Source organism: Schistocerca americana, chromosome 2, assembly GCF_021461395.2.
Source record: "Schistocerca americana isolate TAMUIC-IGC-003095 chromosome 2, iqSchAmer2.1, whole genome shotgun sequence".
NCBI classification, from domain to species: Eukaryota; Metazoa; Arthropoda; class Insecta; order Orthoptera; family Acrididae; genus Schistocerca; species Schistocerca americana.
Genome location: NC_060120.1, coordinates 839,261,994 through 839,406,172, shown reverse-complemented (window position 1 = coordinate 839,406,172; position 144,179 = coordinate 839,261,994). Strand labels below are relative to the sequence as shown.

The window sequence follows — 144,179 nt, the reverse complement described above, 5'->3', positions numbered from 1 at the left end:
ACGGCGCTGACGGCGGACGGAGCGTCCGGCCGTCTGCTTGGGCGGCGTCTTGCCGCAGTCGAGTGCTACGGCGGCTATTATGACTTCACGGCCTAGGTAGCTCACAACGTGCGGACCGCCGCAGTCTCCGCACTTGGCTGTGCGCTTCTTTGGATACCGGCAGTGCCCGCTGGCCTGGTTCTCGGCGCATTTCTCGCATACCTCAGGAAAGTAGCAGTGGCGAGCTAAATGCCCCACCTTTTGGCAGTGGAAACATTGCACCATCCCCTCCCTCTCCTTCACGCTTTCACGGTAGCTTTCGTGTTGGCCTCGCGCTCGGGATACCAATTCGATTCTACACAGAGTACGCGAAAGAACTTGCCCCCCTTCTAACAGCCGTGTACCGCAAGTCTCTGGAGGAACGGAAGGTTCCAAATGATTCGAAAAGAGCACAGGTAGTTCCAGTTTTCAAGAAGAATCGTTGAGCAGATGCGCAAAACTATAGGCCTATATCTCTGACATCGATCAATTGTAGAATTTTAGAACATCTTTTTTGCTTGAGCATCATGTAATTTCTGGAAACCCAGAATCTACTCTGTAGGAATCAGCAAGGATTCCGGAAACAACGATCGTGTGAGACCCAACTCGCTTTATTTGTTCATGAGACCCAGAAAATATTAGATACAGGCTCCCAGTTAGATGCCAGTTTCCTTGACTTCCGGAAGGCGTTCAATACAGTTCCGCACTGTCGCCTGATAAACAAAGTAAGAGCCTACGGAATATCAGACCATCTCTGTGACTGGATTGAAGAGTTTTTAGCAAACAGAACACAGCATGTTGTTCTCAATGGAGAGACGTCTACAGGCCTTAAAGTAACCTCTGGCGTGCCGCAGGGGAGGGTTATGGGACCATTGCCTTTCACAATATATATAAATGACCTAGTAGATAGTGTCAGAAGTTCTATGCGGCTTTTAGCGGATGATGATGTAGTATACAGAGAAGTTGCAGCATTAGAAAATTGTAGCGAAATGCAGGAAGATCTGCAGCGGATAGGCAATGGCAACTGACCCTTAACATAGACAAATGCAATGTATTGCGAATACATAGAAAGAAGGATCCTCTGTTGTATGATTATATGATAGCGGAACAAACACTGGTAGCAGTTACTTCTGTTAAATATCTGGGAGTATGCGTAGGGATCAATTTGAAGTGGAATGATCATATAAACTTAATTGTTGGTAAGGCGGGTGCCAGGTTGAGATTCATTGGGAGAGTCCTTAGAAAATATAGTCGATCAACAAAGGAGGTGGCTTACAAAACACTCGCTCGACCTATACCTGAGCATTGCTCATCAGTGTGGGATCCGTACAGGGTCGGGTTGACAGAAGAGATAGAGAAGATCCAAAGAAGAGCGGCGCGTTTCGTTACAGGGTTATTTGGTAAGCGTGATAGCGTTACGGAGATGTTTAGCAAACTCAAGTGGCCGACTCTGCAAGAGAGGCGCTCTGCATAGCGGTGTAGCTTGCTTTCCAGGTTTCGAGAGGGTGCGTTTCTGGATGAGGTATCGAATATATTGCTTCCCCCTACTTATACCTCCCGAGGTGATCACGAATGTAAAATTAGAGAGATTAGAGCGCGCACGGAGGCTTTCCGGCATTCGTTCTTCCCGCGAACCATACGCGACTGGAACAGGAAAGGGAGGTAATGACAGTGGCACGTAAAGTGCCCTCCGCCACACACCGTTGGGTGGCTTGCGGAGTATAAATGTAGATGTAGAGCCTGAAGAGTTGTCTGTTCTCAGGCGTGTGAGCGGTGATGGCCAACAGCGACGGCGGCTCGTTCTGTGTGACACGAGATCTGACGCGCATCACGTTGGGCACGCCAAATTTAATGTCAGTCAGCACCTTTTTCAGAAGTTCAGGACCATCCGCTTTGGGGAAGCCCTTGAATACGATCTTCAGAAATTTCTCCGGCTGTGAGGCGTTTGAGTACCAGGGGCTCCGCCGCAATGATGCTTCGGCCGTCACAGTCAGGTGAGGTCGCATCAGGTTTTCTCCTGCTTTCCACACTGTGTAGTCAGCGGTAGTCCATTTAGAGAGGAGCTGCAGGTATCCTCGGTAGTCCTCCTCCACTTGTAAGAAAATGCGTTCTCTCTGACCGGCCGGCTGATGTTGCTGGACGGGAGTTGGCCGCATCTTCTTGTGCAGGGCGGCCTCCATAGGCAGCGGTAGTGTTCCCCTCCTTCTCTGGCTGCGGCTGCTCTGGCATCTGTTCTTCCGTCATCGCGTTAAAACCATTGGCAGTCGATGTAGGCCGTGGGGAGGGGGTCGCGGGTGGCCTCGTGGCTCGAGACGGCGGTCCAGGTGAACCTAGCCATGCTGTTGTCTGCTATGGTGCTCTTCTTTCACCCTGTACTTGAGACAGTGGGCTGTCTCTTCTTCTTTGGTGTCTTCTTCTGGACGCCTATTTGCGCCGCAGCTGATATCTTGCGCCGCTCACCATCGAGACGGAACAGCACGCTGGCAGTTTTGCGGCTCTCCCACTTCGCAGCTGGAAGCGCACCCAGTGTTGCGTCGGACGCCAGTACGTCTTCGTCATCGGACGAATCCTCCATCCCGAAGTTCCAGAGAGGTGCGATCGGTGAAGCTTCGCCTGGCGCTGGTCTGCCGCGCCCAAAACTTCTCCCGTCGTCGTACTTGAGTAGCCGGATGACGCTGTTCGAAGCAGGTTCAACCGAGCGGAAATCCGCCACCCCGTTCTTCGGTAGAAGCGCTCCAGGTCGTATCGATATCACGATTAAGCGGCGGCATCCACTGCGTCGAGCGCGTGACTGATGAACTACCTGTTGCTCGCCTGGAAAAGGCGGTTATACCCGCGTGGCCTATGACCACTAGACAGTTATTGGTCTAGCAGTGTGGGCTTCTACTGGCTGAATAAAACGGCGTGGTGGATGCACCAAAACGTCCGTACGTGTGGCGGCCCCTGCTGCTCCCTTGCGCGCCCGCGGAACTAGCCTCCTTCGTGCAGGCCAGGCGGAGTTTGGTTGCATTTGGCTGGTGCCCCTGCGGTGCTGGAGTGACGAGCCGCACAACGGTAGTACGTTGCGGGTTGCTGGCATTGCAGGAGTTCATGGAAATACGCCAGTCGTCTTTTGTATGTGTGCAATAAATGTGAGCATTATTCTTCGATCGACCCCACCAGTTTGTTTTGTAAGTGGTGTCCGTAGTACAATGATTACGTTTTTACCGTATCTTACCAATGAAGTGAAGTTTTGCTACCTGGTTTACCTACGACTGAGCTTGTTGAAGCTCAAAAAACAAGTTTCGACCCTTCGCGATCTGTTGTTATCACGGTTTTGTTGCATTCATCTATGCTACTCACTACCATTTTGCCATCAGAAGGAAAAATGCGCATGTAATTTGAATATCACTGAAAGAGCGCAGACTCTACAAATAAAGTATTCTGGTCACTCAAGGCCTTTTCTTTGTACTATGCCATTTCTGCGTAGTGTATCCGATGTGTGAGGTTTTGCTTTATTTTGTTGACTTCAGGTTCTCTTATGGTCTATTTGAGCAGAGTCTCACACATGTTTGACATTACGTAAAAACGGCATAGTACAAAGAGAAAAACACTTTGAAATGGGAAACATTTGTAGAAACGCGTCGTGTAAAATATGACTAAAAGAAAATCTTGGCTGGTAGCAGAAAAGCTAAATATAAACAAACCCATCGAAGGTATAAAAGTCCTTTAACCCTCGCTGATAACGAGGTCATTTCAGATCGGGACAAGAAAGGTGAGGAAGTAAACCGGCCGTATTCTTTCGAAGGAACTATCCCAGAATTTGTCTTATAGAGAAATCCTGGTAAATCTAAATCAGGATGACCAGACGGTGAGTCAACCACCAGACCCCACGAGCCACGCTGTAGACGTATTGCGTCCTCTCATTCAACACAATGAGCGGCCGTGTATACATTTCGCCCGCCTCCTCGAGCACAACCGTCCACATCTTTACTGGTGACGAGACATGATGCCTTCATCTTAACAGCAGTAAAATAAATGTTTGATGCGCACTGAAAAAAAGGGAAAAAATGAAAAAAAAACATACTGCATCATATAAGATAACCAATTAGAATGAATAGCGTCTCCAAATGAATGGGTAGGACATTTTATTTGCAATTTTTCGTGACATATTTTTTTGTGAGAAATCTCTCATGGCCAAGTGAAACCTGAATAAGTCTAACACGAGTAAAAGACCTGATTACGGGGCATTATAACTGTGTGTACGAAGTATTATCCTTGGAAAGGGTATTACGTAATATTATGTTTCTTTTTGCTATAAATAAGCGGAATGAGTAGCCGCCGTCTTTCTCTTACGTTTTATTACATGCCGAATGCAGTCGCTGTATCTGATGAAGTGAGATTAAGGAGTGAAACTGTATGCTTAAAGGTTAATATAGGTATCAGATAATAATTCATTTCTCATTTATAGAAATCTTGCATCCCCCATCTCATGATTTTAATTATTTCAGCATTTCTAGCACTTTCTAAATGCATCGCCGCCAGTTAACAGAGCACTGCTGATAGAAGACAATACGCCGCCCTTACTCTGCAAATTCAAATTTAATGAACATTGCTTTACTCTGCAAATTCAAATTTAATGAACATTGCTTTACGCCTTTTTCATTAACAGCAGGAAACTATCTAAAATTATTTCACTTAACTGTATCGATCAGAGCATCAAGATATTTTTCAAGTTCTCTCAATCTTTACAGTTTCTCATATCCAAGTTAGGAGCAGCAGTTCTAAATTATGTTTGGTCCCGTATTCAAAGATAATATTCAGAATAATATTCATTTTTACAATTATTATTCCGCTCTTGCCGTACGGAAACCAGACCACAATAGAAAGTTGCTTTTCGCAAATATTACGTAGTCATGTAGTCAGATTAATACTAAACAGGCCCATACAGGGAGTCACTAACTATTGCCACCAAGAATAACTCCGAAAGTATGATAGGAGCTGAAAAGTTTGTCGGACGAAAGTTGAGTGGGACAACGGGGACCATAATATGACGTTGGTTTTTTGTTGCTAGGTGGGATCGCTTCAGAGATATGAGGGTCAACTTTGTTTTTTTTTTTTTTTTTTTTTTTTTTTTTTAAATGGGATGCTATAGTTTGGTACTTATTTTCTGATAGCGGCTATCGAGACGAATACAGTGATGTGTAACTGCATTCACCAACCACGGTTTTTGGTTTGCAACTACCAGTAAGCAACATGGATTTTCAGTTGCCCAGTAATGCATGTTATGCAAATTAACATTTTCGTGGTTCGTGAACGTAGCCTCGACAGTAGCTAAAATCAAATTAATAAATGTGTCATCCCTCTGAATCTGAAGTTGAGTCCGTCTGCAGAATTCAATGTGACGCATGAAACTCGTACCAGTTAATTCTTGGTGGAGACTGTTATGGTAAGGATGATATCCATGGCGACGCAGAACGCGAACAACACTACTCTGGCTCATGCCACATTCCCTTGGGATTTAACGCGAACTAACACAAGGATCTCCAACCACAGTGACAAAAGTACTAATTTCCGATTCCTCGTTAGTAGCTTTCCATTGCCGGATATGTTTCCGATGCATTAAAGATCAAGTTGTTCAAATGGTTCAAATGGCTCTAAGCACTATGGGACTTACATCTGAGGTCATCAGTCCCCTAGACTTAGAACTACTTAAACCTAAATAACCTAAGGACATCTCACACATCCATGCCCAAGGCAGGATTCGAGCCTGCGACCGCAGCAGCAGCGCTGTTCGGGACTGAAGCGAATAGAACCGCTCGGCCACAGGGCCGGCGTTCAAGTTGTTCTCAAGTTATCATACACGTATTTAAATGTACGACGTGTACATTGAGTACGTTGAGGATATCTTTCAGCGTATATGTCTCTAGCTCTCACTGAATTTCGTTGGCATTCTCCGTAAATGAGAAGCATATCGACTTATTCTTCGAAAGAATACATCATTCGACGATAATAGTCTTACCGTTCCTATTGGTATCGTATACCGAAACCGCCGAATGGTGTTCACATGTCAAAGGCACGTTAGATGGATAGGCCGTATTCGGAGAATATTTACTATTTGCACGATATAACAGAGAGAACTGTTAGAGCATGTACTTCGATAAGTACCGAAGTCATAAGAAATACCACTCAATCCCTGATAAGAATATTGCAGTACTGCACTGATAACAATGGTCATCACTTCGAACACCTTCTGTAAGTGGATGTTTATGCCATCTTTGTGACCTTCGTTGAACTTCAAAGACCTTACTTACTGTTACACATCATTGGTTTCGTCTCGATAGCCGCTATCAGAAAATAAGCACCAAACTATAGCATCCCATTTAAAAAACAAAGTTGACCTTCATATCTCTAAAGCGAGCCCACCTAGCAACAAAAAACCAACGTCATATTATGGCCCCCGGTGTTCAATGGAACATTTGTCCCACAAACTTTTAATCTGCTATCATACTTTCAGTGTTATTCTAATTGGCAATAGTTAGTGACTCACCCAGTACATACTAATTCTGTTGAAAGTTTTCTTTCATGCAAAACCTCAGAAATCATCAGAAAACAAACTGGAATCAAAACCTTATCTACTCTGAGATGCGACACATGATGTAATGGAATTAAAAATGTAAACCCGAACACGAATATGCAGAAATTTAAGGTAAAGACCAAAGTGCATGAGCTCTTGTTTTCGCACGATTTTGCAATCGACAGTGAGTAGATAATAGATGGTGCACAGTTAATACTTGGAAAATTCTGCGTTTAAGATAATTATTAATGAAACGAAGAGCAATAAGCGAAAGCAAAGGGCCATTCTAGTTCACATGCTGTGGCGTATGCGAAACTATTAACTGTGCATGTCTTTTTGTGCTATTCTTTGTGTTTATGTATGTAACTTTAGCTGGTGTGAAGATATATATTGTGATTAGGACTTAGATTTTATAAAGTTTTAACGTAGAAAGGATTCAGGACTCAGTTGAGATTTAGTGTTACGTGAAAATGTATCTGAGTTCAGTAAGGCTGAAAGTGATAGTGTAGTCACTGCTACAGTAGATACTTTGCTGGCGGAAGATGGCGAAAGCCAAACAGAACCCATTTCACCGGCTGCTAGTCAGAGTATAGAAGAGAAGTTCAAGCAGCACATACTCCGATGACTAAGGAGGGTTGTTTTGACATGAATCATTCACCGTATTCGAAACAAAAGGTTCAATGGTCATCAAAAATGGAAGGTGGGAAGTTTAGGGTTCAACACCCCACAGACAACGAGGTGAATGCGTATGTGGCAGGAAGGATGGGGAAGTAAACTGGGTACTTCCTTTCAAAGGAACCATCCCAGCAGTTACAGTAAGCAGCTTAGCGAAATCAGGGTAAATCTAAACCAGAATGACCAGACGGTGATTTGAACCACCAGAGTACTGTGTGACCTCATTAAAATCAGTGGATGGCCATATATACATTTCTGGTTGAACGGTAAGACGTGCCTCATCGACCATATCTATCAAACTTCACTGGTGAAAGGAATGCTGCCTTAATGTTACCGACTGTAAAAGAAATTTTTGTTTGAGTCCCACCAAAACAATTTAACAGCCTGTGTGACTCCACAATGATAACGTTATGCATCTCGTGCCACAAAGAAAGTGTTGCGTGCTACGAACTGTATGTCTATTTCAGTTGCCATTTTTTGCCGACAACCTAGACGCCTCACGGTAGCGATAGAAGAGCGATGATCAGAATACTAAATCAGGTATTGGTACGGCATGATACTCCCGCCAGCATTCTGCTATTCTTCTGATCTGTCACCCTCAAACATATATTTATTACGGTCCTTACAACCACCAAGGAGATGCCCCTCAGACTTCGCTTGACGTCATCTGGAACTTCATATTAATGGGTTTCTACTGGCGTCAAGTCCAAAAGTATCCTAGCACATGAAAGGAGGCTAGATGAATCTTATACTTGTTGACTGCTTCATGGCATGGGTTAGAATTACTTGGGGTTAAACGAATTTCGTTCACACAAGTTGCAAACCACCACTGGACAATGACTAAAAGGAGGCTGTACGTATGATCTGAACCGAGTGAAACCTTTCGATATGCAGGTCGCCCCCTCCTACCCAGATGTATTATGCCAAACGTGCGCAACGGAAACAACTGGCAAATTAATCGCCCTAAAAAATGAACAATGATCTAAGGAATTACGATGATCATCTAACCGCCTAAATTAAAGATGGGTGCAGTTTGACCAATATTTATTCATATACAGTTCAAGAGGAAAACCAAAATATTGTTTGGCTCCAGATCAGAAATTAAGAGACGATTTGGATAAATGTACCCATACAATATTCAAATAAAACGACCCAGTACTAAGTGGTAAAGTCCAAGGGAAGGCTAAGCTAAGCATCCAGTACTAACTTACGTTCCATCAGAAAGAATTAAGCACGTGACTGGGAGCTGGGCATGATGTCTGCATCAGTCATAGCGGGCCAAAGAGGTGTGTACCCTTTCCCAACGTAACCGATTGCCCTATCCCTCCGCACCTCGCGCTGTCATCGCTGTGAAGATCCGTCATGCATCTTTGGGAGAAAGAGCAGTTGGGCGTGGCGGAAAATGTTTCGATCAATAAAAGAGACTGTGAGGCCATGGCGCACCTCCTTTTGGTCAGTTAGAATAGATGAAGTCTATTTAATGCGACCTCGGACACAGCCCCCTGACCCATGGCGTCCTCAGATGTGAAGAACAGCCTGTTCGCAATGCATGTTGTGTGCTGATTTCAGTTCGCCACATTTTAACCGACTGTACTTTGTGTGATGATGAGAGACTACAAGCTGGTTGATCGACTGACCTGCCATCAGTTTTAGGTGATAATGAGATGAATGTGGCAAGTGTTTTACGATTCTGTGTTTTGTCTTCCCTTCTACCTCAGCCCTTAGGTCGAAGCTTTTAGTGTGTTAGAGGACGATTGGCTCATCCAGTTGTTATTCTCGTGGTCTGCCAATCTTCTTTTCTGGACTTGGCTCTTAGTGGCTGTCCAGATCTGATACCGTTGTTTTTAATGGTCTGCCTTCACTCGATTGCTACATTGTACCGTTCAGAGGAGTCGTGTATGTTCGTGTAAGAAAGAGTACATGGTAGCGTGGTCTTACTTTGTGTTTTATGCTGTCCTCATTTTGTGTGCTCTAGCCCCATCCGTCTCATACAGTCAATGCTCGGGTGCTGATGACCGTTATATTGAGCGCCCTAAAGATAGAACAACAACAGCAGCAGCACAACTGCATTGTATCTATACATAGTCAGTCAGATGGGTCGGTAACGCACTCAGCTGGAGGGGGGGGGGGGGGGGGGGTTTGGCCAACTCATCGGTCTGTAAACCAGTGGCTTTAGCTTGCTAAGTCAGCTGGGACTCAGTAAGCTTTTGCATGGTCACTATGTCTTGTAGACTAGATAGGACATCTCCCCTGAGAGCCGTCTGTCACACATTGTAAAGGTATTGCCATCGTGGAAGGTAGCTCCACCTTCCCCTCAGCCAAGGAAGAGCGGTCAGACAGCCTGGTGCATACACTTTGTGAGATGGACACCGCTGATGTGATGTAGGGAGATGCTTTTCAGGGATCCAGGCAGACATCTGGAGGATTGGCCACACAAATGACCATGGAAGAATGGAATAAAAGAATCATTCAGAGCTACAGAGGACCTATACATTTCTTCATGGTCCATCCTATTCGCCCACACTGTCCCCTGTAACATCTGCTAGCAATGGGCCATATGCCAGTCGTAAATGACTAGACAGCAGATGGCCAACTCAACAGACAGCAGTGCCAGGTCCGTGGAAGAGTAAAAGTTCCGGGTGTTCAGCCCGTTTTTTGAGGAAGTGCCGTCGCACCTTTCTGGTGCCAGAACATGTAGGTTGTAGAACCGTTTCCTGCCGTCCAGACCGCAAAAAACTGCGATTGGTCGGAGCCTAGAATAACAGACAGAGTGCAAGTCAGGCCAGCCTTTCTCCAAGCTACTGAAGCTTGAGTTTACACGCATTGAACATAGTCCAGAATAATGGGTGGGAGTCTTTTCCAAATTGTTAAAATTTCGTTTAAACTTGTCAAAATTATATTATGGCTGACGGATTAACAACCTTACTGGGAAAGAGAGGGCAGGGTTGCTATGCAGCAACCCCATTTGGAGCTTGTATAACAATCTTGATGATTGGCTGATAAATAGTTTTTGGCAGCTCCTCAACATGGAGGTCTGAGGAATGTCTGGATTCTGCTGTGAGACGGTCTCTTTTCCACAGTGGTCTCAGCTGAACGTCACTCTTCGTCATTTCATAGCAGGCATTTTTCTCCGTGATACGACTTCTGAGGCCGGTTGCAACCGTGACGTAATCTTCAGCCTCTGCAGCTGCTTAGGGTGAAGTCCATTCTATCGTAGAATAGCACAATGATGAGCTCACACTGAACGTACGGTCTCGGGTTATTAGAGTCAGAGATAGGCGTGTTTGTTCTAAACTTGAGGGGATCTGATCACAAATTACGTTATGCGCTAAGGCTCGCTCGGGACTGAAGTATTTGGGGCTCCTGCGTGGATTCTCCTTTTCCCCACTATGACTGATGCAGTGCTCATGTCCATCTCCCAATCGTGTGTTTAGTTCCTTCTGGTGGAATGTGAGCTGGTATTGGTAGCTTCCCTTACCCTTCCCATGGACTTTGCCACTTAGTGCTGGTTTATTTTATTTCAATCTTTTATGGGTTCTTTTATCCAATTTGTCCCTTAATTTCTGGTTTGTAGAAGTTGACATTTTGTGCAAACGGTATTTTCGTTTTCCTCTTGAACTGTATATCAGTAAATGTTGGTCAAATTGTACCCACCTTTAATTTTGGCCGGTAGATGATCAACATAATTCCTTAGATTATTGTTAATTTTGGCAAGGGCCTCGACCATGACTCGTTTGTTAGAGACATTAATTTCTCAGTTGTATCCGTTGCGCACGTTTGTCATAGTACATCTAGGTAGAAGGGGGCGACCTGCATATCGAAAGCGTTCACTCTCTTCAGATCATAGAAACAGCTTCCTTTTAGTCATAGCCCAGTGGCGACTTGCAATTTGTGTGAACGAAATTCGGTTAACCATAAGTGAGTCTATTCATGCCATGAAAGAGTCAACAAGTACAAGATTCATGTAGTCTCCATTCAAGTACTACGATACTTTTTTGACTTCACGCCAGTAGGAACCCATTTATATGAAGTTACAGATGTCGTCAAGCGAAGTCACTTTCCTGGTGACTGTAAGGACCGTAATAAATATGTTAGAGTGTGATAGATCAGAAGAATAGCAGAATGCTAGCGGGTGTATCGTGACGTAGCAACACTTGATGTAGTGTTCTGATCGTAGTTATATCGCTACCGCGAGGCGTCCCAGCTAGCAAAAACTGACAATTGTAATAGTCATATATCAGGAAATAGTTCGTAGCATGCAACACTTTCTGTGTGTGGCACGAAATGCACATCGTTATCGTTGTGGACGTTGTGGAGTCACACAGGCTGTTAAATTGTTTTTGGTAGGGCTCAAACAAAAAATTTCTTCACAGCCTGTAACATTAAGGCAGCATGCTTTTCACCAGTGAAGATGTTTGATCGATATGGTCCATGAGGCAGATCTTACCGTTCAAGCAGAAATTCAGATTTTAATGACACCACACAGTACCCCACAGTTTTGTTCGTGGACTCTGGTGGTTCAAATCACCGTCTAGACATCCCGATTTAGATTTATCCAGAGCTCCCTAAACTGCTTAATTTAAATGCCGGGATGGTTCCTTTAAAAGGAAGTGCCCGGTTTACTTCCCCGTCCTTCCTGCCGCATCTGCAATGACCGCGTTGTCTCTGGGGCGTTAAACTCTAAACTTCCCACCTACCACGTTGTTGTGAATTTTGAAGCATTTCTTTGGAATATGATGAATGATTCATGTCGGAACGGTTCTACTTGAAACTGCAAAAAATGTTACTAACTGAATCCACTGTCTACTGCCCTCCATCCTCTCCTTTTTTTTTAATGTGTCATTGTCAGGAAGTGTTCGAAAGAACGCTTGTAGGCACGTGTGGGACGTGTTAGTACATGTCATTCCACACAATAGTCACAAGATGGAGATGAAGATTTTACTCACCTGTGGAGAGTGGTTGCACTTCTTCCATGGCTCATTCGGATGCGTTTCAGGGTAGTCCAAATTGCCCTAGGTAGTTTCAGGTATTGTGACGGAATGTTTTGTTGGCAACGGCGTTTCCATTCATCGATGGCACTGAATTTATTTTCAGTATGAATCTTGACTTCAGTAAGAGAGAACTGTCTTGATCTTAAGTTTTTTCGCTCCACAGGCAAACAATTGTTCAGTATTGGAAGGTCGGGGTTATTAACAATCTTCTGGTATTCACGTAGCAGCACAGTCTTCTGTCTAATATCAGGAGGTGGAATGTGACTCAAGATACATAACCAGTGTAGGGGAACAGATCGTAGTGACGCACTAACAATGATCATGGCTTCGTTGAGTTATAAATTTATCTTTTTCACATACGGAACATTTAGCCAGAAAGATGCTGAGTGCTATGATGTTGAGTATACCACTCCGAGTGCTGATTTGCGAAGAGTGTCTTGTGACGATTCCCAGCTAGTGCCACGTAGTTTATGGAGAATGTTATTTCTTCATTTGAGCTTGTTAAATGTTCGTGTCGAGTGTTCCTTAGAGGAATGTTTCCGCCTAACCTGATCCCAAGGTACTTTGGATACATGTTATGTCGCAGTTTGTCTCCATGAAGCTAGACATCAAGGAGCTCCTTGTGTCAATACATTGGACAGCTGAAAACGCGCAACTTCTGTTTTATTTGAGTTAGGTTGCACCCTCCATTTATTTAAATATTGACGTAAGATGTCTAGTTCAGAAGATAATTTTTTTGCAGTTGGTCGAATGTTTTGAGATGGGTTGCTATTGCCCAGTCATCCGTATAGCCAAATTTTCTGGACTGTGTTCGAGGAATATCAAAGATGATAGGTACACAAATTTGCTTCCGCTGTGTTTTCTCGAAGTTTGAGGCTTTATTTTGCCAAACTTACAAAATATTCGCGATTTAGACCACGGGCGATAGTTGGCCAGTACGTTCTCCCATCTTTTGGGCAACAAACGAATCTCCCATGGTGGAAGACATGCGTCGTCTTCTGAGGAGATCCACGAATTGATCCAATTTTGCACTTATTCATTTGACCGGAAGGTGCCATTTGTCGGAAAAGGTGGTAGCCAAACGGAGAAATCTCTGAAGAATATGGCAAGTGGGGTAGTACTTCTGATTTCAGTGTTTCCATGTATGTTTCGCCAGGTTTTATGAGATGGGGTCGAGCATTATCGTGCTGCAGAATCGCCTTTTCATGTCTGTCGCAGTACTGCGGCCGTTCGTCTTTCAGTAGTCTGCTCAAACTCATCAATTACTTACGATAACGATCTCCTGTAATTGTTTCCACCAGTTGCAGCAGCTTAGAAAACATACTGTCTTTCACGCCGGTGTTCGACATCAAGATATCGTTCTTGAAGCATTGAAAAGCTTCTCTGCATTCTCTTTCATTAGTAGTTACCTCACCACAGGTCTCGCCCAGCATTTTATGAACAGATTTTTTCGTGTTAAAGAAGAAAATTAAAACTTCCCGCAAAATAACGAGTACTGGGCTCGTAGGCTATCACAGTCAATAGAGAATAACTTTGTGATGCGATGATGAATTGGCTGATGGCGTTATGTTTACAAATACATGAGACTATTATATGACGCAATGTACCACCTGCAACAGCACTTGCTGCTACTGCTATCTATTATAAAACGGCGTAAGCAAAGCTGTAGACGTGAAAAATAAACTACACAAGTAAGGAGCGAGGATGGTAAACCATTATTTATTAATTTTTGTTAGATAGTGTCATTTCCTGTACTTACAGTAAATTTCCTCCCAGATAAGGTGTTTTCAGTTAGTTTTGTCGTCTATCTGCCTGGAATAAGTTGCAATAATTTATAAAGAAGCTCTATGGTTCGACACACCGTAATCGATCTGGGGGGACAGCCTCATCCATTGCGGACAACTGGGAGATACTCGAGCACCCGCCACTAGTCTATAATCCTGATCTCTTTCGATGCGATTATCACGACCATAAAAAAAGACCTTGAAGGTCTGACGATTGTTTTAGGGCGAGGATTTGCAGCAGACATTTACTGACTTCTTCACGCACCACGCCACTCAAATGGGCATCTTCAGCGTGGGACGATGTCTCAATATTGACGCGATTTTGCCTGATTGGCGTACTGATTCTGGGCTCTACAGCCTTCGAATGGAAGTGTTTTGATCACCCATTATACTGTGAGGTGACAAAGGTCATGGGACACCTCCTAATATAGTGTCGGACCTCCTTTTTCCTGTCGTAGTGCAGCAACTCGACGTGACGTGAACAAGTCGGGTAAGTCCCCTGCAGAAATATTGAGCCATGCTGGGTCTACAGCCGTCTATAATTGCGGAATTGCAATTACAGGATTTTATGCACGAACTGACCTATCGATTAGGTCCCTAAAAGCCCGATGCAATTGCAGTCAGGTGATCTGGGTGGCCAAAACATTCGCTAGAACTGCCCAGAATGTTCTTCAAACCAATGGCCCGGTAACAAGGCGCATTGTCATCCACAACAATTCCATCTTTCTTCGGTAACATGAAGTCCACGAATGGCTGGAAATGGTCTCGAAGTAGCCGAACATAACCAGTTACAGTCAATGACCGATTCAGTTGGACCAGAGGATCTAATCCGTTCCGTGCAAACACAGTTCACACCATTGTGAAGCCATCACCAGCTTGCACGCAGCCTTGTTAACTACTTGCGTCCGTGGCTTCGTCGGATCTGCGCCACACTCGAACCCTACCAACACATCTTAACAACTGAAACTGGGACCGTCTGACCAGGCCATGGTTTCCCAGACGTCTAGGGTCCAACGGATACGGTCGCGAGCTGAGGAGAGGCGCTGCTGTTAGCAAAAGCACTCGCGTCGATCGTCTGCTCGCATAGCGCATGAACGCCAAATTTCGCCATACTGTCCTAACGGATATGTTCATCGTGCGTCCTACATTTACTTCCGCGGTCGTTTCACAGAGTGTTGCTTGTCTGTTAGCACTGACAGCTCTACGCAAACGCCACTGCTCTCGATCGTTAGGTGAAGGCCCTCAGTCACTGCGTTCTCCGTGGTGAGAGGTATTGCCCGAAATTTGGTATTCTCTGCACCCTCTTTACACTGTGGATTTCAGGATATTGAATTCCCTAACGATTTCTGAAATGGGATGTCCGACGCTGAGGCGTAGCGCCGTATACTGAGCCTGCCTTGTGGGCGGTTAAGTGGGAGATGTGTCTCAGAGCTGGATAGTGACAGATGGTGATGCGAGAATGGACGCGCACGTAGTTTATAGAGGACAGTATTGGATAGGGGACTGTGATTTAGTTTCGATCGTGCCCACTAGAGTGCACTAAAGTAATAGTATGTTTTTCAGAAACTGTTCTAGTACTTTCATAAAGTGTTATTATGTCTTTTTGTGTATGTAAAATGTTAATAAATGTGTTTTAGCAGTATGAATAATTCGTGAGTGTGGTGTAAGGTTAATATGAAGATAATTGTTTAACGAGTTATGTAGTGGGATTTAGTGTGGGAACATTTCTAAGAAGTATGGATGTGGTCAAAGGGTATTTTTGTAGAATAGATTTGTAAAGTAAGTTTATGGTAAAGAAGACTGGTTATTGATGAAAAGCGCGGACTGGCGCGGGAGAACGTTGTTTTGCTATTGGCTGTTGAGTTAACTGACCAATAGTAAAGCAATATTCCTCTCGCGCCTTTTTCTGCTGATAGAGAAGGCTTAGAGTATTCTAGAGAGGAGTCGGAGCCTAGCCATGAAACAGTTCGGAGGTGTGTAGTAGTAGTTCCGATGAAAATGATAAGTTGCCGGATCTAGCAGTGTTTCATACACTTTTTAACATGGCTGTCAATCAGCGACTATTGCATAATACAAAATTTTGAAAAACACACCCCTCAATTGCGAACAAATTAATTTGTAACCTAGGTTTCGGTGTCACAAGGAACACATTCTTCGGACAAAATTAAAACTAAATGTTATTCTGACTATCTGACGCTGTCAGGTATGAGCACAACATTCATATTTTTTGGTACGTTATACTGTAACATTTAGTTTTAATTTTGTCCGAATAAGGTGTCCCCTTGTGATACCGAAACCTAGGTTACAAATTAATTGCGTTCGTGACTGAGGGCTGTTTTTTCTTTTTTTTTAATTTTGGTAAAGTGACGACATAATTATTCCGATGGGTGTGTAGAAATGTCGGAATTTTCAAGTGAATTTTCTGACGAGAAAATACATAAATTCCGCGTGGCGTATTGAGCAGGTCGGTGGCTAAAAACTATGACTGTATTAGGCACCGACAGACATAATATTTGGCGAGTATCCTCAACCAAAAACAAGCCGAATTTTTTGTAGCTATTACGTTTTCGGGAAATGCAACACCATAAAGTTGCTAACGTGAGTGAAAGGGATTGTGAGTGACTGTTTTAAGACTAGTACGGGCTTGGCAGTGATACTTGTTCACCTAAGTTTCAGAATATATTAATGAAGGACAAAATTTCCAACCTTTCATTTCGTGTGAAAACTTTCTCCCGAAACGTAGATCAGTGACTTTAATTGCAGCCTGGCTCACGTCGAAGTACAGTAGGTTTCGCTCGGCTCCCCTACTGATGATCTGCTGAGACAATGTTCACAGGTAGGTGCAGGTTCGTCGCAAAGGGACGGAAGGAACCGAGCCGCCGCAACGCGTCTAGCTCCAACTAACATTCCGCATTCAAAGTTTGTGAATTCCTGTCTCGCGGCCATAATCACATCGGACGCCGTTTCACGTGATTAACCTGAGTGCAAATCACAGCTCTGCCCTTTTATAACTTTTGTACGCGATATCGCGGTCATCTGCATACGAGCATTTCTCCATCCCACGACTTTTGTCACCTCAGTGTTTTATCCAGTGCATGGTCAATTATCTTCCTAAACTCGGCTTACATTTCCTCTACAGGCTGCTACGCAGAGAAAATTTTTTTAAGTTCCTCTTTGAGATATAATATGACTCCCTCTTTCTATAGCTTACTGCGGGAAATAATTAATGAGTGAGCATTCCATCTCTGATGATGTAATTTTTATAGTCATATCAACTGTATTTTTAATTTAAGCTGTAACATTTTGAGATAAGGTCATGGACAATAATGTCTTAATTAAAAGATAGACAGTTGTACATGAATGAAAAAGTACTACTCTACGCCCGAGGAATTCTAGATTTTTTTTTCTATTATGGCCTGCTTTTACCTGTTTCCTGGTGAGAGCGCACAATGTAGACACAGCTGAAGTGCGGGCGCTCCTGAAGCGAAAGCACAATCTGGGCCACCGCGTCGGTGTGAAGCGAGAGGCAGGCAGTGCTGCCCAAAAGCGCTAACGTCGCCAGGAGGCTCACGACGGCGACAGATGCAGGCATTCCCGCCATTGGTGTATAACTTTAAGGTCCTCGCTATTCAAGTTCATGTGTCGGTAGAAAACCTCATTGCAAAGAAATATTTACAACAGTGCTTCACACCGTGAAATGTATTTCATTAGTCAGAGTACTCCATTTTGTAGTAATCAAGTTAATGGGCAGAGTAGGAACACGAGGAGTTCTTTGAAAACTCTGCTGTCCACTGTTACTTTAAATGTAACGGTTGATGCATAAACGCGCAAATGTTAAACATCCTGTGTTTGCTTGCTTACAGAAAACCTGAACACAATTTCTTTTACAGACAGTGCTGCACTTAACAGAGAAGAGTAATAATGAAAAGAGGTTTATACGGGTGGAATCCAGCGTATTTAAAACTGCAGATAAACATCAAATAGTCATTAGCTAATACTGTCGCCCGCTGCGCTGCGAGCAATGTGGCGTATCGCCCTGCGACATTGGTCGGTGGGCTGTGCAGTTCGTAGCTTCCAACCCGCCCACCAACAGTTCTTTGGTACTTAATATATATCATTTCCGAAAAGTTCTCAAAATTACTTACGTTAATGATGTTTACAAATTCTGGAACCTATCTATATCTGTATGCAGGGTGGTCCATTGATACTGACCGGGCCAAAAAATCGCACGAAATAAGCATCAAAAGAAAAAACTACAAAGAACTAAACTCGTCTAGCTTTAAGGGGGAAACCAGATGCCGCTATGGTTGTCCTGCTAGATGGCGCTGCCATAGGTCAAACGGATATCAACTGCGTTTTTTAAAATAGGAACCCCCATTTTATTACATATTCGTGTAGTACGTAAAGATATATGAATGTTTTAGTTGGACCACTTTTTTCGCTTTGTGATAGATGGCGCTGTAATAGTCACAAACGTATAAGTACGTGGTATCACGTAACTTTTCGCCAGTGCGGACGGTATTTGCTTCGTGACACATTACCCGTGTTAAAATGGACCCTTTACCAATTGCGGAAAGGTCGATATCGTGTTGATGTATGGCTATTGTGATCAAAATGCCCAACGGGCGTGTGCTATGTATGCTGCTCGGTATCCTGGACGACATCATCCAAGTGCCCGGACCGTTTGCCGGATAGTTACGTTATTTAAGGAAACAGGAAGTGTTCAGACACATGTGAAACGTAACCACGACCTGCAACAAATGATAATGCCCAAGTAGGTGTTTTAGCTGCTGTCGCAGCTAATCCGCACATCAGTAGCAGACAAATTGCGTGAGAATCGGGAATCTCAACAACTTCGGTGTTGATAATGCTACATCAACATCAATTGTACCCGTACGATATTTCTATGCACCAGGAATTGCATGGCGACGACTTTAAACGTCGTGTACAGTTATACCACTGCGTACAAGAGAAATTACTGGACGATTACTGATTTTTTGCACGCGTTCTATATAGCGACGAAGTGTCATTCACCAACAGCAGTAACGTAAACCGGCATAATATGCACTGTTGGGTAACGGAAAATCCACGATGGCTGCGACAAGTGGAACATCAGCGACCTTGGCGGCATTATGGGAGGAAGGATAATTGGCCCCCATTTTATCGATGTTAATCTAAATGGTGCAATCTATGCTGATTTCCTACGTAATGTTCTACTGATGTTACTACAAGATGTTTCACTGCATGACAGTAAAACGATGTACTTCCAACATGATGGATGTCCGGCCCATAGCTCACGTGCGGTTGAAGCGGTATTGAATAGCATATTTCATGACATGTGGATTGGTCGTCGAAGTGGCTGAACACTACCATGGCCCGCACGTTCACCGGATCTGACGTCCGCTGATTTCTTTCTATGGGGAAAGTTGAAGGATATTTGCTATCGTGATCCACCGACAACGCCTGACAACATGCGTCAGCGCATTGTCAACGCATGTGTAAACATTACGGAAGGCGAACTACTCGCTGTTGAGAGGAATGTCGTTACACGTATTGCCAAATGCACTGAGGTTGACGGACATCATTTTGAGTATTTATAGCATTAAAGTGGTATTTACAGGTAATCACGCTGTAACAGCATGCGTTCTCAGAAATGATAAGTTCACGAAAGTACATATATCTCAATGGAACAACCGAAATAAAATGTTCAAACGTACCTACGTTCTGTATTTTAATTTAAAAAACCTACCTGTTACCAACTCTTCGTCTAAAAGTGTGAGCCATATGTTTGTGACTATTACAGCACCATCTATCACAAAGCGAAAAAGTGGTCCTACTAAAACATTCATATTTCTTTACGTACTACACGAATATGTAAAATATGGGGGTTCCTATTTAAAAAAAACGCAGTTGATATCCGTTTGAACTATGGCAGCGCCATCTAGCGGGCCAACCAAAGCATCATCTGGTCTCCCCCTTCAAGCTAGACAACTTTCGTTATTCGTAGTTTTTTCATTGGACGCTTATTTCGTGAGATACTTTGCCCGGTCACGATCAATGGACCAGCCTGTATAAAAGCCTTGTGTGTGTACGTACTGACAGACTTTTCTCCATCGCCGCCCTCTGCCATCTATTCGTGGCTGTGGTGGGAACTAGCCCGTGTCTCATGCTGTTAGTAAGGGAGTTTGGTCGATGTACGTGTCAGTGGGTAGGTGCGGAGGGCAAAAATCCGAGAAATAGAGAGCAATGAATGCTCTTAGGAGAAGTTATGTACTCTGTGACTCACGAATTCTACCGTACATGTGAAAATGCATTTATTGTTTCATTCGTCCAACATAATACGATGGTTGCGTGGTTTCGTCATTACACTTTACCAACGACATGTGATATCAAGTAGATCAGTTTTTAGCCTCTCAGCGCGTTTTCGTCAATCAGTTTAGAGCTGAGAATAACAGAGACACAAACAAAAAAGAAACTGAGACAGACTCAAAGATAAAAATACTAGTAACTGACCAATGAATAATCGAACGGCACACCACAGACATTTTGCATAAGAATTTCGCTTATTCTTTATTAGTATAATGCTCTTCATAATTTAGCACGTTTCCGTCAGGTACTGCAAATATAGTCTATAACCCAGTATTGTGAAAACAAAAGTTTATACTTATGTATATCCATTGAAAACTAAATGCCTCATGAAGTACAGAAACTTCCATTCCTTTCCAGCTTCATTTATGTATTATTGTGTTAAGACAATTTTACTAAACTAGTGGTGTTAGCCGTGGTTAAACATATCTGCGAAACGTATTATTAATGCCAGTATAGATGGAACAGGGTGAGGACTGTATAAGCGAGTACATTCACTAATACAGAAACGTTCACAAGTCATAAAGAATATGACATTCTGTAAGAGAACTAAGCGTTTCACACCGCTCATTATATTGAGATGTCTGCCAACATGTCATTACCAACGTGTGTGCGAGTCTGTTGTGGGAGAGATTCGGTGAACAATGTTTTTCGCTAAACAAACACCGTGTGTCGAGATAGCTGCACTATCCCCTTCGACTATTGCAATGTCCAGCCTCAGAGCCAAAGTTGTTGTGTCATATCTTTGTAATCGGATAGGAACGTGATTTTATATAAACAAAAACTGGTTCAAATGGCTCTGAGCACTATGGAACTTAACATAAGCGGTCATCAGTCCCCTAGAACTTAAAACTACTTAAACCTAACTAACCTAAGGACATCACACACATCCAAGCCCGAGGCAGGAGTCGAACCTGCGACCGTAGCTGTAGCGCGGTTCCAGACTGAAGCGTCTAGAACCGCTCGGCCACAACGGTCGGTTTATAAACATATATCAAAAACAGTTTTGCATCACCCCAGTTCCCAGAAACCCTGAAGATAGACTTTAACTATGGATATTGTATCACAGACACAGTCCCTTTGACTGTTCAGAGATGTCACTAAACCCACCCAAAGATGTAAACAACCATTCATGAGCAGCGCCTATTAGACGGAGGGGATCTGACAGCCGATCAGTTCCAGTCATTCCAACAGGAAGGAGGTACACGGATCGTGTTACTATGCTACTTAACTTCTGAGGTCATCAGTCGCCTAGAACTTAGAACTAATTAAATCTAACTAACCTAAGGACATCACACACATCCATGCCCGAGGCAGGATTTGAACCTGCGACCGTAGTGGTCGCTCGGTTCCAGACTGTAGCGCCTAGAACTGCACGGCCACTCCGGCAGGCGGATCGTGTTGTCTGTAGTTCAACCACGCCTAGATGGTCAATACCGCGGTTCGATCGCGACTGCACTGTTACTTTGTGCCAGGAAGGGCTCTCAACAAGGGAAGTATCCAAGCGTTTCGGAGTGAACCAAAGCGATGTTGTTCGGACATGGAGGAGGTACAGAGAGACACAAACTGTCCATGATATGCCTCGCTCAGGCCTCCCAAGGGCTACTACTGCAGTGGTTGACCGCTATCTACGGATTATGGCTCGGAGGAACCCTGACTACAACTACAACATGTTGAATAATGCTTTTCGTGCAGCTACAGGACGTCGTGTTATGACTCAAACTGTGCCCCAATAGGCTGCATGATGCGCAACTTCACTCCCGACGTCCAATGCATAGGTCCATCTTTGCAACCACGTCATTATGCAGAGCGTTACAAATGAGCCCAACAACATGCCGAATTCACCGCTCATGATTGGCGTCACGTTCTCTTCACCGATGATGTCGCATATGCCTTCAACCAGACAATCGTTGTAGACGTGTTTGGAGGCAACCCGTTCAGGCTGAACGCCTTAGACACACTGTCCAACGAGTGCAGCAAGGTCGAGGTTCCTTACTGTTTTGGACTGGCATTATGTGGGGCCGACGTACGCCGCTGGTAGTCATGGAAGGCGCCTTAATGACTGTACGATACATGAATGCCATCCTCCGACCGATAGTGGAACCACATCAGGATCACGACATCGACTAGAGTGGTCAGTATGTTCTCCAGACATGAATCCTATCGAACATGCCTCGGATAGATTGAAAAGGGCTGTTTATGGACGACGTGACCCACTAACAACTCTGAGGGATCTACGCCTAATCGCCGTTGAGGAGTTGGACAATCTGAACCAACATTGCCTTGGTGGACTTGTGGATAGTATGCCACGAAGAATTTAGGCATGCTTCAATGCAAGAGGACGTGCTACTGGGTATAATACCGGTGTGTGCAGCAATCGTGACCACCTCCTCCGAAGGTCTCGCTGTATGGTGATACAACATGCAATGTGTGGTTTTCATGAGCAGTAAAAAGGACGGAAATGATGTTTATGTTGATCTCTGTTCCAATTTTCTGTACATGTTCCGGAACTCTCGGAATCGAGGTGATTGAAAACTTTTTTTTTTAACGTGTATATTTAAACAACTGGAGGGGGCATCAGCAGACCGCCACATCCATCGATGTGCAAAAACGAGACCGCTGTGATCGTGTGCCGAATGCTTCCTGCTATAACAGAGCTGACTTGGAGGATGAACGCCGCAGGTACGTCTCCTCCGCTAGTACACTGGACCCTGAGCGGCAATTCTAAGTCCTAAATGGTGTCACTAAGGTTAATCTAAACCTTACTTTTCCAAGTGTTTGACAATAGGGAGGCAGTAATTACCGAAGGTAAATGAAGAAGCTTTCACTATTAAATTACATCTGCATGTCCTTTAGCAGCTAGTCTTTTCCACTTAACGTTTTAACAAGTATTTTGTGTTGATGCTGTATTTACAGTGTTCTCCGTAATCTTTGAATCTGACAGATGTAAGTAAACGGAAGAATTCGCACAGATAGCGGCCCGCGTTAGCACACCGTCTCGGGGATTCGGGGATGCGCCGGCGGATTAACCACGAGGGCCGATGTGTCGACCAGCCTGGATGTGTTTTTTAGGTGGTTTCTCACATTCGACTAGATGAACACCGGGCTGGTACCCAAATACCGCCTCAGTTGCACAATTCATAAACATTTACAAAACGTCCACACACTTTCATGTTAGATAACACTAGACGCGTACAGTTTCGGTACACATATTCCATCTGGAAGGGGGTGGGCAGGAGGGGGGAGGGGATTGTGGCGATAGGAAGGGCATATGGTCACACTCTATCATAACGAAATACGATAAATATCACACCGACCCCAGTGAAGGCAGAGCACAAAGCCAAAGAAAAACACTGAGATATTTAACAGAAGAGTTGTTATTCTAATGCGCTGCAGTTCGTCGATCCTATGACAGTGTTCGAGACAGTCAGAGGGGTTTGATACTTCGGCTTTAGAAAATTACCCTTTTCTCACGAAGTGAACCTTTTATGATGAAGCTGGCAACCCAATGAATTTCAGTCAGAAGTACTGGTGGGTGGCGTTGTAGGGAGATGAACATAAATAACTTCAAAAATGGTTCAAATGGCTCTGAGCACTATGCGACTTAACTTCTGGGGTCATCAGTCGCCTAGAACTTAGAACTAATTAAACCTAACTAACCTAAGGACATCACACACATCCATGCCCGAGGCAGGATTCGAACCTGCGACCGTAGCTGTCACGCGGTTCCAAACTGAAGCGCTTAGAACCGCACGGCCACACCGGCCGGCTAAATAACTTCATTACAGTGTATAAGTAAAATTATAGTACGTCACAACATTCAAAACTGCTTCAGCACCCTAAAGCGCAGAGTCTGTTGTACAGTCTACAGACAATACACTCTTCCCTTAGCAGCAAATGTTGGTTGTAGACTACACGGCTGAAACCCATCCCAAGTACTAGGAAGACATAGCATGACTCTCTTTCTCCCTCTCTGCCCCCACCCCTCCCCCACCCCCTCTAGCACAACTTTGTACTTTACATTCGTGCACGAATTATGGTGTCTTACTGAGACTACATTACGTCTGACATGGAATGTGTTTCCAGTAGACAATGAAGAACAAGAAAATATGATACGCTACAGTTTTTCTTCCATGATTCATATTTGGGTCCAAATGCATCAGATCGCAAGAATACACCCAATTTTCTCCCCTAGAAGGGAAAAAGTGCATTCTGATATCTTCCTCGAGTTCAGACACAACGCGCAGAAATAGTATGAGAATCTCTGGAATCCACTGATACGGCTGCTTACTGGTTAAATGGGGGACACCATGATTGCCGAGTTTCAATTGAGGGATTTGGTGCAGAAACGGTGTAACCCACAAATACTATTTTTTATATTTTTGTGTTTGTTGTTACTTCATTACATTTTTATACCCATTAATTTTTGTACTTCTTTCAGGTGCCATTCATGAGTAAAACATTAGTGATGTAACTTGAAGACAACTATTCTGTAATTAACTGAGTGTAAAATTGGGGTAACCCACTATGGATTCATTTAGTGCAGAAAATCTGAGTGATTCTGGTTCTGATCAAGAATATGTTCCTAACGCTTCTTCATGCGAAGGTGACTCTGATTATGAAACTCCCAAAAGGAAGCTTAAAAAGATAAGTGTGAAAAGACGAACCAGTGCTGCAACAGCAATATTACAAGCATCTGCTGAGTCAGCACCTATAAATGATCCACAAAGTAAAAGATGTAACCCTACTCTCACATATCCTGGAAATGACAGACAAATGTCAAGTACCTCAACTAAAACAACAGTTACTGTCGCTGAATGGGATGAAATTGCTGATCTGGATGCGAGGGGAAACTTTATTGATGTTAAAAATGACCCTCCTTCCATTCAAAAAAACGTAGCAAGAGAACAATGAATTCTGATTTGTGGAAACGAAATGTAAAGAAGGTGGACGTGTTACTGGCAAGTACAAGAAGTTTAGTTTCTATTATTGCAATTGTCCTAAAAACTGTGAGGTTAATGTTCCCGCAGAAGAGAGACAGTGCAATTTTGAAAGGTTCTATTCCTTTGGCAATGGAGATGAATTAGTTGAAAAAAGTTTTATCAGTTGAATGGTGCAACACACAATGAAGAAGTGGTCATATAGTACAACCGAATCACATCGTACATTCACTCGTAGATACACCTTAAAGAAACAGGATGATACTAATGTTAATATGTGCAAAATTTCTTTCCAAAACACCTTTCAAATTTCGTCTGGTTCGCTAGATCGTGCAGTTACTTCTTACAAACAAAAAGGACAAGTTGCTTCAGATAATAGTGGTAAATGTGAACCTATAATCAAAACTCCTGCAGAAGTCAAACTTCAAGTTAAAGAACACGTAGGATCATTCTCAAGGTACCACTCACACTATTCCAGAAAGGACAGTACAAATCGTGGATACCTTAATCCCAAACTGAACATTGCCAAAATGCATCGTTTGTATTTGGATCGGTGTAAAGAACGAGATTACACCCCAGTGAAGGATTATCTTTGCCGTCAGGTATTTGCTTCAGACTTCAATCTTTCATTCTGTCCACCACATTCTGATACGTGTAAAAGTTGTGAAAATAAGAAAACAGAAATAGCAGCTTCATGAAAAGAAAATGTTGGAACTGTCACAACAACTACGCCTTCGAAGAGCTGAACTGGTGAGGTCCCAGACGAAGGAAGATGTAGAACTGGTCAGATCTGATCTGAGATGTGTGTTATAGCATTTGATTTGCAGGGTGTTCTTTCATTATCTAAGCTCCCAGTTTCTGAGATATACTATCTACGGCAGTTAAATTGCTTCAAATTCTGTATCCACAATCGAGTGAAAGACAAAGCTTCCATGTATTTCTGGGCAGTGGCACAAGCAGGTAGAAGATCGCAAGAAGTTGTTTCATGTATTTTGCATTACGTGAAAAACTTTCCTTTTGCATATAAAGAAATTGGTCTGTTGTGGAGATACTTGTGGTGGACAAAATCGAAATTTCAATCTGTCTCTTATGTTGCTGTATATGGTCACGAATCCAGAAATTAGTGTCGAGACAATTGAGCTGAAATTTTTTGTATCCGGACACTCTTTCATAGCCTGTGACCAGGATTTCTTATGTGTAGATAATGGGATGAAGAAATAGCAATATATTTTTGATGCTGAAAGTCTTATTAGAATTATTGGGGCGGCAAAGGGGAAAGGAAACAAATTTCAAGTGATTCATCTATAGGAAGACGATTTTAAAAGCATCAAGCCTTTGAAATATATAACTGTTAAGAAGAAAATGCGTATGGATGGTGACAAAATCAACCGACTGAAGATGCAGTGGCTGAAATTTCACAAGGAAAAACCTTTTGAAATCGATTTCTCTGAAACAGTAAATCGAGATATGTCCTACAGGTCCATGAATTGCAAGAAAACCAGGAAACGACGTCAAATACATCAACCATGTTATGTCACACGTTCGACGTTATCTGAGGGCAAGAAACCTACAATGACACATGATAAAGCTAAAAATTTAAGGAAGCTGATGAAATATGGTGCTCCCATCCATCACAGCTTCTATGAAGATATTATTAATTCACAGGCTACACTTACAGAGTCTGATACAGACATATCTTTGAGTGAAGAAGGCAAAAATGAGTAATTGCTTATTTACTGGGAGATATGTCTAGACATTTTAGCGATATTACCTTAAAAAGTTACGTTATTTTGAGTACTGATGTCAGTAAAGAAAGAAGTTGTACTTTGCACCCTATGTTTGTTGCAAAATGTGAAACAAATGTTGTTTATTTTCTTCAATACGTACTGTTTCTTTAATTTAAATAGTGTTAAATCCATAATTTTTCTTAAAACTGTGAATGTAGGTTTGTAAATACATACAAGCTTAAAATTAAATTAAGAAACTATTGGCTCCCCACGAAATGCCAGATATAGAATCATGATCTTGCAATAATAATAGTGAATAATAGTGGGAGCACGTCACATTTACTGATTAAATATGACTAAATATGCCATGATTATTTTATTATTTACGTATCTTTTTACAAGATGATTTTACACCTGGCATATATATATATATATATATATATATATATATATATGCCAGGTGTATATAGTATTAAGCCTGGTGCCCTGCAATATATGTTAATGGCTTAAACTCAATCACTTGAAAATGGCATAAAATGCCAAAATCTAGGTCATAATTAAATTAACAACAATACAGTTAAATGTCAGTGCATTCACTTAAAAATTTGTTTATGACTGTTGCTCAGCTACATCAAAAACTGTTTAATGCAGAATGTGTATGGGGTCGCATATCACTCGAAAACCACCAATGTAGAAATGTGCACCAAGTTAGATGCTGCTGCTTCATGATAGCGCAAAACTCTAAATCGCAAATGTGAAGTCACGCCAACTCAATTGGCAGACAATTGAGCACCCACTCTGATCCTTCCCCACGTGATCATCACACCTTGAGTCCCTTGAAACAGGTCTTGAAGAGCTGACGATACCTTCAGGATCAGGATGTGCAGCAGGCAGTTATGGACTTCTTCATGCTGCAGGAAATGGGTGTCTTCAGCCTGGTGCATCGGTGGGACGTTTGCTTCAAAGCTTATCGCGATTTTGCCTGATTGGCATACCGATTCTGGATTGTACAGCCGTCAAGCAGAAACTGCTTGATCACCCCCTATATAATTATGTATTGCTTTCTTAGCCTTGTCAGATTAGGGCCTTAAAGCCCTCTCTTACATCTGACTGTGAGCAACACATACAAAGAAAATATTACATGGCAATCACACTCATAGTAATTTGCATTATTAATAAAAATAATAATTAGCAATAATAATAATAATAATGGTAACACTGATAACGATAAAATAAGGAGGCACTAAGAATGATATTCATTGGTTATTACGTAACAAACTCAATAATAATAATTTGCATTATTAATAAAATTAACAATTAGCAATAATAATAATATTAATAAAACAATTGAGGCATTAAGAATGATATTGATTAGTTTGGTAGTAGAAGAATTGGAATGAATTATGTAAGAGGAGAAGATTCAAGTGAAAGTGACCATAGTTGTTAGGAAAGAAGCGAATTTCAATAGAGATCCATGTAGCCAAGGGGAGGGAAAGGTGGTGGGAAAGAGGAGATTGACACGAGTGATTTGTAGTCAGTTTTTGTGGAAGAGATAGCTATTGTGATAGATGGTGAGCCATTATATGTCTTTTAAAGTTTTAAAGTACTTTAATTTCTCTAATATTTTGAGTAAGATTGCTCCAAAATCGGGTTCCTGATATAAAAATGATTTAGACAGCAGGACAGTGTTATGTGATGGTACAGAGAGAATTTTACTTGGTTCAAAACGAATATTTCTGCTGTGTTGTTCAGATAGTAGTGTAACTGTTAAAGATAAATAAAAGAAAATACAATGATTGAGAAGACGATAGAGTGAACAGAGGGTATGATAATCTCTGTACTTAACGGCACATTTCCATGATAATTACCATGATAATTATCCACAAGCAGGAGCGATATGGCCAAATAGCGTCAGTCATAAAAGTATTGCACACAAGCATTCAAGGCGAGAAAACTGGGGTCAGCTACCATACGAAAGTTCTTTGAGCATACGATCACCATAACCAAGGATGGAGAGTATTAATGATTCTGCGAGCTTCTTTTGAAGCTCTAGACGAAATACATTTTATATATTCCTTTAGCGAAGAAAATGATGCTGACACCGTCTTACAGATTGCAGTTGTGTGTTTGGTCGGTCTGAGAGATGGTCCAGAATTACCCCCAAGTTCTTTGCAGTAGAATAAAACGTTATTCCTGTGCTGTTCATGGTTAAATGTGAAAAATATTCTCTGAACTGAGAAGTAATGAGTCTTTTGTGAGCGACGGAGCAATATAATCATAAATCAAAAATGTTCGTTTATTGTTATTAGTGGAAGAACAGTTTTCAAAGTTCTGAAACAAGACACAAACAGCAGATGTCCAAGATATTGTCCTGTTGCCTCTGCACGTGTGTGTCCCCATTATACTACTGACTGTCGCAAATTTTCAAACACTTCTGGATGGTGTTCAATGGTTTTGCAGGCTTACATGATACTTATCATTAGGAATGTATTTTGCATAAATTAATTATCTTAGGCGGTCCCATAAATAATACTCCACAGGACTGCAGTTGGAGAAATGAGCAAGACATGGATCTGGTCTTTCCCCACGTATCCACCTGTCATCGTAACTGCCTCCATTGTAGGGTAACTGCTTAGCAGTGGAAAATGGAAATCTAATATTGCAACATTTGGCGGGGGAGGATGAGCACATAGGTGTATACGACTGGATTACACATCAAAGCATGCTAGAAAACTTCACAGAATTGCGTAGAATGAAGTTCGACTAACACACTGTAAAGTCGCACTGTTTCTGGACTCAAAATTAATGAAAAGTACGTAAAATAACATGGCATGGATGGTACTAAGTGATTTAATTGTAACCATATACCAAACAGCCAGCTGTCAGGTATTGCAAGTATTCTGAATGTAGGATCATGTCATTGAGCGGCCAAATCATTTAATGTGACTGTATTTTAACAAATAATTTTGTATCTACCATAGCACTGCAAACTGAAACGTCAGCTGTGAAATATTGTGCGGTATGGAGAATAAACGATATTCTTTGACTTATTTCTGCACTCAGCTGGCGTTTTTGCTGTTTAGTCATTTGCTATCGATTCTAAAGAGACTACAGCTTTTTCGTCAGATATTTTACGCTGCAAAGGGTTTGTTACACCAACGCTAGTATATCGGGTTACTGTTCTCCATCTTCCTCGGCTATGGTAATTATACTGGCCAAACGGTTTTTGGTGAGTTTTGTTAACAATGTAAATCAAATTAACATGCTACAACACTGTGACGCCAGTTTGTAGTAATTCGTAGCAGCAAAGCAAAGTGTGTAAATAGAACTCTTTCTTTGATTTGCTATATATAACATATGTTGTTGTTGTTGTGGTCTTCAGTCCTGAGACTGGTTTGATGCACCTCTCCATGCTACTCTATCCTGTGCAAGGTTCTTCATCTCCCAGTACCTACTGCAGCCTACATCCTTCTGGATCTGCTTAGTGTATTCATCTCTTGGTCTTCCTCTACAATTATATAACATATGGTTTGATTTGAATTATTCCGGAAGTTTTCCTCAATTGTTCCAAAATACACTTAATTTGGTGTCAATGATATATTATATCCAGTGCTTTAAAAGTACTCCACAGTCATGAGTACATACTTCTATCCAATCTTATTATATTCAATCCTGAACTACTAAGAATTATTTATTCTCCCATAGAAAGCTTGACACTTCTTTACATATGACACCTTTAGCATGTTGCTACATAGATTAACCGCATTCGACAAGGAAAAGAAGCCGCTAAATCCTCCATTTTACTGCATTAGGGCGCTCGCGAGGGTATAATAAATTTAACGTGAATAATTAATAATGAGATGTTGACCAAAACAAATAGAAATGTGTATCTTCCCGTAATGTTTGGTCTGGTTTAGAAGGAATTCAACTGTTTTGATCACCAGCCTCTTACTATGGATGAGCAGTATTTTCTGGGATGTAAGAAAGATTCTTCTTATTGTATAAAGTCCGTGAAATTAAAAAAATCCGGTTACTTTTTGATCACGCCTCGTATGTGACAGAAAAATAATCCAAGTTAACGTAACTGTGTTACCTTTTATTTCACAGCCACACCATTCACGAACTCAATTAAATGAGGTACCATTCTTTTTTTTCAGTTAATACAAACAGATGTAAGGCCTTCCACAAATGCTTTGTGCAGAAGTAAGTAAACTAAATATTTTCTGACCGATTCAGTTCATACTTCGTCCAAATCACTTTTTATCGTATCGAATATTCATAAACTAGCCACTCTTTGTATTATTAGGCTGTTTGCAGGTCACGCAAGGTAAGTTCGATTAAGAACTTCGAGACGGCATTACATCGTATTCTGAGTGCGTATTATGTGTTATAAGGACATTACAAGTTCTAGACAGTGGAAAATAATCATGTTATAGATGAATGCACAAACTTGGAACCATATTTTACTAATCAGTGAAGAGCTAATGTTGTTACAAAGATTTATTCTGGTTTTAGTAAAAGGAAAGTTAACCAGAGGCCATAATTAAATTAGTATTTCAGATATCAAATGTAATATCCATTCTGGTATTTAACAATAGGATCCATATACAGGGCCTCCGAGGCCCTTGTAAGTCTTCATTTTTAAAAAAATTCTGCAATTTTTTGTTTGATTTCAAACTGCTTTCCAGTACTCTTTCACTAACACTGTGACATTCCTCCTATCAAGTCTGAATGAGATACCTTTTTAAGTTTTGTGTGTAATTCAATACGTTTACCCATGCACTGTGAATGCATAAGCAGGGCTTCAGAAGCCCTCACACATTTATAAATGTTCTTCAGCCTATATTGTCTTCAACATTTCTTTTGGAGCAGTTATTAATTCAACAATAACTGTGGTGGTATTTCCAGCAACAGGAGTGCCAACAGCAGCAGTAGCTGTAGCAGTAACAGTATAACTAAGAAATAATACACACTACTTTCACATATTGGCGATGTCGGTGTATTATTGATCTTTTTGTTGTCAACTGTTTTATTATTGCATAGTATTGTTATTCTGTGCTGCTCTTGTCAGCCTCATTGTTACTGTAGTTTGTTTGTTGCTGCAAGGCCCATATTGTAACGAGTATGACTCGTTTAGTGCTGCACAAGGTGCTGTTCGAGAGACACGCCTTTTGCTATGGCTTCGACACGCAAAGCAAGAGAGTCAGTACGTGCAGATGCAGCTAATTTTGAAAGTGTTGTGGCTCAGTGGTTTGAAGGAAATGATTCTTGCGAGGAATGAAATATTTTTGAAGATGCAAATAGTGAAGAATCAGCCAATGAACCTGCAGATGTGAATATTGAGGCAGATGACAGTCCTTCCGATAAAATTACTTCATCAGAGTCTGAAAATGAAGGACCACCACAAAAAGGTATAGAAGACCACACATACATTAGTCGGAATGGAACGATTTGGAAATTATACCCTCCTGCAACTTTTCGTACGCCTGTCCATAATATCGTAAAGAAGGCACCTGGTCCAGCCCGTGGTTTGAAACCTGTAAACCTAAGGATGCCTGGGACTATTTCATCTCCAAGGAAATACTAGAGGAAATCATCAACTGCACAAATATTGAAGACAGAAGCGTGGCTGCTGTACGTGGTAAAACGTGGAAAAACGTTTCGCTTGCTGAAATGGAGGTTTTCGTGGTCTTTTACTGCTTTCTGGTGTTGAGAAGAGTTGTGATATCCCTATTAGAGGATTATTCTTGGATGAAAAGGCAAATCCTACAAATAACGCCACCATGTCAGTAAATAGATTCGAGGATATAAGGAGAATGATTAGATTTGATGACAGGCGTACCCGTGAAGCTCGATCTGCAGATGACAAACTTGCAGCTGTTCACTATGTATAGGAACTACTTCCTGACAAGTGTAGAAATAGAATGATTCCCAATGATACCCTCACAGTTGACGAACAGCTAGTCCCATTCCGTAGAAGATGCAGATTCACCCAGTATATGCCCACTAAACCAGCCAAGTATGTCATAAAAATATTTTGGTTGTGATGCTACATCTGCATATGCTTTAGACGGAATTGTTTACACGGGAAGGAAGCCCCATGAACCTATTCAGAAAAATCTTGGATTGAATGTGGTGAAAGATCTTGCTAAAAGCATTGAAAGATCATCAAATAACATTACTGTTGACAACTTCTTTACTAGTGTGCAGCTGGCAGAAGAGATGCTTCAGAAGCAAATTACAGTGATGGGAACAATCAAACAAAATCAACCAGAAATTCCTAATGGGATGAAACCATCTGCCTCAATAGCGATTCATTCCTCTTTGTTTACATTTAGAGGTGACATTACAATGGCGAGATATGTTCCCACAAAGAAAAAGTTTATAGTTCTCATTAGCACAATGCATCACTACAGAAACATTGATGAAACTCATGCAAAAAAGAAAGCAGATATAACAAAGTTCTATAACTCTATGAAGGGTGGAGTAGATCAAATGGGCCAGAAAATTCGGTATTACACTTGCAAGAGACAAGCAAGAAGATGGTCATTTGCATCATGGATGAATATGATGGACGTCACAGCAATGAACAGTGAAATTTAATTTTCCGCCCAACATCTAACATACCATAGTGGAAGAATTGATAAAAGGCGTTTGTTCCTAAGAAATTTAGCAGAGGAAATGGTAAGACCACTAATGAAACTTCGTATTCAGATCCCTAATCTTCCAAAGAAAATCGTTGATGCCATGCAAAGATGTGGTGTTCAAAAAGATGTCATATTGCCGAACCAACTACCTGTTTCAGGAAAAAGAAGAAGATGCAGTTATTGTCCATATAATAAACACAGTAAAAGTGCTATGACATGCATTGAGTGTAAAACCAACATTTGTAAGGAAAATAGTGGCATTCTTTGTGCTTCTTGTTTGTCACATGTTGAAAACTAAGAAAAATGCAATTTTATGTGAACAATGAATAATAACATTTTGTCCAAATATTGCCTATAAACATAATATTGTGAAGAATGAGAATGTTTTAGTTGAAGAAATTGGTTTTAATAAATGTTATAAAATGTAAACTGTAACTTATAAGTGAATTAATAAAATTACTTGTATATGTTGTATGTAAATGGATGTAACTAATAAAAATTCACTCTTAGAGTTTTTTAAAAAATTAATAAAATGTTAATCAGCCACACCAGATCCTGTTACTGCATCTTAGGAATCTTTCAATACGACAATAAGTTTGCCAGAAATAAATTTAACTGCAAAGAATGATTACATGAAATGAGGAAAATTTTAAATTAGGACCTTGGAGGCCCTGCATATGCATTCATGTGTGTTTTCGGCAACATGCATCTTAGGGATCAAATGTAATATCGGTTCTGGTATTTAAGTATCAGTGTATAAGAACCGCAAGTGTGACCAGTCAGATTTCATTATATTAATTTGGGTGTATTCATTTTGCAGGCAGAGAAACTTCTAAGTGAAACTTTGTCAACAAGTGTAGCTCAGCAAAGTGTGAATAGACTTTCGTTACTGGGGCTAGCATGTGAGTGTCATAAAATCGAATTTTTAAATTTATCTCAAAAAATTAACTTTGTAGTTTTCTGAACAATAAAAAATTTACTGTGAGGAATTTGTACCTAATAAAGCCCCACAATTAGAAGAATTTAAAAGTGTCTGCACACATAGCGAATCCTCCTTGTCATGCAGACAGCAGAATTTTCTTCTCACTTGTTTGTTTACATGATTTTTTTAGTCTGTAATGTCACAAGATTATTAGAGAAGTAATTACTTACTAGGATTCAAAATCCAAATGAGAGTTTTAACAACTTTATATGGCAATGGATACATTAAACTCTTCTGGCAGGATTAAATAGTTTGGAAACAGATGTGCTTGATGTTCTATTATGTTTCAGTGATGGTGTGATGTAATAGTTAAGGTTATGGAATTGATGGGCATGCCTGCTGGATTAAATACACAAAGAACTTTAATTGCCATTGACTGCAGGAGACTCTCAAAGCAGAAAAATCAGTGTTGGGAGCCACTAAAGAAATAATAACAAGTCAAAGAAAACAGGAAAAGAAAATTCAGGAAGAATGACACAAGATACGTGCTGGATATGGATCTTGGATTCATATTGTTGTGCAGGGTAGGTAGATCCCTAGCTTTAGCTCGGATTTTCCAGAAGTTCATTTTTTTTATGTTCTGGTGCACACTGATAAAAACTACTAAAGATAGAAAGCTGAAATTGTGTATATTTTGTTAAAACATACTTAATTAAAAAGGTAGCCTGTTCTTATGACTTAAATTCAAAAACTTAAGTCTTTTTTTAAAGAAAAACTACGAGTTAATTGCTGGATCTGCTTAAAAGTCCACTTTAAACATAATAGAATGAAAAGTAGAGGAAAAACTAAGTTCTACTTTACTTATATTTCAAGATATGTGTATCTATGCTGCACATAAATAATTTAAATGCTTTTTTTTACCCTCAACACACAATACAATTTAGAAGAAAGAGTAAGACCAACAGTTGTATTTCATACATAAAATTGTGCCTAAAAGATCTGTTAAAAGATGGTAAGCATGACATGGGCTTATGACGCTTGTTCTTTGAGCTACATATTTTTGAAAAGTCCCAAATTTTTTTCTCAAACATGTTTCACAGAATCAATCACCTAATTGCTCTGCTGCCTATTCCGCCATACGATTAACACTATTTTTGTAGAATAAATCATACAAAGTCATAAAAATGCTGAACACACATCAGCAATGCAAATATCACCAGTCCCCTTAAACTGCCACTTGTAGTCAATGCAGCTTTAGCAAAGTAAAATCATAAAGTGTGGAACACTAAGAGGGCTTTTGGAGATTATGAAAGTCAGCAAATTCTTGTTTTAACATAAAATTACAATAACAATTCTATGTTCTATATGAAGTAAGTGATAAGAGGGAGAGAAGGGGAAGATTAGTTTTTGTGGAAATTTCTTCTCATGGAATAATGTGCATTTTGACGAAAATTTAGTATGTGAAACTCATCTTAACTTCAGAGAAGTATCTGATATTATTTTTTTGTATCTTTTGCAAATTGATTTTTAGTAGTGCTGATGTGTATTCTCCATTTTTGTGACTGTGTATGATTTATTTTTCAAAACTATTGCTCGTTGTGTGATAGAACAATTAGGTGATAGAATGTGCAGTAGAGCAGTTAGGTTGATTGATTCTGTGAGCCATATTTGAGAACAACTCCTTCCCCACTCTAAAAGGTTTGCATCAACATTTTACTAGAAACTGGATTGTGGAAATTTTCAAGCTGACTATATATTTGTGAATATTGTGGTTACACTATATTTTCTGGTTACAGATTTTCTACATGGCTTAAGTTTTGGTTTGTCTGTTTAGTGTGCTATACATGTGACGTGTGCTATACATGTGTACTGAGGGATTTGTGAAACAACTGAGATTACTGAGATAGTCTGGACAGTAGCCACAAATGAAATTTTGCAGGAGTTTCTTAATTATTTCAATTATATGAGTATGCTTTAATCATATTTAATATTTTTTAATGTGACAACATTTTCCGCTATAGTCCCCATTCTACTGGTTCTTTATGATTACAGGAGGGAATTTTGTGACTTTTCCTTGTTTTTATAACTGAGTTGCCTGTGAATAATTATAAAGGGACTGTCAGGTCAATTTTTATTGTTAGATGATCCTTGACTTGCGCCATTTTGAACTTGTCGGTTCGTACCTGTGAGTAGTATTAGGTAGTATATAATGCAAAAAATTAAACTCAGCCAGCGAGATACTTATGGTCTATGCTGTAAAATAGTAGCGAAAATGAGGCCTCCAGACTCGTGGAACTTGCTGACTCAGATGTTTTCTCAATGGCTGACACCAAGGGACTTAATAATGCAGTGCCTACTGCAACCTACATCCTTCTGAATCTGTTTAGTGTATTCATCTCTTGGTCTCCCTCTACGATTCTTACCTTCCACGCAGTCCTCCAATACTAAATTGGTGATCCCTTGATGCCTCAGAATATGCCCTACCAACCGATCCCTTCTTCTAGTTAAGTTGTGCCACAAACTTTTCTACTCCCCAATTCTATTCAATACCTCCTCATTAGTTATGTGATCTACTAATCTAATCTTCAGCATTCTTCTGTAGCACCACTTTTCAAAAGCTTCTATTCTCTTCTTGTCCAAACTATTTATCGTCCATGTTTCACTTCCATACATGGCTATGATCCATACAAATACTTTCAGAAACGACTTCCTGACACTTAAATCTATACTCGATGTTAAAAAATTTCTCTTCTTCAGAAACGCTTTCCTTTCCATTACCAGTCTACATCTGATATCCTCTCTACTTCGACCATCATCACTTATTTTGCTCCCCAAATAGCAAAACTCTTTTACTACTGTAAGTGTCTCATTTCCTAATCTAATTCCCTCAGCATCACCCGACTTAATTCGCCTACATTCCATTATCCTCGTTTTGCTTTTGTTGATGTTCATCTTATACCCTCCTTTCAAGACACTGTCCATTCCGTTCTACTGCTCTTCCAAGTCCTTTGCTGTCTCTGACAGAATTTCAATGTCATCGGCGAATCTGAAGTTTTTATTTATTCTCCATGGATTTTAATACCTACTCCGGATTTTTCTTTTCTTTCCTTTACTGCTTGCTCAATATACAGATTGAATAACATTGGCGAGAGGCTACAACCCTGTCTCACTCCCTTCCCAACCGCTGCTTCCCTTTCATGCCCCTCGACTCTTATAACTGCCATCTGCTTTCTGTACAAATTGTAAATAGCCTTTCGCTCCCTGTATTTTACCCCTGCCACCATCAGAATTTGAAAGAGAGTATTCCAGTCAGCATTGTCAAAAGTTTTCTCTAAGTCTACAAATGCTAGAAACGTAGGTTTGCCTTTCCTTAATCTAGCTTCTAAGATAAGTCGTAGGGTCAGTATTGCCTCACATCTTCCAACATTTCTACGGCATCCAAATTGATCTTCCCCGAGGTCAGCTTCTACCAGTTTTTCCTTTTGTCTGTAGAGAATACTCGTTAGTATTTTGCATCCGTGACTTATTAAACTGATTGTTCGGTAATTTTCACATCTGTCAGCAGCTGCTATCTTTGGGATTGGAATTATTATATTCTTCTTGAAGTCTGAGGGTATTTCGCCTTTCTCATACATCTTGCTCATCAGATGGTAGAGTTTTGTCAGGACTGGCTCTCCCAAGGCCGTCAGTAGTTCTAATGGAATGTTGTCTACTCCCTGGGCCTTGTTTCGACTCAGGTCTTTCAGTGCTCTGTCAAACTCTTCAAGCAGTATCCAATCTCCCATTTCATCTTTAACTCCATCCTCTTCCATTTCCATAATATTGTCCTCAAGTACATTGCCCTTGTACAGGCCCTCTATATACTCCCTCCAACTTTCTGCTTTCCCTTCTTTGCTTAGAACTGGGTTTCCATCTGAGCTCTTGATATTCATACAAGTGGTTCTCTGTTCTCCAAAGGTCTCTTTAATTTTCCTGTAGGCAGTATCTATCTTACCCCCTAGTGAGATAACCTTCTACATCCTTACATTTGTCCTCTAGCCATCCCTGCTTAGCCATTTTGCACTTCCTGTCGATCTTGTCTTTGAGACGTTTGTATTCCCTTTTGCCTGCTTCATTTACTGCATTTTTATATTTTCTCCTTTCATGAACTAAATTCAGTACTTCTTCTGTTACCCAAGGATTTCTACTAGTCCTCGTCTTTTTACCCACTAGGTCCTCTGCTGCCTTCACTACTTCATCTCTCAAAGCTACCCATTCTTCTTCTACTGTATTTCTTTCCCCCATTCCTGTCAATTGTTCCCTTATACTCTCCCTGAAACTCTGTACAACCTCTGGTTCTTTCAGTTTATCCAGGTCCCATCTCCTTAAATTCCCACCTTTTTGCAGATTCTTCAGTTTTAATCTACAGTTCATAACCAATAGATTGTGATGAGAGTCCCCATCTGCACCTGGAAATGTCTTACAATTTAAAACCTGGTTCCTAAATCTCTGTCTTACCATTATGTAATCTATCTGGAACCTGTCAGTATCTGGCTTACTTATTGAACTCTTTTTTATAGCTGTAAGATCCAAGTGTTCTGTCTGCCTGGCCAGATAAAGGGGGCAAACAACTGTTTATCTCACTGCTGGGTAGTTGCCACAGTCCTATGACAAATGCCAGGCATGGCCACTGTAGACTAGTCACACATTCCAACTCACATAGAACCATTCTTCAGTAGTACTCTTCATAAAATCAGTATCATACTGTGCAGACACAGAGGTTGCAGTTTCTGATAGCCATGAAAGATAACTTCAGAACTAATGGAGTCTTTCAGTTAAAAGTTTATCCTGGGCTGAGAAAATGACAAGAACTATTTTATTTGTGATTGGCAAATTCTGTTACCTGAGATTTACACTGCCAATATATCTGCCTGTAACCCATTAAAACCTCACTAACATTCGGCTAATATGTATCAGTGTACATAGTTATAAAGTCAACAGTTCTTATTGAAGACGCCCAATACTCTGACCATTTTGTGTTCTGCATAGCAGTGAATGTTGCTGAGAAACTGTACATGTTTTCTCTCACTACTCACCTTTAGCAGCATCTGACACTTGAATATGTTTATAAAAGAGAAATCTCGATCTCTGCCACATTTGGTCAATGAAAGAATTCATTGGCGACAAATGAAAATTTGTACCAAGCCTTGGAGTCAAACCTGAGTCTCCTGCTTACTAGGCAGTTGCATTAAGCATTTGCATCACTTTGCACAGTGGTTAGACACAACTGCACTGACTAACCAAGCATATTTCTCTCCTCAATCCAAATTCCCACTTGCCACACTACCAAAGTAGTGTCCCCTAGCTCTTTACTGTCTTTTCCTTGTCGCATCATGTGAAGTCTCACACGAGGTCGGGCAGAGAATGCTGTTCACTGGATGATCATTTCAACGTTCATGGCCCATATATATGGTAGAGTCTGTTTTTTTGAACATGTCTGCAGATATCACTCATACAGATTGATAAGTGAGTTTTGTTCGATAGTTCATTCCCCTTCACATTATATGTAATTGTATGATGTTTACTTTTGAGATCAGGAAATCAAATTAAATTTACTTAACCATGTGTGCCGTTTTCTGTTCTATACCGCAGTTGTTGGTGAGAAAATGCTCTTGTTTTGCTGCATTGCTCGCATTTTGCAAAATCTGGTACATGATTTCTATGTTGTAATTCATGTCCATCCACATTATATATGTTTGTATCATGTTTACTTTGTAGATTAGGAAACGAAAGTACTTTTACTTGGCCATGTGTGCCATTTTCTGTTCTGCGCAGCTGGAACTGTTGCTGAGAAATTATATGTATCTGCTGTACTATAACTTGAGCTACTCAGTTCATCAGGATGATACCTGCCTTTCATGTCATATATGGTTATGTCATTTGTCTTGTGTAGCTTAGGGAATAAAATTATATCTATTAAATCAACGATTAAAGAGAAAGGAAACAGGAGCAGGTGAAAGCTTCAGCGCTTTCCAACACTACAAAGAAGAGCAGATAGTGACAGCACTGGCATGAACATAGTCAACAACGAGACGCCAGTATATTGTGCACATTCGCCTGCTCCTATGCCCAGGCATACATGAAGGCCTGACGAAGCTTTTCTTTCTGCAGGGCATAAATGAGTGCCAGTAGCCCTATAGAACATCAACCTGCCAAACATACAAGTATGCTCATAGCAGTCTGGATGCTCTAACTGTTAGGAATACATGTATGCCTGTATCTGTGAAAGGGTTGATCATTTCACATTTTGGTGCCATGAAGTGTTTTCATGAGCTTTGCGAAACTTTTTACTTTTTGAACATGGAAAAATGGATATCTAAGATATCAGTTACATGCACGTCCTGTCAAAAGTGGTTACCTGTGGTGTCTCACCATACAGTTCAGTTTCTGATTATCCCATTGAGACTAAAGGTGTTCATAGTCATTGATTTCTTTGTTCCCCTCCCAAGAACTGATAAGGTGTTTATTACTATTGAGTTGAATTCAAATTTGTGTCTCTCATGTACTTAAGGAGAGTTACAGGTCAGTCTGTTGTATAGTCATTTTGCATCCATTGCTTGTGCAAAGTTGTATGTGTGGAGAAGGTGATACCAGAAAATGATCCACACTTCAGATCTGTAGTATAACAATGGACACAGCGTCATAACGATGTGAAACCAATTTATATCTGTTTGTATCGTCCAGCTAGCAGTCCTTCAGAATATGTAATGAAGGACCTAGGAAAACAGTGCAAATTTTGCTGTCATAGGGGATACAAGTTGTGGGATTCCTATATTCATCAATTTTAAGAAGTCATCACTAAGTTATCAGCTGATACGACGTCAGTGACGGCAATTTAGGTTGTAAAAAATCAGATCCATAAGGATAAGACTCCAGAAATTATACCATTTGCACAAGCACCAAATAGAGACATTATGAGGTTGTGAAACTAAGTTTAAGAAACATCAGTCGATGTAAAAGAAATTATAAATATGGGAGAATAGCAAAGCCTGTATTGGTGAGACAAAAGGTGCTGATAAGATAAAAAATTATCCAGTAGATGACATTTACTAATACATAATTTTTCCTATATCGTCTAGTGCCATACAGAGTTAGCATATTGTGCATCAAAATTTGATCGAAGGAATAAGAAAAGCAAGGGGATAAATCATTTTTGCAATGTAGAGATGTTCAAAGTACAGACAATTGAGAGCAGTAGCATGAGATGAAGTTGAGTAAAGTTTAGTTCTGATGAGAAGCTTATGATTATACATCAATTGTACATAATCATTTTCAGATAACTGACATGTTGTGAATGATTCTATAACGAAGGTCCTATTCCTTCCAATCTGACAAGGAATAAGAGTAATAATGAAGGACAAGGAAAGGAGGAATGTAAAAGAGGTGCTAATTGTAACTGAAATCCAATGAGAACTGAAAGAATCTGATAGAGTCTACAGTGCAGCATGGGTGTTTTGTAAAGAGTTCACAAATGGAATTAATTTCACGTTTACTTTCTCATCTATGCTGAATGTGACAACTTGTGTATTTATATTTTTATCACCCGTATTTATGCATAGGAAGAGCGAGTTATGAGGATAGACATTGGTTCACATGATTTCTGCTTTAGTGTTGCATTTCTTGAATAATGACAGAGTTCTGTGTATGTGTATTTATGAAGGGGGTATTATGTTTACATTTATTTGCCATTGGAAGGTGTTGTAGAAAGTGTAGTCTGCGGTAGTTAGCGCATTTGTGTGTAGTTTGGTGACATGTACAATAACACAGCTGGCAAGATTAGGGAGAAAACAATTACAAAAACAGATAAGCTCTGTATAATATGTATCATTAATAACAATCTATTTACAATCATTTTGTTAGTATAAAGAGCTGAGTAGAACACTTAGCATGAAGTTATTGATTAGCATTGCTGCCTCTGGATCACAGGGTCCCAGGTTAGATTCCTTGCCAGGTTGGGGATCTTCTCTGCCTGGGGCTGGGTGTTTGTGTTGTACCCACCATCATCATTCGTGAACGTGGCTAAAATTGGGCTGTGTAAAGATTGGGACATTGTACAGGCGCTGATGACCGCGCAGCTGAGCGGCCCACAAATCAAACATCTACATCATCATCATGGAGTAATTCATTATTGTAACGTAAGGTGTAATAATAACCACAATACTTACAGTTGTTTATTTACATTGCACATAAGAAAATATGTTTCAGTGAACAAGGAGGTGATGAAGCTTATATATGGAACACAAAAGGGCAAGGAAAACGAAACTTTTGTATGGACCAACCCATATACAGGAACAGTGGGAAGTGTCATGAAGCTTACACGGACAAATGGCTTCCAGATGAGTTCCCATGACATTTGTCTGACAGTTGCCAAGTCTATCCCTATGAACCATGATGATGTAAGTGATATTAATGTATGTACCCCTCCGAATTTGTAAACAGATGCTCACTTCTTAGTCCTCTATATGTTACAGAACTCTTTCGAAGTATTATGTAGAAATAAATAGTTATAACTTCACCTCCTCTGGTCTAGCGGTTCTAGGCGCGCAGTTCGGAACCGCGCGACTGCTACGGTCGCAGGTTCGAATCCTGCCTCGGGCATGGATGTGTGTGATGTCCTTAGGTTAGTTAGGTTTAAGTAGTTCTAAGTTCTAGGGGACTGATGACCACAGATGTTAAGTCCCATAGTGCTCAGAGCTATTTTTGAACCATTTTATCACCTCCTCTCATTGAATAAGACAATGGACCAAATTTTTGCGATTGTGAATAATCTTGATTAATTAATGCTCTCATTTAGAGAGACGTGGTAATTTATCCAATAATTTTGTAAATATTATCCTGACAACAATGTTTACTTATCTCTTTAGGTAGGTATCTGAACGTATCAACTGAGGTAACCTAGCATATCATTAGACAACATTAGAAACCATTCTGTAATCTTTTTAAAGTAACATAATTGACATCATAGCCCTATTATTCAATGACATACTGCTTTTTTTCAGTCTCCATGTGGCTGAAATTGCTGGATTTAGCTACTTTTATATGATCATTTTATGACTGTTAAACTTGGGTCAGAGCACAGTGACGCCACATCTTTAGTTAACTTACTACACTACCCACTTGCATATGTTTGTATTATTTTCACATGTTGTGAATGGGTGTTTCAATCGCATCACAGCCATAGCGAGGCTATATCTATGATTTCTGTCATATACTTTCCCGTTTTTGTTGCGATTTATACATGTCTTTTATGTAAGATCTGATTTAATCCAAGTATTTGCACAATTTCTACATTATTTGTAAATAATCTAGATTATACTCCAGTCCTGTTTCCAGGGTGGATAACTTCCTTCTGCACGGAAGCGCCAGAAAAACTGGAATAGGCATGAGTAATCAAATTCAGAGATATATAAACAAGCAGAATACGGTCGGTAACGCCTATATAAGACAACAAGTGTCTGGCGCAGCTGTTAGATCGGTTACTGTAGCTACAATGGCAGACTGTCAGAATTTAAGTGGGTTTGAACATAGTGTTATAGTCGGCGCACAAGCGTTGGGATACAGCATCTCCGATGTAACGATGAGGTGGGGATTTTCCCTTATGACCATTTCAAGAGTGAATATCAAGAATCCGGTAAAACATCAAATCTCCGACATTACTGCGGTCGGAAAAACATACTGCAAGAATGGGAACAGCGACGTCTGAAGAGAATAGTTCAACGTGACAGAAGTGCAAGCTTTCAGCAAACTGCAGCAGATTGCAGTGTTGGGCCATCAACAAGTGTCAGCTTGCGAACCATTCAACGAAACACCATCGATATGGGCTTTTGAAACCGAAGGCCCACGCATGTACCCTTGATGTCTGCACGGCACGAAGCTTTATGCTTTGCCTGGGTCCGTCAACACTTGCTTTGGACTGTTGATGACTGGAAACGTGTTGCCTTGTCTGTCGAGTCTCATTTCAAATTATATCAAGCGCATGGACATGTATGTGTATGGAGACAACCTCATGAATCGATGGACCCTGCATGTCATCAGGGGACTGTTCAACTTGGTGGAGGCTTTGTAAAGCTGTGGGGTGTGTGCAGTTGGAGTGATACTAGACCCCTGATACGTCCAGATACGACTCTGACAGGCGACACATACGTGAGCATCCTGTCTGATCACCCTCATCCATTCATGCCCATTATGCATTCCGACGGACTTGGGCAATTTCAGAAGGACAAAGCGAAACCCCACATGTCCAGAATTGCTACAGAGTGGCTCCATTAACACTCTTCTGAGTTTAAAAACTTCCAAAGAGCTCCAAGCATGAACATAACTGAGCATATCTGGGATGACTTCCACATGCTATTTAGAAGAGATCTCCGCCCCCTCGTACTCTTACGGATTTACTGACAGCCTTGGAGGAACCATGGTGTCAATACCTCTACTTTATCCATTAGTCTGAGTCCATGCCACTTCATGTTGTGGCACTTCTGCGTGCTCCCAGGGGCCCTACAATATATTAAGCAGGTGTACGAGTTTCTTTGGCTCTTCGGTGTAGTAACTTTTTAAGATCGTTATTAAATTTCATTAAGTTAGTATTTCAAGCATAAAATGGATACGATTTTTACATTCAGACTGTAGAATATCATTAATTTTAGAAAAGTTGACGACAATTTCAAAAGGTATATGTTTTGGTTTAACAAGACGACTATTGAGTAGATCACGAAAGATTTAAGTTCTGTTTGCACTTGGTGATTGGGTTCATCTTCTGCCAGTTAGAGTTGCTTAAGCAGTCAGCTTGGAATGTGGAATGCTGATTCCTTCACAGAAAATATTGCGAGTTTACTCTTTGGCTCCAGGAGAGTCTGATGAAAGATGTTTGTTATATTTAAATATATGCTGATTTCCATTGATTCAGATTTTTTCCATGCAAATTAAGCAAGAACAGCTTTTGATGTCATCTTTGTGTACCTAGTGATAGACTTTTGAAATGTCAGCTGAGGTTATTTGGCATGTAAGCAGACGCCAATGAGAGCTTAGGCACGCAGTCGCTGGTCATACTCTTGTGAATTTCCAAGGAGAAGAAGGAGATTCTTCCATCTTCCATTTGTGACTGTGATAGTAATATGATGACCTTTTTGTGGTATGAAATAATGAGTTATTCATAGTGGCTGCTTTTGTATATGTTGCAAAAGATGCAGAGCTATATACGCAAATATATGAAAGTAACAGTGGTTTGTGTGCTCCTCTCATGCAACGACACAGGACAATTTTGCATTTGCTAAACGCAAGCGAGCCGCGATGGCTCTGTCTAGATTAAATATTAACTGTTGTAGCAGAGTAACTCTCCTGAAGTAACAGAGTATCATTTAACTGGTACCATACAAGAGTATCAACGCACATTTATTTGAGTGTCAGTTAAAATCATGAAATATGGCACAGAAATTTTCAACCTGGCTTCAGCATACCACATAGCAATCTTTTCTACATTCTACGAAGTTTCATGGATTATATACATCCCACTAAATACAAATTATGTGCAGACAACCAGATTGTAGTAATCTATAAAAACAATTTTTATAATACATAAGAAAACATATTAGTTAGCCCAAACATTCTTGGAACAAAGAAGGCGGTGATTTGATTGGTGAAACACCATACTGTTTCATCACATGCAGCCTTCTATGCATCCATTCCATGGACTGTAGTATTATCCTCTAAGTTGAAAAAGAATCGCGCCACATGGTATCACTTCTCAAATATGGGATATAGCTATGCCAACATTCAGAATTGCGTACATATGTGTCCTGTCAAGCATGAAAGATTAAGGACATCTGGCTTTATCGATGCTTGGAGCAGTAGTCTCTGAAATTGTCAGACAGTGGAAACTTTCACAGCTATAAGTGCCACAACAGAATGTTAGACTGCAACAACTTCCCTAGACAGCACATTTCATGTGGTGTGCTAGTCAGTGTTTGTGCCAACATTCCTCACACTGGGCCTCTTGCAGGATTTCCTCTCAAGCAGAAGTAAGCATATCGACAGCTGCGCTGCGGCCGCCAAGACAGCGAGTGCGGGAACTACATTCTGGATGGCCACTGGCTTCAGAGACTCCCTCTTCTTCTGGGCGTCCTCCCCTGGCCAGTGCTTCCAGTAGAGGCGGTGAGTCAGTCCTTCACTCCGCATCTGCAGCAGGCAGCGAACCATCACACAGCATTGCTTCACATTAGAAACAGAACGGACGACATCTCTGAAAAACGTAATTCTATACTCTTTCACGTTTGAAACGTAAAGCCACAATCTGTAGGCAAAATCTGTCAATAGTTATGGGACCTGACACTTAATTTGTTTTCGTGGGATCCGAAATGCAGTTTTCCAGTAACAGATATCGCAGTATGCTTCCACCCTAGGTCATATAAGCATCCAAATATCGGTATTAGAAATACAGCAACAGATTACGAAATTTAACTCCCACAATTGATGTTCGTCTCACATGAGTGTCGGGACACCTTGAAATAGTGGCTGGGTTGTCAGGTAAGCTACTTCCTTTTTGTGATAGTATTGCGTGGAATGAAATAAAAGAAGGAATACTGGAATGAGCTGTAAGCTATTCACATTCTTTATTTTATTAATGAGATACTGTTTTATAATTATTAGATGAATAATGGTGGATAAATGATATTTACTTAATTTCCAAAACAAATTCACTGCAAACAACCTCAAATTTTTCACAACTGTCCAATTTGTAAATCATAGCAACAAACATTGAAGACGAAATAGCTCATGCACAATATATAGCTTGTGATAAATGCTCATTAAGTCGTTTGCAGGAACAGTAATTTATCTTCCTCATCTGAAAGTTTCCTGTGCATTCTGACTCTCCCACAACGTTGAAGTACAGAATTGTTCCATAACTGATCACATCTTTTCCACATGCTATCTATATAGATGTCGCTTGTCTTAAATACCATGACCACAATTTTTAACAGATACAATCGTGAACTACTTCCTTCTCCTTTCGAATTTACTGATAAGAATGATACTTTACTTTCTATTTATGAAAAATATAACAAACATACCGGTAATAAAAGTTCACATAAAACAATTTTCTGCATGAGTCACTCCTTTTATTTCATCTCACGGCCAGATTCGAGAGTTTACAGGCTCGTCGTCAGGTAGAACAAAAATATTGGGTTACATTTTTGCTAGTTGCATGCAGCTAGTTGTTTGTTGTGGTTCCATTTTGCTACAAATTATTACAGCAGACGCTTGTTAGCGTAATATGGGACTAAAATTTTAAACGGTGATAGCATTAATTAGAATTTGTTCCACAGCTTAAAATTTATAATCTTAATGTCTTATTACTCTATTTCTGTAGCAAAACGAAGCCACAACAAACAACTGGTTGCATGCAACTAGCAGAAATATTACATAATATCATTGTTCTACCTGAAGATGAGAATATAAACTGTCGAAACGAGTCGTGGGGTGAGATAAAAAGAGCGACTGACGCAGATAATCGTAATATGTGAACATTTATTGTCATAAAGAGTCGCAGTTCCTTACAACAGTCCAATATTGACGACATAAGGTTAACGACACATATCGGTAACTATAACGCATTTCATTATGCCAATGGAATCAGAACAGCTGGATTACAAACACCAATCATGTAATACAACTGGCATTCAGAAAATGAAATTTTATCTGACCTGTAAAATCATACAAACTTTATGAAATAATTTCTACTGCCTCCCTCACTTTTTACTAACATTTATTAGCTCAATACATTTCAATGACATGTTACCATCATTAGTTGCATTATAGTCAGAAGTGCATTACATTAATTTGAAATTCATTTGTTCAGTGCGACAGTGATGTTATGCAACAAAATATAACCTTGTATAAAAATATACATTTATTTTAGCTTCTACCTAAAGTGCTTGTATGTTTAAATCATTCCAGGGTGTTATGTACTTACATTTTTGTTGGAAATTTATTTGCCTGGTTCAGAAAGCATCATAAAAATGCATCATCGCTTTACATTTTCGCTTTCAGTTATTTACCTCATGCTAAAGACTCTTAACTGCTATGGTAATCTAAGTGCCATTGCTAAGACAATACAAACAAAGAACATGAAACTTTTACTATATACGCGTATTTATGTTTTGACACACAGTAAATATCATGATTATTTGGTATTTATTGGTTATACAGTAATTTTAATTCTTTTTTAATAAAATAAGCACAGTGAATGATGTTCATATATTACATCAAATGGACAAGACACACAAAATGGGCTTGCATAAACTATTAGAGATGGAAGAGTACATGGCAACAAGTTGCTAAAAGATAAGCTAGAAAGTAACAGTAACAGCAGTAGGGTGGCAAGACGAGCTATATATGGTGGTGCCTGTTGCTGTTTACTGTGAACTTTGGATGAATATAAAATGTTTTATTTGCTGATATTCATGTCCAGGAGGCCAGGAAGTGGGTGTCAAATTGTTTTTGTATTCAGCAGTGAATCTTGGTAGACAGAAACAAACATTTTAACAATATACTCCATACACTCAATGAACAGAACAGAATGTAAAATGCTTGTTTTATTAAAAAACGCCTTAAATTATTAAGAAATACCAAATAATCAAACTGTTTCATATGTGTGAACATAAATATTCTTATGCAGAAATGATTTCATACTCATTGTTTGTATTATCATAGCAACTGAAATTAATTTATCTTAGCAGTTAAGAGTCTCTGGAATGATGTAAACATGTGAATGTGGAAGTGTCAGGTGATTATGCGTTTGTCACGGTGCTCTGGGTGCCAGACCAATTTCCAGCAAAAGTGTAAGTAAATACACTAATGAAATGACTTTATAGATGCAGTTCACTTAAGCCACAGACATATTTCGTAATGTGCCCTCACTGATGCACCCAGTAAATGTACCACATCAAAAGTCAGATTAAAATAATGTACGATAATTGCAACACCTAAAGTTCCATATAACATGGATAAATTTAAGTCAAAGCTAAAATTTAAACACAACAGCGGAAATCGGTTCTGAATTTGATGTTTTTCCTTCTGAAAATTGTGTCACATTTCAGTGTGGTGCCTACACAGTGCACACTATCTAAAATAACCTGCCACCTATTGCGAAACTGAGGAACTGTGTTAAAGGGATTTGGCCTTATACTTTGATTTTTTGTGTTCCTTTACTAGTGATGCATATCAACATGGTGGAAAGTAACCTGCCATCTATAAGAAAAGCGAATAACAGGGTCTAACTCGTTAAACTAATTAAATTTGTTTTTTTCTCTCCCACTTTTTGTGTCACATGTCAAAGTGCTTTCTGTCTACTCCACATACATGGCGAAAAATAGCAGCCACCTATTGTGAAAGTCAGTAACTGTTGAACTTTGTATTTGTTTTCATCAGAGTACTTCAATGTTTGAACGCACTGTGAGAATGAAAAACTATGTTTCATTCTCAATTAACTTTTATGTGAGAAGTGTTACATAAGAACAAAGTTTCGGTTATGAACAGTAATTCAATTCACTCCCCCTCTTTAAAAAATTGATCTTCCGTGTGCAGAATGTCATATCTCCCAAACTTTCCCTTGTACAATTATATACTTCTACATGTACATTCAGTGGTATATGTGTATACTGTCTGGAAAACGTGTTGAGAATAGAGTTAATACAAAAGAATTAACAAATTGAAATATCACGTTCACTGCTGAAATTTTACTGAATAAAATTCGAAAATGTCGTTAGCAAAGAACATTTTTTTCCTCTCATTACTTTGTATGAAGTGTCAGCGAGAAAATTTTCGAAATGTACTGAAAATGTATCTACAGTATATTAAAATTCGCAAAGTGCTCTCATTCTCGAAGACTGTATGATGTAAATCTGGGTAATTTTGGCCCCATTATTTACACAGTCTCAAGATATTTCTAACTTTAGTACTTGTCTTATTGCACTGAACTTTTAACATAAGATTACACCTGTTAATAAGTAGATTATGATACCTTTCGAAATTATTAAATTCTATCAGTACTTATAGGATATAATTATATCAAACTTTTGTTGCTCTCTGAAGTCATCAGATAGGCAACCTGTTTTCCTAAATTTGTATTGTGTACTGTTTTGGCCATTTAGTAAAATAGGTTACGAAGTTCACAATGTTAACACGAAGAATCCGTATGAGATAAAGGTAAGAGGGAATCATTAACCACTTAATGAATGGATAGGATATAGTGATCATGAGTTCTGCATTTATATCGAACTGTTAGGGGAGGGAAATGGAATTATTCTAGTAATACTGGGTGAGAGATAAACTCTACTATTACATCGATACCAGTTAAAATTATAGAAGGCTGGCCCCCTACAGTTATGGAGTTATTTTCAGAGATGTAATTATTTTCGCAGATCACAGCGCTGATACAAGATTCTTTTAACAAAGATAGTTGTAAAATGAATGGAATTACATTTACAAATGGTAAGTTCATGGCATTATAATGTCCAGGATTAATTTAATCCATCTGAATTTATTTTACTGTCTGTTTATTGCACAACATCAACATCGTTATTCTTTTAGGCTACCCAGCCCTATTCATTTGCAATAATAAGGATGTAATTTACGACTAGTTTTTTTTTTACAATTTTCTGGGTGAATTTGAGTGTGGAACAGAACTCCTGATATGTACATTGGTGTGTATGCGACTCACTGTTCATATTTCATTTCTGCATATCATGGTCAAAGACAGCAGTGTAGTTAACATTGTATGGTAGCTGTAATTTTCTCTCTCTACTCTTTTGCAGTTATAAGTATTTTACCTGAATTGATCAAACCTATATGCACATTGGACCATTTTAATTTATAGAAGGGAATAACTTGCGATAGAATTGAAATACAGCAAAATGTTCTAGATAAAAGTTTTAGGTGGTAAAGAAGGTCATGAATTGCTGCTAATAGCCGTATCCTTGAACGTTATTCTCAAGGTGAATTGGAGATTAAGTCAAGGTCTTAGAAGGGAATACTAATAATTGATTTAAGATTTGAAAAGAGAGGACAATTTTGCATATAAAATTATGCATTATTGAAGGTCATAGAAAGGTTCAATGAAGTTCAAATAAGCAAAATTGTTTTCAGTTCTAGTAGGATTAACTCGGAATATAGGAGGGACACAGCTAAACACAACGTAAAATGCAAATTAGAAGGAGCATAAGGGGTCACATACCATTGCCAGTAACTTTAACTTAAAGGTAGTTATCATTCGAAAATTGGGTTCTGCTTCATGGAAACCCCTATTTGTGACGTCGGATTTAGAAAGTTTTAATTAACATGTTTCTTGGTAAAAATAAATACATCACAATGTATAAATGTTACTTTGACAATTTCAAGACAGAACAAATACAAATAAAAAGTATATCATTTATTTATAAGTCTGTTAAATGAGTCCCCTCACCTCTCATTCCTCACGATGCCCATTCCAATTTGTATCTAATATTGTACTTTGCTGTATCCCTCCTCTACTATGATTTAATCCCTACTAGAACTAAAACTGTATTTTCTTATCTTGCTATGAGATTGAATAAAGAATCATTTTATAGATAGAACATTTGGCTCTCCTCAAATCTTAAATCAAGCATTAGGGTTCCCATTTTAAAAAATCACTTCAACCTCCAAATCAACTTGAAAATAGCGTTCGAGGTCATGGCCATAAGTAGCAATTCATAACACTCTTTGCCACCTACGACTTTTATCTAAAAAAATTTACTGTTTTTCCATCTCCATCCAAACTTATTTCCCACTATGGTTTAAAATGGTTCACCCTGCATTTAAAAGGGTGTTCATTTCATAATATAGGTGATGTTCAGAGAAGGGATTTTTCAAATTTAAGTCCTAAGGGGATGAAATAGGGGATGAAAAGTTATTTGAATATTTTAAAGATAGTCCTACAAAAACTGGTATACGGTTTCTCATTCAGAAATTAAGAAATACATTTCATCATTTTTGGAAATTTGACCCCTATTGTGGATGAAGTACTGGGTGAAAATTTCGTCACTTAAATAATTTCTAAGCACTAACAAAATGTTTTTAAAACATCATTTAAAATTGGTATTTGACTTCTGAGTAGCAAATAAGAAAACATCTGTCTCACTGCTTTTGTAAATTCAACCCCTATAGAATGAAACAAGCAATGAAATGTTTCGTGGAAATATTTCATTATGCAAGCATTTTTGAAGCTGAATCTACGAGAATTTGTATTTGGTTTCTCTGTTGGAAATTCAAAAAAATAAAAAAATATATGCATTTCGCTGTTTTTCAAACTTCAACCCCCAAGGAGGTAAGATGTTTTATGAAAATATTCATTGTGAAAGCATTTTTGAAGCTAAAACTATGAAATTTGATATTTGGCTTCTGAGTTAGAAATTAAAAAACATGTGTTTCATCGTTTTTTTAAATTCAACCCTCTAAAGGATTAAAATAAAGGATGAAAACTTTCATGAAATTATTCCATTATGAAAGCACTTTCAAAGCTAAATCTATGAATATTTATGTTTGGCATCTTTCTTAGAAATTAAATAATATGCGTTTCACTATTTTTGGAAATCCAATCCCTAAGGGGTGAAATAGAGGATGAAAGGTTTTAAGAAAATACTTTGTTACGCTAAAAAAAATGTTAAAGTTAGATCTATGAAAACTGGTACTTCACTTCTGGGTTAGAGATAAAGAAATATGACTTAAGGGATAATAGTTTCTATGGAAATATTCCACAAGACGCAAAAGGCATGACTAGCGAAAACTTTGCACTCCAGCTACCATAATCGCTTTTTGGTCGGATGTACATTTGGAAATACCATCCCTCTATTGCCTTAATTAGCATTAACATTTAGAGGATGTCACAGTTGGTGAACATAAAAATTCGATTAAAGAATACCCAAAAAAATCTGTGCAGACCATAAAATCTATGCAACGAAGCAGCGGGCACTAAGCTAGAATTTTATATTTTATTTGACACGTCAAAATTATATTGCCGTGAGCAGTGTCTCATGCAAAATGGAACAGCAGTCAGCGTCACTGGCTAGCATGGTGCACATCGCCAGCTGAAATCCAATTACCAGCAAATATTTGTTTTTAGTATTTATCATTTCGAGAACCTTCTCGAAATTTCTAATGTTTGTATTGTTTGCAAATTGTATAAAATTCCACGTTTGTACAAATAGCTGCACTCTGCATCCTGGAGGCAGTTCTTTTATGGCTGCAGTTTGGTGTCCATAATGAACTTGCTTTCAGTGATAAGTGATGTCTTGAGGATGTAGACTCGATTGTGATCACGACGTGACATTTTTTGGTAAAGACGCAGGGAACTTCAAAATATCTACACCAGAATTACTGCAATCATTCAACGTAAAAACCATTTCCTACATATGCAGGTACCTTATATAAGATGTATACCGGCCCCAAGCTCCGTATATTCACGATATCAATGTAGTTCAGAAGAGCATTAACAGATCCCATTCTTCGAGCGTTCTCGATAATCACAGTAGCGCTACTTCTAGCGTCAGTGTGTAAAGAGCCATTGGGTGCTACATCTGTTTACAGGTGGTAGTGAATGAGGGGAGCCTAACAGCACAACGGTGCTCCATGGAAATCCTATATCCTCAAGTCTTATCTCTCATGTGCTAGTATCGTGATGCCATTTTTCAACAAGACAGCAAGATCCCCAGATCTGTCCCCAATACAACAAATGTAGGATCAGGTCCAACATCAACTAGTCAACTCCATGTCACTATCACTATCGAAGATGTCAAGGACCAGTGCAATAGTTGTATGCCACGTTGGGTCAGGAGAAAACATGACAGCTTTATAACTCCTTTCGCAACGGAATCAGTGCATGCATCTGTGCCAGTAGAAGTGCAACACAGTAGTGATAAGTGGGTTCATTCTGCTGAGTTGTTTGTAAATTTAACTCGATAGTGTAATCATTGGAGTAACATCATATATCCTCTCAACCTGCGACGTTTAATTTCGTTTCCTCCTCCCTTTCTGCGTACTTCACTTATTTTGCCATGCAGTGCACAGCAGGTGGGACGGCAAGATCTGTTCGGGAAATGCATACTTTTACTTCAGCGGAACAGCCCAGCAGTGGTTGAAGAAAAAAGAAGGGGAGCTCGATAGCTGGGACAGACCCCAGATCTAACTGAAGGAAACATGTGGTAACAATCAGCTTCAAGCTCGTTTAGCGGAACAACAGTACTGAAGAACTGGACCCAGAGTAATAGGGAAACAACGTAGTCTTACATAAATACACCACTGGCCATTAAAATTGCTACACCACGAGGATTGCTACCAACGCGAAATTTAACCGACAGGAAGAAGATGCTGTGATATACAAATGATTAGCTTTTCAGAACATTCAACAAGGTTGGCGCCGGTGGCGACACCTATAACTTGCTGACATAAGTTTCTAAGCGATTTCTCATACATAAACAGCAGCTGACCGGCGTTGCCTGGTGAACCGTTGTTGTGATGCATCGTGTAAGGAGGAGAAATGTGTACCATCACGTTTCAGACTTTGATAAAGGTCGGATTGTAGCCTATCGCGACATTGCTGCTCGCATTGGTCGATATCCAATGACTGTTAGAAGAATATGGAATCGGTGGGTTCAGGAGGGTAATACGGAACGCCGTGCTGGATCCCAACTGCCTCGTATCACTAGCAGTCGAGATGACAGGCATCTTATCCGCATGGCTGTAACGGATCGTGCAGTCACGTCTCTATTCCTGAGTCAACAGATGGGGACGTTTGCAAGACAACAACCATCTGCACGAACAGTTCGACGACGTTTGCAGCAGCACGGACTATCAGCTCGGAGACCATGGCTACAGTTACCCTTAACGCTGCATCACAGACAGGAGCGTCTGCGTTGGTGTACACAACAACCAACCTGGGTGCACGAATGGCAAATCGTCATTTTCGGATGAATCCAGGTTCTGTTTACAGCATCATGATGGTCGCATCCGTGTTTGGCGACATCGCGGTAAACACACATTGGAAGCGTGTATTCGTCATCGCCATACTGGCGTATCACCCGACGTGATGATATGGGGTGCCGCTGGTTACACGTCTCGGTCACTTCTTGTTCGCATTGACGACACTTTGAACAGTGGACGTTACGCCTCAGATGTGTTACGACCCGTGGCTCTATCCTTCATTCGATCCCTGCGAAACCCTACATTTCAGCAGGATAGTGTGCAACCGCATGTTGCAGTTATTGTACGGGCCTTTCTGGATACAGAATATGATCGACTGCTGCCCTGGCCAGCACATTCTCCAGATCTCTCACCAACTGAAAATGTCTGGTCAATGGTGGCCGAGCAACTGGCTCGTCACAATACGCCAGTCACCACTCTTGATGAACTGTGGTATCGCGTTGAAGCTGCATGGGCAGCTGTACATGTACACGCAATCCAAGCTCTGTTTGACTCAATGCCCAGGCGTATCAAGGCCGTTATTACGGCCTAGGTGGTTGTTCTGGGTACTGATTTCTCATGATCTATGCACCCAAATTGCGTGAAAATGTAATCACATGTCAGTTCTAGTATAACATATTTGTCCAATGAATACCCGTTGATCATCTGCATTTCTTCTTGGTGTATCAATTTTAATGGCCAGTAGTGTAACATTTTGGCTTTATGCTGCAATGTGAAACCGATTGTGGCACAACATCACATTTAGTGGAAGGAGTCGACGAAGACATGTAAAAATGTAACAAGCTCCTCTGGTAAGGGATGTCACAATGACAGGGGAAATCATCAAGTAGAGCAAGCTCATGAAAGAAATTGAACACAAAAATGTCGAACGGAACGCATATGACACGCTTACGAATGTGGCCCCTATGGCAGCTCACAGCTGTGGAAACCAACATGGCCTCGACGAGAGGTAGTAAGAGTGGAAATGCGGCAGTTTATGACCGCCAGAAATGTCAGAGTTGGGCTGTTGGGGGAAGGGGGGGGGGGGGGGGGGGAAAGAGACCAAACAGCAGTCTCTTCGGATTAGGGAAGGACCGTGTCCTTTCAAAGGAACCACGCCGGCACGTGCCTGGAACAATTTAGGGAAATCACGGGAAACCTAAATGAGGATGGTCGGAAGCGGGATTGAACAGTAGTTCTCCCGAATGCGAGTCCAGAAATGTTAGATCGAGCACACAAGAGATAGTCATAATGAATTACAAACCCATGTGTAGGGAAGTTAAAGAGGTTGTAGTGATGCTGTGTTATGATGTTACATTTTATTGAGAGACTGTGAGACCATAGATTGCATAAATGAAAATCCCAATAATTCCTCTTCTAAAGTAACTGTTGATACGATTTTTTTTATTTTTGTCATTACATGAGATAAAAGATATTACGTGCAGTACACGAATAACGACAATAATTCACTTCTTCCACATATGCTGCCCTCAGTTAACATCACATATATATCTCTGAGCAGCACAGATTGTATATATGCATATATCCCATATTAGAGAAATTCTTTCCTCTCATCTACACGGTCAATATCCTCTTCCAGTCAACCTTCCTTTAACTTCGAAGCAGACAAAAATTGAATTATTCATTGTCGAAACTATTCTGAGACAACAGGTAATTGCACTTACATGAGAATCACCATATATCATTCGACATTGAAAGTTGCCTATTGAATAGTTACTTACAGTTTTCAATTAAATTTTCGTTTATTTTATTTTATGAACTACAGTAGTCTTTCCAGAAGCTATGCAAAAGTAAAATGTAAATGCCGTGTGGCTATGGCCTCCCGTCGGGTAGACCGTTCGCCATGCTTGTCGATGGGGATAAAATGAGAATGATAAGGACTATACAACACCCAGTCCCTGAGCGGAGAAAATCTTCGACTCACACGGGAATCGAACCGGGCCGTTAGGTATGACATTCCTTCGCGCTGACCACTCAGCTACCAGCTAAGCAAAGGTGATACTGTACCAATCTAGAACAAAGGTGGTCACGATCTTTGTACTGTTGAGGAGCCTGGTCGAGTGTCTTCTGAGTGCATCATCCAATGGACATTTAGCCTGTAGACTAGCACGTGATGTAGCAGCTGTTCTGATCACTCTTCTCTGGTTCCTGGCTCTGTGCAGCATGTATATGTTGCTTTGTTATCTAAGGCGAGTGGAATTTTATATTACACTGCCACCCTTGGTCAGCATCTGACTACAACCATTCAACCAAAGAGCAGTTCAGTGAACTCAGTTACTGTGTTATGTGTATATATGAGAGCGGAACAGTATGTGACATGCTGATAAACCAATGTGCAGTGGCTTGTACGGTACCTGTTAGTAACGTTTTTACGAACATGAAAGTTGTTCTTGTAAACTAATTGGTATGTGCAACACCATATCTATAGCATTCAGCATGTGTATGTGTGCGAATGTGCCTGTTCCAACATAACACGAAATAATTTTTTTAAATACGGCATCTACATAACCAACATCACAAATTTGATAATGGCCTGTCGCGCGGAGTCGCCGCGCGGTTTGAGGCGCCATGTCACGGATTGAGCGGCCGCTCCCACCGGATGTTCGAGTGCTCCCTCGGGTGTGGGTGTGTGTATTGTTCTTAGCATAAGTTAGTTTACGTTAGTTTAAGTAGTGTGTAAGTCTAGAGACCGATGACCTCCGCAGTTTGGTCCCTTAGGAATACACACACATTTGAATATTTTGATAATGGCCTATTGCAGAAACTGACCTGTAATGTAGTTCATATGCATGGTGCGTTAATGGAATTAAACTGACAGCCTATGGTGGTTAAAATGTTTCTGTGATTTAGGTGACACAGGCCAAAGAGAGCTGTGTGTGGTTGTTTGCAATTAAAGACGCTGTTATCCCACCATCATCAACGAGAAAAGATTCAGTCATGAATTTAGACACCTAGTTAAACTTTGAAGCTTTTATTGACTGCAGATAGCAACTCAGGCACACATAAACAATCTACATTGCAGAACAGATCATAAGAATTACTGATGGTCAAAGAGAAATTTGGATCACTTATTGTCATGAGCAGCCACAACTCATCCCTAAAGGTATATCAATAGGAACAGCTAAACCAATCCAGGGTGGGCAGCTCCATGCCATCGAAGAAGAATCGTGCTCTGCTGTCACTGCGGAGATCATAGTGGAGGAAGCTGCTATCGAACTCTGTGACCGGTTTCAGATGCTTTCAAATATGGAGTAGAGAAAAGACATGCCAACTGGTCCTTGGTAAAACAGCACATCATCAATGGCGATTATCCATTATTTATATCGTACTGGAGCAGCATATCGTCTGCTGAACAACACGTAAATCAGGAAGAAGTGCAGAGATTTAGTAAGATGGCACTATTGAATTTCCAGAGAGTCTTTGGTCTTCTCCCGTGGTTCGCATAAAAAAGAAGAATAGTTCATGGCGTTCTTGCATTGACAGTTGATAAATTAACAAAAACATGAAAACATATGCGTACCTATAGCTACACACTGATGACACTCTAGAGCACTTGAAAAGAGCAAAATGTTTCTCAACCATGCACGTGCAACAACGTATTGGCAAATTGATAAGGTTGGCTGGAAAAAAAGTTCTAAATTGTGCTATCTGGCAACGTGAAACTCCAGGAACCTTCGAACGTATGGTGGGCAACCTGCTGCGACAAATTAAATGGATGATGTGTGTTTAATGTCTGAATGATATTTCAATTTCTTTGAAGACATTTAAAGAGTTTGTAAGCCACCTGATAACCATATTGAAGTGTGTTCAGACCATTCAGAGAGCATGCTCCCACCTTAATCCGAAGAAGTGCCTTTTTGTCACTGAAGATATAAAACCTTGGGGCACCTTGTCGATGCTGACGGAGTCCGACCTGATCCAGAAAAAAACAAGAGCAGTCACAGATTTTGAGACTTTTCGCCACATTCGTGATGTAACAAGTTTCCTTGGAATGATATGGTAGTACTGGAAATTCACAAAAGGACTTCTGTACCAAGGTATATTCCCTGCAAGAATTTTTGCCGGGAGGCACCAAATTTTCCTGGAAATAGATGGAAGAAAGATCTTTCCTTGTCCATAAGCATTAGCTAACATTTTCTTCAATCCTAGCTTTTCGTGACGAGAATGCTGAGGCAGAGCTTCACACTGACACCAGCGGCTATGGGATAGATGCAGTTCTAATGCAAATTAGGATGGTGCTGAAAAGGTGATACCTCATGCTTCCAAAGTACTCTCCAAATCTGAAATGAAGTGCTCTACAACAGAGAAAGAGTTTCTTGCAATTGTTCAAATCATCAACAAGTTATGCCCACATTTATTTCGAAAAATATTCACCACTGTGACAGAGAAGAGTTCTCAGTTATGGCTGAGGAATCCATAGGGTTGACTGGCGAGATGGGCACTGAAACTTCAGGAGTACAAAGTCACAGTGGTATACACAATCAATTACAAACACAAGGGCGCCAATTGCCTTTCAGGGAATCGTTTGGCACAACTCACCAGTGTGACTGAAATCTCAGTCGTCACTGCACTAAAAGATATTCTTCTGAACGGATGATCCAGTGCTGTGGAAAACCATTGAAGCCTTGAAGAAGGAAAACCCGACCAAAGGAAAATTTGAATTAATAAATGGAACATTTTACAATTACCCAGTGGCTTGGAAATGACTGCTCATCACCACAGCTCATGTACAGCTACCTATGATGAAGTATTTTGACGATGTTCCAATATCCATTCTCCTGGTATGTGAGTTACTATAAGGAATGTCATCAATGGAAGCACAAGCAGCGGTTAGTTCTAAGACGACAGATACCAATCTCGTCTGCAGCAGCACCATTCCACGGATTGCTGTCAACCTCTTACAGAGGTTCTCGAAGTCAACAAATGGGAATTGGCGGATAATACCCTGCAAAGACTACCTCCCCGGCTATCCTGTCACCAAAGCTGTGCCAACTGCCGAAACTCCGAAAAGTGTAGGGTTCCTTGTAGGAAACAACATTTTAAAGCACACAACACCCTGTGTGCTGATCTCTGTGATAAAGCCTTCCTTTCGAGACTGGTATCAGACGTAATTTCACATTGTGACATCACTCACAGTATGACAACTACCTGTTACCCTCATACAAATGACCTCACAGAACGCTTAATAAGACGTTGGCAGAAATGCTCTCGATGTATTCTGATGTCGAAAAGGGAGACTGGGATGCAATACTGCCCATCGGAACATATACACACTACACATTGAAGCAAGACACTCCAGGCTACACGCTATACTTTCTGGTCCACGATCGCTTAGCCAAAACAGTAGTGGATACACTGTTCCCATTTCTAGCTGACGGTATGACGATTGCATGAAACACCTCATCATCAGAACTGGAGAAGCAACGCAGCTGGCTCGCATATTGTCTGTGGGTGCGCAGGTGGAGGACTGAGAGCTGTGTAACCCGCATCACCAGCAGTCAGATACAGCCTGGGAGACTGAACATCTATTTTTCCACCTGTACAGAAAATGGAACTGTGGACAAAAGTATAAAAACGGTACTTTTGGCTATATCGTATCTTCATCCGCATGTCGGGCGTCACATTTACCAACAAGCTAAAGGTGCAGACAAGTCATCCATGTCCTCTGTACGAAGCTGTACTAAATTCCTGAAGTGCTGATTGGCGATGGAAACTTCTCTTTCGAGGCAGCTGAAGGCCCACTCAGTGATCGCAAATCTTCAGTGGGTGGGGCCACCTTGTCACAACGAAGGGGATGCAGCAACACGACCAGAACTTGAGAATACTCAGCGCTGCCATACAGAGGGCTTCTGACAGGATCTGGACGTTGGAATGCTGCAGTCGGCTCCAAAGAGAACTTCTGAGACAGCAGGTTGCTGTTTCGGAAGGACTGAGATAGTATGCTAAGTTGTGTGGAATGTAAAGTAGTGATTAGCATTATTAGGTGGGTTGCTATGGATTGCCAGTTCAAATGCAGTCATCAACAATAACTTTTTATTTACTATTTATCATTTTTAAAACGATCTCGAAAGTTCTTTGTTTGCGATGTTTAGATATTCCGGAATGTTGGATGTTTCTAAAAATAGCAGCACTCAACGTCGCGGAGTTATTTCTGCACGTTGGTGTCCGTAATAAACTTGCTTTCAATGGTAAGTGTTGTCTTTCATCGATGACCTATCCTTTGGATTTGGAACTGAGTGTAGTTACGATGTGACAATACAGTTATGTACCGTATCGGTTCTGACTTGTGGTTTGGAACACCATAACATCATATACCTTGTTTGTGTTCTGTGAATATAGTCGTGAGAACATAAAATTCTTTTGAATAAAACACAGAGAAAATACAGAATAGATTTTCAGTTTACCTTAGTGCTTTTATTTTCCTTTGTTCATAAAATTATTGCGAGTATGCACTTGCACTGAAATAGATTTTTTTTTCTTTATAGTAATATCAAAACGCCGCTGCTTTCATATTCATATAGCGGACGTATGTTCATGGCGAACGAGTGAACAAAAATAATCTTATTGCTTCTGGTGACGAACTAGAACCGTGGCGTAATCAACACCACCTAGATGGAAAGGTCGAACAACGCGGACGTCGAACTTATGACGTCAGCGAGAAGCGGCAAAAGTCAACAGTTGTCTCGTGTAGTATCAACAACGTGTTGGGCGCAAGAACTCGTTGTGCTACGTAATTGTTACGAAATTGCTCTTTAAATACACAATAGCCGTATTGTGAGTTACTAAAATGCGCCTGTGTGAGTTAAACGCAACATAATATATCATGCAGTTTCAGTTTCATTACGAATATGAAACGTTACCTGCCAAAAGCTAATGGAAATTACACAGCAAGAAACAAGGTTCATGTGTTCAAGTTTCCTGAATATGATATAATGAGACAGAAAAAGCTCTACTCAATACCTAGGCAAGATCTCGCACTTACTAATTATTCAGTGGTTAATATTTTTAATGTACTTTAGTAATTAATGATTTAGATTATGGTATGTTATTATTATCCGGCCACTCCTTACAATTAACCATGCCACATCCGTGCTTAACCCTGCCGACCCTGCGCACAATGCGGGATAAAGGCGGTTACGAAAGAAAGAAAGAAAGCGAAAGAATTATGGTATATTATTATTATCACTTGGCTTGAATATATTACGATTAATGTACTTTACCGTTCACTGATCATTTTTTCGGGAAGTTCACAAGTATTTCAAGTCTAGGTACATTATTTGGGAAATAATAACCACAGACTGAGAAAACATAACTGCTCCACTTTCAAAACCGAAGCTTGATTCAGATGCCATGCTAGGCATTTTTACATCTGTCCAGACTACCTATCTTCATCTGCAGAACCATCCAAAGAGGGAACAGAAGAAAAAGAATTTTGGAGGCGGCAATATTGCACGAAAGCATCAAGATTAGTGCAGCCAGTCATAATGAGTATTTGCGTTAAAAACATGTTCTACTTATTGTAATGAGTAGTTTGTAAACGCCCATTTCATGTAAGGCTCGGCTAAAAACTGAGTGATCCATTCCGTTATGTCCTTTTCCGACCCTCACTATCGCGGGTTCCATTTGTCTGCACAGTATGATAATGGGCCTTGTCAAGAACAACAGTGCTATCAGCGGGGATGTTAGGAATCAGTTGACCTTCTAACCATACTTGATAACTATCCCCATTCACATCAGCGTGATAATCTTGGTTCTTAGATTTCGTATCATAAATTATCTCTGCTCCTCCGACGAAACCCATTGGTCTTTCCAGCGTGGACACCAATAGCACTTTGGCCAGCACAGCTATTAGTCATTACACCCGGAACTTTTACATGCTGCCAGCATTTTTTCAAGATGCGTATACCACTCCTCTATTTTGGCCTCTTTTGATCATTTCTGATTGCTCTCAAGTATTCGCGAAGCTTTATAACAACGTCGGAACGTTCTTTTGGAATGGTTCTGTTACTTTTGCAGTTTCTGAAACTAAATCTCATCTCTTTCAAAATTTTCCGAAATGTTTCCCTGGACGTTTATTACACCGAAGAAACATACTTTTAAACATCACAAAGATGCAAATTTTCATATTCACGTTGTCAGTATTGGAGCCACGTAGGTTTTCAATAACTAAAAGACTAAAAGACGAAGTTCAACTAAAACAAGCTACAATCTATAGATATTACAGTTTAGGACAGTGAAGAGTTCACTCACCAGAAAATGCATAAATAGGGTACTTATTTAATATAATTCTTGCAGTCATTTGAAACATCTTATATTTTACACACTAGTAGAGGTTACAGCGTACGTGTGCATTTAAATATTCTGCCATTATGCAACTGACGAGAAACTAATTAATATGATAGAATTGTTATTATGTTAGAACATGTTTCAGAATAGATGTCAACTTGTTTTACATTTTTTCACACGGCAGTTTGAAATAACTGTGGAACGTGTATTTGATACAAACAGATGAACTGAATACTACGCTACCATGAAATTTCATGTTTTGGACAGTTCATCGGCAATAGAAATTCATATAAAGTTACTGAAGTTGTATAAAAGAAGCTATTTCTTCATTTTCTACGATGTCAAGTTTATACCTCACGCAGGAGATCGTGCCTTCATTGAACACCTTACCACAAAAATACGAGCCGCGCGGGGTAGCCGCGCGGTGTCAGGCGTCTTGTCACGGTTCGTGCGGCTCCCCACGTCGGAGGTTCGAGTCCTCCCTCGGGCATTGGTGTGTTTGTTGTCCATGGCGTAAGTTAATATAACTCAGATTAAATAGTGTTTGGCTTCGGGACCGATGACCCATAGAAATTACCACAAATTTTCCCATTTTCCACAAAAAAAACCCTTTTCCTACCGAACTGTGGCATTCGAGCAGGCCTATCGTGCATTAAAATATAAGTGGCAATCTTTACCTTGCCTATCTATAAGCAGTTGAGGTAAAGACTGTTAGTGGCTATCGACGCATCACAATACTGACTGTACACAGTATCGAGTATTAACCCCACAGGACCTTAGCTAATTCAGAGCTACCAATCGCCTACGCATCTAAAACGCTGTCCCAAATAGAGAAACGAGCATGATCATATTATGTTGCACGTCTATTTGTATGGTGCTAAGCTTCATCTGATAACATACCACAAGCTACTGGTAGTCTCTTTGGACAACAGTCGAACATCTTTAAAAAAGCAGGAGAGGGGCTGCAGCAGCTGGCCTTCAACCTTGTATCACTACGACATTTTATTACAAGTTGACCACGAAGCATGTTAGCTTCTGTACCCTGCAATGTCTGCCAGTGGATCTATACCCAATCGTCCACAAAGATAAAAGGTGTTTATTGCGAACCATGAAATAGAGGCAAAATATCTTGTCACTTACGTACATTTTCCCCCGCTATGGAATCTATTATCATTAGTGGATGACATCCTCGCCCGCAGCTCGTGGTCGTGCGGTAACGTTCTCGCTTCCCACGCCCGGGTTCCCAGGATCGATTCCCGGCGGGGTCAGGGGTTTTCTCTGCCTCGTGATGACTGGGTGTTGTGTGATGTCCTTAGGTTAGTTAGGTTTAAGTAGTTCTGAGTTCTAGGGGACTGATGACCGCAGATGTTAAGTCCCATAGTGCTCCGAGCCAGCGACATCCTCGCATTGAGTGTCAACAACGAGCAGCACCAAAAATCATTCCCTTAACCCTGAGACCAGAAGTTTGGCACTATTGTAACAGAGCCATCAGAGAATGACAAGCATGATGAAGTTAGCTCAGCAGCATGTTTACTTTCTTAGGCCCGCCAAAGACACAGAGGCACTTGTTCACAACTGTATCAGGTGAATAGAGCAGCTGTCGGCTCCATGAGCTATCTTCTTCTCCTAACCTGCCTCTGTAGAAACCTGGGAATGAAATCACATTGAATTTGTTGGCCCTTTCCTTAGATCTGCGTAGTTGATACTTATTATAGTATCTGACGTTCTGTTCATCAACCCGAGTCTTTTTCCTCGTCCAATTCTAAATTCGGTCTTGCCATCCACAAGTTAAGAATGTGCTAAGGTGGCCACCAGGTTACGTAGTTCGCAAAGTGACCTAGCTCTGAGACATTTTGTGGAGACTCTCTTCCGCAGGAAATACTTCTTTTCTGACGTCGCAACACAACGAGCTGTCTTTCGAGTGAAATATGGGCATGATACTTTTCCTCCGTAAGTGCTTCCACTTTTTTATCTTAGAATTCCCGTTCCCTTGGAGGCAGTAACATGATTGTTCTGACCTAGTAGATAGTGTCGGAAGTTCCATCCGGCTTTTCGCGGATGATGCTGTAGTATACAGAGAAGTTGCAGCATTAGAAAATTGTAGCGAAATGCAGGAAGATCTGCAGCGGATGGGCACTTGGTGCAGGGAGTGGCAACTGACCCTTAACATAGACAAATGTAATGTATTGCAAATACATAGAAAGAAGGATCCTTTATTGTATGATTATATGATAGCGGAACAAACACTGGTAGCAGTTACTTCTGTAAAATATCTGGGAGTATGCATGCGGAACGATTTGAAGTGGAATGATCATATAAAATTAATTGTTGGTAAGGCGGGTACCAGGTTGAGATTCATTGGGAGAGTGCTTAGAAAATGTAGTCCATCAACAAAGGAGGTGGCTTACAAAACACTCGTTCGACCTATACTTGAGTATTGCTCATCAGTGTGGGATCCGTACCTGATCGGTCTGACGGAGGAGATAGAGAAGATCCAAAGAAGAGCGGCGCGTTTCGTCACAGGGTTATTTGGTAACCGTGATAGCGTTACAGAGATGTTTAATAAACTCAAGTGGCAGACTCTGCAAGAGAGGCGCTCTGCATCGCGGTGTAGCTTGCTCGCCAGGTTTCGAGAGGGTGCGTTTCTGGATGAGGTATCGAATATATTGCTTCCCCCTACTTATACCTCCCGAGGAGATCACGAATGTAAAATTAGAGAGATTAGAGCGCGCACGGAGGCTTTCAGACAGTCGTTCTTCCCGCGAACCATACGCGACTGGAACAGGAAAGGGAGGTAATGACAGTGGCACGTAAAGTGCCCTCCGCCACACACCGTTGGGTGGCTTGCGGAGTATCAATGTAGATGTAGATTGTTAGGTGACATAACAATTTTCATGTTGACGTGACCCGTGATGCCTAGCAGATGCCTTTATTTTACATAAAAGGTGCAAACATGGCCAAAATCGTGATTCATGTGGCCTATGATTATTTCTTGAAACCTATTTGTAAGATCCAAGACTCAGAACAGCTCTTTCATAATTCCCATTTGATTATGCAAACGTTATCGAAGTTCTTGTTATAAAAATGGCCGTACTCTGACCACGTACGTCTTTAGTGTCTAGTCCACCTGGAAGGAATCTTAGAATATAATTCCCATCTAGATATGCCGTAGGAAAGAGCTAAGATATTTCGTTTTATTTTTCTGGTACAGTAGCGTCGTTGTGAAATGATATACTTTGACTAACAAGTTATCGAACACTCTTATGTGTGACTAAGTCACCCCTAAAATTTCTAGGGATGTATTAGGGTAGGGGAGAGAAGCGACTGGAATGTAAGCAACACTCCGATGTGGCTTAGCACATAGCCAGATTACTAGTAGGAGAAAATTCTGTCGATTAAAACATCCCTATTATACTTAGAAGCAATGGTGGGGTTTGGAAGGAGGTTACATTTAAAAATAATCAAAATCGACCAACACTATCGTCTAGTTCATAATTTCCGGAGTTGTTAGTGCGATTGGCAGTTCCGATGACGCTTCAGCCCTAAAGGTTTGGTGGTGGTAGGGGTGGACGTAGAAGTGCAATAGCAGTAGCATATAAAAATCACGAAAGATATTAAATGGGTTTGGAGGCTGAACAGAAGTTGCATGCAAAAACATTCGAAATACTGACATTACCGTGAAATGTAAAGCATTCGAAGTCCCTAAGGTCACTGAAGGCAGTTCTGATGACATTTAATACCCATGGGTTGTGATGGGGCTGAGGATGGTGAGGGAGAATCTTATAGATAGTTTAAAACAAATAAAGTTTCTGTTATATAAACTTTATTTGTCTGTATTGCGAGTTTATAAAATGATATGCCCGGTTTCGAGTGTGCTACTAATCATCTTTCTATCATAATTTATCGTCACAGAGTTTAATATGTCACACAATGAAAATCATGTACCGAGTCATTATAACTGTTTAAATGATTCAGTACTTTACCGTGCAACGTGAAGTGCTATACTCTATAGCGAAATTTATTATCTGAAGATGACTGCTATCACAATCGATAACCGGTCATAGCACATTTTAGTCTTACAATCTAGGCAGACAAAGCTCATATTGAAATTTGAGATCGCGTTTCCACCTTCTTGACCATTGAAGTCACACATAATGTTACTGTTGCCTGGATAGTATTTGGGATTTCTAGGGTGGCTCTCCAATGTGCTACTTACTGTCTGGAATTAGATTAATTAGATTCACTGCAGCGATCTGCTGTACAGTGATAATTTCGTCAGTGTACCCGAGCCCCATTTCTGCAGCCACAGGTTCCCCTTCCCGTTCACTAACAGTTAAACTTAGAGACGCCAAATCTTACTTTAGTATGACCCACTTCAAAAATATCATTGCCTTCGTCGTTTGTTTTTGACACGGACCCAAATGCCCGATTGTCCAGCTCTATGGTTGCCAATTTCTTCAGATCTCTTTATAATACTCCACGTCACAAGCAGCATTGCGCCGTCACAGCGGTACCATTAATGATTATAGCTGTGCGAAATGGCTAACGTCTTAGTCATATAGGAATGAGTTCGCCATATTTTACATTACGAGAGACCTTTGTGTCATATAGCGATGTGTTCGGCATATTTTACACTATAACAAAACTTTACGCAAGTTCGGCACCACATCCATGAAAACTAAATACGAGCATGAATTTCTTGGCGACATGTGGACCGTTTTAAGAAGAATCCATCTTATTACGATTTGTTATTGTGGACGAGAAGTGAGTCACTTCTTTTCTCCCGAAAATAAACTGGTATCACACCAGTGAGTGAAAGCCAATGCCCGTGAAGTGGCCTGCATTGAAAATGTGTATTGCACCGTTTCACGGAGGGATTTTGCAACGGGGAAGCTGTTGTGGACTCGGAACTTTTCAACTTCCCCATGTACAGCATAAAGTTCGCACAACACGCCTCTTCAGATATATCTCCTCTTATTTTTTCTCTTTCAATTTTGCTTTCCAAATTTAAAATCATATTTAAAGAAATATGCTACGAAAAAAAGCAAACATTATTGAAATTTCACATAAAATGAAAGTGTCTTGTTGACTGTGAAGTATTTTAAAGGGTACTTACTGGCAGTTAATCAGTTCACGATAAGGGCTTCTCTTCCTGAAGGCTATAGCTGTCTGCATATTTATAGACTCCTGAGCACGTACTATTGGGCATTTTGTAAGCCTCTTGCATGCTCTGTAGATATCGGCAGGTATCATTCCTGCAATTTTATGTGAATTGCATATTCTCTCTAATATTTCCTTGCTGCGCATTGGAACGTTTTCTTTCTCGACATGCTTCTCGTAAATCGACGAGAGAACTGGGTCGCTGGTATTCTGTACTGAAATAAATTAAAAAATGTGAACAACAAAAGTGAACTGCATAAATTTAAATTACAGTTTCAGAAAATAAGAAAGTCGCTATTGACCCTTACTCTAACAAATTTGTCACTGGTTGGTCTAACAAAGATTGAAGCATTAGCAACTAACTACCTGTACCAAGCCAGGCTTTGCTGTGTCTCAGTCTGCTTAAATGGAAAAGAAATAAAAGAGAAAGCACACGTTTCTATTATCTACGAGAATTCGATTTATCCTCCTTCTCTACCCTGTCTCTGCCCATCTCCCCCTCCCGATTTCTTTGTCCATCTGCTCCTCCTTCCCCTCTCTATGTCCATCACCCCCTCCTCCTCCTGTCTCTGTTTTCTCTTCCCCCCACCCTCTTTACCCACCTTCTCCTGCCACCTCTCCCTATCACTCAGTCCATTACCTCCACCCCCTCCCCTCTCTCTCTGTTCGTTACCTTTTCCTCCCTCACTCTCTAGCTCCTCCTTCAAAAATGGTTCATATGGCTCTGAGCACTATGGGACTCAACTTCTGAGGTCATCAGTCCCCTAGAACTTAGAACTACTTAAACCTAACTAACCTAAAGACAGCACACACATCCATGCCCGAGGCATAATTCGAACCTGCGACCGTAGCGGTCGCGCGGTACCAGACTGTAGCGCCTAGAACCGCTCGGCCACCTTGGCAGGCTCTCCTCCTTCCTCCTCTCTTTGTCCATCTCCTTCTTACTGTTTTCTAGGTCCATTTCCTCCTACCCCTCCGTCCATCTCCTCTCCCCCTCCCCATGACACTGAACCTTGTTTATTTTTATTTCAAATTCAGATTCTGTGGTAGTATTTTAATCATAAACCAATAAGTCACAAATGCAACTTTCCTGTGTGCTAACAATGTTTCAGTAATATATATATACATATATATATATATATATATATATATATATTTCCTATTTGCTTCAGATAAGAAATAAACTGCACAAGTTCCACGCCGTTATAGAGCCTCCATGAGCTTTAACAGTCCCCTGCTGACATGTAGGATCCGTAGATTCATGAGGTTGTCTCCATACCCGCACACGTGCATCCACTCTATACAATTTGAAACGAGACTCGTTCGACCAGGCAATATGTTTCCAGTGATCAACAGTCCAATGTAGATGTTGACGGGCCCAGGCGAGGCGTAAAGCTTTGTGTCGTTCTACACGGACTCTCGATATTCACGGTACACTCGTGAAACGGTCTCAGGGGAAAATGTCCACTTCATCGCTACCTCGGAGAACCTGTGTCCCATCGCTCGTGCGTCGACTATAACACCACGTTCAAGCCCTCTTAAATCATGATAACCTGTCGTTGTAGCAGCAGCAACCGATCAAACAACTGCGACAAACACTTGTTGTCCTATATAGGCGTTGCTGACCGCAGCGCCCTATTCTGCCTATTTACATATCTCTGTATTTGAATACGCATCCCTATACGGGTTTCTTCGGCGCTTCTGACTGGAAATGGACGAAAAATGATCCTGTGGCCAAGTGTCCGGAAATCCATCGTTGCCACAGTAGATGGCGATGACGAAAGTTCCTCTGACCACGTTGTAGGTTGTGTGATTGACAAAGCGTACTGTAAGCAGCACAAAGATCTGGCATTCATGTCGGGAACAAGCCGAGATGATGTTTGTGTAGGGTCAAGCAGATGGAAGCGGTAGAGAGGCAGCACGGCTATACCATAACAAGTATCCTCACAGACACCAACCACATCACACATCATTTCAAACCCTTTTTGGGTGTTTGTGTGATTATGGGTCCTATCAGACAGATGAACGTCCAGAGAGGCGGCTGGCTGTGCTACATAAGATTTGGAGTACAGGGTACTGAGACGAACCCTAAGTTCAAGCACCAGACAAGTGGCCCACCAACATCATGTAAGCGAAAGTACGATGACAATTGCTACTACCCCTATCACCTGCAACGAGTGTAAGGATTATCAGCAGCGGACTTCCCTCTGTCGGAAGGATTCTGTCAATGGCTTTTGCACCAGACTATCACAATTATGGGATTTCTGTTGCCAACAACATACTTGAACTGGTTATTATTCCAAAATGCCTCGACAAAGAGCGTACTTGGACTTCCTGCGGAATATTCTGCGCTTGGTCTGCTTAGAATGGGCCTTTGGCAACACGATAGGTTATCTGGCTTCTGCGTGACGGAACACCGCCCCAGCCGACCGGAGTGGCCGAGCGGTTGTAGGCGCTACAGTCTGGAACCGCGCGACCACTACGGTCGCAGGTTCGAATCCTGCCTAGGGCATGGATGTGTGTGATGTCCTTAGGTTAGTTAGGTTTAAGTAGTTCTAAGTTCTAGGGGAATGATGACCTCAGAAGCTAAGTCCCCTAGTGCTCCGAGCCATTTGAACACCGCCCCAATTGCGCATTACGGTTCACCGACACCTCAACAACACCTTCCCCAGACGTTGGATAGGACGGGGAAGCCCTATAGCATGGCCTGCTCGATCACCGGACTTAAACACTCTGGATTTTTACCTCTGCGGGCATCTGATAAACGTTGTGTATGCTGAACCAGTTCCTGATGTGCATACTCTTCAGCAGTGTGTTCACGACGCCTGTCACGGTATTCGGAAAGATGTCGGAGCGTGCAAAATAGGGCAGCAATCAATGATTTGACCTGAGAACGCGTGCACTGCATCCGATAGTGACCACTCTGAACACCTGCTCCGACGTGGATGCTCTGTACTGATTTTCGGGGAGATTTGTTGTCATTGCACGCACACCTTCCACCTCCAGACACATGTTCATAGGGCCTTTATTCCTCAATTTCCAGTCAGGAATCTGTCTCTGTAGTTCGTCTGTTTCAATAACGTTCACCTTGCATACATACATTAAAGAAATAGGTACCTAAAAACATGCCTGTATTAGAATGCAACGCGGTGTCAGAATTTCAACGCAATCGGTCAAGAACTGTCGGAGATAGACCAACTGAACAAACGAACCTTTAAATTTTTATTTATGTAGTTAATAGCCTATCACGCGCAACACACTTGGTTTTATGTTTATCGTTGGTCATAACAAGGGATATCCACCTATCAAATCAAAGGGGAAGTCAATTCCGACCTCCGTCTTTTGACAACTCTTTTCGTATCTGTAGGTTCTCTGCATAAAGAAACTTATATAAAAGATTTGTATATTTTAATATACATCCCCCCTTTCATTCTTCTCTCAAGGGCAACCAGCCGGTTTCTAGAAAGTGAATTGGACTTGCAAATGAAGGGTTATTATGTAGTACCGGGATTACTGCAAATGGGGCGAGCATAAGGCCCACCGGCTGTGGAGGGTCTGTGAGGGGCTAAAATTAATACGTGGAAATTTCTCATAAGGAAAAAAATCTGACTACTTGAACAATAGCTGATATATTTAGGATCTGACAGCTGATGGAACAACAGACGAAATGTAACGAATATTATAAAAAAGATATTAATTCTTCTTTCCGTATTATATCTTTAAAATTTTGTGTTTGGTTTTAAATATAACTCTATTGTAAGCAGTAACACAAAATATTTATCATTAGCTTTGAATGAGTGTATGAAACAGAAAACAAAGTGAAGGTCAAGTATATTGTATGATGAAATAGAAAATTAATTTACCATTTTTCTCGGAAGAAAACTCATTCCCCGGAATTGCCTAATTAATACTGACATGTAGTTGTTGACAAGTGTTATTTTGACAGTGTACAGAAGTGAAATCAAGTATTCAAACTAGATGAATTATCTACAAAAGGGAATAAATCTAAGTGACGTCTCAATTAAAATTGCAGACTACAATCAGAGTAAAGAGGTAACATATTTATAACATAGAAATTTTGGAAGAAGAGTATATTAATCGTCAGGTTCTTTTACTCTTTGAATAAACCGACAAGTGTCAAAAAATACAATAGCGTCCGCGGTTGCTAAATTTGCAAGATCCCAAAAGTTGTGAAATTCTACAGTCCCGTCAGTCATCGTAGCCCTATTGAGGTTAAAGTAATTGTCTAACTGGATTCGTCAACATCGTCAAAAACTGGAACGCTAAAGGAAATTTTAAAGATTATTCAAGCAAGAGTGCAATCTGGGACTCAGCGTCTGCGATCTCACATCATGGAAACTCCTCTGGTTTGAGCTTTCGGCCCTGTTCGTCATTTCACTAAGATTCGGCTTAACACCCTGCAGATTTTGAATGTAATTAGGTTGCTAGTATAGACAAATATCAACATTTTGAACATGGCTGACATTGACTTCTCAATGACTTGCATTCTATATCTGGCGTGGGCTTTGCTTAAAGCTTGCAGGGGATAAATGAGAGGGTAATTCGCTTGTTTGCAATGATTGTCACAGTTCAGATGTTCCACATTGTTTTGCTATGAGAGAAGTAGGGATACCGACAGCTATTTTTTGGGTTTCGTAGTATATTTGATTGTATTGCACATTATCTGTTTTAATAAATTATGCTATGGCAGCACTGCCAAATACCTTCACCGTACACCAAATTGAAAATGTTCCGAAAAAAACATCGTATCTGTAACTGTGACATAGAACAAATTTGCGATTTATCACAAGTGAAGAGCACACGGAAAAAATCGGGTAGGTCACGTTTTGCATATTTTTCAGGACAGGAAATTCAAACTTTCAAGTTTACAAAAAAGTACTTAAAACATTCCAGACAAGTATAAGCAATATAATTATGATGCCAAATTTAATAATTGCAGAGGAAGCACATTAGGAAACATAATCATTGAAATTATGTAATAATAATAAAAATAAAAACAAACACACAAAGAAAGTATGCTTTTGATTCGAAAAGAGACTGAGAAGTCCATCACTTTGTGATACGTTTTCGCCCTTTCTTTGTCTTGTTTGACTTTGCTACATTCATTTTGTTGGTCTTGGATATCGGTTCGTTATGTCGTAGATTGGAATAGAAATTTTTTGAGTCTTGGTCACAAAACTGTTTAAGTTCTTGAAAATCTGCATTTTTTCATGAGATAGTGGCAGGATCTTCTGGTAAACCTTCCGGGATGTAAGGTCGTGGTCCATGAAACTCTTCAGCTCCTAACGTTTCGTCCAGAGCTGCGCTGGACATCTTCAGAGGGGTGTTTCTCCTCCGGTGAGTCTTGCAAGACTCGGCAAGGAACTGAAGAGTTTCGTGGACCACGACCTTACATCCCGGAAGGTTTACCAGAAAATATGTCATCCGGTCGTGAAAGCCTTCATACTATGATAGTGGCAGGAGCTCTAAAAATATACTCCTACAATTAGTTATTTGGAAAACAATATTGATTTACCGTACAGAAAGTTTCATGTTATAAAAAACTTACCATTATATGGCCGATGAGGCTATAAGAATTCGTCATGTCCCTGAACTTGATATTCAGTCTCGACGTCTACTTGTAGACAAGACTCCATTTAGGTAATCCTGTAATTGAACAGCTTATCTTCCTTCACAGCCAGAACTTCTCTGAGTGATCATATCTTGAAAGAACACTTCCGTTTGTAAATGCTTCTTAAGAGCTTGTCCAGTCTCGTATAATTTTTTGTTGAACAGGAATGACTTTGTAATGCATTAGATTAACTCTTACGGTTTCAAAAGCATTACCCCAGTCCTTTGATGACTCTTCAATAGTATTCTTTTTGATCAGACCAAAGATTTTACCACATTCTACAGAAGAGTGTCCGCTTATTGGAAATATTATTCTTACACTGACCACTTAATGGTATGAACGACACAGTAAAAGTACAAGATCATTGGATAGTTCTTCTTATGTCCTGAGGATGAAACACAAAATATTACAAGAACAATTACTCTAGGATCAAGGATTTCACTCATATAATTATGCAAAAATTAATAACTTCATTCGCTTCTTTTTTTCCATACATCTTCAGTATAAGCATAAAATATTGCATCAATGTTGGTCATTTGATGAATGTTAAAACCGCAAAACGATTATTGACCCATGTCATAACCATCATTAGTACTGATACTTGAGAATAGTAGTTATTTTTATATACTACTTCAGTCACCGCCATCTTTTTACTTTCTTTCGTCGGATTTCGGTTTCTTGAGTAAAGTGCAACAGCCGCTATCTTGTAAAGACATTCTTCCGTACTAAGTGCTATAATTTTATTTGTAAAATCTAACTTTTCTTTTAGAGAGACTTTTGTGAAAGCTTTTGCATTCAGACCTTTTAACTCTGTTTGAAATTTGTCACATGCTGAGCAGGTATCTATATGTGGTTATCCAAACGATAAGTTGAATTTGCTGTTAACTATTTTCCTCTATGTCACATATGCTACAGGAAATTCATGGTATTTTTCTTTATTGAATTCATGACATTTTTTATCAATACTTCTTCTGGGTTGTAAATTCCGTCTGCCTTTCTCTTTCCGTAGTGGCTCTTTCTCCCATTAAATGCACATATGTGATTTATAACGGTTGCGACCCTTTTTTTTAATAGTATTTTTTTTTAATTCAAGTATCCTTTGTACTTGATTGAGTGTAGTCTGCAGTCTGCGCTTTCTTATTCCATGGAAAGCAATCAAGGTCTTTTGGCAAACAGCAATTTCACTCATGGTATTATTTCGTTTCGTTCCTACACTGTATCGGAAAAAGCAATCTTTGGCATTGGGGTCGCCATGCCTAAGCCATCTACGAACAAGTGAAGACTGGAAATGGGAACTGCAAGAAGTGCTAAAATTGTGCAATGTCAGATTTTTCACGGAAATAGTTTTATTTGCGAAGGAGAACAACACATAAAAAGTTGGAAGTACCACACAGGTTTCATTTTAGTTCATAAGATATCTGACAGATGCTGGAGAATGGATGTTCCGAGCAGTGGCACGGTGAACTCTGAATGTGCCTCGCGCCTAAAGGCACCGATTGTTGTAACCTGTCTCTGGTGTAAGCTCCTACCACTGCAGTACTTTGAATATTGTGTATTTGTATTGATAATGTTTATTGCTGCAATGGAAAAGAAAGGAAAAAAAGTTGCTAACTTAAAAATAATCTCAGAGCTAAGAAGCCCATATTCAACTTACAGAGGGACAGCTGTTGCTCCTAAAAACCTACAACACGTGATTTAAATTCGAACCAAATATATTACGATATGTTTTGGATCACATAATTGCATATCTTTGAGTAATATTACTATTTTAGTTTCATTGTTTCTATTCCCACTGCTATTATAGAAGTATGTTTTCATGTGCAGTGGAAATGCAGGTATTCCTGCAAATAATTATCACATGAATCAAAAGAGCTTCTGTTTGTGCAGCGTTAACAACTCTCTGAACAGCAACAGGGTACATACTTTGCGGGTGCATTCAGTTAACCCCTGTTGCCAGAAGACGTCACGGTACATATGATCAACCCTGTGAGAGCAGAAGGCGAGCCGACATGCATTACACGTTACCTAATGGTTCAGGAGGACGCATGCAACTATGCAGTAAAAGCGTTCTCAGATATATTTAGAATTACTTTCCGGCAGCTACAGACTCTTCAAGAGATACTTAAAAAGGCGGAAACAATGTGCAAGGGCTGTAGAGGACATACTGACGTTCTCATGGTCACAGAAAAAAGTTCAACGATGATGACGTGAATCAAATGAAAGTACTCATTAATAGTTTTCCCAGAGAAGGAACACACTACGGCACAAGAAAATCAGATAAAGAATATTTCAGCCTGGATTTCAATATAAGCTGTATTCATCCTTCTATCAAAGAAGAACACGTGGTTTCTTCAGTGACTTACTATTTTTCTAACATCATCAAGAAATTCTTCAGTAATGTTTCTTTCGGTACACCAACAAATGATACATGTGAACTATGTGATTAACTGAGTATAGAGGCTAAAATTACCTCTGAGGAACCTGTGAAATGTGCATTGTAAACTAATCATGAAAATTCCAAGATACCTCAGGACTCGACGAAAATAGACTTTACAAATTCACAAATGCCCTTAAGTGAGACATGCACTGTGTCCATAGACTAGGAAAAATTTATGTTTTCATCTACGTCGACACACACCAGTACGTTGTACTCATGACAGCTCTCAAATTTTAACTTGAGAATACATGCTACTTAGCGCAAATCATTCATGTGCATGTTGCTCGAGGGCCTTGATGGTCGAGGAGGTAATTAAGTGGCATCCTGTGTATTAAACGTTATAGCATCGGGATTCGCACACAGAAAGAAACTCATTTTGTGGTATGATAATTGTTGCAGACAGAACAAAAATCGCATTATGGTGATGGCTTTAATACTACTTGTTTCAAAGAGTATCTTTGAAAGTGTTGAAATCAAATTTTTTAATGTCTGGTCATAGTTATAGGGCTTCCGATAGAGACTTTAACATTATAGACAAAAGGGCAAATAGTGTTAAATGCATGGAGCCCGAAGAACTGGAAAAAATGGTATCGAGAGCTACAGAACAAAATCCTTTTTTAGTGATCAACATGCGTGAAGGAGATTTTTTTGCATCTGATTTGCTTAGTTAATACATATCTTAACACCAGAAAACTAAAGACAACCAAAGTTTCGGTAATACCTTTCACTTCAGACAAGAAAGGCAAGCTTCTAATGAAAATTCATTTGAATGAAACGGAGTGGACTGAGTTCTCTGTGTTCCAAAAGGGACAATACTCCTATGGTCTGCCATCCTTAGAAAATGTGCCCCAACTTCCACAGTCAAGCAAACTAACTGAAGAGAAAAAGAAGGACCTACTACCTATGATTCCGTTTCTTCTAGTGACAAATAGACATTTCATTCATCATTTTGTAAGTACGACGGTTGCCCAGAAAGTAATGCACCACATTTTTTTTTCATTGGAAAACAATGCTACGGATGCGAAAAGTTACTTATGTATTATCTGAAGTCTCCTGAGTGAGTGCACCGAGTTTCCGGCACTTCTGACAGATAGCATAAATGCAGGACAGTTTCAAAATGGCGTCTGTAGTTGATGTAAGTTACAAGCAACGTGCTGTCATTGAATTTCTCACTGCAGAGGAAGAAACTGTGGGAAATATTCACAAATGCTTGTGCAAAGCCTATGGAGCATCTGCTGTCGACAGAAGTACTGTTAGTCGCTGGGCACGGAGGGTGAGGTCATCAGAAGGCAGTTCGGAGGCGCTCCACGTTTCGCAGCGGTAGGGGAGACCATCCACGGCCGTCACACCTGACATATTGCAGCGAGCTGCAGTTGTCGTTCGCGAGGACAGACATTTGTGGAAGACATTTTGAGGATGATGAGGAGGTGATTCACACAGCCAACAGGACAGGGATTGGTACCGACAGAGCATACACGCCCTTGTTTCGCGCTGGAGGAAAGCCGTAGAACGGGATGGTGATTAGGTGTAAAAATAGGGTATGTAGACAAAACACCATTCCTTCGTGTGTGTAATTTTCATCATGTTCAATAAAGAATTGTTGAAGAAAAAAATGCGGTGAATTACTTTCTGGCCACCACTTATAATATCAGAATGTAAGAGTTTGCCTTCACATTCAGCATTTCCTTCGCTAAGTAGTATGGCACATTCAACCTTACTGAAGTATTAAGTTTTATGGGACTGTTCTCAGTATAAAGACCTCCTTTCTAAAATGAGTTTGGGTGAAATATTAACAGTAATAATAAACATCAGAATTTATATATCATTAAATACAAATTGTTTGTAATGTTGCTTCCAAAAAGTTTTTCCCATGTTCCTAAATATTTATTTTTGGCACATTCACGTTTCTCGCTTCCAGCCTTCAATTAATGTTACAGAAATTAAGCTGGTTAAATAGGAAGATTGATCATCTCCATTACCTAAGAAATTAAATTTCTTGTTAAGCTGTTCTCTTGCGTGGGGTTTGATTTGTTTTGAAACACTCGAACAACTATCAGTTGCAGTCACTACCTAGCTCATGAGACATTGCACTAAAGTCCCTAGAAACATTGCTTATTCTGCCATAACTTTTCCTCTTTTACACTGACTGATTAATAGATGGCTTCTCACATTCAGCTTATGTTGATCAACACATTTTGAAAATCCTAACAGGACCACACCACTATCACATTTCAGACTAAGCACTATTACTCTAAGGAAACAAACCAGAGCAAGAAACTGAAGCGATGACGCCTGCAGCCGTAACCCACCTTACTTAACAGGTGTTATGTAAACAATGGAAAGAAATCTTGGACTTACCCCATTCTTCCCATGAAAATGTTCTTTCTGTCTGTTGCTAAAAAAAGCGAAATCCTCTGTCGTTTAATGAACAAAGTAAGAGCATATAGACTATCAGGCCAATTGTGTGATTTAATTGAAGAGTTCTTAGATAAGAGAACGCAGCATGTCATTCTCAATGGAGAGAAGTCTTCCGAAGTAAGAGTGATTTCAGGTGTGCCGCAGGGGAGTGTCATGGGACCGTTGCTATTCACAATATACATAAATGACCTTGTGCATGACATCGGAAGTTCACTGAGGCTTTTTGCGGATGATGCTGTGGTGTATCGAGAGGTTGTAACAATGGAAAATTGTACTGAAATGCTGGAGGATCTGCAGCGAATTGACGCATGGTGCAGGGAATGGCAATTAAATCTCAATGTAGACAAGTGTAATGTGCTGCGAGTACATAGAAAGATAGATCCCTTATCATTTAGCTACAAAATAGCAGGTCAGCAACTGGAAGCAGTTAATTCCATAAATTATCTGCGAGTAGGCCCCTACGCATTAGGAGTGATTTAAAATGGAATGATCATATAAAGTTGATCGTCGGTAAAGCAGATGGCAGACTGAGATTCATTGCAAGAATCCTAAGGAAATGCAATCCGAAAACAAAGGAAGTAGGTTACAGCACACTTGTTCGCCACTGCTTGAATACTGCTCACCGGTGTGGGATCCGTACCAGGTAGGGTTGATAGAAGATCCAACGGACAGCAGCGCGCTTCGTTACAGGAGCATTTAGTAACCGCGAAAGCGTTGCGGAGATGATAGATAAACTCCAATGGAAGACTCTGCAAGAGAGACGCTCAGTAGCTCGGTACGGACTTTTGTTGAAGTTTCGAGAACATACCTTCACCGAGGAGTCAAGCAGTGTATTGCTCCCTCCTACGTATATCTCGCGAAGAGACCATGAGGATAAAATCAGAGAAATTAGAGCCCACTCAGAGGCATACCGATAATCTTTCTTTCCACGAACAATACGAGACTGGAATAGAAGGGAGAACCGGTAGAGGTACTCAAGGTACCCTCCACCACACACCGTCAGTATGGATATAGATGTAGTTTTTATGTTCTCTCTATATTGGCCATCATCAGTACTTTTTTGCCGAAATAGCAAAATTCATTTACTACTTTCAGTGTCTCATTTACTCATCTAATTCCTCGCCATCACCTGATTTCATTTAGATACACTGATACAAAATAAAAGCGACATATCGCCATTTCCCCGCCAACAGACATCCGTAAGATCGAGTTCTTCACTGAAAATGGCATTACGGTCAACGGACAACCACGCCTACTATGACATCAGTGCATCTATCAAACGGGATAGTATTTGCAGGATAGTCCTACATCCACAATCATTGTGTACGCAGTCACACATGGTGGAGCACGGCAGAGAGAATTTCCTGTCAGACTCTCTGTGCTGGAGGGCCATAGGAAGATTGAAAGCAGGACAGTCGCAAACTGATGTGGCCTGATGGCTTACTGTGAATTGTTCTGTTGTTTCTCCGATGTGGCGACAGTTTATAGAGACCTAAACTGTATCCCAAAGCCCAGGGCAGGGCCGACTACATGTGACATCAGAAAGAGAGGACTCCTATTTGGCTGTAAGGGCACGACAGTACTGCCTTAGTACTGTACGGTAAGAGGCGTCTGACCTCGTAGGATCCACTGGACGTATTGTATTGAGGCATAGAATGTAGAGAAGGCTTCAGCAGAGTGGCCTTTACTGTCAGAGATCTGCTGTATGTCTTACCCTGACGCATCTTCACAGAAAGGAACGTCTAGAGTGGAGTCGTCAACGTACCACTTGAATGCTTGAACAGTGGACAAATGTTCTTTTCACAGATGAGTCTCAATTTTGTCTTGAGAGTGATTCCCGACTGATTCGCATCTGGAGGAAACGGGAACATGAATCTGAAACCCAGACATTGTGCAAAGAGATCGATATCGAGGAGGATCCCTAACGGTGTGGGCAAACAGTATGTTGACATTTCAAATACTTACTCATGGAACTGTGCAGGTGAAATGGCGAGGTTTAACTGCTGTCAGAGATCGTGACGAGATCTTGGGACATCATATGTGGTTGTTGCGAGGTGCTGTAGGCCCAGACTTCGTACTGATGGACGATAGCGTTGGACCTCATAGAGCACGGGTGGCTGATGTTTTCTCGGAAACGGAAGGTATAGAATGACATCATTCACAGTATGTCCCATAGTTGTCAGGCCTGTATTGATAGAAGTAGTCACACACCATACTGAGCACATTAACCCGTTGTCGTAATGTGTGTGCAAATCCGTGAAGTTGGGGAAAACGAAGAACATTTGTGCTGCGGTTATGTATGTTGCAGTTGTTTATGTTCCGTATTTCTTACACTGTTTCTTTTTTACTATCACCTGTTTATACTATTTTGTGTCAAAATAAACGCAACCTTCCTGTTTGTTGCTTTAATTTTGGACACTAGTGTACATTCCATTAATGTTGTTTTACATTTGCGAGTTGTACGCATTCCAAATCGGGTCCACTCGCTTATATCAATGCAACCATACACGGCGAAAGTCTCTGACCAATTTCTGAGAAAACCAAGAAGGTTTTTATATTAAGACACAGGGAGGCAGCGCCCAGAGGCACACTCGGGAAGTCTTGTCTTATCGGCAGGACTGTGTATAGTTCGGGGTCTGCCATTCCTACAGACGTATTGACATCCTTGTGGGCCGAACATCACGTGAAGTCGGCAGCTTTGCTTGGGTTGACCATTGTTGGCACCGAGACGCCTGCTGAAATCCAAACTGTCAGCCACTCAACCACTTGGAGGAAACATTCTTGGCTTGGGAATTCGTCTCTCCTCAGAACTCTGGATTTTATGGTGAGCGCCCACTTGCTACAGACAGCAATTCTGAATATGATAAAAAAAATGCTGTGCCCAGAGCCCTCTAGTTACTTCTCCAGTTTGCGAGTGATTTTCCTATGGCAGGCCTCATACAGTGTGAGACGTGTGTGGACTCGTTTGTCTTCGTATTGCGCCCTCTCTATCCATTCTGAGCACGTTTCGTGGCTTGTGGCGAATGTGGGACAGTCTTTAGATTTACTATTGGGAAAAAAAGGAAAGGAAAGAAGAGTAAAAAGAATTGAAAATTTGTGGTAAGGGCTATGGGACCAAACCGTTGAGGTCAACGGTCCCTAGGCTTACACTCTAATTAATCTAAATTAACCTAACTTACGCTAAGGGCAACGCACACATTCATGCCCGAGGGAGGACTCGAACCAAGGACTGGGGGGGGGGGGGGGAGCGCTCGAACCGTGACAAGACGCCTAAGACAGCGCGGCTACCTCGTGCATAGAAAGAAGAGTCACCTTGGTGTTCTGTTTAACACTTTATGCGCGATTAGACAGAGGTATCTTTTGTTTTTGTGAAGCAGCTGCACAGTTAATTTCTTGCATGCACTTCACTACATGTTTGAGGTATGAATTAAACAACGCCTTCAGTCACAACTTTTTCGTGTTTTAATAACTACACGATCCATTTCGTACCCTGTGGGTCCATCGTCAGGTGTAATTTGTCTTAATACGTATTTTATTTCTTCTCTTGAATGAGATGAAATGCACACTCCTGACACGAAAAGGTTTAATGTTAGGTTATGAATTTCGTAATTCGAACGCGGAAAATATGTGCAAAATTGTGGAAAAATAAGAGTGTAAACTTACCACATACATGTTGTTTACTGTTCTTCTGCAGTTGAGTGTGCTCGCCTCTTGTGCTACTATCACATTGCATACTTGTTTGTCTCCCTCTGTTTCCCCAGTTGGTTTAATCTGATATATTTAGTGTATGTATTAATTTGTAGACAACCATTAAATGCTTTAACTGTTAATTCCTCTAACCGAGCATTTCACTTAATTTAGTTGCCTCAAGGCTGTGTTGCTTTAATTTCTGTGCTGTTCTGCCAGATTATCTTTTGCTATAGTATCTTGTAGTGCTCACAGTTAATTTTATAACTTTCTTAATAATCTGAATTACTGGTGCTAAGCTTAATTATTTAAGGCTGTGTCAAATCCTTTTGAGTAAGCTATTGGGTTGGTGCGTAAGTTCGTGAGGTTTTTCCAGAAGTTTAAACTCAGCAGATACACATAACAGAGACTTCCGTCATCCTTCACTATTTACAACAGTCGACCAATGATTTCGCGACTCTAGAAACATGTGGATTTTGAAGCGAAGAACTCGTCGAGTCATGTTCAGAGAGCATTTTCATTCGGAAAGGAAGTTCTATGAAGGTTGTTCGATGGATAGCGTAAAAGGTGAAAATCTGAGGGCGCGAGACCATGTGAATAAGGTGAGTGTGGAATGAATTCCCAACCCAACTACCCTATGGCGTTTTTTGTCAGTCTATCGAATGTGGGCGGGAGTTATCGTGGAGTAGCCACACTTCACGGAGGCTGTCTAGTCATTAATCTTGGAAAGCCTATGCAAGACGTTTCAGTTGATGACAATAAATGTCAGCAGTGATGGATACACTACAGGGAAGCAATTCGTAGTACGTCACACCGCGGCTACTCCACAAGATGCATAACATTATCTTCTGTGGATGCGCGTGGGTCTTTGTGTAGGGGGTTGCTGCTTTGTTTGGGACCAATGATTCTTTTCTTTTCCTTTTGTTAGTACAAAGATACCATTTCTCGTCACCAGTAACTATACAGGATAGGAATGGTCGGTGTCATTCACGAGCCAACTGACAACGCGAAAGTAAAGATGCCATATGGCCATCCGTAGATTTTTGTGATTTTGGCTCAGAGCATGTGTACGTGTACACCCGATTTCTGAACCTTCCTCATTGCATGTAGATGATCATAGTTCACCACATTTACCGGTTCTCGAGTGGATTAACGTGGATCATTGCGGATTAAAGACTTGAAACGATCTTCATCAAATCCCGAAGGTCTTCCTGATAGTGGAGAGTCACTAATGTCAAAATGATCCTCCTTAAAACGAGAAAACCATTTTCTTGCCGTGCTCGGTCCACCGGCATTGTCCCCATACACGACGCAAATGTTTCTGGCTGCTTCCGCTGCTGTTACCCCTCTACTGAACTGCAACAGAAGAATATGTCGGAAATGTTCCGATTTCTGCACTTGGCACAATATTTTCTAGCGTTCACAGCTCTACTCAGTATCTCCAAATGACGAAATGACAATATGTTAACTCAAACAGCAACACTGAAGTGCAAATTAAAACTGACCATCGATAAATATACCCATAACAACCGGAATACCAACATGCAAAACAAAAACGCTACGAACTTATGCACCAATCTAATATTTGTGAAAATCTCTGATTGCATCATCGAGAGGCGACTGTTGGTATGTTATTGTATTTGCCGGCGACAAAGTGTTTTAAAATTTAAAATCATTTTCGCGTTCACAGTGAGCCTCACCTACGTCTAAGTTCAGTACTCTCTGTAAGTTCGACGTTTCGAGAGGCCTCACTTATTACAAATACCTTATTGCCTTGGGCGGGAAATTTAATTGTGTTCAAAAAATATTGCTGCGTCTCAGCAAGAAATGGCGTATTTGGATTAACATTGTACACATATTTTCGATGGGTCTTTTTATATTCTAGTGAATTACTTTGCAACAAACTGATTGGGCTTGGGCCGATAATTATCATCATCATTATTATTATTGTTATTGCTTGACCTGAAGCTCTTGATCGTAAATTGCTAGTGTTATCTTGACTCGTTTTAAATTTTATTTTAGCCGTCGCCATACTTATACAGTTGTTCCGTGCTTATAAAATTTTGAAAACTATAACTAACAGTTTTCAGTTAAATTTTTGCTAAAAAAAGGCCGTCGGTTCTTCCAGCTTGATTTTTATCCTTAATTATTAATAGATTCTGTTCTTTAAAGATAATAAATTGTCAATAATGGAAATACTGTTTAATCCTCCAGAACCTTACCAACTCACAAGCAGCTCTCTGCTACTTCAGTTTGTTGATGTTCATCTCATAAATCCTTTTTACAACACTGTTCATTCGGTTAAACTTGTCTTCCACGTCTTTTCCCATCTTTGACATCTACATCTACATGATTACTCTGCAATTCACATTTAAGTGCTTGGCAGAGGGTTCAGCGAACCACAATCATACTATCTCTCTACCATTCCACTCCCGAACAGCGCGCGGGAAAAACAAACACCTAAACCTTTCTGTTCGAGCTCTGATTTCTCTTATTTTATTTTGATGATCATTCCTACCTATGTAGGTTGGGCTCAACTAAATACTGTCGCATTCGGAAGAAAAAGTTGGTGACTGTAATTTCGTAAATAGATCTCGCAGCGACGAAAAAGTCTTTGATTTAATGACTTCCATCCCAACCCGCGTACCATATGTGCCACACTCTCTCCCTTATTACGTGATAATACAAAATGATATGATGGACAAGCCTACAAAATTCAGTTCACCTTCAATATTTCTCGTTGGTTACCATTACTGTTTCCTCAATGTACAGATAGAATATCAGGTAGAACAAGCCATAACCTTCCCTGACTTCCTTCTCGACTACACCTTCCCTCTAGTTTCCTTAGATTCTTATAAATTCAGTCAGGTTTCAGGACAAGGTGTAGGTATCTTTTCGGTCCTTGTATTTTATTCGTGTTACCTTCATAATTTCATTTTCATTTATGTAGACTTAATCATTTCTGTATTGCTATGTACGTGATCCGTGTTATATAGTTTCTTTCAACCACATGTTTTCCGTCCTAGTGCTTCAGTTCTGGTAAAGACTACTGTAGCATAGGCCATACGAAGATGATAGAGAATAAGGTATATTGGGACCATACTAACATCGAACATAGCCATCTCTCCAGAGGCGTACAGCAGCAGCAGCTTGTAGGAGCCGTCCCGCAGTAGGCCCTTCAGGTCTGTGAAGGGCATCCTCAGCCGATGGGCGGCCAATGAGGCGGTGAGGGCGCCGCAGTAGGCGGTGTACACCACCATTGCAGACATCGACGCCACCAGCAGAGACGAGCGCACGCTGCAGCGCGACTTTGTGTCTCCTCCCTCACCACAACCTGTCGACCCCATTGGCATCCGTAAGTAGTATAGTTTACAAATTTGTTATTTATTTGGACATTTTTTAAAATATACACTAGGATAATGTGTCTTGTGAGTCTTGCTGTCCAGTGCAACAGTTTATTCAGTAACCGTATTACTGTGTGCTTTTAGTACGAAAATATCGAGAGTGACATCAAATTAGTATGGGAAACAATTGGGTTTTCATGAGATATTCTTCCATATACAGGGTGACAATTAGTGAACTATATGAAAAACAAACGTAAATTAGTTACAAATACGGTGTGCACACGCTTTATTCAACATGTAAATATCACTTCAGATATTCGAATTCACGTTATGACATCTTCAATAAGCCTGCCATCATTTTGGCGATCATGTGGCGCAGACGAATAACGAAATTCTGCATGATCCGCTGAAGTGTAGGAACATGGATGCTGTCGATGAGCTCTTCAATGGCTGTTTTCAGCTCAGCAATGGTTTTGCGTTTATTGTTGTACACCTTGTCTTTAATATAGCCCCACAAAAAGGAGCCGCATGTGTTCAGATCCGGAGAATATGGCGACCAGTGGAGACCCAAGCAGTGTCCTCTGGGTACCCCAGAGCCAGAATCCAGTTCCCAAAGTGCTCCTCCAGGACATCAAACACTCTCCTGCTTCGATGTGCTCGAGCTCCGTCTTGCATGAAATAAGGGCTAATAGGGATGAAATCATCTTCCAAATCCTTCACGTACCGTTCGGTAGTCACCTTGCTATCAAGAAATATCGCACAGATTATTCCATAACTGGACACTGCACACGACACAGTCACCCGTTTAGCGTCAAGAGACTTCTCGATATCGAAATGCGGATTCTCAGTCCCCCAAATGCCCCAGTTTTGCTTATTGACGAACCCATCCAAATGAAAGTGGGCATCGTCGCTAAACAAACCATACACGTAGCTTGTAATGTATTGCGAATATATAGAAAGAAGGATCCTTTATTTATTATTATATGATAGCAGAACAAACACTGGTAGCAGTTACTTCTGTAAAATATCTGGGAGAATGCGTACGGGACGATTTGAAGTGTAATGATCATATAAAACTAATTGCTGGTAACGTGCGTGCCAGGTTGAGATGCTTTGGAGGAGTCCTTAGAAAATGTAGTCCATCAACAAAGGAGGTGGCTTACAAAGTACTCGTTCGACCTATACTTGAGTATTGCTCATCAGTGTGGGATCCGTACCAGGTTGGGTTGACAGAGGAGATAGAGAAGATCCAAAGAAGAGCGGCGCGTTACGTCACAGGGTTATTTGGTAAGCGTGATAGCGTTACGGACATGTTTAGCAAACTCAAGTGGCAGACTCTGCATGAGAGGCGCTCTGCATCGCGGTGTAACTTGCTGTCCAGGTTTCGAGAGGGTGCGTTTCTGGATGAAGTATCGAATATATTGCGTCCCCCTACTTATACCTCCAGAGGAGATCACGAATGTAAAATTAGAGAGATTCGAGCGCGCACGGAGGCTTTCCAGCAGTCGTCTTTCCCGCGAACCATACGCGACTGGAACAGGAAAGGGAGGTAATGACAGTGGCACGTAAAGTGCCCTCCGCCACACACCGTTGGGTGGCTTGAGGAGTATAAATGTAGGTGTAGATGTAGATGCATCCCCCGAGGCCAGTCGTGCAGCTTAAATGTCCTAACGCAAACCGTTCAGAAGTTATGACAATTTTATTTCATATAGTTCAATAATTGTCACCCTGTATATCTATCTCTTGGTTCATTTCATACACTAATGATGGAGCGAGAGGTCACAGTGCTAATTGTGTAATTCGTCAATGAAACGGTGGCAGACATTCCTGTACCTTGGCTGTGAGAGGTTCAGTTTAGTCACTTCCCTGAGAGACAGCGTTTGTCATAAGGTGTATAACTAATTTGTAATCTTTCCTAAGCTGAGTAGATCTGCATTCCTGGAAAACGCCCAAAACTCGCGGGAGCTTCATTAAAGAGTCTATGTGCTGGTCTAACAACCATTAGATTTTCCTTAACGTCAGTGGAATCTGCTGTATGCAGTACGCAAGTAATGTGAACGAGATGTTCGGTAATGGCAGCACCTAACGGAGAAACCCAACCAAGGGATAGGAGGGTGTGACAAATGAGAACATCTGCTAACGAGATAAATACCAAGGAACTGACAATCACTGAACTGATGCCGTAATATTCCAGCGCTGTCAAATCACTAGTTTGTTTCTCTACTACAAAACGGAGTAAGTTTCAGTTTAATATGATGATTCTAATTCTAATCTTTCCTCATATTTTTTTCCATTATGTTTAGCAAACTTTAGCTGATTCCTGTCCTGGAGGGCTACATGTCCTGAAACATCTGTATGTAAATTTTTTCCGTATAACTCTTCATTGTTCCAGCAATTGAAATATGTTACTCATTTTTTCGGTCTCTTCATTTACTTCAGACTTTTTCAAGAATTTCCGTCGTATTTCGGTTTTACAGCCCAATATATAGTCAGATGGTTCAAATGGCTCTGAGCACTATGGGACTTAACATCTATGATCATCAGTCCCCTAGAACTTAGAACTACTTAAACCTAACTAACCTAAGGACATCACACAACACCCAGTCATCAGGAGGCAGAGAAAATCCCTGACCCCACCGGGAATCGAACCCGGGAACCCGGGTATATAGTCCACTAGATACGACCAGAGTTTACCGTCAGCTCTGATATTGTTTATTGCTGATTTAATTTCTCTCTCCGTTCATTTCAATTTGTATATGCTGTTGAAAGATGCATTTAGAGATAGGAGCGAAAATCTTTATCGAATTTTCCACTTGATTGTAAGGTTGATTCACCATGTCATCCTTTTATGCTTGCGACTGACGTGTTACTTGCATACTTGTTGTGGGCATCTAGCGACTGGTCTTCTCACAGCATATTTTTTCTTTATTTTATTATATTCAATTCCTTTTTATTAGACTCATCAGCCGGCTGTAGCATTTACAGTTTCATTGTAACAGAGCAAATGCGGTAGCAGCATACAAGCACACAATCACTGCTTCATGAGTTTCTGATGTCATACAGAAATGCCTATGCTTGGCACTGGACCACTAGAAGTCGCTATGTCGTATACCCAATATGAGACTACTTTACCTTCATGTAAGCCAAATATGAATAAAGTATTTATATACAGAGGGTTCCGAAAAAACGCCGACAACGCTTAGCATGTTGCGCGGGAAGGCAAACTGATCGGTTTTCAAGAAGGAATCCACATCTGGAAACACACGGCTTGGGCGCTGGAGGACGTCGAAGTCTGAGAACGAACGGTTGTTCTGATTCGTTTTGGTGTCTGAATAGGGAATGCATGCAACTCTTTATCCATGTGATAACGGCTGATTGACGACATGAGCCTAGTAACATTCCCGCGGATGCGCTGTATTCCTCCACATAGCCCCTGTGCGCATCCTACTGCGGACCTCTGTGCGTCATGTACCAGCACACAGCTGCGGAAATGACCGACATGGTGCTTGCACACAGCAAAGCGATTGCAGTGGGAGAGCTCTTGCAAGACTGTATGCGGAACGTTTTACAAACGTTCGCGGCCATCGAGAGACGCCTCAGAGGGACCTGAAAGTTGTATGTAGGGATTTTATGCCTGAGACGTGCCCATTGTAAAGTAAAATAAGAGCACTTTGTGCTCGGTACTTGCAAATACTATGCCCAGTCTGTTGTTTGTTCTCCGGTATCTGACGAAACGTGATCCGGGTCGTCCAGTCTCGGCGGAACACTGCTGTTGGAGGAGAACGTGATGACGATGTTCAGAGAAAACCCAACCACCAGCACTCAACGGCAAGCACAGGAGCTGCACACGGTTAAAAGTGCCGTGTGGCGAGTTTTCCGTGAACACCGGCTCCATCCATGCGATTTGCAGGAAGTCCACACCGAGCGTGGTAGCGCAGTGGTTAGTTCACTGGACTCGTATTCTGGAGCACGACGGTTCAATTGCCCGTCCGGCCATCCTGATTTAAGTTTTCCGTGATTTCCCTAAATTGCTCCAGGCAAATGCCGGGATGGTTCCTTTCAAAGGGCACAGCCGACTTCCTTCCCCGTCCTTCCCTAATCCGATGAGACCAATGACCTCGCTGTCTGGTCTCCTCCCCCACATCAACCCACCCTACGCAGAAAGTCTAGTGCTTGGTACTTGCAAATAGTATGCCCAGTCTGCGCAGTGCTGTTTACAACAGCGCATATTCCAGCCACAATTCCCTAGCTTGCTACTACTCACGGACGAATGTACGTTTACTAGAGATGGCATATTGAACTTGTGGAACAAGCATGTCTGGAAGGACGAAAGTCCGCTTGCACAGGTGATTCAAAATCACCAAGACAGGTTCAGTATTAACAGTTGTGCCGGTATAATTGATGAACGTATTGTTGGGCCATATCTGTTGCCAAATAGTCTAACGGAACCGATGTGCCTCACATTTATTAGAGATGTTTTGCCTACTTTGTTGGATGTAGTGCCACTAAATGTTCGGATGGACATGTGGCTGCAACATGACGGAGCTCCAGCACACTTTGATGTCGACGTGTGGAATCACCTCAACGACGCATGTCCTAATCGATGGATTCGTACAGGTGAGCCGCTCGGAGTGGCCGCGCGGTTTGAGGCGTCCTGTCGCGGACTGCGCGGCCCCTCCCGCAGGAGGTTCGAGTCCTCCCTCGGACATGGGTCTGTGTGTTGTTCTTAGAATAAGTTAGGTTAAGTAGTGTGCAGGTTTAGCAACCGATGACCTGAGCAGTTTGGTCCCTTAGAAATTCACACACATTAGAATATTTTGTACAGGTGAACCAGTTCTATGGCCAACACAGTCACCATATCTGACACGTCTCGACTATTTTCTGTGGGATAGTGTGGTATATGGCACCCCTGTAACGTCAGCAGAGCATCTTTTTCCTCGAGTCCACGGAGGGACTGAAATACTTCAAAGACAACCACACGTGCTGGCTCATGTGAGTTAGGCTCAGTACCACCGACGTAGGCTGTGAATTGACGTAAGAGATATGCAGTTCTAAGCTTGTTTGTACTGTAGACAGCGCAATGTGCTGCTCATGTTGGGCCTACTGACGTTAATTGGAAAGCACACCCAACTCAGACTTCGACCCTCTTCAGCTCCCGAACCGTGCGTTTCCGGAATGTGGGTTTGTTCTTGAAAACACACCAATTTGCCTTCCCGCACAACATACTAAAAGTTGTCGGTGATTTTTTGAAACACCCTGTATATATAAAGTTGTAAATGGAAAGATGTCCTATTACTAAATAACCAACAAAATGATGTTACTCAAAAGGTGTTGTTGGTAAAATACATGAGTAACCACGACCTTGAGAAAGTGACTTTGGTAACTAGACCTGCCACAGAGCTGTAAGAAAAAAACAAGAAGTAGTCAAGAAACCGAATTTTAAGTCTTTATCATCAGGGAAATGTATGACATATTCTAAAGGAAAAACTCTGTACTACAAAAATTAATTTTAAGAAAAGAGCACTTTCTGAGATAACTTTTTCTTAATAGCTGTTTTTTCGTAAAATTCTCGTTGGTAGATTTTTTTGTAAAGACATTTAACTAAACAGAACAACATTCATTTCCTTAGACATTTATGGGTTAAAATATTTTTATGAAAATTTTTAATGTAATTTTCTACTATTTATATATTTTTTAATATCGTTTGATATCGTACATACTACTATCCCTCATTTCCTCCATATTCACATACTTGATAAACAAATAATCTTTATGTTGGATTACTGATTTTTCATGACTTTAAATTCATAAATAGAGATTTTCCATTTACCTTTCTTCAAATATCTTCATCAAGTATCTAAACATAAATATCAGGTCTCAATCTGAAAGATAATTTAGGTTTTTCCTGTATTTTGTATCAGTAACATTAGAATTACAAATTTAAAATTTATTATTAATTCCAAGTTTAACTACGTGATCAATTTATATATTGAAAAGTATTGTTTAAAATCGTCATTTTTTCCGTTTTCCGCCGTTCTTTAATTGCTTCTAAGTTCATGGAGATACGTTCCGTCTTTGAAACTAAACGGAAGATGCTTTGTTTTTTGCTATATGTATTTCGCGTCTTTTATTTATGACGAATCTTTAGTGGTCTTTAATACATGTTCGTTTACCTAAAGTGCATTCCATAGTAATTACAATTAAGTTGCTATGTTACGTTTTCTCATGCTGTGCTCTTGTTTTTCAGATTATAAACAACAAGCTTCGTGAGGTTAAATTATCGTTTGGTGTTACTTATGATTTCCAGTGTGGTCCCGGAGATGAGTTTCCTCGATCCCCATACTCCAGATGCCTGATTTTCAGCGTTTTTCACTCACATTTATTACAATACACTTGCAGCTTTCATTGTATGTTGAACGTGTGTGTGCTTACAGCGTCTAGTGTTGCCAACTGTCGCTGTGTGTTTATCTTTCGTCTTCTGTTTGTGCTACGTGGTTTCATGTTTGTGCATTAGTTTTTTTTCTGTGTATGTATGTGTGTGTGTGTGTGTACGTGTTTGTATGTGTGTGTCTGTGTTTTCTGTTATAAAGTTCTACGCTAAATTATGTATACTGATTTTTAATTTTTTAAGCAGGTACAATTTATTACAATTAATTATTAAATTGTATTAATCCTAATCGATTTTATCTCTTAACATATTTTCTTCTAAATTTTTGTTCATCTATTTATTTATCATACATTTTGTTTATTTTATTCAAATATTGATATGTTTAGAGTCATAAACTAATACAGTTTATTCCTTACATCCGATCTAACTCTAGCTATAAATTTTGAAAAATACAAAGGAAATTATCTGTACCTTGCATGAAGAATATTCCTGCGACGTGTAAAGCATCACTGTAAGTCTGGCTGTAATCGTTGTGATACCTCAAACCTCCCCTGTATCTCTTCTGAACTCTGAGGACGACCCAAATGAGGACTATGACCGTGATGGTGCCGAGCCAGAGGTGTCTATCAAAGGGTCGCAAAAATTCATCCCACATCAACTCCTCCTTTGGCTCCCGAAGAAGTAGGACCAAGCTACAGCCGGAAAATGAAAGTCATAATATCAGTTCATCTAATTCCATCAACTGATCTCATTTAAACTATACGGTGAAGTATTATTTCTGAGATAAAACAATGAATTTATTTATTTTCAGTCTATTTACTGAAGACAGTTGTGAAAATTCTAATATCACAAAATGATGGCAATGCAGCCAAATTTGTAAAACACTGATAAAGGCGCTGTAGTGTCCATTCTGGCTGTGCTAGCTAAGTTACGATTACTCAGTGCAGTGGACACATTCTGTGGCGAAAACGCGCTCGTCGCTGCGTACAGATCATACCGATATATCAGTTCCACACATGAATCAGAGCGACTCAGCAGTATGCTCTGTACGATCTACAACGTCACGCTATAGCAAACCGATTTCTTAGAGTCCTATCACTCTGCCCTGGACAAATTATTTCATATTGCAATTGAAACTTTAATGAAACATACCGTTAATTGGTTTTACATTACGTCTTAGTTTTGTGGATCTTCATTAACTGAAATTGCCTTTAACTCTGACCTTCCTAGCAATACAAAGTAGGCCAGTGCATACGTCATCGCTCCGTATTAATGGGGTAATGGCAGTTAGGATGGGCTAGCGGCAAGCATGGATCACTTGGTGCTTCTCGGATTTGGCCATAGGCACCAAATTCACGCAGTGCGTCGAAGAAAGCGCAGAATCACTTCGACATGTGATAGAACTTGAGTGGTGTAGCTGTTGAGTTTCTGTCACAAATAAATTTTATTTGTTTTTGAGCGTAGAAGTTGATGAACGGTGAAGTTTTCAGCATTGGTTTCTATAGTTGAGGCTAAGAAGTAATATCATCACATTAGTATTAACATTTAAGTAGCCTATTGTAGATTCTTTTGGAGTAATGAAATCACACTCAGTCAAGCAGGTTTCTGTCCAGACAGGAAGACGTTCGAAGCAATTGATCAGCCGTTTAGGGAGCACGGAACATTCCAGCCTATGACTCGCGACTGGGAAAGACCTAGAACGACGAGGACACCTGCAATGGACGAGGCAATTCTTCGTGCAGTTGACGATAACCCTAATGTCAGCGTCAGAGAAGTTGCTGCTGTACAAGGTAACGTTGACCACGTCACTGTATGGAGACTGCTACGGGAGAACCAGTTGTTTCCGTACCACGCACAGTGTGTGCAAGCACTAAGGCACTATCAGCAGCTGATTGGCCTCCACGGGTTCACTTCTGCGAATGGTTCATCTAACAATGTGTCAATCCTCATTTCAGTGCAAATGTTCTCTTCACGGATGAGGCTTCATTCCAACGTGATCAAATTGTAAATTTTCACAATCAACATGTGTGGGCTGACGACAATCCGCACGCAATTGTGCAATCACGTCATCAACACAGATTTTCTGCGAACGTTTGGGCAGGCGTTGTTGGTGATGTCTTGATTGGGCCCCATGTTCTTCCACCTACGCTCAATGGAGCACGTTATCATGAATTCATACGGGATACTCTACCTGTGCTGCTACAACATGTGCCTTTACAAGTACGTCACAACATGTGGTTCATGCACGATGGAGCTCCTCTCATTTCGGTAGATGTGTTCGTACGCTTCTCAATAACAGATTCAGTGACCGATGGATTGGTAGAGGCGAACCAATTGCATGGCCTCCACGCTCTCCTGACCTCAACCCTCTTGACTTTCATTTATGGGGACATTTGAAAGCTCTTGTCTACGCAACCCCGGTACCAAATGTAGAGACTCTTCGTGCTCGTATTGTGGACGGCTGTGATACAATACGCCATTCTCCAGGGCTGCATCAGCGCATCAGGGATTCCATGCGACGGAGGGTGGATGCATGTATCCTCGCTAACGGAGGACATTTTGAACATTTCCTGTAACAAAATGTTTGAAGTCACGCTGGTAGTTCTGTTGCTGTGTGTGCCGGCCTGTGTGGCCGACCGGTTCTAGGCGCTACAGTCTGGAACCGCGCGATCGCTGCGGTCGCAGGTTCGAATCCTGCCTCGGGCATGGATTGTGTAATGTCCTTAGGTTAGTTAGGTTTAAGTAGTTCTAACCTCTAGGGAAGTGATGACCTCAGAAGTTAAGTCCCATAGTGCTCAGAGCCATTTGAACCATTTTGTTGTATCGCAACACCGGTAAATAAAATAATAAATCTTATCACAATGTAAACAGATAGTCGTCTAACTCAATGAAAAAATACTGCCAGCCAAACGCAAGTTTCGAACTCCTGAGCCCCACGTGTTGAAGTCACGCACGTGGCCTGGAGCCACACTGACGTGAATACTTGGCTAGTTTTGGGATGATCTAGTGTTTCAGAATGTTACGCGTCTTTTGAGGTTTTTCCCGACATCTGCGGCCCCATGTTTCTTGGCGTCATCCACGTTGCTTCAGAGGCCTGTAAACGTTAATAAGAATCACTCTGTACAAACAGATTGCATGTTGTTGTTGTTGTGGCCTTCAGTCCTGAGACTGGTTTGATGCAGCTCTCCATGCTACTCTATCCTGTGCAAGCTTTTTCATCTTCCAGTACCTACCGCAACCTACATCCTTCTGAATCTGCTTAGTGTATTCATCTCTTGGTCTCCCTCTACGATTTTTACCCTCCACGCTGCCCTCCAATACTAAATTGGTGATCCCTTGATGACAGATTGCATATGTTTGTCAAACACAAAAACAGTTTTTTTTAAATAGATCTATGTTTTATTAATATCTCGAATTGCAGGTCCTAGAAAATCTTTTCTTACTGTGTCTCGTTTTGGTTCAAATGGCTCTTAGTACTATGGGACTTAACATCTGAGGTCATCAGTCCCCTAGAACTTAGAACTACTTAAACCTAACTAACCTAAGGACATCACACACATCCATGCCCGAGGCAGGATTCGAACCTGCGACGGTAGCGGTCGCGCGGTTCCAGACTGAAGCACCTAGAACCGCTCGGCCACTCCGGCCGGCTGTCTCGTTTTAGTTAGAAATCTTTTTCCACTATTTAAACAACAACAAACGTTCAAATAAAGGTTTATGCAGTTATACCTCATTTAAAAACAAGAATTTTATAATAATTTGGCTGGATAACAGTTAAGATGCCACAACTTTGCCAGCGAAGGCTTACCGTGAGGAGACGAGAGGCAGCGAGAAGTCCACGGCACTCCGGCGCTCCGCCGTCACCATCAAGGGCGCCAACCCGATGTCCAGGCGGCCCTGCTGCAACTGCCCCATAAGGCCTTCCCAAGTGCCGTTCACAGGACGGCTGCCGTAGATCGCGCTGCCTTCGAAACTGTACCTGTCAGCAGCAGACAAACTCGCTCAACAGTAAACACTCAGTGCCTCTTTACACGTTCGTTTAGGTGCACAACACGAGTACGCCAAGTTGAGCAGACTAGCTAAGGCGCTAGGCCCCACCCTGCTGCTGCATGCTGTACGGAACCAGTCTACATCCGTGCCTGAAAGCTCATTTAGTGTTGCACGAATGCCTATATAAGGCGAAGAATTTACTCAGAGGTGTTCCCTCTAGTGGTGAAGACGTCTGAGGCTGTGCACTCCATAGCTCTTGTGGATCACTTACAAATGGTTTCAGCCAGAAAGAAGGTAGGATACAGCAAAATTGTAAAGAGCACGGGAGTGCTTGACTTGACAGCATGCACAGAAGTCATTGGTTTTTGACATAAGAAGTAAAGGTTATCACATCGGTGTTGTACCACAGCCTAGCCCAGTGTAACAAATTACTCCTGTTTCGATTCGACAGAATGACGTCATTAAGGGGAGAAGCACCTACCAGCTCGATAACTGGGTACCGTGGCACAAGAGTGAATATTCGTTACATAGAAACACTGGCGCCGGCCGGAATGGCCGAGCGGTTCTAGGCGCTACAGTCTGGAACCGCGCGACCCATGGTCCCATAGTGCTCAGAGCCATTTGAACCATCAGTACACTGGCGGTGTGGAAGACGCCAGCCATCGTCTCTGATCTTCCAGCATCAACAGGGCTTCTTAAGGAGCTGACGAGACAGGAAAACCAGGGTGTATGAAATCATAGTTGATCAAAGATTACACCCGGTTGCTCCAACCTATTGTGACTTACACACAAGGACTTCTGCCACTGTGCAAACACTAGCCAGCTTGGCTCCTATATGTGCCACCTAATTTAGTCCCCTGAAGCTTTCAGTTTTGCACAGTATGCCCAGTGACACAGTGAATGCCATCCAATAATCACATGAAGAAGAGTGCTTGCTGTGCGAGATGAAGCAGCCAGCCACCGCTAACAGATGTTGCTGCCAGTAGTTTCGGTCCGTTGCCTAAACCTGTGTGAAGTCAACTAGGTGTCTTCACCCCTTTGGGTCACTTGCTGTGCAACAGGTGTTGGCCACCTCCCTGTTGGGTAGCAGGATAGAACCTGGGCCATCTAGCTACCAAGATGCACTATCACTGTCCATTGCCTTCGTTGGGCCAAATTATTGCTGTCCATCATACAGAGTGGGCACACATCATCGTCTTCAGCCATAATGGAGGCCACAGTTAGACCCCACCTGACCCAGTGCTGCTTCTGCCACTGGTACAGAAGCAGCCCACTGGTCAGAGCTGCGTGTGCTGTAGTCGCTGGTAGCTGCCACTACCCTGTGCCTATGCTCTAACACTGAGCTGTCTCCAGCACCATGCTGCCAACCACCATCGCCATGCACCACCTTCTTGGCTGACGACTGCTGCTGCTGGCACGCCGTTTTCAACATGGCTTAATACGTGACCGAGCCTAGCGACGCCCCCCCCCCCTCCCCCCTTATAACACTGCTTCCATCACTGTGTTCCTGATAGGCATAGTCTCAGTGATGTTTAGTTGTGCCTAGTATGCGCAATTATACAGTCGATGTGAGTCAATAACGACATAAAGAAGACTCCTTGCAGTGTGAGATTAAGCAGACAGTCACCACTGACAAACTTTGCTGCCAGTAGTTTTCAAGCTGTGCCTGAGATAACTCTGTATGCTGTCAACTAGGCGCCTTTCCACTGTCAAGTCACCAAAAGGATGACCACCTTCTCCTAACTGCCATCTTGCTCGTGGACTGTAGCTTCAAACCTGTGGCATCTAACTCCCCAGCTGCATTGTACTGTCTGCTGTCCGAGGTGAGCCTACTTTGTTGCTGTTCATCGGCCATAGCGGGCACACACCATCGTCTTCAGCCATGCCAGTGCCCATCGTTCGACCCTCTGTGTCTCGGTATGTCTTCCACTGTAGCGAAAGAAGGAGGTCAGCAGCCAGGGCTGCCTCTGCTATCCCTCATTAGACTTTCTTAGCCAGAGATGTTCTTGTGATGAGCCTCTGGTCGACTCCGCCCAACACCATCACTGCAGTCCATTCCCCGAAAGATTGTGCGCCACAGACAACGTCAGAGGAAATTAAAAAGAAAATGAAAACATTATATTCGCAGCACTGCCGAGGTAGGTGCCAATGAGATCTCGAAAAGAAGTGGCACTGGTAGAAAGGACCTTCATGTACCAGATATACAGATTTCTACAAACTTTTGATACACCAGAGGCGTAGAACCATAGCATAACTGATAACTTCAAGGAAGAAGTAATTTTATTTCTAATCTGTATTCTTGTTCATAAATGTTTGCAGTACAAGATCAAGTGCAAGTCAGTACTTATTATCACCTATTCTCAATGAAAATAGAAACGAATATTCTTTCTCTTCTTGATATTTTTACTTTAACACTCGACGTCATGACTGCTAACTGCCAGTGTGTGCACTGTTTTTGTGTGCTTAGAGGCACGCCTAAGCACACACGACCTTTTTCTAGTCGCTTTAGCGAGCTGTTTGTTGCGTGCTTTAAGGAACGCGCAAATAGGCACTTGGACCTGATGTTTAATGCAAAGGTTCAAATGGTTCAAATGGCTCTGAGCACTATGGGACTCAACTGCTGTGGTCATAAGTCCCATAGAACTTAGAACTACTTAAACCTAACTAACCTAAGGACATCACACACATCCATGCCCGAGGCAGGATTCGAACCTGCGACCTCTGTGGTCGTGCGGTTCCAGACTGTAGCGCCTTTAACCGCTCGGCCACTCCGGCCGGCTAAAGCAAAGGAAAGATGAAAAATCGTAGCTAAACTGCTGCTTAGAATACCCTGTCGATAATGTTGGAATCCAATGGTGTTGGCCCACCCTTAGTCTTGATGATAGCTTCCACTCTCGCAAGCACACGTTCAATCAGGTGCTGGAAGGTTTCTTGTGGAATGGCAGCCCATTCTTCACGGAGTGCTGCACTAAGGAGGGGCATCGATGTCGGTCGGTGAGGCCTGGCACGAAGTCGGCGTTCCAAAACATCCCAACGGTGTTCTATAGGATTTAGGTCAAAACTCTGTGCAAGCCAGTCCATTACAGGGATGTTATTGTCGTGTAACCACTCCTCCGGAGGCCATGCATTGTGAACAGGTGCTCGATCGTGTTAAAAGATGCAGTCGCCATCCCCGAATTGCTCTCAACAGTGGGAAGCAAGAAGGTGCTTAAAACATCAATGTAGGCCTGTGCTGTGCTAGTGCCACGCAAAACAATAAGGGGTGCAAGCCCCCTCCATGAAAAACACGACCACGCCATAACACGACAGCCTCCGAATTTTACTTTTGGGGCTACACACGCTGGGAGATGACGTTCACCGGGCATTCGCCATATCCACACCCTGCCATTGGATCTCCACATTCTGTACCGTGATTCGTCACTCCACACAACGTTTGTCCGCTGTTCAATCGTCCAATATTTACGCTCCCTGGACCAAGCGAGGCGTCGTTTCGCATTTACCGGTGTGATATGTGGCTTATGAACAACCGCTCGACCATGAAATGCAAGTTTTCTCACCTCCCTCCTAGCTGTTAAAGTACTTGCAGTGGATGCTGATGCAGTTTGGAATTGCTGTGTGATGTTCTGGATAGATGAATGAGTATTACACATTTCGACCCTTTTTCGTCAACAGACGAGGTCGGCCCGTACGCTTTTGTGCCGTACGTTCCCATTTCACTATTACATCGGAAACAATGGACCTAGGGATATTTAGGAGTGTGGAAATCTCGTGAACAGACGTATGACACAAGTGACACCCAATCACCTGACCAAGTCCGTGGGTTTCGCGGAGCGCCCCATACTGCTCTCCCACGATTTCTACTGACTACTGAAATAATAATGTCGCGTGACGAGGGCCTCCCGTGTAGACCGTTTGCCTGGTGCAAGTCTTTCGATTTGACGCCACTTCGGCGACTTGCCCGTCGATGGGGATGAAATGATGATGACTAGGGCAACTCAACACCCAGTCCCTGAGCGGCGAAAATCTCCGACCCAGCCGGGAATCGAACCCAGGCCCTTAGGATTGACAGTCTGTCACGCTGACCACTCAGCTAGCGGGGGCGGACTGAGGTCGCTGATGTGGAGTTCCTGGCACTAGCTGGCAGCACAATGCACCTAAAATGAAAATGTTTGTTTTTGGGGGTGTCCGGATCACTTAGAGTAACTCCTGATGGCCTCTATGAGTTTAACATTATTCTTTGTGCTGTATGTAATGCTCCAGCGACCTCTGGACGTAGGATGGACAATCTGCTACGGTACTTTAAATTGACGACCGCACCGTAGATATCAGAAATGGGATTCGTATTCACGCTTTACACTCGCCAGTGAGTGTTATGATGTTATCTCCGAACTCACCGTCTCCATAAGCTCGTAGCCTCGACTAGTGAATCTCGGCCGTTGCCCACTTATCACTTACGTCTGTTGTTAGGTACAAGTAGGCTCGACTCACTCAGAAAGGAGGGCGACTGCACGAGTTTGCGGGTATAAACGCGGAGTCGCGGCGTTCCCACTACATATGCAACCAAAGAGAAAGAAATTTTTTTCACTGGTCTGTAAATTTCATTTTCTTCACGCAATCATAATTTCGGTTTCATATCCATTCTAAGCTGAAATGTCACAAGATGTCCGACCTGCCTTAATATTTAATATCTATTCTGAGAATGTTTAACAACTACGTTGACACACGCACACTTCCGAGGCGTTACTGAGCTGTAACAGTAGTGTCAGAAAATATGACATGAGGACGAAGTGCAATCTCTAATTGGGGGTTAATTATTAGAATAAATTTATAACAGTCTTCGAAACATTTACAGAATCGAATGATGGGCTAAGCTACAAGCCGGGCGGATTCGGGCCGAGGACCGGCACGCCTCACGCACGGCTAACAGGGCGGGCTGAAGTAACAAGTTAGCCACGACTCGCCTTACACTCCTGCACGCTTCAGTAAGAGAGAACCAGACGACGAGTGTGAGGCGACTGCAGCGCCACACTTCTCAGACACGTCATACTCGCGGAACGAAGGAGGCGTATTAGCCACCGACGTAACGGTTGCGCCCTGACATGTAAAGTATGCAACCTGCAACATTAAATTCGCAGTCGCTGCGTTTCTGGTCTCTGCTGTACAACAGTGCAAAAGTTGACATATGCGCTCTCTTGAGGCAAGCAATGCGCTCATGCACCTGCGCCCTCATTCTCATGGCTATCACTCTCAAGGCTCAGTGACAGCATGATTACTTCCTTGCTATTAGTCCATTCTTTCGATGCATCTCATAGTTTTCCTTAACGGCTGGAACGATCCCCGTTGTTATTTTCTTCTTTTTCTATGTGTTCCTTTCCCAATAGATAGCCTCTTTGTATGAATAGGAATTCAGGATTGAGAATTAATAGGCATCCCCCTATTTTCCAGACTGTCTCACCATTTCCAAAGTATTTGACTCCAATCACGGCTTTTGAATTAAATTGCACCACCTTTGCCTTCCTTCTGTAGTCTCTAAGAAATTCAAATAAGCCACAGTTGAAACATCTACTGTAGGTTGCTAGTTCCGGTCAAGGAGACTCATAATTTTTGCAGGTAAGCCATAACTGGTCTGTAAAATTGCAACAAGGGGTAACAGAGATTCAGGTATTTCCATTTTAATTAACGGTGTCGTATGTAATAACTGTACCCTATCTTTTCATTTATTAATCTCGTCACAAGTAGTGACGAAGAAATGTTACAAATTTCTCCAGGACTTAACATACCTGGAACATACACAAGTCCAAGAGAATTTTAAAACACAAGGTACAAATGATGTATTAAAATGTGCCAGTGATACTTTCTCGGGTAGGCAACCAGATAATATAGTCATCTTGACAAAATATTTAAATGGACCAACTGGCCGCCGTCTTCAGGTGAATGTACTGATGTATAATCTCGCTAGAATTGAGTTTCCAACAGAATCGGCGGATCCTTTATACACTACGTCTGATCCACTGCATGTACGCGAGCAGATGTTTTAGTTCACAGAAATAACGACAGGACTTTGGAGCAAAATGTATGCCGTAAACTTACGCGTACTGGTAATTGTCTTCATGCAACCGTCATACTCCGCCCCAACACACGGAGGTCTCGCGGAGTTTGATGAAGAGAGCCTATACGATTTCCGATGCAGAAATTATGGTAATGAAATTGTACCATCTTGAAGTTGTTTTTATGTAGAATGGTTACACTGAGCAACAAATAGGTCGTGTTCTTCAATTCAGACGGCTGGGGAAACCATCGGATGATACTTGTAAATCTGTTGCTTTTTTACCTTTTACTGGGTGTATATCCTCTCAAATTTTTCAAGAATTTTAAGAGGATATTACACCAAAAGTTTATTTATGCCGCCTGCTACGATTAGAGAACTTCTTGGATCAGTAAAGCATGACGTGGGACTGAGGCAACCCAGAGTATGTAAAATTCCTTGTCACAATGCGATGGCTTATATGGGCCCAACTGTCAGTATTATTCACGACCAAAGTATAGAACACCATCGTCACATTCGTTTTCTCCAGCCAGAGAAATCCGCAGTGGCAGAACAGTGTCTTAATGAGAGACATAACATGTTGTATGTGAGACGCTGATGATTGCTACAGCATCATGCTATTGGGAATGTGTTCTAAAGGAATCTACTGTATTTAGATTAACTGATAATATAATTAACACGGCTAACGGTTTTCCTTCAAGTAAGACATGGGATCCGATTTCATCTGATATTAAGCAACTGTCTTCATTTCAGCCAGTGGATTCTTTTAACTAGTATTGTGCTAGCGATACACCGCTTTGCCTATTTCTTCCACAGGTGCACTATTGGTTCACTTGTGCTCCAGGACAGGAACGCTGCTGCTCGCGCAGGCACGGTGTTCTGGTTACGGTGTATAAAAAAGCCACTGATACTGTGGGAAACCCTGTTTCGGGGAGATTGTGCATCGACATACTCACCTGAAGATGGTGGCCAGCTGGTCCGTTGAAACATTGCGTCAAGATGAATATATTATCTGGCTGCATATCCGAGAAGTGTATCATCAGTCATTACGCTGAAAAATTCTACGTAATCATATCAAATGGTTCAAATGGCTCTGAGCACTATGGGACTTAACATCTGAGGTCATCAGTCACCTAGAACTTAGAACTACTTAAGCCTAACTAACCTAAGGACATCACACACATCCAAGCGCAAGGCAGGATTCGAACCTGCGACCGTAGCGGTCGCGCGGTTCCAGACTGAAGCGCCTAGAGCCGCTCGGCCACTCCGGCCGGCCGTATCACATCAAGATTTGTCAGTTTAAAGCGCCAAAGCCACAACCTGATGAATGAATTCACAGATAAGGCAACTATAGCTTTGGTCGAAGACTCTACGAGGGTCATTTCATATATCTGGCAACAATGACATATCTTGCGAAAATGCGACAACATAAGAATTCCACGACGTGTACTGAACCAGTATGACAGTGTGTACCCTGAATGCCAACATTAAATATGTTTCCAGTACAGGAGGTCATGGTAGGGGTTGAAATGCAGCACACGCAATGAGGCTGTGTGTAAATTTATTGTGCACGAGTGCAAAAGAAACAGAAATAAATCAAAATCAACTACTGTGCTTCAAAATAGTTCCCTGATGCAATCAAACAGCGTTTCCAACGGTGTGGAAGGCGCTGAATGCCACTGCCATTGCCATAAATGTGGGCCACTTTTCGCCGAAATGCTGTGAGCGCATCTGCGCTGTTTGCAAAGCTACTTCTAAGCAATGGTTTCTCAGTTATGGAGTAGGGTCGAAGTCGCGTGGACTGATGTCTGGTGAGTAGGGTGGGAAGGGGGGGGGGGGAGGGGGTTCCATGTTGTAGGACGGCCAACCTCACATTGAATGTTTCAGGCGCTGCTACCAAGCCATCCTCACATGCGGTCGCAATCTCTCAGCTGATTTCGGTAATGTTTGTCGTGTTTGTTTAGAATGTATTTACTGCGATTTCAATGGTGCCACACGTTCGCACGATATATCATAGTTGCCATGACTAATAGAATCGCCCTCGTAATTTCAAGACGTTTAATAACATGTTCGAAAATTCTTTTATGATGGATGTCATGGGAAGTACACTGAATGAATATCAATAACAGTTTCAAAAAATTACGTGTAAACATTTGAACATAGGCAGAGGTGCTATTCTTGATTACTTACAAACGTGTGGTGGGTTTGGAGCAATCATCCCCAACAGTCTGCTCGAAAACACGTATCAAAAAAAGTCTTGCATCACCCCAGTTCCCAGAACTCATGAAAATAGACGTTGACTATGGATATTGTGTCATAGACACAGTCATCTGACTGTTCAGAGATGACATTAAACCGCCCAAAGGTGTACACAACCATGCATCAGTAGCGCGTATTAGACGGAGAGGGTTCGACAGCCGATCAGTTCCAGTTATTCCACAAGGAAGGAGGTACACAGCTAGTGTTCTCTGTAGTTCAATCATGCCTAGACGGTCGATACGGCGGTTCGATCGTATCCGCATTGTTAATTTGTGCCAGGAAGGGCTCTCAACAAGGGAAGCGTCCAGGCGTCTCGTAGTGAACCAAAGCGATGTTGTTCGGACATGTAGGAGATACAGGCCGCGTGGGATTAGCCGAGCGGTCTAGGGCGCTGCAGTCATGGACTGTGCGGCTAGTACCGGCGGAGGTTCGAGTCCTCCCTCGGGCATGGGTGTGTGTGTTCGTCCTTCGGATAATTTAGGTTAAGTGGTGTGTAAGCTTAGGGACTGATGACCTTAGCAGCTAAGTCCCATAAGACTTCACACACATTTGAACATTTTAGGAGATACAGAGAGACAGGAACTGTCGATGACATTCCTCGCTCAGGCAGCTCAAGGGATACTACTGCAGTGGATGACCGCTTCCTACGGATTATGGATCGGAGGAGCCCTGACAGCAACGCCACCATGTTGAATGATGCTTTTTGTGCAGCCACAGGACGACTCAAACTGTGCGCATTTGGCTGCACGATGCGCAACATCACTCCCGACATCCATGCCGAGGTCCATCGTTGCAACCACGACACCATGTAGCGTGGTACAGATGGGCCCAACAACATGCCGATTGGACCGCTCAGGACTGGCATCACGTTCTCTTCACCGATGAGTGTCGCATATACCTTCAACCAGACAATCGTCGGAGACGTGTTTGGAGGCAACCCAGTCAGGTTTAATGCCTTAGACACACTGTCCAGCGGGTGCAGCAAGGTGGAGGTTTCCTGATGTTTTTTTTTTTGGGGGGGGGGGGCATTATGTGGGGTCGACGGACGCCGCTAGTGATCATGGAAGGCGCCGCAACGGCTGTACGATACGTGAATGCCATCCTCCGACCGATAGTGCAACCATATCGGCAGCATATTGGCGAGGCTTTCGTCTTCATGGACGACAGTTGGCACCCCCATCGTGCACATCTTGTGAATGACTTCCTTCAGGATAACAAAATCGCTCGACTAGAGTGGCCAGCATGTTCTACAGACGTGAACCCTATAGAAAATGCCTGGGATTGATTGAAAAGGGCTGTTTATGGACGACGTGACCCACCAATCACTCTGACGAATCTACGCCTAATCGCCGTTGAGGAGTGGAATAATCTGTAGCAACAGTGCCTTCATGAACTTGTGGATAGTATGCCACGACGACTACGGGCATACATCAATGGAAGAGGACGTGCTACTGGGTATTAGAGGTACCGATGTGTATAGCAGTCTGGACCACCACATCTGAAGGTCTCGGCATATGGTGGTTTGCATGAGCAATAAAAATGGTGGAAATGATGTTTACGTTGATCTCTATTCCACTTTTCTGTACAGGTTCCGGAACTCTAGGAACCGAGGTGATGCAAAACTTTTTTGATGCGTGTATTTGTAAGCACAAATGAATATGCTTCGTTTGAAAGGAATCCTGCAAATAATAATAAGTGTGATATTGCTGAAACAAACACATATCTTTGACGATATGAGTGCCAAAGGAGGCCGAAAATTAAATGTGGGAAACATTCAGGTATGCACCAATTGTGAAATATACATCAATAAATGTTTGATATCCAGAAATTATGCATTGATCATTTAATATTTTTTCGAGTAAACAAATTTTTATCGTTTTTGGCTCAGTCAGTTCATGTTTTGGATATATTTCCTTTAACTGTCTTTTGTTTCTCATTACTTTCTGCCACTAAGACAGACCTATTCAGTAACAGTGTATTTAAAATCCACACTCGTGACTAGGACGCTCGACCACCGTTTTCGAGGCAGCGATGCAACCCCTAGTCCACCTAGGGGGGTTTCATATAAAGATCAATCAGCAAATATGTGACCATTATCGCTGGCCAAATTCTAGTGATTTATTTGTTCACATCCCACGTTCATGAATTGGTCTCACCTGTAAGCTACTATACGCTAGGGACTGCCGGTACCATATTTCTTATATTTACTGTCAGGCACATTGTTATGCCAATTAACGAATATTTTCCCCTGTTACTAAAAGTATTTAAATACTCTATTTTGTCGATTCAGTAACTCCACTGAAGGTATACTTTTTTCAATCCATAAAAGTAATGATAAGAACATTTTAGTATTGGCCAGCAACTGTCATTTTAATGTGAGCCATGCTGCAGACTAACTTATCTGATATTTACGGAACTTCACATTAAAGATAAACAGACAGTTTAGTTCCAGTGTGCTTTCTGAATAAGGAAGCAAATGCGAGTGTCTCTTTATAGCCTTGAACCTAATCTTTTCACTTAAATAATATCATTCGTCGCTCCCAGCCTTTTCTCGTAGCCAGCAAGAGTTGGACATTCTGGAAATTAATATGTTTTGTATCACAGAACAAAAGACCTGTTTTTAACAATTTATGTTTATTGTTGGATTCGAACTAAAAAACGGCGCCAAATTACAAAATAATCACAGACACAAACGTTCTCGCTACTTTATTATAACCGCTCTATGACAGATTATACTAAGTTCTAAATTACAGCACTGTGGGAATTCTACGAAGGAAATGAGTGTTCATAGGACTGGTATGGTGTAGAGTTTTTTTAGAAAGGCCTGTACAACACAGTCAAGGCTTTGACTGTGTTTATAAGCTCAGTCTGAAGCTCGATGCCGTCTGCCCAACGGATAGCTATTCGTGTTCGTCAGTCGAACAAATACTTCTCTTCTCTTGTATTTTTCGTTTTCTGTAGCTCTCTCTAGTACCACAGACCTCATTCTCTGATGTCTTATTACGTATGCTATCATACAATCCCTTCTTGTTGTCAATGTTTTCAAGTCCTCTCTTCCCCGATTCTGTGGACAACTTCGCTATCTCTTTACAAGTCCCCCTGATTTTCAACATATTTCTGCAGCATTACATCTAAAATGCTTTGATTCCCTTCTTCCCTTCTCTTTCGGTTTCTCCTCTTTGAATAAATCACTTGCACACAATACTGTGATCCACAAGCACATACTCAGAAATTTCATCCTCACATTGAGCCCTAGTTTCTCACTAGCCTGTGATAGTCTGCTTCTTATGTCACGCCCACCTTGCTTTGTCCGTCACGCACAAATTTGCTTCCAAGACACACAATTCCATCACCACATCTAGACCGTGATCCCGTATCTTGATGTAAAGTTCAACGTTAATCTCATACACGATCCTCCAACTTTCTTCACTGACGATGATTCACGTCACCGCTTACATCCTGGACTATATCACACCACCATCTACAAAATAATTCGAGCAGCTCTCAATCAGCACCAAAAATGTGGCGCGGTATTACATCCTCTTCTTTAACAGTTTTGTGTTGGTGAGCGAAAGAAGCAGAGGGAGGAGGAGGAAAATGGGGAGGAATTGGGGAGGAAAGAGAGTGGGAAGGCAGGTCTAAGAGAGAGAACAAGTTCCTAAGCAAATGAGTGAATGCATATATATTCATTTATTAGAGAGTAGTTTGTTTATTTCTATATTTCTCACTACTATTGGAATACGTTTAGCTATTTAAACCTTCTACTTCTGCAGTTTACTTATGAACATTCATACTTCTATAGATTGCTTTGGATACTTCGCTGTCTCATAATTTCACTGAAGTAAAATAAGTTTGGAATGCCATCAGCTAAGATGAAATTAAATGATGATTTCAGTTGCAATCAAATGCTTTCTGTAAGTGTGCTTTCTATAGCTTGAATATGAGCGCTAGTCGTGTACAGTTTGTATCCTCTGAAGCTGATAGAGTTAAATTCTTAAACTAGTAGTGAAAGCAACACAAAATGTATACCATTCATCCAAATTCAAGTTGGTATTCCGATTTACTATTAAAATCATTCAACAGCGCTTATTTGTTTATTCAATCGTATGGCTAAGGGCTCCCCGTCGGGCAGACCGTTCACCCAGTGCTGGTCTTTCAATGTGACGCCACTTCGGCGACCTGCAGTCGATGAGGATGATAGGATGATGATAATGACAGCCCAACACCCAGTCCCTGGGCGGAGAAAATTTTCCACGTCGGTGGCTGACTAATGTGATAAGGATATCATATACAACAAAATGGGAGCTATGTCAAAAAATTAGAAATAGCCAAAATCGAGCTACGTAGTCATTACAAACAGTACTGTAAGCTACTTAAAATGTCAATAATAAGGAAAAGGAGTGTAATATGCAAAGAGAATAGCTAATTATTTATTTATTTATTTACATGTCTAGTTCCGTAGGACCAAATTGAGGAGCAAATCTTAAAGGTCATGGAATGTGTCATTATATGAAATTACAACGTAAAAGTAATAACAAATAAAATAAAACGTTTATGAAGCCAAAAAAAGTCAAGCCACAAGTTTAAGTAAAAGCAATCCTCAACAGAATAGAAGGAGTGACCCCTGAGGAAACTCTTCAGTTTCGATTTGAAAGCGTATGGATTACTGCTAAGATTTTTGGATTCTTGTGGTAACTTATTGATAATGGATGCAGCAGTATACTGCACACTTTTATGCGCAAGAGTTAAGGAAGTGCGATCCAAATGCAGATTGGATTTCTGCCGCGTATTAACTGAGTGAAAGCTGCTAATTCTTGGGAATATGCTGATATTGTTAACAAGAAACGACTGTAAAGAATATATATATTGAGAGGGCAAGGTCAAAATACCCAGACTAGTGAACACGGGTCCACAAGAGGTTCGCAAACTCACACCATTTATTGCCCGAACTGCCCATTTCTGAGCCAAAAATATCCTTTTAGAATGGGAAGAGATACCCCAAAATACAATACCAAATGACATAAGTGAATGAAAATAAGCAATGTAGACTAATTTTCGTGTCGAACGATCACTTATTTCACATACCGTTTGAGTAGTAAAAATGGCAGCATTAAGTCTTTGACAAGATCCTGAACGTGGGCTTTCCACGTCAGTTTGCCATCTATCTGAACACCTAGAAACTGGGACTGTTCAGTTTCACTAACTATATGCCCATTCTGAGAAGTTAAAACGTCGGGTTTTGTTGACGTCTCTGGATAAATTTAAAACCATATGGTTAGTCTTGAAGGATACGTCCGGCCAACAGCACAAGATCTAGGATATGAAGTCAATACGCAGTAAAAATGTTTTTGTTACCGACAACTCACCGATATGTAGCGTAGTTAACATTCACTTTCTGAGTGCATTATGTGAATTAAATAAAAACTTACTTCCTACAGGGATCATATCACTTTCTTAGGAAATGGCTTTCCAAGACTGCTGTCTGAAATAAACGCCTGTGACACTGATAAGGGGAAACTGAGTCAATAATTAGATGAAGACTAAGTACTCATATTGATGTGATTTGGTATCTAGCAGGAAAGTAAAGCATTGATGTGTATGTTAGCCTAGTGCTTAGCCACATTTGCTATTTTTCGTTTAGGAATGGTCAATTTCCTCAACGATTAAAGTACTCGGTAGTGATATCGAACTCTTTGAAAATTAATTCAAAATTTGTCAAAAACCATATGTACGTCATTTTATACTTGTAAACTTAAAAACTAGTATTTAACACATAAAATGGGCACATTTTTATAAACATAAAAAGAAATTAGAGGGATTTGTCTGCAGAAGTGTTCGATTTAGAGGATATGCGTATCGGATCGTTTTTACTTTATAAGTCCGTTTAACTTTGTGAAATATTGCCCTTTCTTCCCCAGACACTATGTACTTTATGTAAGCAAAATTACACTCACGTGACATTAATTCTCTGCGACAGAACTTCCCACACTTCGCACACATAACCTCCGCAGTGTGTCTTGTTGAAGAAAGTCACATCTGGCCAGTCCTGAAACAACCCAACAGGGAATTAAATGTATGGAAAGAACACAACTGTGGCAAAGAGCTGAATGTCAGGTTCTTAACAAGAGTGTCGAAGAGTCCGTCAAACATTATCAGACCAGACGTAAACACCACATACAACCTCGTTTATGTAGTTGGCCATATATTTCGTCCCCGTGTATATACATTGGACAGAGTCTTCAAATAGTTTTCTTCATATACACACATGTAAAATGAGAAAGTTTCAACATAAACCGCAGAGAAATAGTGTCTGATCAATACAGTTCAGGCATGCGCTCAATTTCCGGTCAGCTAGACGACAAGGCTATAGACCAGCGAATGAAGCTATGTATACTGTTTGTTTCATGTGATAGTAGTAACTGAAGTAGTTATATCCTATTTACATCTATGGTCTGGTGTATTGTAATCCGCAAACGCCATTAGAAGGAAGTTGAAGAGTCTAAACAACAGTGAACAAGACGATCGAGTATATCGCACTGATTTTCATTTAGGCTAAAATACACAGAAGTGCAAATTGAGAATAACTCTTAGTCTTCAATTGTGTCTTCCAGTAATTTGGGAACAATTTTAGCAGTGGAACTAGCATTATTCTTTGCGGAAGACGATAATCACGAGTAGGTGAAGGTGATATTCGCTGGTGGATTCATAACCAATCCACTCCACTGGTGTTTCACAGCAAGTTTGATCTTGGAGAATGCCACGACAACGTCACCTAAATCTTGACGCTGCTCACGACTGCCTCATCCTCTTCTAACAAACGCCACAGCATGTTTATCTTTCAACGTTCCTAGCTGGGGAAGATGGTGTTCATTTATTCTGTTAAGTAGATAGGATCCATCTCAGATATTGTAAAAGAAATCAAGTTTTTCCTGTCACTGTACGGTCGTTAGTATGAGTCTAGATGTAACCCGTGTTGTTCGGAATCATTCTTAATCTTGAATATTTTGCACGGCGACCTGACGACTGAACGAATATAACTGGTCGCCATGCGTCGTGGTAGTTCATCTCGAATTAGGACGGGGACCTCTGCATTTTCCATAAAGATTCTGATCAGTCATGCCATTACTATACTTAGGATATCGTGTCACTATTAATTAAGTGAACAGTTCATATTTTTTGTTTCAAAAATGGAGACTCAGTTCTGCTCGACTTGGTCCGTAACCCGACGATCGTCCACTATCGGGACTCAGCTGAAATAGTTATTTTGCCCGGGAAAACGAGGAAACAATTGATGTTTATATCCACATTTTACCCATGTATACCTACTTTAGCAGATCATATTGCATGACATGTGTGTTGATCTATGAGTTGTGTACACAGTACTCCAAAGGACGATATAACATTGCATTAAATCATAACAATAACACATACTCCACCTTTACATTAAGAATCTGCCTTAGATAAAAATCTTACGCATGTGACATGGGACTTTGTAGATGCAACAAAAATCTCTTGATTGTTCATGCTATGCGTAATAGTAACAGCACACCGAACTATCTGTAAATTATTGACTGTGATACAATCAGTACCTTCATCAAAAATGTAGAATCCAATTGAAAGCCTACATTGTAAGGCTAGTCATAGTGGCTGAACAACCTCTGACACGTTTCTTTTAGTCAAAAGGGCGCGTAATAAGGTAGTAGTAGATAAAAGGAAAACTATGACGAAATAACATCAACCTATTAACTTTTAGCAATGAAATTCGAAAACGATATTATCCACAATTATTAGCGGACACGCTATTGATAAATTTTGTCTCTGAATACTTTTGGTAGACTCTACATAAATACTTTAGTCCCACATATCAGTTACGTGAAATTCACAAGAAGACACGACGGATAAAATACAATTTCTTTTGAATCAGCTTTTACATGGTGTAAGCTACTCGAGCACTTCAAAATAGAATGAAATTTTCAGTTGATCATAAATTTATGCTCAATAAATACTCAATACACTACCTCTTATATACAGACAAAAGTTGTCCAGCTATGGCAATCCTGGGCCATCTAGTCAAAAAGTTTTAAATATGGCATCGGAAAAATCAGGAGGTAGGCGAAATTATACCCACATTAGACCCAGAAGAACGCTGCAATCGTGGCCGAAACGTTGGTTTTTCTCCAGCAGCAGTAGTTTTTACAATATGACGCGGTACCAAACCCAGAAAACTTGTATGTCGATGTACCCACTTCCTTTCTCATCTCACAACCCCGTCCTCTCCCCCTTCCCCTTCCCTCTTCAGCCAATCGCAGTGCACTATCAAAATGAAACATTCAGTCACAGCTAAGTATTTTAGCGGGCATTGAAATCATTCATTTCCTTGTCTGGTCAGCATTTCCAAAAAATAGCAGCTGCGATAGCTTTGTCATTTCCTTCGTAAACATCTTGTACTGCGCACGGGTTGTCCAGGAGGGGGCATACAAGTAGGTGGCTTGAATCTTCCCCAGCCCCGCAGTCGCAAGAAGTGTCTGCGCTCGCTGGGAGGATTCCCCATTTCTTCAGGTTGGACTTGCATCGGAGGAGGCCCACTATTAGGCAGTTGAGGGACCTCCATACAGGGTTATAGTAGGTTTGCGCCAGGAGCTAGCTCTTCTTTTGGTGAGACGTCTACGGGCAGTGAGCTCTTCCACGTTTCAAGAATTGCCTCTGGTGCTCCTCCAGTGGCGCGGTCCTAGCAAGGAAACTTTTGCGGAATTTAAGGCGGGATCTTGCTGCCTGATACATTTTTCGTCAATGATGTGTCATCAGTTTTGTCCTAATGGAAATATCACATGTACAACGATGACCTCCAGTTGTATCTAAGTGCCAGCCCAATAAACCCGAAGACAGCTATCGAAAATCTCAACACTGACCTGTGTGCACAATCAAAATGGCTGCAAGATATAGGGTCAAAGCTCAACCTATCCAAAACCAAAGTGGAGCTGGTTGGTCACTCTAGGCCCTTTAGCTCGAAATATCTGGATTGAACTACCATCCTTGACTCTATATCTGACAAATACCGAATTTTCTTCCTTAGCAAAGAGTGTAGGAGTAATAATAGATGAAGATCCAAAATTGGGCTAAGCACATAACTGCAAGGTGCGAGAAGGCATCAACATCTCTCCACGTCTTACAAAAATATAAAAATCTCTTCCTTCTTGACCTGAAAAATAGACTTCTGCAAGGGCTTCCTCAGGAAAGCTCACAGAGAATAGAACTGATTATGAATGCCTGTGTTCGTTATATCATATTTCACGATCACATGCACAGCTATCCTGGCTGTGTGCAGACAAGCACAGAGATCTCCTTACCCTCTGTCTTTCCTGCTGTCTTCTCAGCGTGCTTTGTCCCTCATATCGCTCCTCGACCGCAACGCTCTTGTCTGAATAACATGGCAGAAACACCAATTCCCATCAGAGTAAAGTCATTTCTGTCCCATTACATTGTTCAACCACTTTCTTGAAGCCCTTCTCAGTAGCATGAACACGAGTCTGCAATAATTCTAGCATTATTTCAGAGAACTGAATAACATGTTCAGGTTCAGAAGACATATCTAATAAATCAACAATACTGAGTAGCATTGCTCCTGTATGCACTCATCACCCTTATACCTTCTTCTTTCGAACCAGATCTCCATCATTTCCCAGTATCCTTAGCTGGAGTAGTCTTCTAAAATTTCCTTTCCCAGGAAGTCGCTACACCAGAAAATATCTATTTTGTAAGTCTATAATTCTTTTTACGTCTGTCAATATCATTATTGATATTATTATCATTATTATTGTTATTATTATTATTATTATTGTTATTATTACACATGTAGTGTCTGTTCTTTCAGACATGTCGAAAAGAACAGACGCCATTTTGCTGCAGCAGCTACAACGCATCAAGGCACAAAGGAATTAAGACATTATTTGTCAGTAAAATTAAAGCAATAACAGCCCTCGGTTGCAAAATTAAGTCTTTTGACCTGGTTTCGGCACTACTATGAGTGCCTTCATCAGAAGTAAAACATTCAAACTGGCATGCCATGCATAAAATAAATATCAAGTGATAAAGCTTTAGTCACAAAATTTTGGAAGTAGACTAAAGCTTTATCGCTTGAAATTTATTTTATACGTGACGTGCTTGTTTGAATGTTTTACGTCTGATGAAGGTACTCATAGTAGTGCCAAAACCATGTCTAAAGACTTAATTTTTGCCACCGAGGTCTGTCACTGCTTTAATTTTACTTTGTGAACCGTCGCTGACCACGCAGCCATGTTTAAAACTTATCTATCAATGGTAATTGATTTATTTCAATAGGGCACACAAAAAATTTGTGCCACACTTGAAATCGAACCTGGGCCTACTGTTAACTAGGAAAAGACGCAGACCACTAAGCCATCCAAACAAAGTGGTCACCACAACCTCATGGACTATCCTAGCACGCGTCCCATCAGACACAAACTCTCAACTTACGCCACACAGTACTGATGTAGTGCTCCTGCTTATTAGCCTCATTACTAGAAGAATCTCGCTGATTTCAGTAAGAGTTTGAGCTTGGTGTGCATCTGCTCTGAAGGAATCATTGGCCGTCATCGCCTTAATTATATATGTGTTGTCTATTCTCCCGGACATTTCTATTACGAGGTTACTGAGCAGGAGCACTACATCAGTAATGTGTAGTGTAAGTTGAGTGATTGGGTCTCACAGAAGGTGTGCTAGGGTAGTCGGTGCATTTGCAGTGACCGCTCTGTCCACATGCCATAGTGGTCAGCGCATCTTCTTACTAAGTAGGAGACATGGGATCGAATCCCGGTCCAGAACAAATTTTCAACTTGCTTCGATGATATAAATCAAAGACCACTGGCAGCTTATGTCTTTAATCCCTTTGTGTCTCGTTTATTATTGTTACTACTATTATCACTACTAATGGCAGCGGCAGCAGTAGTAGAAGCACTACCAGTATTAACTTTATTATTTTGTGGTAAATATTATTTACTCACATGGTCACTACAGACACTCAACTTATTTTAATACTATTTGTCACATTAAAATTGTTATTTCTTAGGTAACTAATTATAATTCTTACATAACTAATCATAAGTCGATTAACGTACAGTAACGTAATGCACAACTGAGACATAAATACAGGGTGTGGTAGATAAGTAATGAGACTCAGTCTAGAAAAACAAATTTATTGATCCAATTTGTACAAAACGTTAATATTCTTCAAAGTACTCGCCTTGGGCGTCGACACAACGTTACCAGCGCGTTTTCCAAGCTTCATAGGCCCCACTGTGTCCGTTTGAGTTATCCCAGTTAGTGCCTTCGTGACAGCACGTTGGATGTTCGGAATATCGTCGAAACGATGACCTTTCAGGCATCTTTTGATCTTCGGAAATAGGAAGAAATCAGGAGGACTCAAGTCAGGGCTGTATGGTGGCTGTGGCAAAACTTCAACTCCAATTTGGGTCAAGTAGGAGGTCATGAGGAACGCTGTGTGCGCCGGAGCGTTGTCGTGGTGGAGACGCCAGCGTTGAGCAAGGTCCTGTCGCTTCCGTTTGACGGCTCTGTGCAATCGCTGAAGGACTTCTTTGTAGAATTCAGCATTGACAGTCTTCCCCTGAGGGACAAACTCTTTGTGAATTAACCCCCGCTTGTCGAAAAACACAATCAGCATTGTCTTGATGCGGGACTTTGACATTCTTGCTTTCTTCGGCTGCGGGGATGCTGGTGTGTGCCACTCCAAGCTCTGGGCTTTCGTCTCCGGGTCATACTGGAATGTCCACGATTCGTCGCCTGTTGCTACGTTGTCTAAAAAGTGTGGATTATTTTCCAAATCATTCAACGTCTCACGGCAAACGTCCACTCGTTGTTGCTTTTGTTCGGCGGTGAGCACTCGGGGAACCAATTTTGCGCAAACTTTCCTCATCATCAAATCTTGCGTAACAATTTGGTGAACCGTAAATTTATTCACGGAGACCTCATCGGCGATCATTTTGAGACTTAAACGACGGTCGGAGTCCAGGAGTTCTTTCACTTTGGCCACCGTTTCATCCACATGACTCATTGAAGGGCGTCCAGATCGTTCCATGTCTTCAACGGATTCCCTCCCGTTTTTAAATTCATTAAACCACCGGAACACTTGAGCTCTTGATAGGGAGTCTCCTTTGTAGGCCTCCGTAATCATAGCAAAAGTTTCCGAAGCAGTTTTGCCCAAGCGAAAGCAAAATTTGATTGCATACCGCTATTCTATCGAGCGATCCATCTTCAGCGTTTTCATAAGTGCCACGGGCACACAAACAACGTAATACGCGAAGCTCGACCCTCACTGCACCAGAGCTCCGACGCGACTGCGAACCGGTTCTATTGTTAGCTCAGATCCCCCACCACGTGACGTACAGGTGGAGACCGCCCTGCGAGCGACTGGGGCGCCGCGCAGCGGCCAGTCTCATTACTTATCTACCACACCCTGTACCGTCAAGCTGATGACTTGCTTGAACTGTACGGAGTATTTGAGCCGAAAAGGTCGGTGTCTCGCGGTCCATTTCCTTCTATAATCAACGGCGGAGGCTGACACTTGAAACCATGCCAAAGCCGCTCCATAACATTGTATCCGACACGCGGCCCTGTGTTAACCTGGTGGAAACTTGTCCGTCACTGTCCCATTAAAAGCAGGATGTCACTTCCAACGCACGTTGAGAAGGTACATTGAGGACACCAACAACGATGCACTAGTCTTGGTGTCACATGTATTTATAATGTCTCCTTAAAGAAAAATGGTTATTCATAAGTACCTCTGGGGTTTCACAGCACAAGTCCGCGAAAACTGCAAGCCATAAGGAAAAATGGCATGTGGCAATGGACAGAGCATCTCTCTAAATCCAGATTCGTAATATGTATGCGCTGTGGAGTAATTGCAGGGGGTAGGGGTTTCTGCGTATGATGTATAATAGAGCAACATGTGCATTTTTTGTCGTTGATTTCGCTAAGTGTGAGTCAGCTGTGACGGCACAGTGCCGATTTCGTACCAAATATCCGGTAAAAACTCCAACAGACAAAACAATCCATGGGTGGCACAACACATTCCATAAATCTCAATACCTATCACGTGTGAAGAGGGCAGAGCGGTTGAGACCATCAGCAGAGAAGGTAGAGCGTGTACAGGAGTCATTCGTCAGGAGCCTCAAGAAACTGACGACGCGTCCCAACAGACAACTACAGAACCCGCACTCAACTGTCTGGAGCATTCTACGCAACAGACTGCATGTAAAACCATATCGGCTGCAGTTGTTAGACGAGCTGACTATTATGGAGCATGAACTTTGTTCTGACTTTTGCCATGACTTGCAGCCACTACTGCAGGAAGACGATTTTTCACAGAAGTTGATTTCAGCAACGAAGCCGCGTTTCTTGCGTCCCGACAGTGAACAGTCTCAATGTGCATGTTTGGGTTACTGGGTTACAGAACGTCCACAGCAGATTGTAGGTCACATCCTTATATCACCAGAAGCTAACGTATTTTGTGCCATGTCCTTTTCAAAAGGATATGGATTTTTCTTCCCAGAGAAATCTGTAAGTCATTTCGTGTACCCGGGAATTCTGCAGTAATGGCTTGTGCCACTATTACAGTAACACACTGGAGACTTCAGTTAGCAGCAAGACAGAGCCTAACCACTCTATCTTGCAGATGTTCGTGATTATTCTATGCCGAACTGCCTCAGCACTAGATTGGACGTGCCTCCATTCATGACTCCCCTTACATTTTGTAACCCCCACACTCTCCTTTCTTTGTGTTTCTTCTCACAGGGTTATGTCAAAGATCATGTGTCCCTACCTCCATGGTCACTTCACGTGGAACATTTGCCCAAGGAAGGAGAATCAGTGCAGTCGCTGATACAGACCATGAAGTGTTACTTGTACGCAGAGAGTATAATTACAGTATTGGCGCTTGCTGCATCGCAGTCGGTGCCTATACTGAGCACTTGCAGTGTGAATTTAAGAAGAGCAAGAGCACTGATACTTGTCTGTTTTCTGGATTTGTTGCCGTTTTCATTGAGTCATTCCCCGAAACCTCGGAGGTACTTATTAATAACGCTGTACTGTCCCAGTAACCACTCGTGGACAAGTAACAGATGTGTTCTCGAGATCGAATGCCCGATTTACGTTTTTGGCCAAGTCTTACATTAGTGTATATTCAGTACAACGTACAGTTAATCACCACTGTGTCTTTCCGACGTAGGCCTGGCGCATTCGCTAGGAGTGCGATAGACTCCAGATGCAGAAAGCCCAAGGATATCTCATTTTTTGACCATCGTCAGAATATGATGTCTTTCTCATTTGGGTCTCTGCCGATTCTTGCAGACGTTAAGGAGGACACTCTTCGGTCTCTTTCTTTGCTCTTACCTGTAATTCGGTAGCCGATCCTGTAGCCGATGAAATAAAAAGTCATTTTTGGGCGTTCCACATGCATCGTTTTTATCGTCACACATACTCCTCTTGCCCTGTACTAGGGTCGTCAGACACGAAAATCGCTATTCTGGATAAGAGCAGCTCGTTGCTGGCAGATACAAGTCTGTATGAGTATGTTTACTGTGTACCCCGCATCCCTGAGCACCAACAGATTTCTGCTACAAGCGAACATCCAGAAACGGTAGGTAGTTGTCCCTGTCTACAGCTGTGGTGCATCCGACGTGTTTATAAATGTTGATCCGTCCGAATAGCCGCGCTCATTATCACGCCGCTTTCGGCGTTCTGGCAAGTGCTCTGGTCCCAGATGGAAATGGAATCCACCCGGCGGATTAACGACGGGAGCTGGTGTGCTGACTATCCTGGATGTGGCTTTTAGGAGGTTTCCCACAGCTGAATAGCTGAATGCCCGGGTGATACCCATGTCCCACCTCAGCTGCATGATTCTCACACTTTCGCACGGCTAACTCCAGACACAAACAGACGTAGTATACAATTTCCGTCCAGGAGTGGAACGGGAGGGATGGGGGATAGAGAAGAGGGGGGAATGGGGAAAATGGGATGGGAGGACGGGGGGTTGGCAAGCAAGAACATACGACACACTAACATCAAATTTCCCGTTTGACGGGCCGACCCTGCGTAGATACGGGATGAAGACAGATAAACAGAAGAGATTATTTACAAACGTAATGTAAGCGATCGAGAATTTCACCTGGAAAATACTTCCCGTGTTGGCATTTCATGGACGTTTCGCTTACGCATCTGGTTCAGTGAGCGTTAATACGGTTTTTTAAAATTCCACCCAAAAGATCGCCTCTACAGGTGAGGGATTCCCGCTTAAATATTGTTGAGGATGAGCCGTTGCAGTGATCAGAATGTAAATCTTCGCAGCCGATAACCACATAAAGAGACAAATTGTATGACCGGAATTGCGCCAGAAGGTGGAAGGGGGTATTTTTATTCCGAAACATTGATGAGTCAGTGAGAACTGAGGGTCCAGAAAACCGAGAAAATTGTATTTCAGTGTCGTGGTACGAAAGCCTTAACGGGTGTAATACAAAGTGCCGCCGTTACATGTTGCACTTCATTCCACACCTACGTAACCTCTAGCAAGAGGATCATTGCTGAACACGTCACTATAACAGGCAATTTCGGTTCGATTACACAAAAAATTTAAGTGTTTCTTAGCTTCATTCGTTGCTTCCGGTTTCGGAGATGGCGTTTCAGTCTGCACCGCTGTTTCTTATAGGTACCAGCAGCCCCCATTAAAAATATCTACTTCTATCACACATACTGTACCAGTACTACGCGTCAGAAATAGTTCAATTATTTTTCGGTTTTATACAGTTCAAGACGTATTTTTGAGTACATCGAAAGGCGACTTACCTCAACTACCCCCAGCTTCATGTTGTATCCCATCAAGTCTTTCCGGCGCGTACCGATGGTCCCGTTTGCACAAGTAAGTTGTTTGCTGGCGTGCCATGTGCAGTACTTCTTCGTAGCCAGAGGATATCCCTTGCCCACCCGGTAAGCTTCCAGTATACTGAGTGTACCCTTAACTGATAGCACAGCGACATAGAAATTCGAGTTGTATTCAATGTGCAGATCGTGCAACACCAAATCCGGCTCCCTATCATTCATTACCAACAGCCATATGAACTCCGATTGCCGCTTCTCGAACAGTTCCTGTGTGTGCAAAAAACAAAATCACTAATCAAAGGAATTTATGAGATGAATTAATTATTTTTAACAGAACAATGCTTCCATAAAAATGTTGATTTCGTTGCTTACGTAAATGGGTTTATTAAGTAACATATTTCTCAAAACGTGTTTTTTTCTCAGTGTATAGTCTGAAGTGCAGGATGTTGGCATCATCTATGGTCGATACTGACGAGTCAACAGACTGCGCAACATAATGTGTGACGTGTGCAATACTGTCCTGACACAGATGTAACACCACTTACTGTTGTCATCAACAACAATTTTTACTACTGAATGTGTCACAGCTGTTGTTCATCCAAGAGAGATATGATGACAATATAATTCAGCATATTGTCTAATACGTAACAAAGTTTGTAATTTTAGGTAGACGCACACAGAAAAAGCAATATTTTTGGTTACAGGACAGCTAATTTTAGTGCCAATGTGCTATACCTTTTACTTGTATTTGGGCACGGTTCACTCAAGCAGGTTTGATGGTGAGGGTCTAATGTGAGCCTAGGGTCCCTAGGAGGTGGCGTGCCGGAGCTGACAGATTTGTGCAGACAACTGAGCTACTGTTATTGCCAGGTAGTAGCTACCACGAAGGCCATTGCGTAAGTAATTCTTTGACTAATGACCGTTTGAGGGCAGTGTGTGGCGTGAGGGGAGCGCGTCTTAATACACTCCTGGAAATTGAAATAAGAACACCGTGAATTCATTGTCCCAGGAAGGGGAAACTTTATTGACACATTCCTGGGGTCAGATACATCACATGATCACACTGACAGAGCCACAGGCACATAGACACAGGCAACAGAGCATGCACAATGTCGGCACTAGTACAGTGTATATCCACCTTTCGCAACAATTCAGGCTGCTATTCTCCCATGGAGACGATCGTAGAGATGCTGGATGTAGTCCTGTGGAACGGCTTGCCATGCCATTTCCACCTGGCGCCTCAGTTGGACCAGCGTTCGTGCTGGACGTGCAGACCGCGTGAGACGACGCTTCATCCAGTCCCAAACATGCTCAATGGGGGACAGATCCGGAGATCTTGCTGGCCAGGGTAGTTGACTTACACCTTCTAGAGCACGTTGGGTGGCACGGGATACATGCGGACGTTCATTGTCCTGTTGCAACAGCAAGTTCCCTTGCCGGTCTAGGAATGGTAGAACGATGGGTTCGATGACGGTTTGGATGTACCGTGCACTATTCAGTGTCCCCTCGACGATCACCAGTGGTGTACGGCCAGTGTAGGAGATCGCTCCCCACACCATGATGCCGGGTGTTGGCCCTGTGTGCCTCGGGCATATGCAGTCCTGATTGTGGCGCTCACCTGCACGGCGCCAAACACGCATACGACCATCATTGGCACCAAGGCAGAAGCGACTCTCATCGCTGAAGACGACACGTCTCCATTCGTCCCTCCATTCACGCCTGTCGCGACACCACTGGAGGCGGGCTGCACGATGTTGGGGTGTGAGCGGAAGACGGCCTAACGGTGTGCGGGACCGTAGCCCAGCTTCATGGAGACGGTTGCGAATGGTCCTCGCCGATACCCCAGGAGCAACAGTGTCCCTAATTTGCTGGGAAGTGGCGGTGCGGTCCCCTACGGCACTGCGTAGGATCCTACGGTCTTGGCGTGCATCCGTGCGTCGCTGCGGTCCGGTCCCAGGTCGACGGGCACGTGCACCTTCCGCCGACCACTGGCGACAACATCGATGTACTGTGGAGACCTCACGCCCCACGTGTTGAGCAATTCGGCGGTACGTCCACCCGGCCTCCCGCATGCCCACTATACGCCCTCGCTCAAAGTCCGTCAACTGCACATACGGTTCACGTCCACGCTGTCGCGGCATGCTACCAGTGTTAAAGACAACGATGGAGCTCCGTATGCCACGGCAAACTGGCTGACACTGACGGCGGCGGTGCACAAATGCTGCGCAGCTAGCGCCATTCGACGGCCAACACCGCGGTTCCTGGTGTGTCCGCTGTGCCGTGCGTGTGATCATTGCTTGTACAGCCCTGTCGCAGTGTCCGGAGCAAGTATGGTGGGTCTGACACACCGGTGTCAATGTGTTCTTTTTCCATTTCCAGGAGTGTATAATTCGGGACCGCCGCAAGAATAAAATCAGTAGTAATGAATTTACCCAATACGCGATAGGACCATATCAAGGAGTTACACGAGGCGAGTATGCAAGAGTAAAGACCCACTCTGTGCTTGTAACAGCGTGATACTCAGTGGCGAAGAAATATATACTATTACCGAAGTCATTTAAAGTTAGTTAATTTCGATATCCTTAAATGGGGAAATTTTAGCAGATCAGTACTGTGTTCCGGACCAGAAATCGAGCCTAGGACGTTCCCCTTTCTTGGACAAGTGCTCTAATGACATTTTTTGTCGTCTAGCCTCTATCGTCTCACTTTTATGCCGTAAATGACTCGTTATCGGTAAGATTCTGTCATTCTGCTATCTCTTAAGTCCTTTTATTTCTTAGGTGTAATGTCTGCTTTAAAACCTCAATGCTCTTGGGAAACTCAAAGGTGTTCTTAAAGTAATGAAGAAAAATAAATAAATAAAATTTCTTCGTTCACTAAAATGTCACTCGAGGTTTATATTGGAGTCTTCACTGTTCTAAAAAATTTAAACAAAACTTTATTATTTCTAAAACTCAAACGATCACGAGAACTGACAACTTCAAAAAAATTTTTAAAAAATAATTTTATTAATTGGGGACATATAAGCACTTCTGCTGAGCTGACGAATGCTTCTGCTGAAATAATTCCTCTTCTCATTTGGTAACTCTTCTTTAGACATAAACACACTGAAAATCAAAATTTTGGGCTCTGGCGTTTTTTGTTGATGAATAATTTTACGGTGAAAACTGAAATCTTTTTTAGCAAAAATTTTAAAAAAGTCAAACATTTTCTTTCTGTTTATAATGCAATTAGCAGGAATTCATTCATCCATCTTTTATATGTCGTGTATTTTTTTTAATGTCATGGTGTTCTTCCACTAGGTTCATGATGCAATTTCTCGTTATTGTGTTTTCATCTTTAGTGTATAATAAACATATTGTTCTATAATCGCGGCACAATTATTGTTTCTTGCGTCAGGTAATAGCTTCCATTCTAGATGTAATGCATGGTTGATGCTTATTGTGGTATCTGACGTTCTGTTCATCAACGCGCGTCTTTTTCCTCGTCCAGTTCAAAATTCGGTCTTTTCATCCACGAGTTAGGAATGTCTACCAGGTTACATCGTTCGCAAAGTGACCTAGCTCTGAGACATTTTGTGGAGACTCTCTTCCGTAGGAAATACTTCTTTTCTGACGTCGCCCCACAGCGAGCTGTCTTTCGATTGAAATGTGGGCATGGTACTTTTCCTCCGTAAGTGCTTCCACTTTTTTACCCTAGAATTTCCGCTCCGTCGGAGGCAGTTTGATGTTGATGTGACGCGGAATATCTTGCAGATGCCTCTTTTTTTTACATAAAAGGTGTAAACATAGCCAAAATCGTGATTCATGTGGCCTATGAATAGTTCTTGAAACCTGTTTATGAGATCCAAGACTCAGAAGAGCTCTTTCACAATTCCCATTTGATTATGCAAACGTTCTCGAAGTTCTTGCTATAAAAATGGCCGTACTTTGACCACGTACGTCTTTAGTGCCTAGTCCTGCTGGAAGGTATCTTAGAATACAGTTCCCGCCTAGATATGCCGTAGGAAAGAGCTAAGATATTTCTCTATACGGTTTTTGGTACAGTAGCGTCGCTGGGAAATGATATATTTTGACTAACAAGCTACCGTTCATTTGTTCTGCTCGTTGAAACTTATCTAACGCTCTTATGTGTGACGAAGTCAACCCTAAAATTCCTAGGGATGTTTTAGGGTAGGGGAGAGAAGCGACTGGCATGTGGGCAACACTCCGATATGGCTGGAGTAAATTCTACGAATCTTAGCACATAGCCGTATTACTATCTAGGAGAAAATACTGTCGATTAAGACACCCCTATTATACTTGGAAGCGATGGTGAGGTTGGAAGGAGGTTACATGTAAAAATAATCGAAAGCGACCGATACTAGCGTGTAATCCACAATTTTCGGAGTAGCTAGTGTGATTGGCAGTTCCGGTGACGCTTCAGTGATGGTAGGGGTGGACGTAGGTGTTCAATAGCAGTAGTATATAAAAATCACGAAAGATATTAACTGGGTTCAGGGGCAAAACAGAAGTAGTATGTAAAGACATTCGAAGTACTGACATTACCGTGAAATATGAAGTATTCGAAGACCCTAAGGTCACTGCCTCCCCCCATGAACCATGGACCTTGCCGTTGGTGGGGAGGCTTGCGTGCCTCAACGATACAGATAGCCGTACCGTAGGTGCAACCACAACGGAGGGGTATCTGTTGAGAGGCCAGACAAACGTGTGGTTCCTGAAGAGGGGCAGCAGCCTTTTCAGTAGTTGCAGGGGCAACAGTCTGGATGATTGACTGATCTGGCCTTGTCACACTAACCAAAATGGCCTTGCTGTTCTGGTACTGCGAACGGCTGAAACCTAGGGGAAACTACAGCCGTAATTTTTCCCGAGGGCATGCAGCTTTACTGTATGATTAAATGATGATGGAGTCCTCTTGGGTAAAATATTCAGGAGGTAAAATAGTCCCCCATTCGGATCTCTGGGCGGGGACTACTCAAGAGGACGTCGTTATCAGGAGAAAGAAAACTGGTGTGCTACGGATCGGAGCGTGGAATGTCAGATCCCTTAATCGGGCAGGTAGGTTAGAAAATTTAAAAAGGGAAATGGATAGGTTACAGTTAGATATAGTGGGAATTAGTGAAGTTCGGTGGCAGGAGGAACAAGACTTTTGGTCAGGTGAATACAGGGTTATAAATACAAAATCAAATAGGGGTAATGAAGGAGTAGGTTTAATAATGAACAAAAAAATAGGAGTACGGGTAAGCTAGTACAAACAGCATAGTGAACGCATTTTGTGGCCAGGATAGACACGAAGCCCACGCCTACTACAGTAGTGCAAGTTTATATGCCAACTAGCTCTGCAGATGATGAACAAATTGATGAAATGTATGATGAGATAAAAGAAATTATTCAAGTAGTGAAGGGAGACGAAAATTTAATAATCATGGGTGACTGGAATTCGAGTGTAGGAAAAGGGAGAGAATGAAACATAGTAGGTGAATATGGATTGGGGGACAGAACTGAAAGAGGAAGCCGCCTGGTAGAGTTTTGTGCAGAGCATAACTTAATAATAGCTAACACTTGGTTCAAGAATCATGAAAGAAGGTTGTGTACATGGAAGAACCCTGCAGATACTAAAAGGTATCAGATTGATTATATAATGGTAAGACAGAGATTTAGGAACCAGGTTTTAAATTGTAAGACATTTCCAGGGGCAGATGTGGACTCTGACCACAATCTATTGGTTATGACCTGTAGATTAAAACTGAAGAAACTGCAGAAAGGTGGGAATTTAGGGAGATGGGACCTGGATAAACTGAAAGAACCAGAGGTTGTACAGAGTTTCAGGGAGAGCATAAGGGAACAATTGACAGGAATGGGGGAAAGAAATACAGTAGAAGAGGAATGGGTAGCATTGAGGAATGAAATAGTGAAGGCAGGGGAGGATCAAATAGGTAAAAAGACGAGGGCTGATAGAAACCCTTGGGTAACAGAAGAAATATTGAATTTAATTGATGAAAGGAGAAAATATAAAAATGCAGTGAATGAAGCAGGCAAAAAGGAATACAAACGTCTCAAAAATGAGATCGACAGGAAGTGCAAAATGGCTAAACAGGCATGGCTAGAGGACAAATGTAAGGATGTAGAGGCCTATCTCACTAGGGGTAAGATAGATACTGCCTGCAGGAAAATTAAAGAGACCTTTGGAGAAAGGAGAACCACTTGCATGAATATCAAGAGCTTTGATGGAAACCCAGTTCTAAGCAAAGAAGGGAAAGCAGAAAGGTGGAAGGAGTATATAGAGGGTCTATACAAGGGCGATGTATTTGAGGACAATATTATGGAAATGGAAGAGGATGTAGATGAAGATGAAATGGGAGATATGATACTGCGTGAAGAGTTTGACAGAGCACTGAAATACCTGAGTGAAACAAGGCCACCGGAGTAGACAACATTCCATTAGAACTACTGATAGCCTCGGGAGAGCCAGTCCTGACAATACTCTACCATCTGGTGAGCAAGATGTACGAGACAGGCGAAATACCCTCAGACTTCAAGAAGAATATAATAATTCCAATCCCAAAGAAGGTAGGTGTTGACAGATGTGAAAATTACCGAACTATCAGTTTAATAAGTCACAGCTGCAAACTAATAATTCGAATTCTTTACAGACGAATGGAAAAACTGATATAAGCCAACCTCGGGGAAGATCAGTTTGGATTCCGTAGAAATGTTGGAACACGTGAGGGAATACTGACCTTACGACTTATCTTAGCAGAAAGATTAAGGAAAGACAAACCTACGTTTCTAGCATTTGTAGACTTAGAGAAAGCTTTTGACAACGTTGATTGGAATACTCTCTTTCAAATTCTGAAGGTGGCAGGGGTAAAATACAGAGAGCGAAAGGCTATTTACAATTTGTACAGAAACCAGATGGCAGTTATAAGAGTCGAGGGGTATGAAAGGCAAGCACTCGTTGGGAAGGGAGTGAGACAGGGTTGTAGCCTATCCCCGATGTTATTCAATCTGTATATTGAGCAAGCAATAAAGGAAACAAAAGAAAAGTTCGGAGTAGGTATTAAAATCCATGCAGAAGAAATAAAAACGTTGAGGTTCGCCGATGAAATTGTAATTCTGTCAGAGACAGCAAAGGACTTGGAAGAGCAGTTGAAAGGAATGGATAGTGTCTTGAAAAGAGGGTATAAAATGATCATCAACAAAAGCAAAAAGAGGATAATGGAATGTAATCGAATTAAGTCGGGTGATGCTGAGGGAATTAGATTAGGAAATGAGACACTTAAAGTAGTAAAGGAGTTTTGCTATTTGGGGAGCAAAATAACTGATGATGGTCGAAGTAGAGAGGATATAAAATGTAGACTGGCAATGGCAAGGAAAGCGTTTCTGAAGAAGAAAAATTTGTTAACATCGACTATAGATTTAAATGTCAGGAAGTCGTTTCTGAAAGTATTTGTATGGAGTGTGGCCATGTATGGAAGTGAAACGTGGACGATAAATAGTTTAGACAAGAAGAGAATAGAAGCTTTCGAAATGTGGTGCTACAGAAGAATGCTGAAGATTAGATGGGTACATCACATAACTAATGAGGAGGTATTGAATAGAATTGGGGAGAAGAGGAGCTTGTGGCACAACTTGACTAGAAGAAGGGATCGGCTGGTAGGACATGTTTTGAGACATCGAGGGATCACCAATTTAGTATTGGAGGGCAGCGTGGAGGGTAAAAATCGCAGATGGAGACCAAGAGATGAATACACTAAGCAGATTGAGAAGGATGTAGGCTGCAGTAGGTACTGGGAGATGAAGAAGCTTGCACAGGATAGAGTAGCATGGAGAACTGCATCAAACCAGTCTCAGGACTGAAGACCACAACAACAACAACAACAAGGTCACTGAAGGCAGTTCCGATGACATTAATACCGATGGGTTGTGATGGAGCTGAGGGTGGCGAGTTAGAGCCTTCTAGATAGTTTAAGGGAACCTGGAACCTAAAATGATGAAATTTCGGGTTTTCAGTTTATTGTGAAATAAAATACTGCAGATCTTCCTTTTTAAAATGACAAATTAATCTTACCTGTAGCTCAACTCCAAGTATCGAAAATATTATTTTCAATAATGTGCTGTAGAGGTCATGTCACGACATTGAATTTCCATGGACACATTTTCATTGAAAACATCGTTTTTCAAAACTTCCGGTCTTTCCAAAGACTTTATATTATGTTGGCAACACGATCTGATAGGCAATTGTTTTGTCTGCATATTGTAGTCTTTGGATACTGTTGTTTACATTGAGCATTTGGTGGTTATTGCACGATTTGTGTTGTATTTCTATTGCGTAACTGGACCTTATCAAATATGCCTCGATTTAGTAACAGAGTTTACAAGAGGAAGAAGCCTCCTCCGAGGTACATTAGTGGAACTGTGACAAATTCTCCGACCTTGGGAAATGATTCTGAAAATAGTGAGGTTATTCATTAAGTGAGATCTACTCCTGTCTCTAGCACAAGCAAGAAGTTGCATGGATCAACTGAAAAATACTGCAGTTTATTGGAGAAGTGTAGTGAGGATAATGTGAACGAAATAATTAACATTTCATTGCTCTCAAAGGTGATTGAGAGTTCAGTACTGTGTAAGGAATGTTGTAAATTGAGTAAGTCAGTAAATGTGAAGCGACTTATAGGACTTTCAGCAGAAATCTGTCTCCATTGTACTAGTTGCCATTACAGTGTTTCATTTTGGAACTCAGAATATTTCGAAATAAGCCAAAGTGAAACTGATAGCGAGAAAAGCAAGTACTATGGTGTAAATATTAGATGTGTTTATGCTCTAAGGTCAATCGGTAAGGGATACTCTGCTGGTCAAATGTTTTGTGGTGTAATGAATCTACCACCACCACCAACGAAATTCTAAAAATATAACTCGGTTGTTGGATCCTGTGTTGAAGATATTGCCTAAGAATCCATGAAAGAAGCAGTGGAGGAGGCTGTGGCGGTGAATGAAGAAATTCCAGATTTTCAGAATCCTCGGGACCTGACTGTCGCACTAGATGGTACGTGGCAGAAGCGCGGGCACACTTCACATAATGGGGGCCGGCCGGCGTGGCCGAGCGGTTATAGAAGCTACAGTCTGGAGCCGCACGACCTCTACGATCGCAGGTTCGAATCCTGCCTCGGGCATGGATGTGTATGATGTCCTTAGGTTAGTTAGGTTTAAGTAGTTGTAAGTCCTATGGGACTGATGACCTCAGAAGTTAAGTCCCATAGTGCTCAGAGCCATCTGAACCACATAATGGGGTAATAATGGCAACAAGTACTGATACTACAAAAGTTATAGATGTTGTAATTAAATCCAAGCACTGTAGGTGTCCTAAAAGAGTGATGTATGAGTATGCAGAAAACTGTAGAAGGAATTACAGTGGGTCTAGTGGGGCCATGGAAGTTTCCGGTGTGAAAGACATTTTCAGTCGCTCTCTTCTGTGGTACAAGGTCAGATACCTACAGTTCCTGGGTGATGGTGATTCGAAGTCTTTTGCTGCTGTATCTGAGCTGAAACCTTATGGAAATGATGTTACCCATACTAAACAGGAGTGCATAGGTCATGTTCAGAAGCGTATGGGAACAAGTCTGCGTCGACTGAAGACCACAATGAAAGGCCAAGTACTCAGTGATGGAAAACCTTTGGGTGGAGCTAAAAGATTGACAGACGAGGTAATCAACAGATTGCAGAGAGACTATGGACCGGCAATAAGACAAAATACTCACAGCGTTGATGCAATGGAAAAGGCTGTAATGACACTTTACTACCACACCTTATCGACTGACAAGGAACCACTACATGGACTATGCCCAATTCCTGGTGCAAGTACAACAAATATCAGGGATCTGAACGTGTATACAAGCATCATCACAGTCTACCAGAAACTGTCATGAAGGCTATAAAACCAATTTTCAGAGATCTTTCTTCAACTGAACTTTTGAAGAAATGTCTCCATGAACGTACACAAAATCAAAATGAGAGTGTCAATAATGTAATTTGGACAAGAATCCCAAAAAAAGTGTTTGTGGAATTTCATACTCTTCATTTTGGAGTATATGATGCCATTGCTACGTACAACAAAGGTAACATTATAAAGTGCAATGTGCTGCAGAAGTTGGACGTGATGCCCGGAATTTACGTGGTGAGTGCAATGATGTTGATAGACAATGAGAGGAAACGGGATGCTGAAAGGAAAGAAAAGGAGTTTGAGAGGCAAGCCAGACAAAGAATGAAAGGTGTGAAAAGAAGGCTAGATGGGGAGTTGTCTAGTGACAGTGAAAACCCATCTTATGGTGCTGGACTCCACTAAAATGTTAGTGAAACTTTGAAACTCGTTTTCCACACGTTCCCTTTTTTCCATATAAGGAACATTTTTTGCTAAACTATTAGAGATAAAGACTTAAAATTTTCAAGGAATGTAAACAGTGCCAATATACACCTTGTATCATAGCCTTTTTTGATACATAATTGATAACAGATTTTATTTCAAAGATACTATGCCAAAAATGTGTCAATTATTTTCAGTAACAAAATAATTAATAACTTACCAAAAAACACCAATAAATTAAAATCCATATCTTACATGGTATTAAATATATGTAATATTATACTGTAAAAGTTTCATCATTCTGGTGTTAATAGTTCATAAGAAAATGTTCTTTACATTTAACATTGGAGGTATAGGACGTTCCAGGCCCCCTTAAAATAAATATCGATTGTGTTATATAAACCTTATTTGTCTGGATTGCGAGTTTATAAAATTATATGCCCGGTTTAGATTGTGCTACTAATCATCTTCCTATCATAATAAATGGTCACAGAGTTTAACGTGTCACACAATGAATATCATGTACCGAGTCATTATAACAGTTTAAATGGATCAGTACTTGACCGTACAACGTGAAGTGCTATACTCTATAGCGAATTTTGTTATCTGAAGATGATTGCTATCAAAATCGACAACCGGTCATAGCACATTTTAAACTTGCGATCTAGGCAGACAAAGCTCGTATTGAAATTTGAGAGCGCATTTCCACATTATTGACCTTTGAAGTCACACATAACTTTACTGTTGCCTGGGTAGTATTTGGGACTTCTAGGATGGCTGGTGACAGAATGGAATAGCTGTGAGGGTTTGGATGGGAAGGTGTAGGTAACACGTAAAGCACAGTGTGTAATGTGCAAGGCAATCAAACATGCTGGACATTTAATTCACAGCCTGGAAAGACAGTGGACATAAGACTTGTCCAGCACACCTGGACGTGGGAGTGATGGCATGGTAAGATAAGGAATATGATTGGTATTAGTGCCTGTAGCTTACTCAGAATAGGTCTGTCGAAGAATTTATTTCTTCTCACAACACGAAGGGAAATAATAGTTGTGTTAGACTAACATCCCAATGAATTTTTAAAAGACTTTTTACTTACTATACTGTATTAAAACTGTTAAAAGCAAGTAAATAAACTAAATTTATTTTTACAATATGGGATTGTGGGTCCCTTTGATGCAAACACTTTTTGGCTCTGAGCACTATGCGACTTAACTTCTGAGGTCATCAGTACTTAGAACTAATTAAACCTAACTAACCTAAGGATATCACACACATCCATGCCCGAAGCAGGATTCGAACATGCGACCGTAGCGGTCGCTCGGCTCCAGACTGTAGCGCCCAGAACCGCACGGCCACTACGGCCGGCAAACACTTTTTGTTTCTTCAGTGTGTCTTCTTATTCTAGAACATAAATATTAACAGTTACATTAGATGACGAAAACCGTTACAATATGTTGCACTGTTTGACTCCAGATACATGTACGAATAGTCCTATACTACCTTTTTATCTTACAGTCATCGCATGTTTCTACGATTGTTGTGTTTTTAGGCATACAGTACGTCACCTGCAAAGGAATGAGCAGTTGTCATTAACAAAATCTAAAATATGAACTTGAAAATATTTGTATTATGAAAATGAAACCTGCGGCTGTCTAGTGAGAACAGTTTTGGTGGGCACTGGGTTATAGCGCATTCCGTCGTGAGCTCTCGTTGGCTGAAGGAATTCGAGAAAAACCAAAACTTTAGCTTTGACAGTAATTCAAATATTACACCATCTTGCAGTTGACGTGTATCGCGAAAGATATAGCACATCGCGAGGAGTTTGAAAGGTGCAGTAAGACATCTGACAAGTTCTGTTTATTAGACATTGGTCAGTGTGGAGCGGAGCAATTAATACTGTGTGTGTGTGCGTGCGTGTGTGTATGTGTGTGTGTGTGTTATTTCCGTTCCATGTTACGTGTTGTTTCTTTTAAAGCATTAAGGAATGTGTTGTTGCAATGTGTTGAATGTTCATTTGTTACAGTTTTACCTTCAACAAGAACCTTTTGTATATAATAGTTGTCTTCTAATGTTAATTAATAGTATATGTTATTGGTGTGCTTGGGAATGTTGAAATCTGCCTGTCAGACTGCTAACATTCAATGTATTCGTCCTTCTGCAAATTCTGATCCGCAACCGTGTTCCAAAGATGTTTTGTGCCAAGTAGTCTATTATTTAAGGTATCACAGTTTTTTACTAGTCGAGTGAAGGCAAGACTGCTAGAGAGAACTTCGGTGGCTGCAAGTGCGAGCCAATCAAGGGTCTGTGTGGGCTCCCTGATCTGTTTTGTGGGCTTCTTTGAACGAGGAACAAGGCATTCTATTCTGTTCCTGACTGTGTTTCCGACCGGCTTCGCGCAAGCGGCGGTATGCTGCTTCTATCTTAACGTTGTTCATCAGATTTCTTCCTTAGGTGGAGCAGATTCGTTTGTGTATTTATGTCTGTTAACATATTTTTGCATTTTTCTTTTCAACAATTAATTATTTAGAGAGGTGAGAAGCTGAAAGCCGGTGTCTTATGGCACTAAATACTGCGACTGAGAGTATGTACTGTTTCATGTATCAATGGTTATGGACTGAGTCACAGTGATCATAAATTATTAACTGAAGCTTCCACGATTTATTTTCTATCCTCTGTCACTTACGAAATTCGTGTCCCAAGATGCAACTACTAATGTGCCCTTGCATTTATTTTACAATCTGGAATTAATTTCAAGCACGAACTTTAATCAAAATTCTAGCTCTAGTAGGAACGTTGGGCAATGTAAGGCGAAACTACAGCCAGTATAAGCCTTTTCAAAACTGTAAAGAGCAGAAACCTTTTTTCTGCTCTTTGCGTGCATTACAGCTTACAAGGTAAGGGATGATGTGGAGACTGTGAGACGGCTTGCTCGTTATCACGGTTCTAGGCGCTTCAGTCTGGAACCGCGTGACCGCTACGGTCGCAGGTTCGAATCCTGCCTCGGGCATGGATATGTGTGATGTCCTTAGGTTAGGTAGGTTTAAGTAGTTCTAAGTTCTAGGGGACTGATGACCTCAGATATTGAGTCCCATAGTGCTCAGAGCCATTTGAGCCATTTTTTGAGCTCGTTATCAGACAATGTTCGATGTGGTTGTGGTACATCTTTATATTTCAGGTTTGGTTTCTAAATTAATCTTTGAGTAAGATTATGAAACTGCTAGAAGTAAGAATTGTTTTACTCAGGTATTCATTTGCGCCACCGTTTATTCCCGTTGCGCAAGGTAAGCACATCCTATTCTTGGATATATTTATGAAGGTCAGGTTACATTACAAATTATTTTTTGGGACAAAACTGGATGCAAGGAGGTTAACACTTTCAGGGCATTGTTCTGAAGACATACCTTCATGTATTCAGGTCATTATTCGAAAAGAGTAGATGGCTTACAATACGTAGATCCGTTTCATTGTTTGTGGGCTGGTGGTTTTCATATATTAAGTGATCTGAGAAAGGGGAATGAGAGATGTTACTCTTTACAGCTTCCATGCGTCCTGTGTACCGTATTCGGGAATTTCTGCATGTTTCTCTTATATACTTAGATTGATAGGAGTTGCATATTAGTTGACATCATCCTGCATTGCTGAATTTGTCTGTAGTACCATTTTCTGATCTTAGTGTTTTGTGTTGTGTTATTCGTTATGCATGTTGTTGTAATCCCTTGCTTCTTGATTTTATTTGCAGTTCTATGTGCTATTTTATTCTTATATGCGTATCTGCTTTTTTTTTTTTTTTTTTTTTTTTTGCATATGTGATGTGGTGAGTTTCCAGACTCTTTAATTGAATCTTAGTGGCCATTCTGATTACCTTTCATTTTTACTTTTATGCCTTGTTGTTTTCACGATTTAGAATAAAGAAATCCACTAAAATGTTGGTATATCTCCGAAACTAGTTCCGAAAATTGAGAACAAGATGTGTTTGCTTCAAATGGGACTCAAAATTCTAGAATGTTTTAGGTAGATTCGAACCAAGAAAAGAAGAAGTCAGGTGGGTAATGTTTGTTTGTTTTTACACTACATACTTATTCAGTTCCTTTCCTAATCCAGTACAAGATTAGGATAATCAGCTAGTGAAGTTACAAAGAACCTGGGCATGTTAGAATAAAAGACTGAATGGGGAAAAAATGTGAATATATGCACAAGCAAATATTTTCAGATTAATGTATTAAGACGATAATTAACATACATCTTTCGAACATTTATTTTTCAACTCGTCATCAAAGTTTTGCAAGAGAACGGTGCTTGAACATAAAAACATATTTCCCTTACCGTCATGTTCGGTGCCTTGAAGAGCAAATCTTTGTTTGGCACAATGAACAACGGCATTCCTGAACAACTGTGAATAAAGTCTTTTTGGAACGTATGCTGCAGGATTCCCATCTGATGATATGTTGCCATTTGTCTGAGCAAGTCCGTTAGAGCTCTTGACTTCCTTAGCGTGTCTGGAGGATATTAAAAAATCATCATTTTCTAGCCAAGTATTTTCACATATAGTGCTTTTCGAAAATCAAATCTAATAACTAGTATCTGCTAGTAATTTGAATACCAGAATTGACTTCGACACACAAGAAATATAACTTAGCGATACAAAGGTCTTTCACTAATTCAGCAATTTCCGCATTAATATCAAGACTGCCATATTTTACATTGGCTGCAAAAGACTGTGATACAGAGCACATGGTGAAGAAAATCGTACAAGCATGCAATAAGACACGAGTAACAATAGATAATTGTAAAACAAAATATCTCTCTACATAGGAAGTAAACATTATGGCACTCTCATAGATGGAAATGTTATTGAGGCACGTCAAAACTATAAATATCTAGGAGTTATAATGTCCGATAAGGTTCCACTAAACAAGAAAGCCAAGGGAGAACACAAGCCAAACAAGCAATAAGTAAGATGATTTCCATCCTCTAGACACATAAAATTAAGAAAGAGACAACAAAAGTTATATGAATGAGTACCATTTCATTATTTGGAGTAGAATCGTGGGAACACAAAAAACACATCAGAAGCCAAGCAAATGGATTTTTTGCTACAGAGGTTGTAGCGTCGCAGCTCTTACCCGAGTGCAGATTTCTGCAGTAAGTTTGTTACGTTATGGCGAGCTGTTTTGCAATCCTGCAGTATACTAGCGTTCGGTGGCGGCCAGCATGTGGCCTGCCGTATGCTTCATAGCCCCACCAGTCGCTAAAGCGCACTGTGAGAATGCTCACTGTGGCACGTACTAAAATCACTTATTCATCTCACCTAAAAAACTAAATAATTACGTTAAATACTAGCTGTTTTATTCCAAATTTGGTACATGACCTTTTGTTATTCCGACGAGCTTTGTGACGAAATTTGGTACGGCTACCCATAATAGTTTCAGAGATAGAAAAAAACCTATTAAAAAAGTACTTAACTGACACTTAAGAAAATAAATTCAGATAGTAATAATAACAGTTTATATTTCTTTTGCTATTTGAAACCAGTGGTAGCACCCTTAGCGTGCTGATTTATTTTATAAAGATTTTCAGTTCTAAACTTTCGATAATTTTTCATTCGTAATGGAAATAACAGTTTAAAAGTTAATATTTATATTTTGTGTTAGGGTGAGAGTAAATGAGAGTTAATGCGAGTGTGTATGTGAGACATACGTCAAATTTCAATTCTATATTGTATTACACCTTACGTAACTAGCAAGTGTTACGCCACCAGGCGGTCATGAAAAAACTTTGAATCCCCCTAACTCGCTGATAACGTTTGTCTATGAGTGTTTGCTTCTGTAATAAGGCAATTAGAAAGGTAGTAAGAGGATAATCAGTTCTAAAGTATATTTCAAGCATAGTTTTCTCTTAGTTTTCGTTTGGTTTGGTTTGGTGGATCATTTTGTTAATACTTGCAGCATGAAAAGACGTAGATGCACCTGCGAATGTTGATTGGAGTAAAGCAGTTTGAGCACGAACATTATCATGAAAGATTAATCTGATTGGCTGTTCGTTTTGATCAACCAATGAGAGTAAAGTCTTTCCCGCGCATTGGGATGAGTTATATACCCTGAAAGCAACGGCATTCAGAGAGTCGTGGACTAGCTACTGGACAAGAAGGTCATGTTAGACGTGTCCGAAAAAATTATTTGTAAAATGAAGAAAAGACTGTTGTACCTCGTTTGATTTGTATCGCCATGCAAGCAGATGCTGTTACGGACAGTTCTGTGAAGTTTGGGAGATTTTGGAGTGTTTGTTGTAGAGAAAACCGCGTGTGAAACTATCGGCCTTTGTAAAGAATACTGCGTGGCGTGTTCAGTATGCATTTACAGAACATTTTTGGCGAGCATCTTCATTTGAAGAATCCACTGATAACGACCGAGTGTGGTGGTGGTGGTGGTTAGTGTTTAACGTCCCGTCGACAACGAGGTCATTAGAGACGGAGCGCAAGCTCGGGTTAGGGAAGGATTGGGAAGGAAATCGGCCGTGCCCTTTCAAAGGAACCATCCCGGCATTTGCCTGAAACGATTTAGGGAAATCACGGAAAACTTAAATCAGGATGGCTGGAGACGGGATTGAACCGTCGTCCTCCCGAATGCGAGTCCAGTGTGCTAACCACTGGACCGAGTGTGTAACTCATTTCGTAGCAGAGTATTGACTGTATTAATATGGTAATATTTCGGGTTGGACTTAGCACATTTCTGGCTGTCTTACGTGTGACATAAGCTGCATGAACTAGTAGTGGATGTGAAACTTCCTGGCAGATTAAAACTATGTGCCCGACCGAGACTCGAACTCGGGACCTTTGCCTTTCGCGGGCAAGTGCTCTAACATCTGAGCTACCGAAGCACGACTCACGCCCGGTACTCACAGCTTTACTTCTGCCAGTACCTCGTCTCATTCTGGAAACATCCCCCAGGCTGTGGCTAAGCCATGTCTCCGCAATATCCTTTCTTTCAGGAGTGCTAGTTCTGCTAGGTTCGCAGGAGAGCTTCTGTAAAGTTGGAAGGTAGGAGACGAGGTACTGGCAGAAGTAAAGCTGTGAGTACCGGGCGTGAGTCGTGCTTCGGTAGCTCAGATGGTAGAGCACTTGCCCGCGAAAGGCAAAGGTCCCGAGTTCGAGTCTCGGTCGGGCACACAGTTTTAATCTGCCAGGAAGTTTCATATCAGCGCACACTCCGCTGCAGAGTGAAAATCTCATTCTAGTAGTGGATGTGCTATCAGCGTAAATGTGGGCTTATTGACACCACAGCAAAAAGACAACAAACAATATTAGTATCAATAAGCGGACATTTTCAATGAAGGAAGGATGCATCCCCTTATGCCCGTTAAAACTAGAGATTTGCAGGTTTATTTTGTTACCTGAGTTACCCGGACTATGCAGTCGTAAGTATGGACGATGGTTTTCTTCAACGCTGCTTTTAACATTTTCTGCGTAGTACCTACAAATGAAGAGCAACGGACGGTGAACGAACGCTATACTGAGGCAGGTGGACATTAATTTTGCGGCTTCCTTCACTCAGTGCTAGCGATCAAGAGGCCAACTGCCCCGCCGCAACGTTCTCAGATATGGAAATCGGGAAATGAATGAAAACTTCCACGTACATCTAGGAACATGTGGAAAAACGGCGTTTAGCGTGGTCTGGGCATGTGATGAAAACAGGCGATGGACGAAGGCCGAAAAACCTCCATACAACCTCCACACAAGAGAATAAGATTTTTGCATAATGGAAGAATCAGGTAGAGGGTGATATGCAATGAAGGACTGTGGGTGAAGATTTATACAATAACTGAGAGGTTTGGATAGTGGTTGTGAGAAAGAGCCTCAAGAGCTGCAAACAATCTGTAAACATTCTTGCATATACAGGGTGATCCACTGATCGTGACCGGGCCAAATATATCACGAAATAAGCGTCAAACGAAAAACTAGAAACAACGAAACTTGTCTAGCTTGAAGGGGGAAACCAGATGGCGCTATGGTTGGCCCGCTAGGTGGCGCTACCATAGGTCAAACGGATATCAACTGCGTTTTTTAAATAGGAACCCCCATTTTTATTACATATTCGTGTAGTACGTAAAGAAATATGAATGTTTTAGTTGGACCACTTTTTTCGCTTTGTGATAGATGGCGCTGTAATAGTCACAAACATATGGCTCGCAATTTTAGACGAACAGTTGGTAACAGGTAGGTTTTTTAAATTAAAATTGAACATTTTATTTCGGTTGTTCCATTGTGATACGTTGTTGAGTGGTACTTAAGATAGGTAAATAAATTAGTGAAACCAATGTGGAGTGAAGTAGAAATTAGAAAATAAATGTAAAACTTAGTTTAGTTTAGAAGAATTACACACTGGCAAACAGCGGGCAAAGTAGCAGTGGCAAAGGCCGGCGCTTGAAGGCAGCACGTTCAGGAGAGAAGCGGAAACTGTCGATTCAGCCGTCAGGGCATCGTCCGACTGGCTCACGTCAAGAAGATTCTCCGAGAAGCTTTTCAACGTGACAGAAGAAGCCATCGCCCTCTCCACATAAGCGGACGCAGTCGATTCAGCCGTCAGGGCATCGCCCGACCGGCTCACATGTTTCTAAATTGTCACATGTGATCACAGGCCCTCGCCTACATTCCAAGAGCCAATGACCGACGTTAAGAAGATTCTTCGAGAAGCTTTTCAACGTGACAGAAGAGGCAATGACCGTGAAGTCGTTCACCTCCAGTGAACTAAAGTGAATAAATACGCGAGACACAGTGGGCCCAACGACAGAGAGTAGCAGTAGTTTTCAGTCAGTTTCGGTGCTGAAGACCATCATGAAAGAAGAGACTACATCATACACAGACGCATCAAGTCCGCCGGTGTAATGGAATAGCAAGCAGCAGCCTCGGCGCCAGAAGACAGAAGTTAAAAGGTATTTGAAGACTGATTTTTACGTACCCGGGTGACTCGTGAGAACGGGAAGGAGACGGTCTCACACCAGCAGTCACCTGTGAGCTGGGATGAAGATCTGACAGCCGAAGACTGGCAAGCAGGAGTCCGTTGTTCGAGTTCGGGACACTGGCCTTCCCCCGCCGCGCCGCTCCGCTGCCCGACGCACAACACTGACATACGCGGCCGCTTAGAGAAGAGAAGCACTGGGACGCCACATCCAAGGTATCAGCGTCCGATTCACGACTTCGTTCTCAATAATTAAACGGGCCACAGCACGATAGGCGTCTCCAGTCACCTGGGCGAGACGGCGACACGAGATACACACCGCCACGCGTAATCAGACGCCGTGCTGTCGCAGCAGAAGGCTTTGCAAACGACACAGCTGCCGCTCTCCGAGCCAGAACATCCAGTAAGGAAACAGTTGTACGAAACTTTAAATAAAAGTTGTCTTATGTAAAAATTCTGTTTCATTCTACCTCATACCCGAGCCAAGGAAGAACCCACCCTGCCCACATGTTGTTAAGAGAGAGAAATTAATTTATTTAGTATTTTCACCCTGACGTAATGCTTTAGAATCAAATGCCCTTTGCAGTAATGCTCATCCTGACAACTGACTAGCATCAAAAGAGAAAACGCAGTTACATTTAGTGTCACAAGTGTTACAACATGTACCTTTGTGAACTTATTATTTCTGAGAACGCGTGATTACCTGTAAATACCACATTAATGCAATAAATGCTCAAAATGATGTCCGTCAATCTCAATGCATTTGGCAATACGTGTAACGACATTCCTCTCAACAGCAAGTAATTCGCCTTCCGTAATGTTCGCACAAGCATTAACAATGTGCTGACGCATGTTGTCAGGCGTTGTCGGTGGATCACGATAGCAAATATCCTTCAACTTTCCCCACAGAAAGAAATCCGGGGACGTCAGATCCGGTGAACATGAGGGCCATGGTATCGTGCTTCGACGACCAATCCACCTGTCATGAAATATGCTATTCAATACCGCTTCAACCAAACGCGAGCTATGTGCCGGACATCCATCATGTTGGAAGTACATCGCCATTCTGTCATGCAGTGAAATATCTGGTAGTAACATCGGTAGAACATTACGCAGAAAATAGCATACATTGCACCATTTAGATTGCCATCGATAAAATGGGGGCCAATTATCCTTCCTCTCATAATGCCGCACTATACATTAACCCGCCAAGGTCGCTGATGTTCCACTTGTCGCAGCCATTGTGCATTTTCCGTTGCCCAATAGTTTTCGTTACGGGCGCAATCGATGTTGATGTAGCATTCTCAACACCGACGTTTTTGAGATTCCCGATTCTTGCGCAATTTATCTGCTACTGATGTGCGTATTAGCCGCGACAGCAGCTAAAACACCTACTTGGATATCATCATTTGTTGCAGGTCGTAGTTGACGTTTCACATGTGGCTGAACACTTCTTGTTTCCTTAAATAACGTAACTTTGCGGCCAACAGTCCGGACACTTGGATGATGTCGTCCAGGACACCGAGCAGCATACATAGCACACGCCCGTTGGGCATTTTTATAACAATAGCCATACGTCAACACGATGTCGACCTTTTCCGCAATTGGTTCAAAATCTTCAAATGTGCGTGAAATCTTATGGGACTTAATTGATAAGGTCATCAGTCCCTAAGCTTACACACTACTTAACCTAAATTATTCTAAGGACAAACACATACAGCCATGCCCGAGGGAGGACTCGAACCTCCGCAATTGGCAAACGGTCTATTTTAACACGGGTAATGTATCAGGAAGCAAATACCGTCCGCACTGGCGGAATGTTACGTGATACCACGTACTTATACGTTTGTGACTATTACAGCGCCATCTATCACAAAGCGAAAAAAGTGGTCCAACTAAAATATTCATATTTCTTTACGTACTACCTGAATATGTAATAAAAATGGGGGTTCCTATTTAAAAAAACGCAGTTGGTGTCCGTTTGACCTATGGCAGCGCCATCTAGCGGGCCAACCATAGCACCATCTGGTTTCCCCCTTCAAGCGAGACGAGTTTCGTTCTTTGTAGTTTTTTCGTTTGATGCTTTTTTCATGAGATATTTGGCCCGGTCACTATCAATGGACCACGCTGTATAGTCTCCTCCATTGATGACAATATGATTGGGGATTGTTTATACTATCGAAAGGAGGTTATCTGTAAACTTTTGGGTTGCATCTGGGGGTGAGTACCATGGTCGATACTTCGTGAGTAATACCGCCGACAGCCGAGCGGTCTCAGGCGCTGCAGTCATGAATTGTGCGGCTGATCCCAGCGGAGGTTCGAGTCCTCCCTCGGGCATGAGCGTGTGTGTGTTTGTCCTTAGGATAATTTAGTAGTGTGTAAGCTTAGGGACTGATGACCTTAGCAGTTAAGTCCCATAAGATTTCACACACATTTGAACAAGACCGTTGACAAACAGCTAAAGTATCTAAAATTAAAAAACACCCCAGTGCCAGACAGGATAGCAGTTACATTCTACACAGTATTTACAGCTCTTTAGCTCCCTTTTTAACCATAAAGTATCGTATATCTCTCGAACAAAAAACCGTGCCCAGCGACAGGAAAAAAACCACACGTGATATCTATCTACAAGAAGGATAACAGAAGTTGCCCACAAAACCACCGTCTAATCTCATTGACACATATCTCGAATAGAATGACCTCCTCCATACCAACCAACACGAGCTTCGAAAACATAGCTCACGCGAAATCCAACTTGCACTTTTCTTAAAAGACTTGCTGAAAGCCGAGAATCAAGACAGTTAGTTGAATGCAGTATTTCCCTATTTCCGGAAAGAATTTGACTCAGTGCCACACGTATGCTTATTATCGAAAGTACTATCATATGGTATATCAGGCGAAATTTGTTACTGGATTGAAAATTTCTTGGTGGAGAGGACGCAATGTGTTACCTTGGGTGGAGAATCATTCACAGATGTCGAAATAACTTTTGATGAGCCCCTCGTCAGTGTGTCTGGATCCTTGTTGGTGATGTTGTGTATTACTGACCCAGAAAACAAAAATAAGTATTAAGTGAAGATTCTAAAGATTTCCTACTAATTGCTTCCTTTTCTTGCGTCATCAGTCTTCTGACTGGACTGATGCGGCCCACGACGAATTCCTGTCTCCTGTCAACCTCTTCATCCCAGAGTAGTACTTGCATCCTACATCCTCCTCACTTATGTGTTGGCTGTAGGACTATTCCAGACTCTGTCTTCCTCTACAGTTTCTATCCTCTATAGCTCCTTCTAGCATTATGGAAGTTATTCCTTGATGTGTTAACACACACCCCATCACCCAGTACGTTTTTCTCGTCAGTGATTCCCATGTAACCGCGTTTCTTTCTTGGCCGATTCCTCCTCATTCCTTATCTCATCAATTCATCTAATTTTCAACATCCTTCTCTATCACTACATCACACGCTTCGATTCTCTTCTTTTGCGAACTATCCAGAGTGCATGATTCACTATCATACAGCACTGTGCTCCAAACTTACATTCCTAGACATTTCTTCCTCAAACTAAGGCTGACATTTGATACTAACAGACTTCTCTTGCAAATAATCTCGCTTTTTCTGTGCTAATCAGATTTTTGTGTCCTCATTGTTTCGTCCTTCAC

General features: G+C 41.4%; 1 protein-coding gene across 1 annotated transcript; it reads right to left on the bottom strand.

Annotated features, from left to right (window-relative positions):
• Positions 1–46,614: 46,614 nt before the first annotated feature.
• LOC124594472 (glutamate receptor ionotropic, kainate glr-3-like) lies at positions 46,615–135,897 on the bottom strand. The gene is made up of 7 exons (XM_047132848.1): positions 135,892–135,897; positions 121,174–121,473; positions 111,255–111,346; positions 96,814–96,984; positions 93,477–93,697; positions 86,381–86,607; positions 46,615–46,836 (listed from the first exon to the last, which is right to left on the bottom strand). The coding sequence occupies exons 1-7, from the start codon at positions 135,895–135,897 to the stop codon at positions 46,615–46,617; spliced, it is 1,239 nt and encodes a 412-aa protein (XP_046988804.1).
• Between the last annotated feature and the right edge of the window lie 8,282 nt (positions 135,898–144,179).

Bases quoted from the DNA above. Each gene is read 5' to 3' on its own strand.
- LOC124594472 (XM_047132848.1), bottom strand. The intron at 111,347-121,173 runs GTAAGTCGCCTT...GGGTTGTTTCAG, and splicing joins TGAAGCTGGGGGTAGTTGAG to GACTGGCCAGATGTGACTTT. The intron at 86,608-93,476 runs GTACAGATAATT...TGGGGTCGACAG, and splicing joins AGGAATATTCTTCATGCAAG to GTTGTGGTGAGGGAGGAGAC.